This window comes from Phascolarctos cinereus, unplaced genomic scaffold, assembly GCF_003287225.1.
Source record: "Phascolarctos cinereus isolate Bilbo 61053 unplaced genomic scaffold, phaCin_HiC Scaffold_7;HRSCAF=346, whole genome shotgun sequence".
Taxonomy (NCBI): domain Eukaryota; kingdom Metazoa; phylum Chordata; class Mammalia; order Diprotodontia; family Phascolarctidae; genus Phascolarctos; species Phascolarctos cinereus.
The window spans coordinates 62,659,436-62,803,614 of NW_027556180.1; the positions used below are offsets into that span (position 1 = coordinate 62,659,436).

Consider the following 144,179-nt stretch of genomic DNA (forward strand, 5'->3'; position numbering starts at 1 on the left):
AGAAGCTCTCCCATTGGGGGCAAGATAACTCAGCTCAACCAAGAGAGAAAGTCCCAGATCTCACCCAAGAGGAAAATTCCCCAAAGTCTCTAGCTGGGGATAAAGACATCATAGAGATTGCCAGCTCCTTTTATACCGATTTCTTCCCAGAGTCTTTTTTTCCCTTTAACAACCAAAAGAGAAGATGGCATTGTGAGCATCTTCTCTCTTGAAAATAGAGGCCAGAAGACCCTGAATCTCCCTCCTCTCTTGCTCTTGCCACCTCTGTCCTGATCCTCATGCAGGCGTGGGGTACTGATCGCCAATAAGGAAAAAGTCCTATATCAATGGGTTTTGGGCTCAGGTTATATTTACAACATTAGAAGAAATCAAGGAAGGCCCTCAAATGATTGGAAATACCTCCTATGGCAAACTTATGGAAAGAAATGGGGAAGAGTCACACATGATGGGCAAGCATGGATAGGTTTCAATCAACATTAAAGGGAATGTCCATGTTGATAGGATCATCAATGCATTTCAGTATTTGAATACTGAACATTAATAAGCCTTATAAATCAACTTACCAATGTTCCTGATAACTGATATTGTTAGCTAATAACATTTTCAGAAGCAACCTCCTCCTATAAGGGTTTTCATTTTTAAAATGAATTCTTAAAGACTAAAAAGCCTAAAAAACCCAAGGAATAAAGCTATAACAGTTCACTTACAAGAGATAGGGTCAGCCCTTCTGGACCAGGGGAGCCATCCACTTAGATCAATTGCTCTTCCTCTCAAAAAAAGCATTTACTGAATGTTAGTTACCATGGAAAACATAAGAAATCATAAGTCATAATCCTTGCCCTCTTTTCCAAGAAAACTCCAAATGGGGTCACAAAGAGTCAGACATAACTGAAGGACAATAATGCTAGGAATTACAATAGGCCCTGGAAATAAAAAAGACAAAAGCTAAACAGTAGTTTACATTCTACTAGGGAATAAAAGATGTTCACAGTTCAGTCAATATAAGATAAATACAAAATACAAAAGGTGATTTTGATGATGAAAAGAACACTAACAACCATGGGAGTCTAGAAAGGAATCTTGTAGGAGGTGACACTTGAAGGAGCCTTGAAATAGGAGTCAAAAGGGCAGGTGTAAGGAGAACATTCCAGGCATGTGGGACTTGTACAAAGGCACAAAGGCATGATGGTTAATATCACACACAGGAATAGAAAGCAGACTAGTTTGGTGGAGAAGTTGTGTGTATTTAGCCTGGGAAAATAGGCTGATTCAGATTGTAAATGGTTTTAAGTGACAAAGAAAAGAATCTGTATCTTATCTAGGGGCAACAAAGGGCCACAGAAGCTGCCGAAACAGGGAAGTAACAAGGTCAGGCTTGGGCTTTAGGAAGATGAATTTGGCAGCTTTGTGAAGGATGGATTAGAGAGGGGATAGGGAGATCAGTGAAGTGGCTACTTCAATAGGCCAGGAGATGAAGACCTGAATTAGTTGGGGCAGTTGTGCTGAAGGTAGGGAGGATAAGTGTGAGACGTTGTGGGGTAGAACACACAAGACCTGGTGAATGGTTAGATATTGGAGATGAGGGGGTGAGAGGAAGGGAAGACATGTGAAATGAGACACAACAATATGAGTTGAACCAAGAAAACGATATAGACAATGACTTCAACAACGCAAATGGAAATAGGTACCCTCCCCCCCAAAAAAATCAAAACTAAATGCTGTGGAAATAATAGTACCCAAGCCTGGCCCCAAATAGGAGATATGAGAAGGCATTTCTTTCTCTTCCTTGCATAGGCAGGATACTATGAGTATGGAACATTGCATAGAATGTTAGATTTGGCTGGTGTATTGGTTAGTTTTGCTAAAATGATTTTCCCTCTTTTCAATTCTTTGTTATAAAGGATGGCTGTCTCTGAGAAGGAAAGAGGAGAAGGGAATATTAGGAAATAAAAATGATACAAAAACCAAAAGATATCAATTTTTTTTCAAGATAAGGGAGTGAATAAGAGGAAAGATTGAAGATGATGCCTAGGTTGCAAACCTGAGTGACTGTAAGAATGACAGCACCCTCAGCAGAGATAAGGAAAGAATGAGGAAAAGGAGTATTGCCAGTCTTATTTTCTTCAGGCTAAACAACTCTTCACATTCACCATTTGGCTGCCCACCTCTGGTCACTCTTCAGCTTATTTTTTTAATTTAATATTTTATTTCTCCCCAATTACATGTAAAAACAACTTTAACATTCTTTTTATAAATGTTTTGAGTTGCAAATTCTTTCTCTCCCCCTCTACTTTTCCCCTCATTGAGAAGGCAAATGATTTGATACAGCTTATACATGTGCAATCATGCAAAACATTTCCATGGTAGTCATGCTGTGAAAGAAAATACAGACAAAAATAAAAGTAAAGTAAAGACAGAGAGCATTTTTCACCACAAATCCTTCAGAATTATCTTGGATCATTTATTGCTGAGAATAGCTATCTCCAGCTTATTGATGTCCTTCTTGAGTCATTTTGCCCAGAATTCAATATAATATTCCAGATAAGATTTGATGAAGGCAAAGTACAATAGGACTATCACCTCCCCATGGCTGGGAGTTGGCATCTCTTAAGGGAGCAGAAGATTCTTTTAGTTCGCTTCTCTGTTACACTGCTGAATTATATTACGCTTGCAGTTAACTAAAAAAACACAGATCTCTTCCAGAACAACCACCATTCTAGCCATACCTCCCTCTTCTACTTGGGAAATTTTTTTTTTTGTATTTAAGAGCAAGACCTTACATGTATCCCTACTGAATTTTGTCTTACTAAATTCATCTCAATGCTCTAGCCTTTTGGATCCTGCCTCTGTCATCCAGTGTATTAGCTATCCCTCCCAGCTTAAAGTCATCTGTACATCTGATGAACATCTATGTCTTTATCCAAATCACTGATAAAAGCGGTAACTAGCATAGGACCAAATGCAGATCCTTGGGCTACTCCTATAAGGAGCTGGAAAGCTCCTGGCACATGAGCAAGCATTATCATTTGAAATAGTGGAAGGTGGAAAAAGCAGAAGCAGTAAAATATTGACAGCTTTTTCTGAGTTTGGTTATGAAGGGGAAGAGAGATGTGAACTACAGTTTGAGGAGAACATGAAGCCCAATGAGGGTTTGTTCGTTTGTTTGTTTTTTAATAGAGGAGATCTGATCGTGTTCATAGGCATCAGGAGAGGAGTCAGTGAATAAGGAGAAGTTGAAAATTTGGGCAAGAGAAATCTCAAAGGGGTCAGCTTCTGGGCAGGATGGAATCAAAGTCATAAATAGAGGGCTTGGTGCTATAGCACTACTTTATTGCCATTTGTCTACCACCCACTTTCTTCTTTTCTTCCTGTTCCTTGCCATCATCCCAGGTAATTTCAACATCTATGTTGAAGAAAAACTACATACCTGACCACATTGTTCCTCCCCAACTGTGCTTACCTCCACCTTCATTCCACATCAATCACACAGCACAGCATGACTATACCCTAGAATTTATCATCATAAGGCACTTCTTATCTCCAAGATATTAAGCTGTTCTCTCATCATCTCTCCCACTCCCTGGTGATCTTTTATAACACAAAAGCCTCCCATTATTCAATGACTCCCATTTCACCAAGCCTATTAACTAATTGTAGGCTACATTTGATTATAAATCATGGATTCTGTGAACAATTTTTAAAAATAGTATTGCATTCATAACTTTTTATATCACCTAGATTTCCCAGTATAACCTTCCCCCAACTCTCCCCCTCCAAAAAAAAAATCCCTTACAATAAAGAATTTTTAAAAAGGGAAAAAAACTATTTTTAACTTTAAATATATAGATATATAGATATATAGATATATATACATATATATCTATATATATATATAGATATAGATCTATATCTATATATATATATATATTGTTCCACATAGCTGTCCCCCATCACTGTTTCTTGAAAGAATCGAGGGAAGTGCTTTCTTGTAAATCTTTTGGGGCTATGACAGGCCAAGAGCACCACCAGTTACAGTATAAATTACAAGATTTTATGGAGGTGTATGGTGGAAGATTATAAGCAAGATAGTTTCATAAAACAGAGAGAAGTTCTGGAAAGGAAAGTTTAATGAAAACTTGAGAAGAGTCTCAACTAAACAAAGTCACACTGAGCATACTTAAGGATGAAACTGTGAGCATAAAAACAGATGAAAAATGGGAACTATATGTACCAATGGTTAGAACACTACTTACTGTCAAGCATGGTGGAACTACCACATTTAAACTCTAACATGATGAGGGTAGAAAAGGCACTCTAGAAAACAAAGATGGGAAAGTAAAATGAATAGATTAAGCCAGAGGTTTCCAAACTTACTTGGCCCCTTTTCAAAAAAAAATTTTTTTTTAAATCATTCAGCACCCCTCTGGAAATCTACTTTAACTCTCTAATGGTTTTTAATTTGCATCGTTTCAAAAAAATATTTTTTAAAATGATTCACCTTAAATTTAATAATATATTATAAATTTGTGGGGGTTTTCCTGCATTAAAATTTTGATGATGCAATATTGCGCCATGTAACCACATAGTATCATATAGTAAACAAGTTTCCAGCCAATGCATGCTAGACTTCCCAACAACTTGCAACATACTCACCTGCCTATGCTAGCTTGTTAAGACTTGTGAATGGACTTGATCACTGATCGGTTATAACTTGTATTTTGTGTTTATCTGGAAAATAATGTAATCCCTATGTCTTTAACTCTGTTACACAACAGATGAAAGATGTATGAATGGTTATTCAAGATTTCTTCTCTTCTTACCTTATGCTTCCACGGCCCCCTTATTTTTATTCAATGCCCCGCCAATTTCACCTGAAGCTATATTGCCCTTCTGGATCATTCCAGTGCCCCTGCGGCAGTATCACCCACTTTGGGAACCTCTGGATTAAACAAAGTATACCAGGAGGAGGTCCATGATGGAGGTCTCCCAATGTTGAGGGCACTGATGAACTGATTCTCAAAGTGAAGAAAGGAGACCAAAGGCTTGGGGTGGGGAGGGGAAGGGAAATCTAGGATCTTATTACAAAAAAATTATAATTGACAGGAAAAAAAATTATTTAATGACTACCAACCCATATACTCTGGGAACTGACTGATAAGATTTCACTTTATCATGGCACAAGATTTCACTTTATCATGCCATTTCCCAGCCATCTCTTCCTCACACTAGAATTGAAGGCCCCACCCCTCATTCCATGTCATTGTGCTTGTAAGTCTTCCCCTCTCTTTCCCAACTATGTGTTGCCTTCCTTAGAACATAGGGTCCTTGAGTTTTACAGGGACTATCTTGCTTAGTACTGGGCACAAAACGAGCACTTATTGTTTTTTCATTCATTTATGGGCATTTGTGGGCAGTAGGAAAGCAGCCAATAGATAAGGAGAGCTGAAAGTGTTGAGATGATAGAGGGGACAATCTGATGAAGAAGACAGATGGACTAGGAACACTTGTGCAAGTGAAGGGGTTTACCTTGGTAAGGAGAAAGGTCACCTCATTATGTCAGACAGGAGGGATGGCAGAGAGATAGTGGCAGAAGTCTGGTGAGATAGGAGTAGAAGAGGGTGGATGAAGCTCTCAGCAAATGGCTTCCATTTTTTCAGTGAAATGAGGCAAAGTTCTCAGTTGAGAGGGTGAGGAAAGGGGAGCTATGGGAGGCTGGAGGAAGGACGAAAAGGTTTGGGAAAACTGCTCTGCTGAGAAAGTGAATCAATTAGGGAGGTGTAAAAAGATTGCCTTGCAGCGGTGAAGTCCCAGTTGAGTTTACAAAACATAAAACTGCATCGGCTCTGTGATACTCTAAAGTTTCCTTCAGCCATACAAGAGTAGGCATGAGGGCAGCAGCTGGTACGAGTAAACCAGAGCTAAGGTTTATGAGGACGACAGATTCAAGAGCAGAAAGTAGAGCTGAACTGGTTCCCTAAGAGGTCAAAAAGGGGAAGAATGTAATCATCGCAGGAGAGATGGCCTGGAATAAAACTAAGGGGCCAAGGGATTGGAGTCATAGTGAGGACAAAAAACAGGGCTTGGGGAGTCTAGAAAGGAATCTTGTGCTCATGGGACAATGTTCTCTCTGTCACATTGCTGTGGGAGTGAGGCACAATGGGAAAGGGGAATCCTTGGGCCAATCTCTACAAGGCAAAAACTGCCTAGAGGGGAAGGCCCACAATGGATAATTCAGGAAGTTTTGATTCCGCATGGAATACAGAGGTTAGAGAGGGATTAAATAATGATAGGGGCCATGAGCCAGAGAATGCAGGTCTAAAGTACACAGAGAGGATGGATAATAAAGAGAGAGAAAGAAATCCTTCTTGAAAAAGGACACACACATGGGGCAGCTCAGTGGTACAGTGGATAGAGCACTGGCCCTGAAATCAGGAGGACCTGAGTTCAAATCCAGCCTCAGAACAAACACTTGCCATTTACTAGCTGTGTGACCCTGGGTAAGTCACTTAACCCCAATTGCCTAAAAGAAAAAAAAAAAGAAAAAAAGGACACACACACAAACTTAAAAAAAGTAATGAACAGGACTAGTTGAAGGAAAACGGGAGAATCTGTTTGACTGAAAGAAAAAAAAAAGAGGAAAAGAACTAAATAACGAGACAAAAGCAGGGAAAAAAAAGAAATTAATAAGCAAAACTCTACAGAAAAAGTAACAAATGGGAGGAAGGGATCAGGAGTGATGGGAAGAGGACCACTGGGAATAGGGCCATCTTTTTAAAAATGGAGCTAAGTAAATGAAGAGACATAGTAATTAATACGTTTACAGTGAAAGAGTGAAAAAAAAACCTAACTTGGAAAAAAAAAGCCCAATATTAGAGGAAAAGATGAATATTAAGTAGGGAAAAATAAAAATCTAACTATCATAACTTTAAATGTAATGGATTAAACAATTCAATAAAATAAAAAAATGTAACAAATTAGATAAGAAAACAAAATGCTTTTAAGAAAACATGTTGCTTTTAAGAAATGCATTTAAATAACAAGGACATACACAAAATAAAACTGTGGACACGGGGAAAAACTTTTCTTTGCATTGAGTGAATCCCAAAAAACAGGAATTGCAATCACACTAATCAGACAAAACAAGAGTTAACATTCAAAAAACAAAACAAGATAAAGACACTACATTATACTGAAAGGAACCACAGACAACAAGCCATTATCAGCAGTAAACTTGTGTGCTCCAAATGCCTCAGCATCCAATGCATAAAAGAACTAACTGAACTACACAAAGACATAACACAATGGTGAGAGGAGGCTCCCATATCCCTTTCTCCGTTTTTGGTAAGTCTAACAGAAAGATAAACAAGAGGGAAAATACGGCACTGAACCAATTGCTGGAAAAATTAGAGTTCAAAGACACGCCTTTTAAGGGGGACTGCAAAAGAATATGCAGATTTCTTAGCGCCGCGCGGAACTTTCACAAAAACCGACCGTGCATTAGGACACAGTGAAATTACAAAGAAATATTTTTAAAAAGAAATAATAATTACATGCTTTATAAAGCATAACGCAATGATCATAATTAGTCCAAGAACCACAAAGAAAAAACACAGACCAAAATGGAGACTTAAGAATGAAATCCTAAATAATGAGTAGGTCAAAAAAAGAAATCATAAAAACAACAATTATGTGGGGGGGGGGAAGAATAATAATGAAGGCACATACCAAAATTTCTGGGATAGACCTAAAGCAGTCCTCAAAGGAAAAATCATAAAAAACTGAAAACTCAAATTATTTTCTATTCTGAATTAACAGAATAGAAAAAGAGGATTACTGAATTGAACGTGCGTTTTCAAAAAATTAAAAAGCCACAAACAAACCTAAAAAAAGGAAAGAAGAGGAAATATTAACAATTGGAGTAGAAATAAATTGAAAACAAAAAAAAACAGAAACAATAAACAAAAATAAAAGCTAGCTCTTTAAAAATTGATAAACTTTTACTAATCTAATTAAAAAGAGGGTAGAAAATCGGGGCAGTTAGGTGGTGCAGTGGATAGAGCTCCGGCCTTGGAGTCAGGAAGGACCTAAGTTCAAATCCGGCCTCAGACACAAAACACTCACCAGCTGTGTGACCCTGGGCAAGTCACTTAACCCCACTGCCTCATGAAAAAAAAAATTAAAAAGAGGGTAGAAAATCAAATTAATATCATAGCAAGTGTACAAGGTAAAACCACAACAAAACCAGAAGAAACAAAAAGAATAAGAACATATTATAGTTCTATGCTAACAAAACTGAGAACACAAAAGAGGAATATTTGCAAAAATATAAAATAACTGAACTATCAAGAAGGCCAGACAGAGATCTTAAAAAGCCCAATTTCAGAAAACAAAAAACATTTCATTGTAAAGGAATTACCAGGTTTGTGGGGGCAGGGAGAGAGGTGGATTTCTGGTCCCGGTGGCTTCACAGGAAGATTCCATCAAACTTCTAAAGAACAATTAGCACCTATACTTCACAAATTATTCTCAAAAACTGAGAAAGAAAGCGCCAGAATCCTTTTATGAGCCAAATATAATCCTAATACCTAAACCAGAGAAAAAACACAGAAGGAAAATGATAAGCCAATATCATTAATGAATATTGACTCAAAAGTTTTTAAACAAAATCCTGTCAAGTAGACTAGAGTGATTTATCCAAGAAAACTGTTCATTACAACCAAGCTGGATTTATGCCAGGGATGTAAGGATGGTTCAAGATCAGTAAGTCAGCATAATTAATCATATCATAAACCAAAGCATCCAAAACTACATGATCATCTCAACAGGTGCAGAGCCTTTGACAAAATACTGTAACACTGATGCTTAAAAAAAACCATACGAAGTACATGGGCATGCAGAGAGCTTTTTTAAAATTATAAAAAAGTATGTTTAAAACCAAAAGCAAGCATCATATACAATGAGAGTACACTAAAACCTTTTCCAGTAAACAAAGGAGTGAATCAACAATGCCCAGTCTCCCGATTATTATTTGACAGTTGTGGAGATGATGGCAACAGCAAAATGAGAGAAATAAACTAAAGGCATAAAGATACAGAGGTACAAAAACTTATCCCTATTTGCTGATGATATGATGGAATACTTGGAAAATCCTAGAGAATCGGTAAAGATTTTAACTGAGATAACAGCTTAAACAAAGTTGCAGGGTACAGAATAAACTCTCAAAAATCAACACCATTCAAATCCGGCCTCAGACCAAACACTTGACACTTACTAGCTGTGTGACCCTGGGCAAGTCACTTAACCCCAATTGTTTAAGAATAAATAAATAATTTTTTTTAAAAAGGTAACAGCATTTCTATATAACAATAAAACATGAGAAGCAATAATAGAAAGGGTAATCCTGTTCCAATTAATTACAAAATGCATAAACTATCTGGGGACTGACCTACCAAAGCATACAGATGCATGTAAATTTAATTTCAAAGTACTCCTTAAAGAACTAGAAAAACAAATAGCTGGAGAAATATTCAATACTCTAGGCTCTGTAAACATAATAAAAATAATAATACTCTCAAAATAGATTTACACTTTTAATGCTACACTAATTAAATTACTGAGGGAATACTTTATAGAACTTAATAAAATAATAAAATTCATTTGGAAAAGCAACAAAAGATAGAGGATATCAAGGGAAATTAATAAAATGGGATAAAGGAGAAATGGCACATCCAGAACGCAAACTTTATCATAAAGAAGCAGTCATCAAAACCATCTAGTATTGGTTAAGAAAGGGAGACACAGTAGGGCAGCTAGGTGATACAGTGAATAGAGTATTGGACCTGGAATCAGGAGGACCTGAATTCAAATCTGGTCTCACACACGTAACACTTACTAGCTGTGTGACCCTGGGCAAGTCACTTAGCCCCAATTGCCTCACCAAAACAAAAAAAAGGCCAGACTGGCTGGATGAAAAAAAAAGAGACAGAGAGAGAGAGAGATATCAATGAACAGACACATAAAGGAGAATCAGAAACTCAGTAACTCAGTGAATGATAAAAGAGAAAATATAAATTACCTAAGGAAAAGCTGATTTAATTTTTTAAAAAACCTGGGAAAACTAAAAAGTGGTCCAGCAGAAATTGACACTATAATATATTTCACAACATATTCTAAATACACATACCTAAGTATATTATGTGTGTGTGTGTGTGTTTGCGTGTGTGTGTATGTATTAGCCATTACCCAATAGATTGATGATCAAAGTACATGAACAAACAGTTTTCAAAAGAAGAAATGCAAAGTATTCATAAGCACACAAAAGAATGCTCCATAACACTAGTAATGAGAAATGCACATCAAAACCTCACGACCTGAAAATTGGCAAAGATGACAAAAAATGGTAATGTCAGTGTTTGAGTGGTTGTGGAACAATGGGCATATTAATACATTGTTGCTGGAGTTGCAAAATGGTACAACCATTTTGGAAAATAATTTATTGGAATTAATGTGACTAAATATGTCCATACCCTTTGAACCAGAGACTCCATTACTGGGCTTATAATAAGCCCATGGAAATCACTAATAAAAAGAAAGTCCTCATATACACCTAAATATTTATAGCAGCACTTTTAGTGATAGCAAAGGATTGGTTTAAAAAAAAATGATGCAAAAAAAAAATTGATGCCCATCTATCAGAGAATGGCTAGATAAATTGTGGTACATGAAATGTAACAATACTATTGTGCTATAAAAAAATTTATGTAGGTGAGAAATATAGAAACATATTAAGTTCTACATAAATTATTAGACTGAAGTAAGCAAAGCAAATATACAATATAACCACAATGTAATGGGGGAAAAATCAAGCATAATTTCAGGCTTTTTCAATTTATTGATCAGTTGTGCCGATTTTTTTTGTCTTTAAAAAATACTTGTCATGTGGGAGGGCTCTCAGGATGGGGAAGAAGAGGGATAATAGGGATAGTATGATTTAAAAATCATCAATAAAAACATTTTTAAAAAATACATGTTGGTGGGGCGGAGCCAAGATGGCGGAGTGAAAGCAGTGACTTGCTTGAGCTCTCCTCCAAACCCCTCCAAATACTCATAAAAAATGGCTCTAAACAAATTCTGAAGCAGCAGAACCCACAAAAAGACAGAGTGAAACAAATTTCCAGCCCAAGACAACCTGGATGATTGGTCAGAAAGGTGTATAGCGCCAGGCTGGGGGCGCAGGGCAGTGTGGCATGCCGCAGCGAACCTGGAGCAGGCCTCAGAGGACTGAATCACGGGCAGCTGTGGAGGTTTCCAGACTCCTCAACCCACTAATGCCAAAGACAACTTAGAAGGTCAGTGGGAAAAATCTGTTTCTGTTGGTGCTGAGAAAGGAAGGCAGGGTCTCAGCTTCATTCCCCAAGAGCGTGGTATGGGGGGGGGCAGCTGCTTCCCGAGCTTCCTGCCCACAGACTGAGGGGGAATCCAGTGGCTGATCAGAGAGGGATTGCAGGGATCTCTTTGCCAGTGCAGAGGCAGGAATCTCTTGCTTTGCCCATGTTTGGATCTGGGTCACATTTCTGGGCAGCAGTGCTGGGGTGAGGAGGAGCACTGGCATGGTGGGGCTCATAGTGGCTGTGGAGAGGAGCCCCTCATCACAGTTACAGGACAGAAAGGAATACTTGTGCTCACAGGCCAGGAAAGGAGTAAACACCTCGCCCCTTATCATACCACCTTGCAAGAACTGAAAATTTACAGGTCCCTACAAGTATCTCTGAGAATAGCTATATAAACCCCTGAAGCTTGGGACAGTACATTCTCCACATTGGAAGCAGACTCTTACCTTAACAAAGAGTTTAAAACTCAAGTAATGGGCCGGGACCATGAGCAAGCAGCACAAAAAGAGTCAGACCATAGAATCTTACTTTGGTGACAAAGAAGATCAAAATATACAACCAGAAGACAACAAAGTCAAAGCTCCTACATCCAAAGCCTCCAAGAAAAATATGAATCAGTCCCAGGCCTTGGAAGAGCTCAAAAGGGATTTTGAGAAGCAAGTAAGAGAAGTAGAGGAAAAACTGGGAAGAGAAATGAGAGTGATGTAAGAAAATCATGAAAAACAAGTCAACAGCTTGCTAAAGGAGACCCAAAAAAATACTGAAGAAAATAACACCTTAAAAAATAGCCTAATCCAAATGGCAAAAGAGGTCCAAAAAGCCAATGAGGAGAAAAATGCCCTAAAAAGAAAAATTGGCCAAATGGAAAAGGAAGTCCAAAAGACTACTGAAGAAAATACTTCCTTAAAAATCAGAATAGAGGGACAGCTAGTTGGCGCAGTGGACAGAGCACCGGCTCTGAAGTCAGGAGGACCTGAGTTCAAATGTGGCCTCAGACCAAACACTTGATACTTCCTAGCTGTGTGACCCTGGGCAAGTCACTTAATCCCAATTGCCTAAAAGCAAAAAAAAAAAAGAAAGAAAGAAAAAAATTAGAATAGAGCAATTGGAAGCTAGTGACTTTATGAGAAATCAAGACACTGTAAAACAAATCCAAAAGAATGAAAAATTAGAAAACAATGTGAAACATCTCATTGGAAAAACAACTGACCTGGAAAATAGATTCAGGAGAGAGAATTTAAAAATTATTGCACTATCTGAAAGCCATGATCAAAAAAAGAGCCTAGACATCACCTTTCAAGAAATTATCAAGGAAAACTGCCCTGATATATTAGAACCAGAGGGCAAAATAGAAATTGAAAGAATACACACATCTCCTCCTGAAAGAGATCCCCAAAGGAAAACTCCTAGGAATATTGTAGCCAAATTCCAGAGTTCCCAGGTCAAGGAGAAAATATTACAAGCTGCCAGAAGGAAACAATTCAAGCACTGTGGAAACACAATCAGGATAACACAAGATTTAGCAGCTTCTACATTAAAGGACCGCAGGGCATGGAATATAATATTCCGGAGGGCAAAGGAGATAGGATTACAACCAAGAATCACCTACCCAGCAAAACTGAGTATAATCCTTCAGGGGAAAAAATGGTCATTCAGTGAAATAGAGAACTTTCAAGCATTCCTGATGAAAAGACCAGAGCTGAATAGAAAATCTGATTTTCAAATACAGGACTCAAGTGAAACATGAAGAGGTAAACAGGAAAGAGAAATCATAAGAGACTTATTAAGATTGAACTGTTTACATTCCTGCATGGAAAGATGATATTTATAACTCATGAGACCTTTGTCAGTACTAGGGTAGTTGGAGGAAAAAAATTATATGTATGTAGATAGATAGATAGATAGATAGATAGATAGATAGATAGATAGATAGATAGACAGATAGACAGATAGAGGGCGCAGGGTGAGTTGAAGATTAAGGGGTCATATCTGGAGAATAAAATTAAGGGATGAGGGAGGATTATACTCAGAGAAGAAGAAAGGGAGAGGTAGAATGGGGTAAATTATTTCACAACAAAAAAACATAAAAGTCTCTTACAGTGGAGGGGAAGCAGGGGAAGGTGAGAGGGAATGAGTAAATCTTATTCTCATAGGATTTGGCTTAAGGAGGGAATAACATACACATTCAATTGGGTATGGAACTTTGTCTTACCCTACAAGAAAATAGGGGGAGAAGGGTACAAGAGAGCAGGGGGATGATAGAGAGGAGGGCAGATTGGAAAAGGGTGTAATCAGAAGTAAATACTTCTGAGGAGGAACAGGGTCAAAAGAAAGAATAAATGGGAGGGCAGAATCGGATTAAGGGAAATAGAGTTAGTTTTTCACATGTCTGCTATGGAAGTGTTTTGCATAACTGCACATGCACAACCTATATTGAGTTGCTTGCCTTTTCAATGAGGGTGGGTGGGGAGGGAGGAAGAGAGAAAATTTGAAACCTAAAGTTTTAAAAACATATGTTTAAAAAAAAAAGTTTTTTCACACGCTATCGGGAAATGAGAAATACAGGAAATAGGGTACAGAAGTCTATTCTGCCCTACAGGAAAATAGAAGGGGAAGAGGATAAGAGAACGGGGGAGAGAAAGGAAAGAGGACAGACTAGGGGAAGGGATATTCAGAATGCATGCCATCTTGGGGTGGGGGAGGGGGAGACGGGATGAAAATTTGAAACTCAAAAACTTGTGGAAATGAAATGTTGAAAACTACAAATAAATAAATTTATATTTAAAAAAAACATGGATTTTGCTCAATGAATAGTGTATACAGATAAACCTTCAAATATCGTTGCTCAGTCATGTCTAACTCATGACCTCAATTAGGGTTTTCTTGGCCAAGATACTAGAGCAGTTTGCCATTTCCTTCTCCAGCTCATTTTACAGATGAAGAAACTGAGACAAACAGGGAGAAGTGACTTGCCCAGGGTCAGTGTCTGAAGTAAGATTTGAACTCAGGAAGATGAGTCTTCTGGACTCCAGACCCAGCACTTTGCCCACTGTGTCTCTTACCTAACCCTTCTCCAAGTTTTTGTTATGTGTGATTAAAAACAACCTCTGATCAATCAACTGTAATTACTAAACAGCTTCTAGTCCCCCAAATAAACACATACACATTATGTAGAAATTAAGCTTCCTGAGTTGGGGAGAGAAGGGGTCTCAAAAAGACATTCCATGAAATAATTGTATGGATAAAAACTACATGCCTTGCTTGGCCCCAAGCTATGGAGGCCAGTGAGAGCTTCCCCATACAAAGGTTAGGTAACCCTAACCAAATTTTGGAGGGTAGGAAGGGAACATAGATAAATTGCAGTCTTATGACCTCATTTGAAATGCCAAGAGCCATGGTGTAGGTCAAGTAGCCTCACCTTCCACTTTCAAAAAATATAACGATATAGGGGCAGCGAGGTGGCACAGTGGATAGAGCACCAGCCCTGAAGTTAGGAGAACCTGAGTTAAAATCCGGCCTCAGACCAAACACACTTGACACTTACTAGCTGTGTGACCCTGGGTAAGTCACTTAACCCCAATTGCCAAAAAAAAAAAAAAAGAAAAAACCCTAAAAACAAAAAATATAAGGATATTGAAATAGAAAAGCCCAAAGCATAAGAAAGGTAGACCTTAAAATAGCGCAAAAAAAAAAGTTCATTATTCAACAGAATTGTGATCAATGGTCAATTACAACATAAAAGTAAAAATGAAAGAGATCATGAATTTTATCTCCAGGACTTTCAGCAACTACTTAAAAAAAAAACTAGTGACAATTCAGAAGAGAAACTTAAATAAAATCTCCATAAATGGAAACTGGGGGGGGGGGCCACAAACGCACAGGCAATTGTAGTTAAGTGACTTGCCCAGAGTCACTTGGCTAGTGTTATGTGTCTAACGCTGCATTTGAACTCAGGTCCTCCTGACTCCAGCACCGGTGTTTTATCCATTGCACCACCTAGCTGCCCCTTGAGTGTAAATGTAAAAAGAACATTGGAATCACAGAAAGAGAGCTGGATTCAGTGTTAGAGGAGGAAAGAGGAAAATGGCCCACTTGTACGAAAATATTTACAGTGGCTCTTTTTGTGGTGATCAAGAATGGGGAATTGAAGCTGTGTGACTCTGGGCAAGCCACTTAACCGCAATTGCCTAAAAGAAAAAAAAAGCAGTGCAGTAGATAAAGCACTGGCCCTGGAGTTAGGACGACCTGAATTCAAATCTGGCCTCAGACACATAATACTTACTAGCTGTGTGACCCTAGGCAAGTCACTTAAACCCACTTCCTAGCCACCCCCCCCAAAAAAATGGGGAATTCAGGGGATGTCCATCAATTGGAGAATGGCTGAACCAGTCAGTGATGGCAAGTGAATGGGATGGAATATTGTTGTACTGTAAGCAATGAATGATAAAGGGAAGAATGGTTTAGTGAAACCTGGGAAGATGAGTATGAACTGATGCAGTGAAGTGAGCAGAATCAGGAAATCAACATAGTAATTTACAGAGTAATATTACAGTCAACTTCTTAATAATTCTGATGAAGACAATGACCGACTACAATTCCAGGGACTCACAACGAAACATGCTGCCCAACTCCAGATAATGAACAGATGGACTTCAGAAGAGGTTAAGCATAAACTGTGCGGATTAAAACATATTTTCATCTATTTCTTCCTTTTCCCTGCCTTTTTTTGGGGGGGAGCGACACAGTGCAGCGAACATTGATAATGGAGAAATTAATTTTGCATAACTATATATTTGAAATGGGTTTTACTTTTTCTTGCCTTCTTCATGAGTGGAGAACTTGGAATTAAAAATAAAACTTAATTTTTAAAAAGTCAAAATGCAGATCTAAGCATGTTTGGACTTTTTTTTTTTGTTTTGGGGGGTTTTCTTTCACGTTTAACACGGAAATATCAAGGTCTAAGCACTCCACAGTGCCTGTTTTAGCTGCCTTCAAGGCCACTGGAACAAACTGTTCTCATCTATCCATTACACTGGGGGAAGTCTTCACATGCTTGGGGTAGACAGCCCCCTAACTCACTGATAGGACAACATAGAAATGTTTTGTATGACTGCACATGTATAACCTATATCAAACTGCTTGCCTTCTCAGTGTGAGAAGGGGTGTGACTGAAGTGAGAGAATTTGGAACTCAAAAAATTTTTAAAGGAATGCAAAAAATTTAAAATATTTGAATAATAAGCTAGAGGGGGTTTAAATTCTAACTCTCATTTACTACCTTGTGACAATAGGCAAGCTGTCAGCCTCTGGTTCTTCATCTAGGTGTATGAATGAATGACTCGTAAAGGCATACCTAGCTCTTAGTGTACAATCCTCTACCAGGGAGAAAAAGAAATTAGCCTTGGTTACAAAATCCAACTGTTAGGATTATGTTTATATAACCAACCTTCCCCATCTCATTTTATCTATACAAAGATCAACTGGTCTAATTAATAACCTAAATGGTGCTGTCAGGAAAATCCTAATACCAGTATTCAATGTCAACTGTTGTCCAAAGATAAATGTTTTGTATTCAAATGCTGCCATAGCCATGGTCTTCCAAAGATCAACCCCCACTCCAAAGCTTTATTTCAGCTGCATACAAAAACATCATGCTCTAAACAAATGGTCTAAGTAGCACAAACCTCAGTACTAATATTTCAAATCTGAGTAATGTCATTTCTAATCTCTATAAACAAGGCGATAAGTGTACAAGACTAGGTACCAGCACTCATTTGAAAATGTTCTTACAAAAGTACAGCTTTCTGAGACTCTAACAAACTGAGATAGTAGGGCACATAAGGAAACAATGAAAACAGCAGAATTAAGAGAAAGAATTAAAAGGTTGGAATTACAAACATTCTAGAACTTACATCACAGAATACTCTTAAAATGATAAAAGGAATATAACTTTCATTCAAAGGGAATACTATGTGAAAAAAGAGGAGGAACAGTAAACAATAGGAAAGTTAAGAGCTTCTAAGTAATAATATTCAAGGATGTGTTCTAAAGTCTTAGTTATCAGGAAAAGTCTTTTTAAGATAATATAGAAGCACTCAATAAAGTAAAAAACTCAGGGTTTAACTTGAGAAACATATTTTACATTTCTTTATTCTTGAAACTTGTCCAATTACAAATAAATAATCCATACAACATAACTCTTTGATATACACTTTTTTCAGGCAAGTAAGAGCGACAACCAAGAATACACTGAAAATGAGTTTACATTAAATAACCAATTACAATATACAACTGGTCATTCAGTTACATTTTTAGCATGGTCCAATATGTACACTGTTTAAAAGTGGACCACTTTATATAAAACACAGATGTATACAATTTTTTTACAGGCCCAAGAAAATGAACACACATCACAGCTTTAAAAAAAAGTTGCATCACAAGGTCTCTAAGAGTTCAAATACAAAAATGTTTATACGCTTGTGAATTTCGGCAGCAAATACGAAAATGTATGCCAGGCTACCCTATTCTTGCTGGCAGGTGCTAGAAAAACTGACAAGCTCCACGGGATTTTATAGCAGTTATCGACATTTCAAAAAGATTATTACATAGAGAATTGACATCCCCTAATGCCACGGATTCAATTTTGCACTGCTTTCTGTTTCAGCAAACTATTTTACTAACAGAAGAATGCTTCCTTGGTGGGCGCATCTTATCTTCTGTAAATTGTGGAGATTATTGCATCAATAAACTTGTGAGAACTCTTCAGACATCTCATTTTTCCCAATTAATTCCAGAAGAACTCTCTATTTTCTTAAGAATAAGTCTTCTAATATCTGCATTGTGACACAGTTCAACATGTATTTTTTTTTCAGAAACAATGCCAAAGCTAAGGAAACAGTTTATAACTGATTTCTTTCCTTTCCCACCCATCCTGTCACCAAATTAACTTAGTATCTCTCACAATAAAACATTTTATAGTTATTTAATTTTCCTAATGACAAGTTGTTCTATTTACTTAGTCTCAACATTCTTGTTTTACTGTGGGTCACAGGTGTCTGGCTCTGGTTTGGTGGACTGAACAAATTCAACTTTAAGCACATAAACAAATGAGAAACTAGGTAGATAATGAAGTCAGCTAAATCTCATTAGCTGCTTCTGGAAGGAAAAAGAAAAATACTTTCAATTCAGTTCTGAAACACATGTTAATTTGATTATCTAACTGGTGAATCTTTTGTAACCTAAACTCTACCCTTCTTCCTGGAAGAAAGCATACGGTAGAATGCAACAGAATTCCAAATTAGAAAACTACTCCCTTTGTGGGAATTTTATTCCTTGGGGTCAAAAAAACAAAAACAAAAACCATGGCTCTAAATAGCATGTGAACTATGTTTCTTTTTATAAGTTGTTTTTTATCCCATTTCCTGTAAATCTACATTTTCTTATTCTTCTTAATCCTTGTGCCATATTAAATGTAAGCAATAAGCTTGGTAATTTAAATGTTTCCAATCTCCACTTCCCTAAAATCCCAAGACTTTCTATTTCATATATTAATGTTGATGTAGAAAGGCCTTCTTGTTCCACTTCAAGAGTATTCATCCCTTTAATTCTTTTCTCACTTAAAAAAAAAAAACAACCCACTTCTAGGTAATCATTCTAAACTTTATCAAGAAAACATCTATGGCAGATAGAAATATGCAAACACATGATAATAAGAAGCCAAAAAAGAAATATCTATTTCTCCAAGTGTGATACCTTTGTGATGCAACCAAAGCCTTCCAACCAAGCAACAAACATCCATTTAGTCTTAGGTCCTCTCAACATTCAAAAATCTTACCCAAGTTATGTAGGGCCAAATATCCAATATCTTTGCCTTTATTTTTATACCTAAAGGAGTCGAGATGCAATTACTTCTATGTTAATAGGTACAAAATATTTTATGTAATGTGTTGCTGAAAATAGTGCCTAAAAATTAAAAAAGCATTGATTTGTGTACATTTCAATTTGTGTGATCAACTTTGATACCATATTCTCCAATTTCTTAGGTAATGTTTTATAAATCCAAAGCATTTCAAAAAACTTATCTATTAGACAGACAGCATTTTAGGATTCAAGAAGAGTGTCTCGTGATACAGAAAAATCTGCAAATTAAATCTTGACACTTCTCTCATATATAAAGGTTAATAAGAAGAATATCTTCTAAATTATCATATAACCTAGATGAGAACACTTTTTTCAATCCCAGATGGCTCCATTTTTATTCATATATCATATTCACAACTTTCAAGATAAAAACATTTATAATTTATTAGCAAAAAAGGAAAGTTGAACACTTCTTTACAAGAAGGACTTAAGTCAAATATCCAACCAACATATCACGTAAAATAAATACAACCTAGTACAAATTTATATCCAAGAAAATAATCCTAAATTAAAAACAAGAAATAAGCCATATGGACTACAGCTAGGAGATATGACAGTTTTCAATGATTCACATGTAGCAAAATATAGAAATTTGAATGTGTTTAAGGCTGATGCAGACAAAAGATGTTTGGCTTTTTAAACTCCCACCTCTAAAAAATACCTTGTCAAACCTATAGAGTAGTTTTCCTTTAACAGTTTCAGTGTCTTCCTAGTTTTAACATTTGTATAAAATTGTCTGAATAGATTTTGAAGGAAAACCATTAGAGGAGAGTTACTAACTGGCATTACATTTGCTATGTTAAGTATCTTCTGAATTAATAAAGAATGACCTGTAGTACTGCTTCATCACATACAGTGCCACGACCAAATTTCATTATTTTCCATTTTAAAATTAAATATTTAAAGAAGAAACTGTCAGGCACATATTCACAAGGTGTTTCATCTCTTAAATCATAAAAGCCTGGATATATTTATTTCTCTCAAATGCATACAAGACAATAATTACACAACAACAAATCAGATCTTCTGTTCAACAATGATTTGATTCATAAGTATTTGAAATTTACATAATTTCACATCAATACCCTTTTTGTTTTTAAATACTGTAAGTAAAAAAGGCCCCCCAAAGTAACCATTTCTAATATTTCTTAGTTATCCCTCTATACAACCAAACTTTAAAAAGTTACAAACTTAACATTATACAGGATATATAAATCATTTTTAAAAATCTGAGGTTTTAAAATCATTGCTTCCCCAATATGATTCAGGAAAACACACGAATTGACAAATATATAGTCATAGGTAGTGAAGTAAATTGGGGGTGAAAAAAAAAAAGAAGAGACAGACACAAGTTTGCTGTCTTAAAATTTTACTAATCCTGTCAGTTAAAGATGGTGATGTCATGAGAAATAACAGCTTAGGCTTAAAATGAGGAATGGTGTTTGTCTCAAAGGCTGAGACATGCAATTCAAGTATTTTCCTATTTGATCTGAGCTCACTGTAGCAAACAGGTGCAAAAAGAAAATGATCATTTCCCTCCGTACATTCGCTCAATGTCCTCTTGATAATGTGTTTTAAGTTCTTTGCGTTTTAATTTGAAGGCATCAGTCACCAGGCCGGTTTCGGGAGTCCATGGATCTGGGCTCAAACGAATTTTTACTGGAATTTCAAACTTTTCCAGACCTGCTGCCATAACATAAAAAAAAGTTTCAAAATTCAAAAGCATAAAAAATGCCCGTTAACAATGTGTATTTATTAGCCCCCATTTAAAAATTCATTGTTACTACCAGTAACAATGTTTTTTTAACAAAGCCCGTTTCTTCTCTCGGGTTACTCAAATATCATGAAAAGTTCTGTTAGAGATAAACAGTATTGTTAAGGGAACAAATTTCAAAAGAAGAGGGCCTTTTCACTCAACAATAATATTATTAGGTATATACCCCAAAGAACTCAAAAGAAAAAAGGAAAGGATCCACATAGCTACAAGAATATTTGTACTTTGGATTATAGCTAAGAATTAGAAATAAAGTGGATATTACCATTAATAGCTGAATAAACATAAAATAAATGAACATAATGTCAGTTAATAAACATTTATTAAGCATCTACTGTGTGTGCCAGGCACTGTGCTGAGTACTGGGGATACAAAGAAAGGTAAAGGACAGCAAACAACTAGGCACATACAAGAAACATACAGGATAAATAGCAGATAATCAATAGAAAGAAGGTACCAGCATTAAAGGAGATTGGGAAAAGCTTCCTACAGAAGATGGGATATTAAGTTTGGACTTAAAGGAAGCCAAGAAGTCAGGAGGCGCATCCAAGCACAGGGGACAGCTGTGAAAATAAACACTAAGTTGGCAGATGAGAGCGTCTTGTTTACACAATAAGAAGGTAACCAGTTTCACTGAATCTCAGAGTACATGGCATAGACTGAAGTATAAAAAGACTGAAAGATGGGGTCAGGTTATGAAGAACTTTGAACCTCCACCAGAGGATTTCATTATTGATTCTGGAGGCAATCAGGAACCTCTGGGGTTTATTAATAAGAAGGGGTGACGTGGTCTCATCACTGCTTTAAGAAGATAACTATGACAACTGAGTAGAGGATGTACTAGAGTGGGGAGACCAACCAGTAGACTGCTGTAACAGTCCTGGCATGAGGTGATGAGGCTGCACCCTAGGATGGTGGCAGTTTTAGAGAAGAGAAGGCAGCCTATGGGAGAGATGTGAAGGTGGTAAAATTGACAGGACTTGGTAACAGATTGGATTTGGGGAAACAGAAGTGAATAGTTAAGAATGACACCTAGGTTTCGAGCCTTGGTGACTGGAAGGATGGTGATGCCTTCAACAGTAATAGGGAAGGGGCAGTTCGGTGGCACAGTGGATAGAGTTCTGGCTTTGGAGTCAGGAGAATCTGAGTTCAAATCTGACCTCACACACATAACACTTACTAGCTGTATGACCTTAGGAAAGTCACTTAACCTCATTGCCTAACAACACCCCCACCCCACCCCACCCCCCCAAAAAAGAAAAAAAGAGTAATAGGAAAGTTTGGAAGAGGGTAATGAATTCAGTTTTGGCCATGATAAGTTTAAGATGTCTACAAAACATCCAGCAGGAAATGTTCAATAAGCTTTAAGAGATGTGAAAATGGAGGTCAACAGAGAGGTCAGGGCTGTGTAAGTATATTGGAGAATCATCAGCATAACTGAACACATGGGACAATAAGATCACCAAGCGAAACAGTATAGATGAAAAAGAGGATCCATGCCAGAGACCTAGGGGACACCCACAGTTCACAGCATGACCTGGATGAAGATCCAGCAAAGGAAAACAAGGAGGAGTAATAGGTAATAGGAAAACGAGGAAAGTGGTGTCATGAAAAGCTAGAGAAGAAAGTACTGAAGAGAAGTGGGTGGTCTACAAAGACCACCAAAGGCTGCTGTGAGATCAAGAAGGATGAGGCTTAAGAAAGGGCCATTAGATCTGGCAATTAATAAATCATTAATTAGCCAGAGCAGGTTTTAGTTGAATAATGAGATCAAAAGCCAGACTGCAAAGAGTTAAGAAGACAGTGAGATATTACTAAGCTGTAAGAAATGACCAAAGGGACAGCTTCAGAGAAACCTGGGAGTATTTTATATGAATGGATGAGGAATAAAATGAGTAAAACCAGGAGAAAAAATTATACAATGATCATCATGTTCTCCACTTCTTGGAAGAGTTTATGGACTAAAGTTACAGATATTCATTGGACATTCATTTTCAGACTCAGTTTTGTCTGACTATATTTATTTGTAAAAATACAGCATTTGATAGAGACAACCAAAAAAAAAAAGGAAAAGATTGTCAATTGAATCATTTAAAAACATAACACAAGAAAAGAGAAGGGTAGAAAGACGTAACAGACAAACAGATCAGTGTTCAAACAGGTTAAATTTGAAATATACATTTGCTATGCATAATGCAGTTTTCACATTTTCATACGTAGTCTTTTATGTTCTTTTTTGTGTGGGGAAGTGCTTGGTTTTGCTGATATTTATTATGTTCATGATAAGAAAAAGAAAATTTAATGTAAAGGGGAGAAGAAGAAAGAAGAGCTGATGGATATGACTAACAATGTCCTGAAAAACTGGTTATGAAGTTTGAATTTTAACTTATAGAAATAGGGAGTCATGGAAGTTGTTTGAGCAGGAGAATGACATAATTCAAGTTCTGAAAAGGAACATATTGTGTAATATTAGAAGAACCACACTGATTTTTCCCATTTCTTATAACAGACTTTCCATTAATTCTGTACAGAGTTTAACACAGCACTCACCTGAAACAGCAGCCTCAGAGAGCACTTTCAGCACCTCCTTTTCCATTTCAGGACTGTTACAGATCTCCTCCCAAGTCCCTCTCAGTTCTTTTTGTCGAGCTAACTCTGTTAGTTCCTTCTGATTTGGCACAACAAATCCAATGACATAAGAATGATAACTGAAATATACAAAGGAAGCAGGTCATGCATTAATAACAGGTTTTCAATGAAACAGCAGTGAATTAGTAGTACTTGGCTAAGAATACTTACTCGATATTTTCAAAGTTCTGTAGCTAATTCTAAACCAAAAAGTTCTCTTTGTAAATATATGACATTTAAATGTACTGCATTTTACTAAACAAAATTATATCTATTCTTTCAATATTTCACAGCATTTCATATCTGCTTCAATGCTTTTTAGAATTCACTGCTGCAGTAATGCAGATGAGGACATTTATGGCTTTGGTTAATACCAAAAATATCACAGACACCTTTCCATTTGTACAGTGCTTCATAGTTTTCAAAGTGATTTCACATATTCTTTCTCATCTGGGTCTCAACACAACCCAAAGTGGTGGGGTAAAGCATTATCATCTTCATTTTATGGACAATGAAACTTCAGTGCAAGAAATCAGGATGTTTCTCTGTTATCTTTGGTGTTTTTTCATGACCATTATACATTTGTTTAATATTATGCTTTGTGTCCCTTCTTGCACAAGTCATCTCTAATGATATTGCAGAGTCTCTTTATACATACTCTCCACTGCTCTTGTCAGCCATTATTTTGATTCTATAGAGATTGTGCAATCCATGATAGAAAAAAATGGTATTCAAAAAAAATTTTTTTTAACTTTCAGAAGCACACTGGAAGTGCCAAAAGCAGTGAAAAATTTCCTCAAAGGAAAACAGAGCTTTCTCTTCCTTTCATTTAATTCTGAGTCTATCTCACTGTTCATATGCACAGCCAGAGAAAGAGAGATACAACAACCTGAATGGCATGTCCACCCAGCTCTATGCAATATTCTGGACAACAGACATTGTTCAGATTTATCCTGTGTAGATTAGACTGATTCTTTTTTTTTTTTCAATCAAGAACATGTACAAGAAAAGTCTAGTATTCTGGAGCTTGGTGAAATCAGCCTAATGTTGTCCACAAACAGGAAAATCTGGAAGCCACTGGCATCTGTAGCGAATGTCTTTCATACTCTGTTAAACAGTAGTATATTCCTTATGTGAGTATTTGTCTCCTGGTTTTATTGCCTCACTGGATACTGATAATCAGAACGTCAAAAAGTTCTTCTGTTACAGTGAGGTAAGTCAATAATCCAAATAAAATAAAACCCCAAACTGTCGAACAAAGTGATAGTTTAGTTGGCAGCTTAGCATACCTAACTGGAGTATAACATCATAAAAGAACTTTAAGCTTACCTGTCCTAGTTTCATATTTAAGAAGAATCAATAAAAATCACTGATGAAGGGTTTACTTATATGGTAGATACTGTGCTAGGCTTACCATATGGATTCAACAGTTATCTGCATAAAGTTGAAAACTGAACCCATGGAAACTAATGAGATCACTGAAAGAAAGGGTATGGAGAAAGAAAAGAGAGTCCGAGATAATCACATAAAACAAAAATGTTAAAAAAGACAAAGGAACATTAAACTTTCTTACCATACCTGTTTGCATATGCACAGATGTTATCTATTAATGGGAGATTCTTTAAAGCTGCCTCAACTTTTCCAAGAGAGACATATTCTCCAGCCTGAAGTTTTACAAGGTCCTTTTTACGATCTATTATTTAAAAAAAAAAAAAGAAAGAAAGAAACATTAATTATCTATATGAAAATTGCATATATATGTATACAATGAAACTACCCAATATATAGACTCACTGAGTATCTTTAAATAGCTAGTTATCAAGTAAATTTGTAATAAGACTAAGCAAAAAAAAAAAACCATATCATGAACTTAGGCTCTAATGAGCAATAGTAAACATATACTTTTAAAGGTAAGACTAGGACCCACATGTACAAAGTTAAATTTATAGCAGCTCTTTTTGTGGTGGCCAAGAAATTGAGAGGATGCCCTTCAACTGGGGAATGGCTGAACAAGTTGTGTTATATCAATGTAATGAAATACTATTGTGCTATAAGAAATGATGAACAGGCAGACTTCAGAAAACCTGGAGAGACTTTCACTGACGGATGCTGAGTGAAGTGAGCAGAACCAGGAGAACGTTGTACACAGTAATAGCCACGTTGTGCGATAAATAACTTTGATAGACTTAGCCTTTCTTAGAAATGCAAGGATCTAAGACATCTCCAAAAGTGTCATGATGGAAAATGCTATCCACATCCAAAGAAAGAACTATGGAGTTTGAATGCAGATCAAAGCATACTATTTTGCTTTTTTTTTCTTCTCTTTTGTTTCGTTTCCTCTTTCTTGTGCTTCCTTCTATTGGTTCTAATTCTTCCTTACAACATTACTAATGTGAAAATACGTTTAACAGGAACATATACGTAAAGCCTATGTCAGATTGCACACTGTATTGGGGAGGGAGGTGGGGAGGAAAGGGGAGAAAAATTTGAAACTCAAAAGCTTATGGAAATGATTGTTGATAAATCAAAATAATTAATAAAAAATAAATAAATAAAATAAAGGGCAAGATACTCAAACAGAATAAATACATAAATAAATGTGTAAATAAATAAACAAGCAAACAAATAAATAAATAGATCAAAATCAAGTAACCTCTAATTTTTCTACTTTTATTGGCTAAGTTCAGGAAATAAATGAGAAAAAGTCTCCAGCTGACATAAAGGCAAAAAAACACTGATCTTTAAAATAACTAAAACAAACTGAACATAATAAAATATATGCTTATTAAGTAAGAGATGACAGCTAGCTATCAGTGCAAATGCAAGCAAAGACTAATAGTGCCAGCATTTCATCTAATAAGGAAACATTTTTAACAAAGATAAATAATTGTATCCTTCAGATGAGCATACCAGAAATTCATTTAAAATAGAATAACATATTAGCCCAATACATTTTTTAAAAATTGTTATGTATGACCAACTACGTTAAATGGTGAAGGGCCTAATTAGAATACATGAGAAATTGTATTTACTAAAATAAAGATGGATAACCTAATCATTACTTTTTCCAAATATAAAAGGAGAAGGTCACAAACAGAGTTAAATACAATCACTGTGGACCTAGCCTTCCTTCCAACTTTCACACTTTTGGTGATATAGTATGAGTCACCTGGGCTCAAAACATCAGGGTTACCTTTGATTATTCCCTCTACTTGTGCTCCGTATCAAATCATCAATTGCCCAAACTTGTTGAGTCCACTTCCATAACATCACGGTACCTATCCTCTTTTCTCTCTAGTAATAATAGTTCATTTCAGGATTTCACTTCCTCTCACTTAGGTTAATGAAATAGTCTAAGAAGTGGTCTCACTCTTCCCTCCCCAATTTCTCCTCCATATAGTTGCCAAAATAACTCTCCTCTCTTACTCACTTCATGTTTACTAAATTAAAGTGACTTGTGGCCAAATAGTGGTAAAAACAACCTACCAAAGACCTCTATACTCATGATTCTATGAGACTCCAGAGATAGATAAGCTATCCAGAATTATTCTTCTTTCTATGTAAATGACAACAGTTGAGCTGCCTCATTTGTGAGAACTCTCCCCAAGGACAAAGCAAACATGATTCCTCAGAAATATAAAGCCAAAACCTAGTCTAACATCTAGTGAATAGTTCACACAAACCAGGGCTGCCTGAACAGGCAGAAATAGTGCTGCTAAATATTATGATAATACTAGAATATTATTGTTATAGCATTTATTGGAACCCCACAATATAAAAAGTATTGAACATAATAGCCACACTAGAAGTAATCATCTTAGTCTGAATATAGGCTTCATTTTGCCTCCAAATTTGGTTAATATAAAAGTTAAATGTTAAAAACCACAATCTTAGTAACAGAAAATATTCAAAGTAGTGAAAATAAAGAATTATGAATACAATCATAAATCATAATCATAGAATATTTGTTTTAATTAAAAGATTAGAGATGCTTTCACTGGAACTTAGAAAATACAACACTTTTATGGAAAAATTCAGTGTGTATCTATATATGGTAGGGCAAAACCTATATTCAGATGTAGTCTGTAAGGCATTCTAATAAAGTGAAACATACATACATATATCACAGGCTAAAATGATTAAAATTTATTTTAATTATTTCTTATAAATTCTTTAATTTGTGTGACTAGAGAATGCCACAAAGATTAGTGCACTTTTGTGCTACTTCAGCTTAAAACTGAAATAAGATTTTTTGGGACACTGTATTAGGATTTACTTCCAACACCCACATCATATGGCTCACCAATAATCTTTAAACATCCATCAGGATCAAATTCTCCAATATCTCCCGTACAGAGCCACCTCTGCCCATGCTCGTCTTCGAAGAAATCGGAATTTGTTTTCGCATCATTTTTGTAGTAGCCCATTGTCACATTTGGGCCACCAATGAGAATCTCGCCTCTCGGATGTGGTTTATCTGTATTAAAGTATCCACCTAATTAATAGAAAGAATTTTTTTTATTGTATGTGAATCTTTTAAGTACCAAAAGAAGAAAACATGTATATATTTCTATACTTTTCAGGGCAAATTAGTTATCTCTTACCTTCCAAGGCTGCTTCTAGAGAAATACAGTTACATGAAAAAATGCTATGAATATTTCGGAAAAAACTTGACAGCTAGCTTAAGTGTACTAATAGACTTGATAAATATTATTATAGGTTATGCACATATTACTGTCTGAAATCTAGCATTTCCTAATATTCCTGAGGGAAGGGAAAGAGGCAGTCCACACTTGTGCAGGAACAAAAGGGAACTTTTCGTGTTCTATAAAATGTTTAAATATTAGACATTTCACATTCTTCCTTTTTATTGCTAATTTCACTGTTTAGTAATCATTGATCTCATCAAATGTTGTAAAAGATACATATTACCATTTCTATCATTACTTTTTTTTTTGGTCATTTCTATCATTACTTTTACCACACATATAAGAACAAAGGTTTGTAAATTGTTTAACATTAAAATATAAATTATATTGATAGCTGACATAAATTATATTAGTAGTGCTAAGAAAATACCTTAGAGCACTAAAAAGTTATGAAGATTACCACAGAATTAAGTGCCCTAGTTAAACAAATTTGTCTAGGTAGGATAAATTAATGAAAAAACATTAAACACTATGTGCCAAATACTGTATTAATAATGGGGATAAAATGAGACAGTCTCTGCTCTCGAGGAACTCCTACTTTGTCTGGGGAGGACAACATTGCAAGAAAGTTCAGTCACAAGGAAGACAGAGGCCCTGAAATCCTAAGGGTGCAGCAACAGAACAGATGGCAGAGGCTCAGAGGTCCAAAGGGCACAAGCCACAGGGCAAATGGTTGAACCCAGATGACCTGAAGACATAGCAGCAGAGCAAATGATAAGGCCTAGCAATCCTCCATCTCTCTAGAGACACTAGAACTGTTGATTGCCATGCCATCCACACCATGTGAGAAGACTCTGTCATTCTTCCCCATCAGCCTGCCCCATGCAGTAAAGATGACAAAGAAAGGGTCAAAGGGAAGGCATGGAGGGAAGATGCCCCCCAAGTGGCACCTGTGGGCTGGGGAAAGAAGTGAAAAGAAAGCAAAGCTTTAAGCATGAGTATATTTTTCTTAAAAAATTTGAACTTTCAAAAATTGTTCAAACTGACTTCTCATCTTTATTATACAGAATGTACTTTGATGGATCAGTGATCTCATTGTGGGTATTCTCTAATGGTATGGATTACCAGTCATTAACACCTTTTCATTCCATGCAATTATCGTTCATTTGCTACCATAAATTCTTCACAGGCAGCCTCATTCCCTTTCAAAATAGTGAGAGCTTTTTCTAACAACGCATGGATATAAATACAGGATGTGGGCTGTCCGATGGTCATCCTCTATTCCTGGCCTGCCTCCCTGTACAAGCATACACCTCTCTCATGATGCATCCTTTTGTGCTGCTTTCTCTGGGTAATTATGCATTGGTAATATGTTGCATTATTATGCCTACCATGCATCTGCTCACTGTTCTTTGTGTGATCTGCAATTTTAATTATCTGGAAACTAGTGCTCCAAGACGCCAAACAGAATCACCCAAAGGACATTATTGTTCTTACCCAAAGGTAATACCACCTAACCTCCTTCTGTTCAGTTCTGGGTCCAATTCACTGTCCATCTTTAGCATGTGAGACAGGCATTGGTGGAACAATGCTTTGGATTATCCATATAATTGAATATCAGAATCTAGACAAGAGACAATCTTTATCCAGTTGGTTTTATTCTTCTGTGGATAGTTAGAACACTTCTGGATGATCACAGATCTCACTCAGGAAGCTGTGCAATGTTCTAGAGTTTGATAAAATCAATAATAAGTCATCTGCAAAAAAGGAGTCTCTGAAGCACCTCATCATTTATAGAAAAATAACTCTTCTACTCTGGATATGATAGTGGCAAATACCTTTAGAAAGCACTCGCCTCTCTATTCTATGCCTTGTTTCATGTTAATAACCAGAGCATTAAATAAAGTGATTCTTTCCAAAGAATCCTGTAGGATTTTAACATATGAAAGGAATATACCCTATCAGAAGTGAGCCCATAGAGCAATACTTTGATCTCCCAAATCAAATGCTATTAAAAAATAAAACACTGGGATCTTCTGAATTTCCCACATTTTAGTCAAATGCACAAACTAAAGACAGCGTTCATTCTAGAATGTGATTTATGAAAGCTTATCTGTTCTATTCCCATACCTTCAAATTGAGGATGTTATTCATATACGTACACACACATATGTTTCAAACAGAACATATGGCGATGGTAAAGTAGAAATATGGTCAGGAGCTATTGACATTTTCTCAATCACGTCTTTTGATGAAAATAAGGTCTATCATTCTTTCCAAAAGTTTGGCAGCCTTCTCACCCAACTCTCTTGAGAACTGTTAACTTCAACTGCTCTCTACTGTCACCTTTAGTGCAATCTCCTCCATACAGAACGGTTCAATCCAGCTACTTTTTCCATCTTTATTTTTTTTACTATTATCTGTGATGTTAAGAGTACAAATAAGATGACTGCATTGCTGCTGACAATTTTGTTAAAGGAACAGATTTGCCCAACTTTTTGTCTCTTTGAGGTCCTCCAAGTTTAATCCTTAATGCTCTCAGAAGGATCTATCTTATTAAGGTACTTTGGTGATAAAGTATGTTACCCACAATTACCTGATGAATTCAGGGCACATTTTTTGGATCAGATTATTACAGGAATTTTTTTTTTCTTGATTATTTACATTTATTAAAAGGGTTGGCTTTTTTTTTATTTCAATGGGGGACTGGGAAATCAATTTTCCTTAATGAAAAAAATCTTTTAAAATAAAGTATTGTTATTCATTGAATTATTTCTTACTTATTTTAAGAGGTGATGCTAACAATCTTCCACCATTTTCCTTCTTAACTTTTTACATTTTCAAAATCTAAAGTAGTATAGCTCTTGGCTGCCATCTCTCTCCTTGCGACATTAAAATTAGGTATTTACTAAGCTCATTTGATTTCCAAGTTGTGAAAACTGATTTCTACAAGATAAGGTTTCTAAGGAAATGGTGATAGTCTATATTCACAGATATTCTTGTCACTATTTGCTACTACTTGGCATCAACTGCTTTTAAAAAACAAGGAAGGCTAGAGTCACTTCAGTTCCTATCTTCTTTCCACCACTCATTCCATCCATTCATCCATATCCTTTCTTTTTTCCACCATTATCTCTGTGTTAAGACTCTCTTCTGCTAAGTTTCTTGACAGCTTACTGTCCACGGGCAAAGCGTGAATGTCTTAAGGAGCACTTTTTCACCTGTTCTTCCTTCAGCTGAACCCTCCTAATGTGTTGTCTCCCCTAATAAGAATGTGAGCAGCTTAAGAGCAAAGAATGTCTTGATTTGTATGTATCCCCAGAGGTTAGCAGTGCTTGGCCCCAGTAAGAGCTTAATTTTTTTTCTATTCTGTTGCTTTAATAAAAATTCAACCAAAAAGAAAGGATCTGGAAATTACTCTTATCTATAACCAGTTGTTTCCTGACTTACAGAAAGTAATCAATTTAATTTTTACGGTGGCATTTGTTGTTTATCTTCAGTGGTTAACTTCTTTCTTGAAGTATTAATGAGACACAAGAGTTCTGTACCACAACAATTATTATTAGCCTCTCTTTTTCTTACTTCTAAACCATGTTTTTCAACAGTTTTCACTCTCCTTCTTTATACTCAATCTTTACATTGAAGTTACCAAGTATTAAAATATTATGCTGATATAATCTGAAGGGTTTAATCAAGTTCTTCATAGAATTTCTCTAACTCTTTGCACTAAGTAACAGATGCTGGAATTCCAGCTTGCAATCACTTTCTGGTGGTCTCTTTGCAAATGCTTATCATGAACACTGCACTGGTGAGATAACCAATTGTCCCAAGAAATGACTTTTTGTTGCCACTGATGCACAATAAAACCAACTCCACTAACTCCCTCTGCCTGTCTAAGAAGAACTTAGGCTCTATCCTTCCGTCCAACTTTTATCTTCCAATTCCAATCATGGTGAAAATGTCAAGATTTATACAATTCATTTCATTCAGTAGCCAACAGTCCTTGGTCAAGAGACAAGGTTCTCACATGTACAACACCAACATTCCACCTTTAAAGACAATCTAAAAACTGTGTGATGCCTAGCATTCTCTGTCCCACTTTTCTGTCCCTGACATCATCACAGCAGATGTAAAAGAGGATCACTATTCAGGACCAAGGGCCATTTTATATTTTTCCTTGTTTCATGGGTTGCCGTAGTCAAAGAATCACCAAATAGCCTATTCTCACTGAAATGCTAGGAAGAAAACATTATCTAAAACCTAAATTCACTCTACTAGTGTGAAGGTTTAAATTCTGCCTCCCATGTGAAACTTCATTTTTAAATGAAGCAATAAATGAATCAACTGTTTAAAATTAATTGCATTTTAAACTGTTCCTTGCTTATAACTTGTGAACTCTGGGAATACAAGAATATTAAATATTTTACTAATCTGACTGAACAACAAATTCAACACATGTTTCAACAAATACTTCCTATATGCATCCTGTGCACATGGCAATGTTTTAGGCACTGAGAAATAATTTACTTTATTACTGTAACAACCAAATAGCCTTAGAATATCTACTAAGAAAACAGAACATCAAAGAAATGACTTTTACTAGATCATATAAGATTTTACTTTTTAAATACAATTAAATGTAATTATTATTTGAACATGATATCATGCACTCATGGATCAATAATTTTCTGTCAATATATTGAAGTAATAATAAAACATCTTTAAATCATATACCAATATTCTAAAAAGTCATGTTTTTGCTGACACAGACTAATAAGCTTAGGAACATTTTACCTATTCTTATTCTTAAAATTCCTAAATTATTTTGGCATAATTTTTAATTATGCTGTTTGTAATCAAATAATAAATGAAAATATAAAAATCTCAAAAACAAATGCTCTTTAAAAATAAAATTAACTGAGATCATTACACCTTGACAAAATACCACTGCTATACAGGGGGAAAAAATAAGTATACATTAATAGATTTTTTTCCATTATAAAATGTAAGAAAATGAAATTCGAATTTAAAAGTCCAACCACATACTAATATACCATTGTACAAAATTTTTGTTACCTTCTTCCCAGTTCTTTAATTTGATTTCACAGCAAACTAATGGTGCTCCAACTCTGCCTGTATTATAGTCCCAAACTAGATTAAAAAGAAAAAAGTCAAAAAAGATAAGATTCCCTATATACAGCTTTTCTAAGAGAACTTTTAAAGTATGGTGGAGACTATCATCATTTTATATAGCCTCTTATTTTTCCTCTCATGTATTTGGATCTTGTTTATATGACCTGGTAGTATATTCACTATCTTCTATGACTAGGTTATCAAAAATAATAAAAAAATTCCTTGGTGAAACCTGTAGACTGCTATGTCCAAAGTAATTAACAACACAACTTTATAGCTCATGGCACAGGCTAAGCTTTAATAAACAGTCTCTCTCTCTCTATCGTACAAGGTGTCCCAAAAGTCTTAATGCAGTTTTAAGCTATCAATGTTTAAGTTAAAGGTTACAAATAAAGTTTTAAAAAGTTATTTTAAGCTATCGATGCTTAAAAGTGCACTGAGAATTTTTCTGGGACACCCTGCATAGCTTATAATTTGGTTTTTTTGTTGTTGTTTTGGGGCTTTTTTGCAAGGCAGTCATGGTTAAGTTTCTCGCCCAGAGTCATACAGCTAGTAAGTGTTGTGTCTGAGGCTGAATTTGAACTCAGGTCCTCCTGACGCCAGGGCCAGTGCTCTATCCACTGCGCCACCTTGCTGCCCCTATAGCTTGTAATTTGACCTTTTTTTTCCCTTTGAATAAGGACCATAACTTCAGTTCAAACTTTGTATTTAGTAACTAACGTTCTTGGGAAGAAAGATAAAAGCTCTCGTTTTCGGGATGTGGGCCACCTTTTGTGGTGGCCTCTATTCAGACCACTATGGGATGGGATGTGTGGTGTGTGTGTGTGTGTGTGTGTGTGTGTGTGTGTGTGTGTGTGTGTGTGTGTGTGTGTTTAACTGGCACAAGGAACACCTGAAAGGGGAAATTCCCACTACAAAGACACGCTGAAATCTCTTATGACTGTAATAGTCATACACATACACAAATGTGGCACTTATATGGCACCACAGAGTGCTGGCCCCGGAATCAAGAGGACCCAAGTTCAAATTCAACCTCAGACACCAGCTGTGTGATCCTGGGTAAGTCACTTAACCTCTCTTTGCTTCAGTTTCCTCATCTGTAAAATGAGGATATTATTAATACATGCTTCCCAGGGTAGTTGCGAAGACCAAATGAGAGAATGATTGTAAAGTGGTTAGCACAGCGCCTGCCTGGCACATAGCAAGTAATATGTATATAAATACTAGGTGAAGTTTATGTTGTTATTATGTATATGGGACATACATATATACATCTATAATTCATTATGTTATATCTATACAAATAATTTAATATCTTTTTTAACCCCCACAAAAAAAATCTTAAAATTACCCATAATTTCCTTTGGAGCCTTTAGCGCTTAATTTAGCTGTTAATATCTCAGCAGTGTTTCTCTGTAAATTTGGTGGATGTCATATTTGTATATGTGTATACGTGTGTGCATACATATGCACACATACACACATGTATGTACCTATGTGTTTTATACACATGTGCACATAGCTAGGATAATCCGTCTAGGATCATGAAGATACTTTGTTATGCAATCTCATATTTCATTCAACTGACAGGAATTCAAAAATACATATGGCCTACAGTATGTAGAAATTAACACATTTGACAACATGTGGCTCATCATATTTACAAAGCACTGCCAAGATATAAACAAAATGAGTTAAGAGTATGAAAGGAAATGAAAGTAATTTTTATATTATTCTTGTGGAGTTTAAAAAGACAAGTTCAAAAGTTAACAATTTATTTCATTCTATTAAAGTTTTCAATTAACATAAAATTTATCTTAATTCTGTCTTTTTAAAAAAATTAACTGTACTTTGAATCCTGAACCGATCCTGTATTCTTTGAGGCACCTACCTGCTTATTTGTTTACTCATATATGTATGTATGTGTGTGTGTGTGTGTGTGTGTGTGTGTGTGTGTGTGTATGTATATATAGTCTGCAAAGTAACTTAATATAGGCACCTAAATCACAATAATAAACATTTTATTTTATTTTTACTTTTTCTCTAATAAAGTATAGTTAAATATGTTGAGAATAAAAAAATAATTTTACAGTCAAGATTCATCTGTTTCAAAAATCATTTCAAAATGTCAGCGCTTTTTAAAACTACATAATTCTACCCAATAAGTGTGTCTGGATGCATTAGTGGATGACAAGAAAACTTGAAGTTGCTACATAAGTATTTTAAATTCATACTGGTAGCACCTCGAGTTTTCCTCAATTGCTCCTAAAATTACTTCATGTTTGTTGAAAAGAAAACAACTCCAAGCCACTCTTTCTCTCTGCACATGTCATAAAATGGATGGGTATTACTTTTCAGGCTAACACTAACCTTCAGTGATTGTTCCAGCCCCAGCTGATTCAGTGAGTCCATAGCCCTGACCAACAGGACAGCAGAAACAGATATTCATAAATCGCTGAGTTGTTGCAGAAAGTGGAGCACCTCCACATAGCAGGACTCGGATATTTCCACCTAGCAGGCTTCGTACTTTCCGGAAAACAAACCTAAAATCAGAGTCAGAGTTTTAGTTCCGAAAGGTACTGTCCCCTGGTCCACACTCCTCCCCCTACACTCAATAATGTAGCCCAACAGAGGTAGTGATCTTGTTCAAGTAGTAGAACTGGGTCTAGAGCCCAGATCAGCTCCATTTCAGGTTATGCTCTTAAACTCTTATCATTCAAGTGATATAAAGACTATAGGGTGTAATTGCCTTTAAACAAAGAAATGCTTCTCAAAGTATGGAAACACAGTTTGTAAGTATTATTTTTACACAGTAATCACAGGTCTGGACTTCCTTCTCCCCTCAAAAAAAAATTAACGATACCTTAATCATTTAAAAATATTTCCAATCTACAGGAATCCAATCCATCAAGTATGTGCTGAGCACTGTGTCAGGTGCTAACAAGTCAAAGACAAAAACGACAAATTCCCAACACCCCTCTTAGAATAATCTTTATCTTCCCTTCTAATGTACAGAGAAACACACACACCAATTGCACAAAATAAGCATAAGGTAACGTGGGGACAAAGGGATGCACCAGCTGTTCGGGAATCAGAAAAGGCCCCATGTAGGGACTGGATGGTATATGAGCTGAGCTGTGAAGGAACAAGAGAGTCTAAGAAGTACAGTTGAAGAGGCAATTCATCCCAGGCATAGCCATGCACAGCCTGTACTAGGGTAAGCAGAGGTGGCATTATGTTTGCAAATTAGAGCATAAACCCATAAAAACTGTATTAAAATGTGAAAAGCAATACTTACTAAATAATTTTTCATCAACTGTTGCTTTCCATATAAGAGAAATATCTGAATTTTATTTAGGCTTGTTAGAATAAATGTAAAAGGAACAGGACTTAGAGCTGCAATTGGTAGAAATTAAGCTTGTTGGAAAATACAGAAAATACAATTAATACAACTTTGACAAACTGAAGAAAAACTACTGCCAATTTTGCTGTCAGTGTAAAATCAGTTAAACCTAAAGGTGATTTGCTTTAATGACTTTTTCAAAGAGTGATGTGACTTCGCGTTCACATCTCAACTCAGCAGTTACTAAATGTAAACTGAAGACCAAAGGCAGAAGTCAAGCTACCTGTCACAAAGTGGGGTGCAATAGCCTTTTGAAAGCTGTTCCATTTTGTAATTATAAGCCAAAATAAATAGATTGCGTTGAAAACTGCTCATTTCATTCACTTTATTCATGACATTTTTGTAGATCCGATCCATGATTTCCTAGTTAATATAAAAAGGAACATATTTAACACCAGAACTTTAATATAGTAGCATTCCCAACAATGTAATATTAAAGTTTATAATATTAAGGTAGTTAACAGAATTACTGGACAAAAACCACAAGTGGCAATACTGCCTACCCCAGGATTTTAGGTTTTCCACAATCTGGTTCCAATCTACCTATCTTTTTCACATTATCCCCACTACACAAATTCTGTTACCAGCAAAACCACATCATTCCCCTACTCAACAATTTCTTGTCACACCCTATATGACTTCTAGGATAAAATATCAATTAGTCTATATGACTTAGAATACCATGGTACTAACCTACCTTTCCAGCTTCATTACAGATTAATTTCCTTCCTAAACTCTTTCAGTCTGACCACACCGGCCTTCCAGCGATTTTTCACAAATACTACTTCCTCTTTCATCTCTGTGCCTTTGTTCTAGCCATCCAATGCTGAACTTTACCATTCTTGCCTCTTAGAATAATCCTTCCATGGGGGCAGCTAGGTGGTGCAGTAGATACAGCACCGGCCCTGGAGTCAAGAGTACCTGAGTTCAAATCTGGCCTCAGACGCATAACACTTACTAGCTGTGTGACCCTGGGAAGTCACTTAACCCCACTGCCTAGCCAAAAAAAAAAAAAACACACACAAAACAAACAAAAAGAATAATCCTTCCATGTTTAATTCTTATTCTCCTTCCTCAAACATTTCTGGAGACCTTGTTTGGGCACTCATTTGCCCATCACTCTTTCTGCCCTGTATTATACGTAACTGTGTACACAGTGATCCCCCCATACCTTCCCATTATAAAGCTCCTTGAGGGCAAGGACTGTTTTTTATCTCTGGATCCTAAGTGCCTAATCAAATTAACAAATACTTGTTATTTATTATTATAGTCATAATATTCATTACTTATTATTTGTTATTATCATTATGTGTTAGAGAAGATTCAAACACATTAATGAAACAATTCTTGCCCTGGAGGAACTTACACTCTGTTGGAAAGAAAGCAAATATACTTTATAAATAAATGCAAACAGAATAAACACAAGGTAATTGGGGGGTGGGGGGGAATGGGCCCATCAACAACAGAGGGGTGGAATCAGAAGAGGCTGGGCCAACAGTAGAAATACATGAGATGCTTTTTAAAGGAAATAGGTGATTTTTAAGACACTGAGGTGGCAACCCATTCTTGGCCTGGGGACAGCCTGTTCAAAGCCACAAAGATGCAGGACCAAGTGTCACATGTGAGGAACAGCAAGAAATTCAGTTTGGAAAGATAGGTTGAAGAGACTGTCAAGGACTTTAAATATCAAATGGAAGAGTTTAAATTTTATCCTGAAGGTGAAAGAAAACCCCTGAGGTTCACTGAGCAAGGGAGTGCCATGGCCTGACTTATGCTTTAGGAAAATCACTTTAGCAACAATGTGGAGGAAAGATTAGTGTTAGGACAGACCTGAGACAGGAGAATAATTAGCAGATTTCTTGCAATAGGCCAGGTAAAAGGTAAACAGAGTCTGAACTGGGGGTTGTGGTAGATATGAGAGATATCATGAAATGAAGACTGAGGCTGAGGAGTAAAAAAGGTTGTAAACCTGGGTTCCTGGAAGGATGTTGGTGCTATTGTCAGGAACGGGTTCAGAAAAAGTAGTATATTTAGAGGATGAAATAATACGCCCAAAATCAATGTTCACTGACTTCACAAAATCTGAACATAGAAGTATTGGGCTAGCTTTGCAGAGGGTGAACATTACTTATGAGAATTTTTATTCTATTTGTAAACTTGTTTGCTAGTGAACCACTTTAGGGGCAAAGGGAAAGGAATAGTCAGTCAATCAGCATTTATTAAGAAATTACTACATGCCAGGAGCTATGCTAAATACCACTGGAAGAGAAGAAAAAACACAGTCCCCGCTCAACAAGGAGCTGGCAACCCAAGAGGGGAGATGGCATGCGAATAGCTAGGGTCAAATCAGCTATACAAAGTATAAATGGTGGATAATGTTAAAGGTAAGGAAGCAGAATTAAGGAAGATCAGGAAAGTTTCCAATAGAAAATGGAATTTTGGCTGTGACCTGAGGAAAGCTAGGAGACAGAGATGAGGAGGGAGAACATTCCCAGTGTGGGGAACATCCAGAAAAAATGTTCCAAGTCAAGAGATGAATTACTGGTGTCTTGTTCGCAGAACAGAAAGGAGACCAGTGTCGCTGAACTGAAGAGTACATAGAGACAAGTAAGATTTAAGAAGACTACAAAGGTAGGATGGAGGCAAGTTATCAAGGGTTTTAAAAGGCAAACAGAGAATTTATATTTGATCCTGAAAATAGAGAACCACTGGAGCTTATTAAATGGTGCAGGGCGAGAGAGAGGATGACATCATCAGGTTTGGATAGAAGATCTGAGACATGTGCAACAGGAAAACAGGAAAAAGCTAGAACAGGTTCAATTTTTCATGTTTGCTAACACTAGGGGGACTGTCTCCTCCATTAAACCAATGAGAGGTGATTTAGAAAGGGGTCACTGCTATGTATAAGGTCAGAACTTAAAGATTAGTCTGCGTAGAAAGGACCTTAAGAAACACAGGGGAAACCAAGCTCGAGAAAAGTCTCATGATCTTGGGCCAGAACATCGGGAAGGAGAAGAAAGAATTTAACCTCTTGATTAGCTGTAAAGGTGGGAAACTCCTCTACTACGGCGAATCCTCCACCCTTCTCCCATTACTCTTCCCCTATCTGACCCTCAGCTCCATGGAACACCTACCCTCTGCAGCTGCCTGGCAGCCAGTCCAAAAATGATAACAAACACAACCCAAGGAGCAAACAAGAAATTCTTTGGGTACTACAGACGACTCCTTGGGATCCCACTGCCCAAACCTAACAATCTTTTCCATTCTCTGGCATGCAAAGGAAAGAGGAAAAAACTGATAGGTTTTGTAGTGAGATTTCTCTGTCTCTAAGGAACACGAGGGAAAATGCAGACAAGGGTTCAGAAAACACAAACAGGAGACACCGCCTCCTTCCTGCAATCTCAGCTGCATCCACACAGGCCCTTTTCTAGCTTACGTGTGTACGTTAAGGGAGGAAGGGATCAGTGAGTGCCAGTACTACAATTTGTACAATGCTTGTGAGGGCACTAAGATTCAAACAAGAGTTTTCCTTCTTTTTCCCTTCCTGAATATGGTCATTCGGCTAACTCTCCTAAATACCATGAACAAAATTAAAACGATTTGATTTTGAAGAAGGAGACTTTAAGGTTCTACCTTTCCATACCCTGTTAAGCTACTAGCTAAAATTTCAGAGAATCAAACGGATAATTATCAGCAAATGAATTACTAAGTAGAGACACTGGAATGTCATACAGAAATGGAAAGCAACACTAGGTTTGGATTAATAAAATTAAAATAATAAAGAGGTAGTAGGTAATATAGCCAAATTACCTATATATGAGCTAATAAATCAGAAATAAAATATGTATACTACTTTATCGGTGACAACTTTGTAATACACAATAAGCAGTGACTATGGGAATATACTTAATTAAACACATAAGAGTAAAAAAAAAAAAGATAAAGGAGATGAGGGAAAAGCCCAAACTGATTCATTAAGTGTATGATTATGTGTGTTGAAAGAGCATCAAAGAGATTCTTACCGGAACAGCTGCCATTAGTGTTGGTCTCAACATGGATGTATCTCCTTTGCTTCCTCTTTTAATTTTTGTTGACTAAAAATGAAAAAAAAAATTGTGCTCTACATTTAAGAACCTAAAACCTCAATATATAACATGTTACAAATATGTATTCATTTTTTATATCTTTCTAAAGAGAACTACTCAAAAGACACAGTTGAAAAAAAATTATCATAATTCTTACTCTCAAAAATATACTAAGATTAACAACCTATCTTCTATGATTTGGGTTTAGTGAAGGAATACCTGATCTGCTAAAGTCTGTGGTGATGAATAGCCAATGCGGCATCCATGAGAAAGACAAACAAGCTCAGCACTTAATTCTAGAACATGGGCAAGAGGCAAATATCCAATATAAACATCTTCTTCTCTAAAAAGGAAAATGAGAATTCAGATAAGTAGTTTATTGGCATTGAAAAAGGGAAAGCGAATTAGGGATTCTAAAACCTACATAAAAGATCTCTCTATGTTTACACAACAGGCGCATCATAAAAATAAGGTAAAATCTGTCCGATTTCATTAATATACGAAAACTGTCTTGACTGCTCCTCTTATCTAGATATTGTCACAATTTGTTCACTTAAAACAAGTTAACTGTTTTTAAAAAGGATCAAAGAAAATGACATTGTGGGGCAGCTAGGTGCCACAGTGGATAGAGCATCAGCCCTGAAGTCAGGAGGACCTGAGTTCAAATCCGACCTCAGAACAAACACTTGACACTTATTAGATGTGTGACCCTGGGCAAGTCACTTAACCCCAATTGCCTAAAAGCAAAAAAAAAAAAAAGAAAGAAAGAAAAAGAAAAAGAAAAAAGAAAATGACATTGCTATTTTTTAAATTCTTGTAATATGGTAAAAAAAAAATTTAAGCAAATTTAAATTTATATAAACATCCAAACAAAGATCTCTGATATTCAGTAAAAGGCAATAGAAATAGTGAGTCTAATGCTTCATTTCTATTTTTCAAAAAGTATTATTTGTTGGATCTTAAACTTTTAAGAAACAAAATAACTATATCCCTAGTCAAATATACAATGAACCAACTATCTGTTGATCTTTAGGACATACCCCAGTCCTGGAATCCTTTCAGCCATCCCAGTTATACCAGCAATAATATTCGAATGAGAGATCATCACTCCCTTTGGAAGTCCTGTAGATCCACTTGTGTACATGATTACAGCAATATCTGAGGCTGTAGGCCTGTTTTCAGGTGCATTTGCTGCATAAAAGAAAACATGTAAATCTAAGAAACTGAGTTCTATCATATCACATAAACTTTGGTAAAATATTCAACTCTTCTGACACTTTTTAGTTGGTACGATAATAAAGAATCCTTTAATTAAACTCTCACTTATACCATATACATCTTCTATGTCACAGTCATTTGAATGTTTTCTCCCCCAGTAGGCAGTTAGGTGATACAGTGGGTAGGTACAACGCTAGGCCTGGACTCAGGAGGCCCTGAGTTCAAACTCGAACTAAGACATTTATTAGTGTGCAATTCTGGGCAAGTCATTTAACCTCTGTCTGCCTCAGCTTCCTCAACTATAAAATAGAAATAATAACAGCATCAACCACTCAGGGTTTTTGGGAAGATCAAATGTAACACTTGTAAAGCATTTACTTAGCATAGTGCCTGGCACGTAAGTGCTAGCTACAGAAATACTTATTCCCTTGCCCCCATTTTCTCCTGAGAATGTAAGCTCCCTGAGTGTAGTGATTGTTTTTGCCTTTCTTTGTATTCTCAGTACTTAAGCACAGTGTTTAACAAATGCTTGCTGAATGATTCAACTTGATACTTTTTAAAAAAAGTTTATTTTCAGGGGCAGCTAGGTGGCATAGTGAATAGAGCTCTGGCCTTGGAGTCAGGAGGATCTGAGTTCAAATCCACCCTCAGAAACTTAACACTTACCAGCTGTGTGACCTTGGCCAAGTCACTTAAACCCTGATGGCCTCACCAAAAACAAAAATAAATAAAATAAAAAAGTTTATTTTCAAAACCTTCATTTACATTTAATTTTTGGAAGCAAAACTTCATCCACAAAGGAATTCTAGAATAAATAGCTTTAAGTCTGAAAGAAACTCGTTTATTCAATTAAAATATGCAATCACCTAATAATGTATAATTCACAAAGTCACTCTTCCAAAGAAGTCAGAGTTTCACATCTAATCTCAAGTCTTCACAAAATTTTTTTAAATGTAATGGTCCTCAATGGCATTATAATTACCCTGGGAAAAATCTGTTTGGGTGGAAGATCCATAAAACAGTTTAAATTTCACATGTGGCCAGTAGCAAAAATAAAGCTATAACCTAGGCCTCTTACCTACAGCTAACAGACAACTAACTCAGAGGAAATATTTACTTTTAAGAAATAAACAAGACTATTAATAATAATAATAATGGCTAACATTTATATAGTGCTTACTACATGCCAGGCATTGTGCAAAGTGCTTTAAAGATATCATCTAGGGGTAGCTAGGTGGCGCAGTGGATAGAGCACCAGCCCTGAAGTCAGGAGGACCTGAGTTCAATTCCTGCCTCAGACCAAACACTTGACACTTACTAGCTGTGTGACCCTGGGCAAGTCACTTAACCCCAATTGCCTAAAAGCAAGGGGAAAAAAAAGATATCATCTCATTTGAAACTCACAACAATCCTGGGAAATTGGTGCTATTATTATCTCCATATTACAGATGAGGAAACTAAGGCAGAAAGCGGTAAACTGACTTGCCCAGGATCACATAGCTACTAAGTGTCTGAGGGACATCCGAATTCGGGTCTTCTTGCTACCAGGTCTGGCACTCTGTATTTACTGCACCACCTACCTGACCCAATTATAAAGAAAACTTTGCTTATAGAATCTACTCTCTAGAACATACAAAACACACCATTTTCTAACATCACATTAAGAACTAGAATGTGTATAAAATATTCTGTATTAAGAATAGAGTTATGCTAAGTATGTATCAAAGCTTTTTAAATTTATTTTCTAAAACCATTGAATAGAAATTCTTCTTTCAACTGCTCTTAATACTGGTACCTCAAAAATACAGCACCTAAATATAATCCACAACAACAAAACCTCCAAAACTATTCACCAAAATATGGACAAAATATCCAGAAGCTAAGAACTGCAAATGTGTATACAGATAGACACATCCCTCTTATCCCTGCAGTATGAAATATTTTACTTAATAATTCACTACTGAGAAGGAAGCTATCAGTTAAACTTTACTTCTATACTCTAGAAAAATGATTTCTTATAAATAACTCATTCTTACAAAATCTTACTACAGTCAAATAACTGGGCTGTCCTCTGGAATTCATTATAGATTTTCACCACGCATATCAAGTTGTCCCTACTCTTAATGCTATGTAAAACATATTCAGGGCACAATCAAGGCACCTGGTTGACCCAAAATGAAAATAAAAAGAAGACTGGGTTGAAGGTAAAAAGAAATGAATATTAGAATGGGTGATTAAAAGTAAGGGCTTAAGGAACAGGAAACAAGGGTATCACTTAACTAAGAGCCAGTTATGCTGGGTGGTCAAACAGTAGGAAGTTCAGCAGCAGGGAAAGGTAGAAGCACCAGGATGACAAATGTAGTCCACACAAAGACAGATAAGACAGAGAGCTGTGGTGGTGGGAGACGGAGTGGAAAACATGGTAAAGGTAGAAGGGATTCAGAGGCAGAAAAGAGAAACAACAGGAGACTAAAAAGGGATGGTAGAAGAGACAGCCAAGGAAAGGAAATGACAGCAGGCGGGGGGGCAAGACAGAGAAACAGAATGTAGACATATAGAGTAACAGGGAGAGGATGGCACGAAGTAAGAGAGACAGAGCTAAACATGAAGAGGCAAAGTAGACTGATAACGGGGACAGATGATAAGGGGCAAAGGAGGTAAGGAAAGAGGAAAAGATGAGGGCAGAAGCCTCCAACCTCATGTCAATGGCGCCTTGAGTGTACATAATAAAGTTAAGGTCTAGGTCAGAGCACGAAATTTTAGGAAAGGAGAGATAACATGCTCCAAGAACATACACATTAATGTCTAGGCTTAAGGAATTAAAACTAATTTTTAATTGGTAATCCCCACACATTACACATCTATCTTACCCACTAAAAAGATGGTTCAATCTACCAGCTACATGATCTAAAAAGAGGCAACCAAAAATTTATTTCAAAATGTACAGAATATGAAATGAGAAGAGGCCTGCATTTCTACAGCAGCATTAAGAGATCAAAGCTAAAAATACAATTTGTTTAAAGATGGAAAAAAGGATGATATTAGCTAAGTATGATCTATTAAATTGTAGTTATGACTAGAGCTTCAAACATGTAGCCCTTACTATATAGACTTTTTAAAAAATCATGAAATAAGCAGAGGAGAAAATCAGAAAAATTGCCTGCACTTAGGAAGTATGCTCAGGCTAATACTTAATTCACGTATTTTGAAAAGACATTTTTAAAATGATGCACAGTTAACTATTTTTTAAATGATATACAGTTAACTCCCAATTCTGTACATATGAATTTGGGCATCTTCAACATATGGTCCAGGAACTTCTCTATCCCAAAGCTATTGGCTTCATTTTACTGGTTTTTTTAATCAGGTTCCCATTGTAGCCCTATTACAGAAAGGAATACAAGACTTGACTTATGCTAGCAGTCTCCTTTTCCAAACATGTTGAATTCTATTTGTATAAAAATGTTTTCTAATTCAAGAAATTTTCCAAAAGAATCAATATTATAAATAGTTGTTAAGTTCTAAGGCCAAAAGTGTATTTAGGGGGCAGCTAGGTGGACAGTGGGTAGAGCACCAAACCTGGAGTCAGGAGGACCTGCAAATCCAGCCTCAGACATGTAATATTAGCTGTGTGACTCTGGCCAAGTCACTTAACCCCAACACTGCCTCACCAAAAAAAAAAAAGTATTTAACACATCATTGTAACAGCAGTTATATTTCAACTACATCTAGCCATTATTTATTACATAGATGGTACAAAGCATCCACTTGGAGATGCCAGGAACCTAAATCTTCCTCTCACAAACTTTGGTGGGCAAAATTATGTAGGGAAAATAATCCAAGCCACAAATATTTTTCAATATTTTTGGATGTGCATTTGTATCTAAGCATTATGAACACAGACAAATTTCATGATTTAATCCTGAAATTTATGTTAGTGACTATTCAGGAATAATCAAAAAAGAAAAAATGGAAAAAAGAATGCAAATTTTTTAAAAAAGATAATCTTGAATCAAAACTACTTTTAAAACAGAATAATAATAATTAATAATAACAATGTATTTTTCCTCAAACAACTGTATAAATAAAAGTGATATCCAAAGGGAACATTCATGAGCACACTATACTAACAGAGTTCTATTATGACTAGAAATACAGGTGAAGAGAAATTAGTAAAACAGACCATACCTGAGTTTGACTTTGCTCCCAAAGCCTGTACTGCTGCCATCGTATGAACAATGACACCCTTGGGAAATTCAGACCAAGTTGTTGGCTTACCATCCACAGTTATGACGTGGCGCAGCTGAGGAACTAGAGACACAATATCCTATGGAAATAGGCAGGGTTAAAAACAATAATCATTACTTCATGCAGTATTCTACATTGAAAGGTCTAACATATTATGAATAAGTAAGAAAGTTGTGTTTTTCCCATGAAAAATCGTCTAAAAATAGACCACAGACCTTAAACTACTCTGTATTTTCTATAACAGACTTCCAATATTCACCCTTTCTCAGGCAAAAATGACAGCATTTTACATTTCTATGTTTTTATAGATGGCTGGCATTTTGCATATATTCTCACCTAATCCTCAAAACAACTCTCTGAGGTAGATGCTGCTATCCCCATTTTACAGATGATAAAACTGAGAGATTAACACCAGAAGTCTAGACCAGCTACATCAATTGACACAATTTTTCTAATTTAATTTTACTATAGTCTCCTATAATTTCTCCTGTAAGTGTAAATGAACTTTAAATAAAAATAATTACATGTAGGTATTACAGTTTTGCTTTTAAATAAGTTTTCTTCCTATAAATCTTGATTTTCTTTATCTTGCAGATAAAAAAACATACTGTCAAATTGACAGGTTGGTACTTTGATTTGTGTGTAATTTCTAGTCCTAGTTAAACAACCAGCCATTTACTAAATCCCTACTATACAGGCTCTAGTGATAAAAAATATAGATATGAAACACTCACTGACATAAGGAGCTTACATACTACTGGGGGAAAATAGTAACTATACATTTTAGTATACACAAACTACATAAAAAGGAAATCCAAAGTAATTTCAAGAAGTGGTACCTACTAGAAGATTAGGGGATCAGAAAAGGTTACAAAAGAGGTGGCCCTTCATCTGAATCTTGAAGGATAATAGGGTCTCTAAGACATAAGGAGGGAGACAGAGAAAATCTATGCTAATGAAGAGAAAAGAGACTTAGAATGTTGTGAATGAACAAGAGCAAGGCCAGTTTGGCTGGACCAAGGAATGCTTGACGGGTAATAACGTGTAATGAAATCAGGATAGAAGGCTGGAGCCAGGCTGTGATGGACTTTAAATGACAGAGGAATTTTTATTTGATTCTAGAATTAACAAGAATTGCTGGAGTTTACTGAGTAAGGTATGATAGGTCAGAACTGTATTTTAGCAATCACGATGGAGAACATACTGGAGGAGGGAAAGTACTGAGAAAAAGAAACCAATCAAGAAGTGATTCCAATAGCCCAGATAACCTGAGTGACTATAAGAATGGCTGTACCTTTAACAGAAACAGATAAGTTTAGAAGAGGGGAGAGTTCAGGGAAAAAAGGGCAATGAGTTCTGTTTAGACATATCTAGTCTGAAATACCAATATGACATTCAGTTCAAAATGAACAATATGGAACAGTGATTTAGCTCTAGAGCTCAGGTGAGACATGACAGCTGGATATAGAAACTGGGCCATTATGATGACTGAACCCATAGGACATTATGTGATATGTTCAGAGTAACAAAGCTAATAAGTGTTTAAGACAGGACTGCTAGGACCACAGAATCATAGATCTAGATAGGAAAGGAATCTCAGAGATCAGCAAGCCCAACCCCCCCCAAGACACTCTTGTGAGGAACGGAATGTAAAATAAATCCAATGCTCCTTTATCATTCCACCTATGTTCTCTCAATGTGCAGCCTACAAATTTAGGGAAAAAAGTCACTTCCAAACCTTGGTGCCACTTGCAGTCCCTTAGTCTTTAGGGACCCCAATCAGGTCTTATTTTCATTTCAAAGCCCAGATGTTTCTTATAGCCTGATGACCAATCAATGAGCATTTATCAAGTGCTTACTGTAGAGCAGGTACGTACTAAGTACTAGAGATACAAAGACAGACAAAAACATGGGCCCTGTCCAGGGGGCTCACACTCTAATGGAGGAGAGTCACTGTGCAAAGAACTATCCACAGAAGACACGAGGCAATCTGAGAGGACAGGTGCTGGTCCCCCTGCAGAAGGTGAGTCTGAACTGAGTTCTGTAGGCAGAAAGGAGGAAGATATAAAGAAGAAGAGCATTCCAGGAATGGGCAGATGGAGAGCAAGGAGGCCACTGCCATTAGAATGTAAAGCATGTGGAGGAGGGTAAAGTGTGAGAAGACTGGAAAAGTAGGTAGGGGTCAGTTTAAATGTCAAACAGAAAATTTTATATCTGATCCTGAAGGGAGGAGAGAGCCAGCAGAACTTGGCTGGAGGGGGTGACATGGTCCCTGCAAGAAGATCACTTGGGCAGCTACAGAAGAGCAGACTGGAGCAGGGACACCTGAGGCAGGAAGACTCCTCAGAAGGCTACTGTGATAGTCTAAGCACAAAATGCTAAGGCATAAGGCACTGGGTGAAGGGCAAATATGGTGAAGGCAGAAATGACAAGACACAGAAGCCATCTGGATGAGGGCTGAGAGTGAGCAGTTACAGATGATTTCAAGGTTTTGAACCTGGGTGACTATAAGTATGGTGGTGCTCTAAATAGGAATAGCAAAATTTGAAAAGGGAGGTCTGTTGGGGGAAGATAATTCATTCTTAATTGGGCATGTTGAGTTTGAGGTGTCCAGCAGGTGTATGTGAGACTGAAGCTTACGGAAATTAGGACTGGATACATAGAGCTGGAAATCATCTGCAGAAAACGATAATCAAACCATGGGTGTTGATGAGATCACCCAGAGAAATCGCACAAAGAAAAGAGAAGAAAGCCTTGGAGGAAACCTAGTACTACTGGGTAAGACCTGGATAAAGACACAAAGGATTCTTTGCTCATCTTGCAAGGGATATACAGAATAAAACCTATCACATATTAAGTTTAAATTTTCCCACAAATACTTAGCATGTTAGATATAATTATAAAAATAGCTATGTTTCTTACCTTCAATTTTGTTTGTAAAAGTTCTTTACTTGTAATGATGTTGGTTACCTCTGTTTCATTTAATCCATGAACAATTGCTGGACCTCCTAGAGTAGCATATAGTGTAACAACTACAAGGAAGAAAAAAGAAAAACTAAAATTAAAACATAATATCAATATTTAAGCATTTCAGAACACTTGTTAATTAAAAGTTAACAAGAACCAGCTTCTGATAGTGAATCTGAATCATTAGGACCTAGCAATCAAAAAACATTTATTATGCACCTACCATGTCAGGCACCATTCCAACAGCTGAGGACATGAACATTTTAAATCAATTTGGTAAAAAAAAAAAAAAAAACCTACTTCCATTGAAAAATTTTAATTTATGCTCCAAAAAAAAAAATCATGCTCACCACATACTTCTTCCCACTCCCAATCACTGACAATCTTCAAGATTTCCAATTTTCAAAATGGAACCACCTGTTTTTGATTTCTTAGATGTCACACTTTGGGTTACCTTTTATTAACAAATAAACGACCAATTTCTAAAATATAACCCCTTATTACTGGTAACTACCGCATGGTGTTAAATGCTATCAGAGAAATATAATCAAAGGCCCCTGTCACAAGGACCTCACAAAGCTTGTTTTGAGGAAATAAAGCATAAATATACTTGAAATATGTAATGATCCAAGACAATAAGTGATTTAGCACCAAAATAAGTAGTAATGAACTTAGCACTGCAGCAATACTAGATGAAAAGATCAACGTGGGTGATAGTAGTCAAAGAAAAGTCATTAAAAGAGGCAGGACTGGGGCAGTGGATAGAGCTTTAGCCTAGGAGTCAGGAGGACCTGAGTTCAAATTTGGCCTTAGTCACTTGACACTTACTAGATGTATGACCCTGGGCAAGTCACTTAACTCTGCCTCACCAAAAAAGCAACAACAACAACAAAAAGAGGCAAGACTAAAGCTGGACTTTTGCATCTCCAGGTCCTTGGGAAAGCCACAATTCATACCTCCTCTTCCCTTCATCGTACTAGCTTCTACACTCTCTGCATTCTGGGTCTCGATCTCATTCACATGAAATGGCTATCCCCATGGTAAGCTGTCCTTTGTGCTCAAAGAGGACCACAATGATACCACTGTGTCAGGGTCAGGGTACAATGGGTCAGGCACAAAAAGTCCATATGAACACTTGGAATGGAGATCTCTCTAAATCTGCACATCTCACATTTCTCTTTTGAGCGATTACAATTCTGTTTTGTTCTACAAGCAAAGCACCTTCTCCTTGACATAGGCACACCATGCTGGGTGGTCCTGTCCCAGTGTCTCACAATCAATTCCAAAGTTCTTGAGACCTTGGATCACTTCTTCTGACCTCTTGTGTGACCACTAGCCTTGAGTTCTCCATAAAAATGTCTTTTAGGCAAATGTACACTTGGCATTTGAACAACGTAGCATGGTCATCAGAGTTGTGCTCTCTGCTGCAGCAGAATTTGAATGCCTGGCAGTTCAGCTTGAGAAAGAACTTCAGCATCTGGTACCATATCTTACCAAGAAATCATCACAATCTTCCTAAGATAATTTAGATGGAAGTGATTCAGTTTCCTAGAATGCGGCTGGTAAACTGCCCAGGTTTCACAGGCATACGACAATGAAGTCAGCACAATGGCTCTGTAGACCTTCAGTTTGGTAGGCAGTCTAATACTTCTCTTTGCTTCTTCAGAGGCTCCCAAACACTGAGCTAGCTCTGGCACTGCATACATCAACCTCATCATCTATATGTACATCCCTGGAAAGTATACTGCCAAGGAAAGTGAACTTATCCACAGGATTCAAAATTTTTCTATCTGCTGTAATCAGTGGTTCCATCTATGGATGGTGGTGTGCTGGTGTGCTGGCTGGGAGTACCTCTTTTCTTAGTGTTTACCGTCAGGCCAAAATTAGCACAAACAGCAGAGAATCGATCCATACTCCGTTGCATCTCAGTCTCAGAGGCTACAGTGAGTGCATAATCATCTGCAAACAAAAAAAAAATCATGCACCAATTCTCCCTCTAGTAGTCTCCAAGACTACTAAAGTAGTCTTGGCTTGTAGCCTTCTCAAGTTACATAATTTACCATCAGCACAGTAGCTGACCTTGTTGCCATTTTCATCCTCATTGAAGGCACCTGACAATATCATAAAAACATCATGCTAAAAAAAAGCATGGGAGCAAGTACACAGCCCCGCTTCACTCCACTGGTGACCGGGAAAGCATGAGAAACAGTCCATTATCCAGAACCCATTTAAGCATGCTGTGGTGGCATTAACATACAATACTGAAGAACTTCAGTGGGAAACCAAATTTTGCCATGATCTTCCACAAGCCCTCACAACCAACAGTATCATAGTTACCAAAGATCTCAATTACTAAAATCTAACGACCATTTCTCAATCCTTATCATTTGACTTCTCTTTACCCTTTGACACAGTTGATCACCCTTCTTCTCCTTGATAATATCTCCTGTCTAGGTTTTCATATAACTGCTCTCTCCTGGTCCATCTCTCACCTCTCTGATCACTTGTCATTCTCTTTTGCTGGATTTTCATCCAGTTCATGCTCAGAAACAGTTGGTATCCCTCTACAAGTCTGTCCTAGGTCCTGTTCTCTCCTACCTGTACACTATCTCACTTGGTAATCTCATTAGGTCCCATGGGTTCAACTGTCATCTCTACGCAGATGATTCCCAGGCCGTTTACTCAATACTAACCTCTCTCTTAAAGTCCAGTCTCGCATCACCAACTGCTCTGAAACTCAAATGTTCCACAGAACTCTCAAACTCAACATGTCTAATCCAGAACTCATTAGCTTTTCCCCCAAGCCATCTACCAAAGTTTCCTAGTGGTTTCAAGGGCACCAACATAGTCCCAGCTTAGCAGCCCCAGTGTCAGTCCTGGTTTCTTACTCACACTTAGCCCACAGATCCAAACAATCACCAATAAGGCCCTCTTCTCACCACTCACATAGCTGCCACCCTGGCACAGACCCACACCAAAGCCTTCTTACTGGTCTTCTTGCCTCAAATCTCTCCCTACGCCATTCCATCCTTCACTCCTCTGACAAAGTGATTGGTCCATCACAAAATGACTACTTAAATGTCATTACAAGTCATTCTTGAATAATCTCTTTTCTTGCTTCTAACTGCCAAAGAAATTAAATACACCCAACCGTTTGAGGTCTATTATCAAATAATCAACCTTCATTTGAAAACTACTAGAAGGAAAAAGGCAGCATTCTTAGTTATTTGGCAATTGCTCTTTACTTTTACCTCTTCTACTCTCCCACCCTTCTCATCTCCAGTCTATACTTCCCATAGCAAGGGCATGGAAGTAATAAGTGATACGGTTTAAAGAAAAAATAATAATGATGGTCACAAAAATATTTTAAATTTATTTGAACACTGCGCATCATACATAAACTGTTTCCAATACTACCTCTCCAACTATTCTTCCAATAATAATCAGAAAAATGGTTTGTTGGGAGACTATTAGGAAGAAGAGAATCATATTCAAGCCGTAATTTTAAAAAAATTGCAGTTATCTACTGAGTTGAAAACACTCAATTTATTATCCTTGTAGATTAAAAAAAAGTAGGTCAATAACTTCTACCAATCACATTACAAGAGACACTAAGAAATTTTTATAAAAATTTACATACGTTGAAAATTATACATAAAACAAGCTTGTGCAGCAATCATCCATTCTGCTCTGGTTTCACAGAAGATGGCAATGTTAGTTTTTGGTCTCTGTCCCAATACCCGTAGACCATTTCCAAAGTTAAAGGCTCGAATATAAACTTCTTCATAAGACATCCAATTGTAATCTCCAAGAATAACCTAGTGAGAAAAAAGTATAAGTACACCATAATGTGACAGAGCTATTTACTTTCAGATTGAAACTGGATTATATAAAAATTTACAAACTGTCTGGTAGCATTTACTTCCAATTCATTCAGCATACTTACTTAGTCCAAGGAAAATCTAGAAAAGCAAATTTTGAGTAAAAAACCACCGGTTCTTTATTAATTATAAAGCTACCTTTTGATGATGATACTTTACCCTCATCTTCACTTAAGTTCCTAATCTTAACTCTTTTTTAATCAATTCATTTCTGTACTTCACTTTGATTTTCCAAGTGTTGGTATCAAAATACCTAGGCACTAAAATTTGACTTTTCCTGCTCTATGTACAAATGACTGTATTTAATGCTATGGTGCTACTAAGCAGAAACTCACCCTCTCTTGTACTCTGAAAAATATTAAAGGCTTTTCAGTACCATGCGAACTGTTTGTTTTAGCCTTAGGTTAGCAAGAAAAACAAACCTCGGCCTATTTGGACTTGGAACACACTCTGCTATCTAACTCATGAAAACTGCTACCCAACTCTCATGTAAAACATGAATGTATTACAAATATCTCCTCATAAGTTTCATTCCTAGACAGGTGCACTATAAACAGGCAACAGGTTGATTTCCAAATATGTAATTTAATATTCATTTGTCAAAGACTTTTACTAAATACTTGTTATATAAAGTATTTCTTAAAATTAAGTTTTATAAAATATATGAAGGTAAAAATCTCCACATAAATATGGGGGAAAATTAGGTTAAAATTATAATGGATTTATGAAATTAATATTTACAAAGACAGGTAGGTACAAGTTTCAGATGCTTTTTTTTTAATAGCTGACCCAAACTTTTGTTTTCTGTAATGCTCTGCACAATGAAGCCCCACTGAAGGAGCTTTATGGAAATGAGAAATTATCATAATCTAGACAAAAATATGTGTACAATGGATCAGTTATTGAGAGTATTATAGGCAAAAGATGAATGAATGATTTTCTAAAACTCTGCCATACATAAAAATTTTAATATTCCATCTAAACCCACACAATGGTGCCACCATGTGGCACAAAGAAAGAACTCAATGAAATCCTGATGGCAAAAAAAAAAAAAATCAAAGTTTGTTGAAAAATTATAAGAACCAACAAAACCCAAGCTATGGATTAAAATTTAAATTATTTCCAAGATCCTTAAATTACCAAAGCTTCCAGCAAGTACACTCCTTCCCACACAGCACCAAAATAGGTCTTGCTGAGGAGTCCAAAATGCTACAAATACAGAGAAATTTGAGTTCTAGTGCGTTTTGCCTCTGTTGTGAAACTGCAGACTAACCTCTCACCTGAAACTTAGATAAGTCACAATGTCTCCCCTCCCTAAGCACCCCCAAGGACAAAACAGGAAAATGAATTTATAGACCTTACATAAAGAAGACTGAGAACATCTAAGAGGAATTCCTTCAAAGTCCCTCCTCATTTTCAATCACTTCTCAGCCTTTCCATTCACTTTCTCCCCATTTCCTCATGTTTCAGAGAATAAGGAAGACTTACCTTTACTAAAACTAACTCTTCTACTTGTGCCCATTATTCATTTTCCTCCTGTCTCCTCTAAACCATGATATGGTAGTCATTCACCCTCACTCCATGCATCTTCAGTCCCTCCCTTCTCCCCACAATGGCCCTTTTATTATGGGCAAAGTATACTTTAGATGCAGGGGAGACAAACACAGAACTTAAAAACACTCCCTGACCTCAAGAAGCTTACATTCTTTATGGAAACAACAAATTAAACAAGTTTATACTCAATTATTTAAGGTGCTACTGAATGGAGCTGGAAAAACTACAAAATAGTTCACTATAAATTTAAGCTATCTAATCTCAACAGGGTCTTCATTGCACCTGGTAATCCTATTTATTCTCATCTAATTGATTCCTTATCCAACCCTCCCTTCTTCTCCCCTTCAGTATTCCATACTATCTTCTCCCCTTACTTTCTCAGTCCCAAGAGTTTAATATATACTTCAACAGAAAAATACACTGTTCTAGTCTAAAGAAAAAAGTGGCCCCTCTCGCAAGGCCAAAACCTGTACAACTACACATCTTCTCCAGCAGAATTCCTCCATCATTATTCAACACCCTCTCTCTAATCATCAATTTCTCCTTATCCACTGGATCCTTCCCAGATATCTATAAACACAATTATGTTTATTAACAGAAGGGCAGGTAGCAAACTCACATTTCTAGGGACATAAGGAGCAAAACTACTTGCTGCCACAGGAGGAAATAGGGACCCTGCTCACAGTTCCAGGGCAGAAAAGAGTGCTTACGGTCACTCACAGATCAGAGCACAGGTCAGGAGAGCAGTGACCACACCTCTCCTTAGATCATACAACTCAAAATAACCAAAAACTTACAGACCCCAACAACTAATTCTCAAAACAGCAGCACAAAAAACCCAAAGCTGGACACAGGAGCAGAGCCCAACTTTAACATGAAGTTAAATGTCAAAAAATGAGCTGAAAAAATTAACAAATAACAAAAAAGAACTTGACCATGGAAACTTACTAAGGAAACTGGGTAGATCAAGAAACAAATAAAGAATAAAGAAGTCAAAATAGCCACATGCAAAGCCTCAAAGAAAAAATGTGAATTAGATATAAACCCCAAAAAAAGTCCTGGAAGAACTCAAAAGGATTTTAAAAAACAAATGAGAGGTAAAGGGAAAATTAAGAAAAGAAATGAGAGTGATGCTAGAAAATTATGAAAAGGGAATTAATAGCTAGGTAAAAGAGGCACAAAAAAAACCCAAAGAAAAAAAGACCTTAAAAAACATAATTGGCCATTTTTTTAAAAAAAAGGGAAGAAGGGATGAGAATCTACTGAAGAGAAGAATTCCTTAAAAAAAGAGAACTGGCCAAATGGAAAAAGAGGTATAAAAATGCATGCAAGAAAATAACTCCTTAAAAATTAGAATTGGGCAAGTGGAAGCTAATGACTCCATGAGACATCAAGAAACAATAAAATAATGTCAAAAGAATTAAAAGCAGAAGAAAATGTGAACTATCTAATTGTAAAAAGCGGACCTAAAAAAGAGATCCAAGAGAAATCATTTAAGAATTACTAGATTATCTAAAAGTCACGATCAAGAAAAGAACCTAGACATAATATTTCAAGAAACTATAAAGGAAAACTGTCTTGATATTTTAGAACCAGAGGGTAAAATTAAAAGAATCCACCTATCACCTCTGGAAATAGATTCCAAAATGAATTCCCAAGAATATCATAGTCAAATTCCAGAGCTTCCAGGCCAAGGAGAAAACACTGCAAGAGCAGACAGAAACAGTTCATATACTGTGCAGCCATGTCAGTATAACACAAGATTTAGCAGCTTCTACATAAAAGAATCAGAGGGCTTGGAATATGATATTTCAGAAGGCAAAGGAACTAGGATTATAACCAAGAATAAGCTACCTAGCAAAACTGAGTGCAATCATTAAAGGGGAAAACAGGATATTTAATGAAATAGAGGATTTCCAAGCATTCTCAATGAAAAAAAAAAGAAACAAAAAGTTGAATAGAAAATCTGACTCTCAAAAGTGCAAGAACCAACAGAAGTAAAAAAAGGAAAACATGAAAGATAAATCATAAGGGATTCAATAAGATTAAACTGTTTACATTCCTATATGGAAGGATGATAGGTGTAACTTAAGAAAATTATTATTATTAGAGTAATTAAAAGGAATTTACATAGTCAGAGGACATGTGTGTGAGCAGACTATGTTGGGATGATTTCTACAAATTAAATGTAGGGGTGAGAAAGACAGGTAGAAGGAGGAAAATTCTGTCACACAGAGAAGTGCTTTTACAGTGGAAGGGAAAATAGAGAGGGAGGTTTGGAAGGCAACATTTGAACCTTACTCTCACTGGAATTGGCTCAAATAGCATTACATACTCAGCTGGAAGTACAGAAACCTTTTTTATCCTACAAGAAAGTAGGAGGGCAAGGGGAAAAGAGAATTTGGGGTGAAGGAGCTGATAGAAGGGAGGGCAGTTTGAGAGAGGCAGTGGTCAGAATCAAAAAAGACTTTTGAGGAACAGGGTAGAAAAGAAAAGGATAAATGGGTGGGGGGAGGATAAGCAATAATCATAACTGTAAAGAGGATAAACTGACCCATAAAATGGAAGCAGATAGCAAAAAAGATTAAGAACCAGAATCCAACGATATGATGTGTACAAGAAATACATTTGAAACAGAGAGACACTCAAGCAGAGAGCAGAATGGATTAAAAAGCAGAATCTAGAGCTCCAGCCTTGGAGTCAGGAGGACACTTACTAGCTGTATGATCTTAGGCAAGTCACTTAACCCTGACTGCCTCACCCAAGAAAAAAAAAAGTGCTGCTATAAAAGCCAGGATCTGACAATATGTTGTTTACAAAAAACACACTTCAAATAAGACACACAGACATACAGATAGACACATGGGGACACACGGGGACACACACACACACACACACACACAGAGTAAATAAGGGCTTGAAGTAGAATTTATGATGTTCCAGCTGAAGTAAGAAAAAAGCCAGAATAGTAATCATAATCTCAGACAACGCAAAAGCAAAAGTAGATCTAATTAAAAGAGATAAGCAGAGAAATTACATTATGCTAAAAGGTACCACAGACAATGAAGCAATATCAATACTAAATATATATGCACCAAATGGTATAGCATCGTTGTAGGAGGAAACGGTAAACCTGTACTAGTGAAGAATCTCAACTTTTCCCTCTCAGAACCAGATAAATGCAACTAAAAGATAAACAAGGAAGAAGTTAACGGAAGTTAAGAAAAGGAAAAGAATTTCAGATAAATTAAATATGATAGATCTCTAAAGAAAACTGAATGGGAATAAAAAGGAGTATGCCTTTTTTCCAGCTGCACATGGCACCTTCACAAAAACTGGCCATGTATTAGAGCAAAATATCTCACAACCAAGTGCAAAAAAGCAGAAATGTTAAACGTACCCATTCCAAATCACAATGCAATAAAAATAACATTCAATAAAGGGCCATGGAAAGAGATAAAAAAAACAATTGGAAACTAAATAATCTAATCCTAAAGAATTAATGAATCCAAGAACAAATCATAGAAACAATCATTACAATTAAAGAGAATGACAACAATAAGATAACAGCAAAATTTATCAGATGCAGCCAAAGTAGCACATAGAATCTCTAAATGCTTACATTGATAAAAGAGAGAAAGAGTAGATCACTGAAACGAGCATACAACTAAAAAAGCCAGAAAAAAGAACTAATTAGGGGCAGCTAGGTGGTGCAGTGGATGGAGCTCTAGCCTTGGGAATCAGGAAGACCTGAGTTCAAATGTGAACTTAGACACTTGACACTTACCAAGCTGTGTGACCCTGGGCAAGTCACTTAACCCTGAATGCCTCACCAAAAAACAAAACAAAACAAAAAAAACACACATACACATACACACACACACACCCCCATATATATACACACACATATATAATTTTAAAAATCCCAAATCAGAAAATTAAAAGAGATAAATAAAATGTAAAAGAAAACTACTGAACTCAAATAAAACTAAGAGCTGATTTTATGGGGGGAAAAATAAAATAGATAAACCATTGGTTAATTTGATTAAGAAAAAAGAAAACCAAGCTAGCAGTATCAAAAAAGGGTGAAAGTTGCCACAAAGGAAGAAATTAAAGGACTAATCAGTAGCTATTTGGCAAAATATATGCCAATATATCTAACAATCTAAGTGAAATAGAGAAATATTAACAAAAATATCAACAGCCCAGATTAACAGGAGACAAAATAGAATACTTAAATAACCCTATCTTAGAAAAAGAAATTGTGAGGCAGCTAGATGGCACAGTGGATGAAGCACTGGCCCTGGATTCAAGAAGACTCAAGTTCAAATCTGGCCTCAGACACTTGACACTTACTAGCTGTGTGACCCTGGGCAAGTCACTTCATCCCATTGCCTTGCCCCCCTCCAAAAAACAAAATAAGAAAAAGAAATTGAAGAAGCTGTCAATGAACTCTCTAAGAAAAAAACCGCAGGACCACATGGATTCACAAGTGAATTCTACCAAGCATTTAAAGAACAATTAATTCCAATACTACAAGAACTATTTGGAAAAAATAGGAAAAGGAGTGCTACCAAAGTCCTTTTATGATATAAATATGGTGCTGATACTTAAGCCAGGAAGAGCCAAAATGGAGAAAGAAAACTATAGACAAATTTCCATAATGAATATTGATGCAAAAATTTTAAATAAAATACTAGTAAGGAGACAACAATATTATACAAAGATTATATACTATATAACCAGATGGGATTTATACCAGGAATACAGGGCTGGTTCAATAGTAGGAAAACTATCAATATAATGGACATAATGGATATCAGTATATCAATAACAAAAATAATAAGAAAACATGATTATCTCAATAGCTACAGAAAAAACCTTCTGACCAAATATAACACTCATTCCTATTAAAAATACTAAGAAGCACAGGAATAAATGGAGCTTTCCTTAAAACGATAAGTAATATTAATCTAAAACCATCAGCAAGCACTATCTGTAACAGTGATAAGCTAGAAGCCTTCCTAACAAAATCAGGAGTGAAGCAAGGATGCCCACTGTCACCACTATTACTCAATATCGTACTAGAAATGCTAGCTATAGCAATAAGAAAAAGAAATTGAAGAAATTACAATATGCAATGAGGAAACAAAACTACTATTCTCTGCAGATGATATGATGGTATGAACAGTAGAGTATCAACTAAAGAATTACTTGAAATACTTAACTTCAACAAGTTACAGAATATAAAACCCACATAAATCATCAGTATTTCTACATTATTACTAACAAAGTCCAGCAGCAAGAGACAGGAAGAGAAATTCCATTTAAAATAACTGCAGACAATATAAAATACTTGGGAATCTACCTACCAAAACAAACCCAAGAACTATATGAACACAATTACCTAATACTTTTCATTCAAATAAAGTCAGATCTAAATAACTGGAAAATTATTAACTGCTCATGGGTTGGCCAAGCCAATATAATAAAAGTGACAATTCTACCTAACACAATTTACATATTCAGTTCCATATAAGTCAAACTATGAAAAGGTAAATAACAAAATTCATCTGGACGAACAAAAGGTCATGAATATCAAGAGAATCAATTAAAAATAAAATGTGAAGGAGGGTAGACCTCAAATTGCATTGCAAAGTAGTAATCATCAAAACAATGTGGTACTGGCTAAGAAAAATAATGGTGGATCATTGAAATAGATTAGGTACATAAGACACATTAGTAAATGATCACAGTAATCTGGTGGTTGATTAAACCCAAAAATCCAGGCTTTTGGGACAAGAACTCATTATCCAACAAAAATTGTTGGGAAAACTAGAAAGCAGTTTGGCAAAAACTAGGTATAGCCTACCACCTTTCATGGCATACCAAAACAAGGCCAAAATATGTACGTGACTTTTAGACATAAAGTGTCATAAGCAAATTGGAGGAGCATGGAATATTTTACCTGTCAGACTGATGGATAAGGGAATAATTTATAACCAAAAAAAAAGGCCGAGAACATTACAGGATGCAAAATGGAATAGTTTTGATTACATTAAATTAAAAGGATTATAAAACCAATGCAGGAAACCAGGAGACTGGGAGGGACAGGGAAGAGGGGGAAGAGGAGAGAATTACAAGTTTCTCTGAAAAAAGCCTCTTTTCTCAAATATATGGGGAACTGAGTCAAATTTATAATATGAGTTATTCCCCTACTGATAAATGGTCAAAGGGATAGGAATAGGGAGTTTTTAGACAAAGAAATCAAAACTATCTATAGTGATATGAAAAAATGCTCTAAATCACTACTGATCAGAGAAATGCAAATCAGAACAACTCTTCAGTACCACCTTGCATCTATCAAATTGGCTAATACAATAGAAAAGGAAAATAATGAATGTTGGAGGAGCTGTGAAAAAACTGGGACACTAAAGCACTGTTGATGGAGTTGCAAACTGATCCAACTATTCTGGAAAACAATTTGGAACCAGGTCCAAAGGGCTATAAAATTGAGTATACCCTTTGACTCAGCAATACCACTACCAGGTCTACATTCTAAAAAGAACAAAGAAAGGAAAAGGATCTACATGTACAAAAACAATTATAGCAGCTCTTTCAGTGGTGGCAAAGAATTAGAAATTAAGAGGCTGTCCCTTAATTGTGGAGAGGCTGAACAAGTTGTGGTATCTGATTGTGAAGGAATACTGTTATGCTGTAAGAAATGATAAGCAGGAGTAGTTTCAGAAAACCTGGGAGGACTTACATGAACAGATACAAAGTGAAGCAAACAGAGCCAGGAGAACACTGTACAAGCAATACTGTACAATAATCAATTGTCGATGAATTAGCTATTTTCAACAATACAATGATCCAAGAGAATTCCAAAGGACTTATGATAGAAAATGCTATCCATCTTCAGGGAAGAACTGAGTCTGAATACAGATCAAAGCATCCTTTTTAAAAAAAAAAACTTTATTCTTCTTGGGGTTTTTTAGTCTATTTTCTTTTGCAACATGGCTAATAATGGAAATGTTTTTGCATGACTGAGACATGTAGAACCCACAGCAAATTGCTCACCTTCTCAAGATGGGGGAAAGAGAAGGAAGGAGAGAATTTAAAAAACGAATGTTAAAAACTGTTTTAACATGTAATTGAGGAAAAAATTTAAATAAAATAAATTAATTCTTGACTAGATTAAATAAAAATTATTGATTTTATGAGTAAAATAATTACTCAGTTATCAGCATCTTATTTAGATGTTTATTCCAAGACACAAAATCAGTTTATGAAAACAAGATCACCATTAAGACTTGAAAAGATCAATTAAAACCCAAAGGGGCAGCCAGGTGGCATAATGGATAGAGCTCTGGCCTTGGGGTCAGGAGGACATGAGTTCAAATGAAGCCTCAGACACTTGACATTTACTAGCTGTGTGACCCTGGGCAAGTTACTTAACCCCAATTGCCTCACCAAAAAACACTAAAAAAAAAACCCCAGCAATAAACAAAAAAAAAGAAAGGAACATCTATGAAGAGATAAACAATTCAAAACTGGCAACTAAATGTCTTCTTAGAACTCACTTGCATCAGCTTAGCAAGATCAAATATATCAAATATTATTTTACATGTAATTGGGAAAAAACAAAATATAAAAATTTTTTAAAATTAGGTAGATAACCTCTAATTTATAGACAGAACAAGATACGTTTATTGAAACTGAAGAATTTGTTGCTGGAATTTGGTTTTAAGCAAGGGGCTTGAAATGTTATATAAAAGGAAAATGAATAGAGATGGTATTTGTCAAAGGAAAAAACATGGTAATGCAGCATGTTAGCTGTCACACATGACAGTAACAGAGGCTAATTCTGGGATTCTGTAACAAGATCATACTCCAAAAGTTATTTCAACAAATGGCAACTGAAATTACCACAGATCATACATTAGTAGATATAGTAGGTTGGTCCTACTATAGTAGGTTTTTGTTTTTAGGCAATTGGGGTTAAGTGACTTGCCTAGGGTCACACAGCTAGTAAGTGGTCAAGTATTTGGTCTGAGGTCGGATTTGAACTCAGGTCCTCCTGACTCAAGGGCTGGTGCTCTATCCACTGCACCACCTAGCTGCCCCAGGTATTTGTTTTAAGAAAATAATTATTATCAATGAACAGACAGTTTGGCTTGGCATAGTGGACAGTGGACCAGTCTCTCATTTAGGAGATCTGGCTTCAAGTTGTGTGGGATTGAGACCACTTACCCAAATAAAAACTCAGAGGTTTCTCCAGGTAGAAAATAGAAGTTTTATTCTAGCAAATCTCACCAAGAGTTGGGCATCACCTACCCAGAGCAGACTGGAGTAGGGAGACAGGATACAAGCACAAGCAAGCAGTTATATATATACCCTTAGACAAACAACTCTAAGAAACCCCCCCCCACTTGTTTACCTCAATCTGTTTATCCTCATTGGTTGAGGTAAGAGACCTTACATTCTACCCAGAAACTAAGAGATACATTTTACCCAAAACAAGCTTGGGAGCTAGAAGATTGCCTTATTTGGTAAAGATAAGGCCGGGGTGGTGGTTACAAAACAATAGAGGGGGTGGGCAACAGATGTATAACCCGATCACATGATGTACACGAAAATGAAACTTGGGCCCAGTTAACGCTAAAGCCTTAACTAAATTTTGAGGAATAGCTTCCATTTCACATGAGAAGTTTTCACTTGTCCCACACAAAGCCCTACCTCTGACAAATAGTACCTGTGCAGCCAGGCACTTAACCTCTCAGTGCCACTCCAGGCAATTTTCTAACATTGTAAATAACAAATAAATTGACAATATGCACTGGTGGAAAGAATATTCATAACACAAGTTCCCCACACAGATAAAATTATATTCCAGACTCTTTCCACCCATAAAATTGACTGAAACTGCTAGACATACTTGTAAAGTAAATATCATAAAATATACCAAGAAAAAGCAACAAAAACTGTATGGCTTTGGGAGAGGAACTACATCATCTACGGACAGTGAAGAAGACAAAAAAGAGAAAAGAAAGCAAAAATTCTGTGTCCACCAGACTCTCTTACTTCAATTTAAAAACAGGCCTTGCTAAACACTTACGTGACCAGGAATATTCGGGAGCAGGTCTGACTGAGACCAGTGTAATAGTTCGGAGCTGGAATTACAACAATAAAACCCTCACGAACCATATTGCATTTTTTTAAAAAATATGAATTTAATGACAGCATTTTAAAAGGATATAGTTTCAGGAAGAACAGCACATTTCCACACAAAAATGTATCTGGTTGGAAGTGTTTGTTGAAATAGAAGGCTCTGTTGATTCACATTACAGTGGAACATCCCATCAAGTCTGACTGAGGGATACCAACTTCTTCCTGGCTGGGCTTTTTATAACCTGGGAGACCAGGAAACCTCAAAGTCACTAATCCTAGGCCCCCAAGACAAATCGTGTCCACACGGATGTCTTCCTTTTAGGGGAAAATAGCCTAGCCTACCTGGCAGTGGTCCCAGCGCAACTTGCTCCAACCACAAAAGACTGAAGTCCTACCAAATTATCATTTTAACGCTTTTAGCTGGAAAAAAATCAAAGCCCACTTAACTTAGAGCAGTGAAATTTCTGTAAAATGTTTTAATAGATCATGATTCATCTTCTGAATAAAGCATAGTCTAGCAATAGCCATACTACCCAAGTAACTATCGAGTTCCTTCTATAATTAAGCCAAACTCTGGATAATACCCTTTTCAACTTGTTAATTTACCCAAAAGATAGCAATTAAGTTACTCTTGCATAATCTGCTTAATTAACCTGTTTTTTTTTCTAATAAGCAAGAATATATCACTGGACTACTCCATGTGGTTAAAAACAAGTCTTGCAGGGCTACTCCCAAATCATCTGACTTGTGTTAATTGGTAAATGGGAATAACAGAATATGAAAAGTAGTTTTAAGCATTGTTTCCTTTAAAAAAGCTAGTTGAAATAAAATACTTTTACTGTTTTTTAAAAATAAATATCCAAGAATAAGGGTAAATTACACTTTTTTCTCATTGATCAAAATTTCAAAGAATATTATTCAATGTCCAAGTTATAAATATAAAAGGTCCAAAGATCTACTGAGCAAAGTTTTATAAGTCACAAATATTGATTCTACAACGGCATCACTCTGGCAAAAGGAAATTTTATATTCTAAAACCTCTGGTAAAGTCCTTTAGACAAAGAAAGCTGGTACTGCCAGGAAAGAGTTGTTTTTTTCACATTCCAACTTTCCCTATTAATAGTCCAGCCATTTCTTATTCTTCTCAATGGGTAACATTTCTAGATTTTTAGACCTGTACAATATCAATTATGTTACAATATTCAGGATAAATTACTAAGGAGATAAAAATCTTCCTTGCAAAATGCTGAAAATTCCTTTGGAACTGACAAAAGCAGGGAACAGCTGTAGCAAGTCAAGAATTTCTTGTCTTCATAAATGTTATGTTGTGGCTATTGTTGTTATTATTATTATTAGGCTATGTTATTATTGCTATATGAATTAGGAAGAACTTTAATTTGTCTGCCACAAACACTTTATGCTTTACTCCTTGTGAAACTACTGTAGGACAGACTAACAAAAAATATGAAAAGGTAGTTCTTAGGAAACATGCTGAAGCAGAAAGTGACTAATAATCTTTTAATTCAAATATCAAAGACTTTCTCAAAATTTAGTCCACATCAGAATCTCCTACATTTTAGATATCTTAATGAAGTGAATAATAAAAGAATCAGAATGTTTGTGGCCAGAAAGCCAGCCTCAGAGCCAGAAGACCTGGGTTCCAATTCTGCCCTTGGCACATACTAGTGACCCTGAGCAAGTCACTTAATATCCCCAGTGCTCTAGGCAACTTTCCAAAGACTACAGATTTCAAAGAAATGACTGAACTAAATTTGTAAAGAGAGTTTCCTCATTTTGGAGCTCACTGTACCAATCCCTATCTCCATAAAGTTAATAAAGAAAGCAGAAGTAATAGCTAGTGTTGTCAAGTCCAGCTCACATAAATATTCTGTACTACATATATGTGTGTGTGTGTGTGTGTGTGTGTGTGTGTATACACACACACACAAAAACATATATACATATTCATACACACACACACACACACACACACACACACACACACACACACTCTCTCCAGATCTGTTCCTTCAACAGTCTTCAGGAAAGTCCAAGAATAGAAAGAAAATACATTATCATCACCAACATACAGAAAACAACTTACCAACTTTCCCTTCAAACCAACTCCCACTTCCAATTTCCTTATTTCTGGAAATAGCACTACCATTCATCCACTCATCATGCGAAAAATTTCGTTATCTTTTTTAACTTCTACATCCAAAAGGTTACTAAGTCCTATGGAGTCTACCTCTGCAACATCTCAAATGTGTAAGCCTCCTTCCTCTTTCCTCAGACAGAATCCAAGAACCAAACTCTCTATCCTCAGACTACCCCCATTGCTCTCCCCTAAGTCTTTCCACACTCTAATCCATCTTCACAAGTTATACGCACAGATCTGATCGCATCATTCTTCTACTCAAAATTCTTCAGGGCTGGTTGACTACCCAATAAAATAAAGTTCAGGTTCCCTAGCATGCCACTTACGTGACCTGCAGAAGCTGGTGTGTCTCCCTTTCAAGATCTCTCTCATACTTGTGTCCTCCACGTAGACAACAATTCTGCCAAAGTGGACTATCATCTTTCCACCTTTTCAAATAATACCAATCTTTAGATATCAGTTCGAATGCCATTTCCTTCAGTGAGCCCAACAATCCGAAATGATCTTTCCTTCTGGTAACACTTTGTATTTCTCTTGAACTATTATCTTACATTCTATACCATAGTTATTATATAGGATTATATATTTGCACATTTCATGACACCCAATGTATTTACAAATTAACTTTCTAGTCTAGGAGCATAGCTAGTGACCACAATAACATCATAATTAACTGACCCATAAAGGTCAAGCACACAAAATCTTATCATTGAAAAAGGCATCTGCTGGGGCAGCTAGATGGCACAGTGGATAAAGCACCAGCCCTGGACTCAGGAAGACCTGAGTTCAAATCTGACCTCAGATACTTGACACTTACTAGCTGCGTGACCCTGGGCAAGTCAGTTTACCCCACTGCCTTGCCAAAAAAAAAGAAGAAAAGGGCATTTGCCATTTCTTCCAATATAGGGGTCCTAAGAACTGTCTACCAACTTTCACCAGATATGAAAATCAGCTCAGTAATAGCATTTTCATACCATTTCTATACTTATCTTACAATACTCCAAATACTACAGCAATTTGGAAAATTTAGGGCCTATGGGGAAATCATCCTGAGGCCAGGAAGTACAGTATCATCTATCCGGCCTGTTAGCCTTAGATGTTTGGAAGACCCCCATACCTTTGGGTACTTGAAAGTTGGCTAAGGAAAGGACATAAAAAGGCATAAAAAAACTAGTCATTTTCTCTACTTCTGAAACTTTCAAAAATTGCTGAAGCAAAAATACTCAGTCCCTCATTGCTAACACTGTATTTTATCTGTAGAATCTTATTAGAAATGAACCCTTGCTTACCTTTTTAAAAATTTTTCCGTTAGGTTGCACTTCATCTTCTTCAATTAGTACTTCACGTGTTCCCAGAAGCCTTTTGTCCTTAAATTTGTTTTCTGCATACTTAAAAACTTTATCTAGCGTATCACATCCAGGATAGAGCACTGAAGCCAAACCCTGCAAGCTATTAACAGAGCGGTATGCTGCAGCAGGCTGTTTATTGACAGGCTTAGCTTTAAGTTGATTGGATCTTGCTTGTCTTGATCCACACATAAGGTAAAATGGAATGTACGTTAAAACAGTGTAGATCAAAATTACAAAGTTTATGAAACATAAAAGAATAGGATTGATGTTCTGTTTTAGCTTCATTGCAGCTGTTGTTGAAGCTCCTGGGGAACTCATAACTGCTCACAAGTTGAAATAATGGACTTCAGGAAGAATCTAAAGAAAAGGAAAAAAATATGTAAAGTTACTTTAAAGGTTAGATTTTTAAAATATATTTTCAATAATTATTCAGTATCAACAAGATAATTCAAAGTATGATTTTATATAGTTAGACATACATATCAAATCTTTATTCCTCTATTACCCTCTCTTCCCCTTCCACTTTAAGAGCAGACACTGGTATCAAACCAATTGACCAGTGAATTATCATACCAAAGTTCACTAATCTTGAGCATAAAAGCCTCAACTGAAGTACTCATTTTAATTTACCAACATCAGAGACAACAGAGAAAATTACAAAAGAAAAGGGTCCAAACAAGATCAGTTTTCAAATTCTGGGTCCCCATTATTCAGTAGCAAGCTAGCTTTTTTTTGACTTTGTTAATTCTTTCCTAATATCTATGGATTAGCAGACATACTTCGATTTTGCAAGTAAGAAAACTCAGGCAACAGTAACCAAAACCTGAGGAAGTTAGAAGTGGAAGATGTCTTGAGGGGTAAAACTGGTAGCCTCTGTTTTGAATATTTTGGTGACGATACAAATTTTCTTTCTATCCCTGGCCTGACCTTAAGACTATTTCAGGGAACATATCTTTTTACATAATTTAATATACCACACCTAGACTATATTATATCATATTGTTCATATACAAATGATTTAATTTACCACAGAATTCCTATTTCAAACAGAATCCCAAAATCAACTAATATTTGTCAACCTTTACTTTAGAATATTCTTTTTAATAAGACTATAAAAGAACAAGGTGTCAGAAGATAAAAGTATAAGATTTTCCCTGCCCTCAAGAAACTTTAGCTGAGGAAAGAAGAACAAATTTTAAAATTAAACAATTCAAGAGTTTTACAATTATAGAAGACTAAAAAAATCAGGAGATGTTTCTAAGTAATAAATAATAACTGACACTGATGGATAAGAGGTATAAATTCAGAAGAAAAACTACGGCCTGGAAATGGTTCATAGAAGGACTTTAAGCTTGGCCTTAAAGAACAGGTAGGCAAGAATGTGGAATGAGGTGGAGGGCAGTGAAGTCTTCACTGTTAAAAGGTATATACAGAGGAAAGCCAACCAACTAGTTTCAGTAAAGCACAGATTTTGTGTTCAAGAACAGTCTGAGATGGGATGGGACAGAACAGGTGGAAAGGGGGCAAAATGGAAGAGTCCTATGCAAGTTGAACAGGAATTCTGGACATTATCTTGCAGGGAATGAGAAGCCACAAATTGATGTATTTGTTTTAAAGATGAAACAACCAGAAGAAAGCAGTACTTGGGGAAGTTTTCATCTTCTGCAGGAAGGCTTAGGAAAAGAGAAATAAATGACTTTACTATTTGTCTGGGCCCTGAATCCAAAGCATACTTGTCAAACCTTTTCCTGGAGTACAGTATTTCTTTTTTTTTTTTAATCCCTACAAAACAGTCCTATGCCAGAGACCTACACAGAGCCTCGGGAGGAAAGGAAAGAAAAAGAACTTCAAGAATATTTAAAAGCACTACCAAATTGGAGGAAGAGTGCAGATTATATTGCATTTGGAAAACTGTACATCACTTTCAGTGGCACCAAGGTTTTCCCTGAAATAAATTTCCTTCTTTTTTAACACCAATATTTTTTTGGTGAAGCTATAAGGTTTCAAATCACAATTTCAAATCACAAACCACAAAGCACTATTTCTGAGCAATCAAAATTACATCATCCAACAGGCCCAAAGAGATATATGGTGGACATAAATAGACCACAGCAAATTTCAAACGATGGGTGGTGGGGGGTGGGGGTGGCGCAGTCCAGATTTTATAATCAGACACATTTATAACTGGAAAAGAAACGGGCTATTTAATGTACTGAACAAGAGGACCAATAAGGGGCAGCTAGGTGGCACAATGGATAGAGAGCACCAGTCCTGGAGTCAGGAGGACCTGAATTCAAATGTGGTCTCAGACACTTGACACTTACTAGCTGTGTGACTCTGGGCAAGTCACTTAACCTCATTGCTAGCCCCCCCAAAAAAAACACTTTAAAAAAGTAACAATAAAAGATGGATGCACAGAGTGTGTGCTGCATTAGGCAACGGGTAGACTCCAATGTGGAGATATATAAGAAGATCTACATGAGAATCATACATAATGATGTATGTCTGAGTTGAAATCTGTACCACTGGAGGGAATGCACATATTCCTGTAAATATCGTAGAAATTACAGTGATATTGTAGTTGAAAAAGATAACAGGTTTTGGTTTTTTTTACCCTGTGGGTAAAGAGTTATGATGTTCTTGTAGTCACTTCAAACATTACTATAAACATCAAAATTACAATATGATTCAGGCCTAACATACAAAACCAATTACCTCACAGTTTACATAATAGAGCATGGGTATCAATAGTAAGCAAAAAATATGCTGATGTTTTTGCCTTATGTTGTATTCTATAACTAGATTAAGCAAGAATGGCATATACTTATGGTTACAGAGCACTATACAACGCATCTGATCCTCACAATCATCTTATAAGCAAATCAGGGCAGATACTGACCCCATTTTATAGGTGAGTAAACCAAGTTAAACTTGGTTAACATCAGGGCATCCCAGTCTTCAGATCCCAAATTCAATGTTCATTCTACCATATTGTGAAGAGTTGCCTTTCTACAAAATATTCAGTATGACAGGAATAATTAAAGGAGCATGAATTTTTAAAATGCTCAATGCACAGCTATTCTAATATATAAATTAATATCTATGTTCAAATTCTTTAAAAAGAGCTTTGTGACTGTCCCTGATCAAAAGACTAAAGGGGAAAATATATTTGTGAAAATAGTTATGAAAATGATATACCAATTCATCTAACAGTAAAGTATCAGGTTCTACGGGGAAAAATTAGATTATACAGTGTTTTAACAGCTAATAAGGTGTGTATATATGTTAACACTTCATAGTAAATAAGTTTCAATTTTTCAATCAGTGCAGAATCAAAATGATAACAATCCCACAGTAAGTTGGTGATCTTAATTCCTCCTGGTATAGCTTCCCTTCCAAAAAAGAAAAGAAAACGGCACATACAGCAAAAATCCAAGAGTAGGTAAAAAATCTCTAACCCAAGAAATCTCCCCTTTCTTCAACTCATTAAAGTAACTCCTTGAAACATCAACTGAAACATTCAATATATATTTTAACTATTTGGCGCCAACTCTCTCTGGCCAGACGGAGCGCTTTCCCAGGTCAAGGTAAAGCAAGTTTATTTTCACCACAGAACCCTCAGGTGCTGAGCCCGGTGAAGGCGCCGCGACCGAAGAATAAGGAAACTCCCGCGTAGCAAGAGCGTAACAAACACATCGTGTCCGTGTCCGTGTCCGTGTCCGTGTCCGTGTCCGTGTCCGTGTCCGCTGGCTAGCTGCTCCGGCCGCTGTGGAGGGGGCTCGCACACTCGCCTGGGCCCCCGCCCGCCGGCCTTTCGGCATCACACATGAGACCGAACGTTCGGCTCGCGTTCTCTCGGCTGCGGAGAGACAGGGGCGCTCTCTCCCACCCACCCCCCACCCCCAAGACAAGGCGGGGGCTCACGGGGCGGGGGGAGGGAAGGGGAAGAAGGTGGGGGGGGAGAAGGGCGGGACGGAGAAGGGAGGCGGCAGAGCTCCACAAAGCGGGCCCCGCCCCTCGCCTGCAGCTTCAATGACGCAGAGCAGGAGGGGGGGGATGTCGGGGGAGGCCAAGCAGGAGGGGAGGGGAGGGGCGGGGCATGCGAGGAGGGCTCGATGGCCCACATATCTTCCCGGCCCATCTGCTTCCCCCTTCCCCTACCTCCCCCCTCCCTCCCAGGATAGTGTCAAGCAAATTCCACGTGACAAGGTTAAATCAATTACAGTCTAAGAGTTTGGCCTGGAAGCACGTGGCATTGGCTGAAGAAAAACCAATCTGTTCAGATTTAATTGTGAGGGAAATTCAGAAAGCATTGTTTAGCAGGTGAACGTGCTACGCATGATACTTTGTCAGAACTTGTCATTCCCATATCTCTGGCCAGGCTCCAAATATTAAGACCAATTTGTGAGGGGTTTTGTCATTTGTTTTGGTCACTTACTACTATTATCTTGAAGAGAGCTCCCAGTGAGGAAACTCCGTACACCAATTGCAGATCACCTTAGGGAGCCGTTGCCTGGGACGCTGATGGGGCACTTTCACCTGTCCCTGTGGCCAGTATGTGGCAGTAGCAGGACTTTCACCCAGGTCTTCCTAACTCCCTAGGCTCAACATTGCACTTTGTAGCTATAGCTAAAATAGGAACAGGGCTCAGAGGCCCCGGAATAAAGTCTTTCCTTCTACAGTGGCCAAAACTAAGACCCCAAAAAGTCAAAGGATGTAGTTAAGGTCATTACGTCGCTCTACCTAACTTAAAGTCAAATCCTATGACTTCAAAGTGGTGGTGGTGTTTTGTTTTGTTTTTTTCACTAAACCAACACAGGCACCCTCTCTATAAAAATAAGTTGCACTAACAGGCCCTTTTGAAATAGAAACACTTCTGAAATACAAAACTAAAGGGAAAAGAGGAGGGAAAATACTTTCAAGGACTTGGCCTCTCAGCCTGAAATGGAAAATAAAGCCATAACTGTGATTTGGAGCTCCTAAGGAGTTATTTTAGAGGTAATTCTTCTGCTCGATGAGAACATGTTTTCTTTCCTGCTTTTCAGGATTAAAGGGATAATAAAAATCCACAGGTTTGGTCAGGTGGAATTGATATAAAACATTTAATTGGCTGATTTAATTCTCCTCAAGCCCAACCATATTATCTTACAAAATTAACAGCAGGTTTATATCTTCAAATATTGGTTATATTTATGTTTTATTAAATATATACAGATTACATATGTACATTTTTACATATCTTTATTATTTCTAAGTTTCTAAAATTTGTAGTAATTCCTCTTTTGAAAGTTTTAACATGAGTTTATATAAAAGGTGGACAGCACAATGAATACAGTGCTGGACCTGGAATCAGGAAGACTATCTTTCCTGAGTTCAAATCTGGCTTCAGAAACTTAGTAGCTATGTGACTCTGGGCAAGTCACTTAGCCCTATTTGCCCCAGTTTCCTCATGTGTAAAATGAGCTGGAAAAAGGAAATGGAAATCCACTACAGTATTTTTTCCAAGAAAACTTCCACATGGGGTCACAAAGAATTGGACCAGACTGAACAACAAATTTAGTTGTTTAGAAAACAATAGTATATAATGTGGTTCTTTGGAAAAACAATAGTTCCCTTTACCTAGAACAGGACAGCCACAAAACCATTATACAAGTTAATATTAAAAATATAACCAGAGGTATTCACTGGGAAATATAGGTGAAATAAAAACAAAAGGTAGTAGTAAAAACTTACTTTAAGAAATATAACCACAAAAATATGGAAGTGCTGACTAGAACAAACAAGAGTCATGGTACAGATAGATTTATATGCCTCCTACACACCAAGCACTGTGCTAACTAAGCACTTTGCAAAACATCATCTAATTTAAGCCTCGCAACAACCCTGAAAGGTAGGTTCTATTATTATCCCCATTTTACTGATGAGGAAACAAAGGCAAACAGAGGCTAAATGACTTGCCTAAGGTCACAAAGCTAGTATCTGAGGCCAGATAGCAAGTGTTAAGTGTATAAGAATAGCAAATCTAAAATTAAAAAAGATACTAAAGGAATTGTATGAAGATGGCAGAATAAGGCAGGAAACTACTTGGTCACCTAAATAACTTAAAATAATGCCTTAAAGTAAATTTTAGAGCAGCCAAATTAATTAAAAGTTAATTAATAAATTAAAGCAGACATCCAGCCCAAGATAACACTGGAGGATCCTTAGGAAAGATCTGACTTTCCAGGGTGGTCATCTGGGCCTGACTGAAATGCAGGTACTTCCTGCCAAGTCAACAAACAGGAAGCCCTGGGGGCAGGTATTGAAGCTAAGCTTCTATAGCTTTTGCCCCATAGACAACAAGGGAGTTCCAGTAACTGCTCAAGGAAGACTGTGAAGACTGTATGAGCCCTCTGCTGGTGCTGGGCAGGAGGCCCAGCTGTGCTGAGCAGACCCTGTCCCAGGCTCTGGCTGCAGGCAAGGAGGAGTAAGCACAGGCCCACTGACTGTGGTCCCAGGGATAGAGGCCCTATTAGTTGTGGTCACTCACAAGACAACAAAGTCTGTGGTTCAGTTCAAGGGCAGAAGGGTAAGCTGACACTTGCTGCCACCTTAAGGACCACCGGGAGCAAGAGTGTGACGGTAGCGGTGCTGGGGGCCCTGGTCACAGCCGAGGAGTGGAGAAGAGTGCCTGAGGTCACTTATAAACCAAGGTATGAACCAGAGGAGCAGTGACAACACCTAGCCTTAGATTATAGAATACTGGAAGGAGTAAGAGGTCAAAGGCCCCCAAATAGAGCCCAGAAAACAACAGTACAAAAACCTATTGCCTGGGACTTTATCCCCCATATCCCAGGAGCAAAGGCTGACTCTAACATAAAGTTAACAGCCAAGAAATGGGCTGTTAAAAATGAATGAATAAAAAAAAACAAGAGAAAGAATCTGACTACAGATAGCTATATGGTAACAGAGAAGCTCTGGGTTCAAACTCAGAAGACAAAATAGCTTCTTGTAAAGCTTCAAAGAAAAAACATAAAATGGTCACAAGCCCAAAAGAGTTCTTGGAAGAGCTTGAAAAGGACTTGAATAATCAAATAAAAGAGGTTGAGAAAAAATGGGAAAAGAAATCAGTAGTGCAAAAAAAAACCCAAGAAAATTATTTAAAGAAAGTCAACCAATTGGAAAAAGTGATCTTAAAATTTAAATAACCCCTTAAAACTTAGAATTGGGCAAGGGAGAAGCTAATGACTCCATAAGACATCAAGAAATAAGAAAAAAAATCAAAAGAATGAAAAACAAAACAGAATGCAAAACATCTCATTAGAAAAACAACTGAGCTGGAAAACAAATAGAAGAAAGACAACATAAGAATTGTTGGACTACCTGAAAGTTATGATCAAAAACTGTCTAGAAAACTATACTTCAAGAAATTACTGAGGAAAACTACCCTGAAGTTTTAAAACTGAAGGGTAAAACAGAAATTGAAAAAAATCCAAAGATCACCACATAAGAGATCCCAGAATGAAAACTCAAAGGAACATTATAGCTAAGTTTCAAAGCTCCTAGGTCAAGAAGAAAATATTACAAGCAGCTAGAAAGAAACTATTTAAATATTGTGAAGCTACATTCAAGATAACACAAGATTTAGGAGCTTCTGCATTAAAAGACCATAGGATGTGGAATATAATATTCCAAAGGGCAAAGAAGTTGGTCTTGCAACCCCGAATAACCTACCCAACAAAGCTGCATGTAATCCTGCAAAGAAAAAAAAATGGTTACTTAATGAACTAAAGGGCTTTCAGATATTCTCAAGGAAAAGACCAGAACTGAACAGACAATTTGACTTATAACAATCAGGAAAAACATAAGGTAAACATGAACGACTAATTATAAGGGATTTAACTGTATACTTCTCATATGGGAAAATGATACTTTAACTTAATATTATCATTGGGGCAGCTAGGTGGCACAGTGGATAGAGCACTGACCCTGGATTCAGGAGGACCCGAGTTCAAATCTGGCCTCAGACACATAACATTTACTAGCTGTGTGACCCTGGGCGAGTCACTTAACCCTGTTGCATAGCCAAAAAAAAAAAATTAGCATTAGTAGGGTGGTTCAAAAGAGTATACACAGATTGAAGGCTTGAGGTTGCTTTGATTATGATATAACCACCCTAAAAAATGAAATTGGATAGAGCAAGATAAAATGGAGACATGAATGGAAGAACTGTTACAGTGGAGGAGAGTATAGGGTAGAAGGCAGTTGTGGGAACCTTATTCTCATCCGAACTGAGTTAAAGAAGGAATAACATACATTTACTAGGGTATAAAAGTTTTCTTAATTTACAGAGAAATAGGAGGGCAAGGGGACAGGATAAGGGAGAGACTTTTAGAAGAATGTGCAAGAAGGCAATGGTCAGAAGTAAATTAGATTTCTGAGGAGGTACAGGGTAAAAAGAGAGTGAGAAGGATAAATAATGAGGAAAAATTGAATGGAGGGAAATACACAAATAGTAATTATACCTTTGAATATGAGGGACAGCTAAGTGGCACAGTAGATAGAGCATCAGCCCTGGAGTCAGGAGGACCTGAGTTCAAAATCAGCCTCAGATACTTGATCGTTAAAAGCCAGGTGACCCTGTACAAGTCACTTAACCCCAATTGCCTCAAAAAAAAAAACCCTTTAAATATGAATGGGATGAACTCACCCATGAATGGAAACAGATAGCAGAGTGGATCAAAACTCAGAAACAATACGTTGTTTGCAAGAAACGCATTTAAAAATGAGAGGCACATGTAAGCAGGGAAACTATCAAATGTTAAAATGTAGACTAGATAATGAAGTAATAGCAGTACTAATATATGCAACAAATGCTAAATCATTCAAATTTCTAAAGGAAAAGGTAAATGAATTACAGGTAAAAATAGATAACAAAACTCTAATAGTGGGGGATTTCAACCTCCCCCTCAGAACTAGATAAACCTACACACACACACACACACACACACACACACACACACACACACACACACACACTCTCCCCAAGGAGATGAATATAATCTTAGATAAGCCACATACGATAGACATCTGGACAGAACCAAATGAAAATATAAAGGAATATATCTTTTTCTCAGTGGTATATGGCACCTTCACAAAAATTGAAGGCATAATAGGCCATAAAAACTTTATAGTTAAATTCAGAAAAGCATAAATATTAAATGCATACTTTTCAGATCATAATACAATAAAAATTACATTTAATAAATGAAAATGGAAACAAAGATTAAAAATTAACATAATCTGCCCAGATTATCATAAGAAGAAATAGAACATCTAAATAAACCTATTTTAGAAAAAAGAAGTTGAACAGGCCATAGATGAGCTTCCTAAGAAAAAAGCATCAGGACCTAATGGATTTGCAAGTGAATTCTAGGAAATGTTTAATGAACAATTAATTCCAATATTAAATAAATTATTTGGAATAATAGACAAAGAAGAGGTCCTACCAAACTCCACTTATGAAATAAACATACTGCTGATAACATAAACCAGGAGGAGCTAAAACAGAGAAAAGAAAATTATAGACCAATTTCACTAATGAATATCAATGCAAAAATCCTACATAAAATACTAATTAGAGACTATAACAATTTAGCACAAAAATTCTACATTAAGATCTGACAAAAAGAAAGGATGAAATCAATTCAAAAGGAGAAAAACACAAAAACTAACAGGCATGATCTTAAAGGAGAATGGACTAAACAATCCAATAAAAGAGGGCAGAATAAACTTTTTTAAAAAGATGCAAGCAACTACAGTTAAAAAACAAAGGCATACAGAATAAAAATGAGAGAGGCTGGAATAAAATTGACTATGTATAGACAAAGCAAAAACAAAAATCCTCAGTATCGAGAGATAAATGGAGAAATATTAAATATTAAATGTGTGCATAAAAGAGCATGTTGTATTTAAATTCATAAAGGTAAAGTTTTAACTACAGTACAAAAAGACAGCAACAACTGTAGGAGACTTTATACCACTCTTAGAACTGAATAAATCTAACAGAAAGATAAACAAGACAGTTAAAGTTTAGAAAGATTATGACACCTACATGATTAAAGGATACACATTTCTCAGCATCACATGGCACCTTTACAAAAGCGGATAAGTCATTAGAACACAGAGAACTTGAAAATAAAAGTAAAAAGACAGCATCATTAAACATCTCTCACAAACCACAGCACAATGAAATTAGCAAAAGATAGAGAGCTCCCAGGGAGTCTTAATATTGACATCCTAAGTTAAGAGGTCATAGAACAAATCATAGAAACAAATTAATTATATGAAAAAGAATAATAACAAAGGTAAAGCAGCACATGAAGGAAAAATTTCACCTCTTAAAAACACATTTTAACAAAACAGAAAAGAGGACTGCTGAACTGAGTATAATCTTTTTAAACTTCAGAATTAACAAATTAACCAATTAACAAATGGAAAAATACTGAAAATTCTTTAAGTAAATATAAGGGGAAAAAATTATAGAAATGACCAACAATAAACCTGTAGCTAACCTAACAATAAACCTGTAGCTAACCTTATCAAAAAAAAAAAATCAAATTAGCAAATAAAAACATGGTGAATCTGCAATTGAACAGAAATAAAAAGTGATTAAAAATACTATGCACAATTACGGCACCAGCAAAACCAATAATTTAAAGGAAAATATATCTCAAACTACCCAATCTCACAAAGCCAAACTGAAGAAACCAAAAATGAACTACTAAAGAGAAAAAAAACCTCTAGTCCATATATAAATTTATAGACAATCTCTAGAAAATATTTAAAAGTATAATTAAGATCTGTTATTAGACTTCATATGTACACATTTCTTGTCTTTTTTGGGGGGGGGGTGACACAATTGGGGTTAAGTAACTTGTCCAGGGTCACACAGCTACGAAGTGTCAAGTATCTGAGGTCGAATTTGAATTCGGGTCCTCCTGACACCAAGTCCACAGCTCTACTGCACCATCTAGCTGCCCCTATTTCTTGTCTTCTTCAATGAGTGATGGAGTGAGTAGAGAAGACAGAATTTGGAACTGAAAATAAAATTGAATTAAAAAAAGATTTATGATACACAAATTATTCCCAAAGACTGAGAAAGAAAGCACTCAACCAAATGCCTTATTAGACAAGTATGATCATAATAGCTGAAGCAAGAAGGTATAAAGCAGAGAAAGATGCTATAGACCCAATATCATTAATAAATACGGACACAAACGTAATATTGACACAAACATTTTAAATAAATACTAGTAAAGAAAGCATATAGCAATAAATCCAAAAATAATTCACTGTTACTAAGTTGGATGTATACCAAAAATAAACAATCAGAAAAATAATCAATATAATTAATCATATTAAAAACAAAAAAAAAACTTAAACCATATAGCATTAATCAACAGATGCATAGAAAGATTTTGACAAAATGCAACACTCACTTTATGTTTAAAAAAAATCTTAAAGCATTCAAGGGCCTTTTTAAAATACAAAAAGTCATACATATGTAAAAGAACACTGGCATTATTCACAATGAAAAAAATTACATGTTCTCCCTTTAAATAATACAGGGGGTAAAGTAGAATACCCTCCTCTCACCACTGTTAGACATTAACCATTAAACTGTTCTACCTGCAGAAAATATGATGGTATCCATTGAAAATTCCAGAGAAATTAGCAGAGTTTTCTAAGTGAAATAACTAGCCAATTTAATAAATTAAGAAGATATTAAAGCTACAAAAGTTGTGTGTATATCTATAAAAACTACAAGAAAATTATATAGAAATCCTAATCAAAATAATGGCAAAAAGTATAAAATGTCTTAGTCAATATACCAGGACATATAATACATAACTACAAAGTACACAGAAATCAAGATAAATTATGAAGTGATATCACTACTCCTGCATGAGCCTTGCCAATAACCATCCAATTAATTTACCTATTTAGTATTATACTAATCAAACTACCAAGGGGTTACTAAAAAAGATCTAAACAAAACAACGTAATTGCTATTGAGAAACAAAAAGCCCCAGAATCTCATGGCAAATATTTAAGTAAAAATGAAGATGAAATAGTATCTTCAGGTTTTAAATTCTATTTTAAAGTGGTAAACCAGCAAGACTTTTGGGTACCAGTTGAAAAACAGAAAAGTTCAATAGTAAAACACAGTAAGTAAGAATCAGAAATAATCAAACTAAGTCCAGGGTTCAACAAACCCAAGAATAAAAACTACTTAGGGAAGATTCCTTATTTGACCAGCAAAGCATAGTTTTATACCAGCATTCTATTCTATCAAAAGATCAAAATTTGCACTCTCAAATTAAGTAGCCAAAGGGGATAAACATAATTCTCCAAAAATGAACTGTAATCTATTAACAATCATAAGAAAGAGGGCTCCAAGTTATTAAGAGAAGAAATGCACATCACAACAGCTCTAACATTTCTCCTCACACCCAGCAAATTAACAAAGATGACAGAAGACAAAAATAGTGAATACTGGAGAAATTACAAGAGATAACACAATTGCTGGAGCTGTGAATTGGTACTATATTATGAAAAATTATTATTAAATACATAAGTATTTAAAGATGCACTATTTGTGACAGCAAAGAACAAAGAAACAAAATAGGAGCCCTCTTATAAGGAAACAGCAATGAAATATTATTGCACCATAAGAAAAAGACAACTAAAACAATTCAGAGAAACATGGGAAAATTAATTTGAACTGATGAAAAGTAAACAGAACCAAGTAAACATACAATGACTATAACAATGTAAACAAAAAATAATAAAATGAAACTGAATTTTTAAAATTCTAATCATGAAGCTTAACCTTTGAGAATCAAAATCTGAGAGCTAGAAGGAACCTTGGAAGCTAGCTAATCCAATTGATATACAGTATATATAAAATGAGAAAGTGCAATCCCTCCTTTCCTTGGAGAAGTAGAGGGCGTGCATATAAAATACTGCACACAGAGTAAGAAGAGGTCAATGTGTCAGCTGGTTGTTTAACTATTTTGTTTTTTTATAAGAAGGGCTCAAAGAAAGAGGGAGCAGTATATTTGAGCATAGCTGATATAAAAACAAAAGGCATCAATACAACTTTTTAAAAAATTAGTCATTAAGGAATTCAAAATCTAGTTAGGACAGGAGAAAAGTAAGACATGGGCTTAGGAAGGATAGATACACAAAAGTAACCACGATGTAAGGAAAATATCACAAATACAAAGAGAGGTCTACCAAAGTGTTATGAGAAATTTGAGAGTAAATATTTCATTTTTCTTTTCTTTTTGGAGAGGAAGATTTAGGTGTCAAGGAAGGCTTCATAAGAAGACTTTTAAAAGCAAAAGAGATAAAAGAAATAGGAAGGTCTATTCTAGGTATGGTGGACAAAGGTAAGCTAAGGCAGGGGAAATAGGAGAGGGCAAGAAAACAGAGGACACAATCATAATCCAAACTGGCTACTGGTTACTTGTAAAGGGAAACAATATGAGGTAATGCTGAAAAGGTAAAGTTGTAGAGGGCCTGGGACATCTACATTTAGAGTTTTATACTTTATGTATTAAACAATCAGGGCTCATAATAGGGTTGAAAAGGGCTTTAGAAATCCATCTAATCACAACTCTTCTTGTTTGACAAGAAAAGTGAATCCCATGAAGAAGGGGCCCAAGATCACACATTAGTGGCTCAGCTGATTATACAAAACCCAAATCTTCTGACTTCTAGTCATCTTGTATACCCAGAAAGATTATAAATATCTCAAGGATTGATAACATTTTATAACCCATTTCCAGCAGTTCTAGATATTTATGCATGTGTGTGTACACACACATAGACACACAAACATATATATCTCTATATCTACATATAGAGATATATATATGTGCGCAAGTTGCTAAATTTGTTGAAGGAGATGAAAAGTAAACTGAGGTGTAAGTGACCTTGCTGAGGTCATACATCACAATCAGTAGCAGATCTAGGGAAAAGAACCTAGAGGTCCCCTAACTCCTAATCCAGCTTTCTTTCTCCATGTTACCTGAGTAGGATTAAAAGGTTTAGGCTTAGTCTTAGCATCTTTAAAATGCCTTAAATCTAACTAAGTTCAAAAAGTGTCTTTAGGCTATAGTTCTGCAGAGAAATGAATTAGAAGGAAAAGTTACTGCTGCCTCTAGAGGGTAGTAGTGATTTTAAAATGTACCAAAGGGAAAAAAAAGCCAGGCCTTCACCTTAGCTGTACTAATTAGCCAATAGATCGTCCTATACCAATCTCCTACTGGGAACTCTAGCCCTCTCCAATCAATGGTATGCCTTACCTTGGATTATGCAAATGGGCTAACCCTAGGCTTCCTTTAACCAATCTGAGTCTAATTTGATATTTAATCACACAGACAAGCAGGCTTCATATTAATGGGAAGCCTAGGCAGGCTGTTCCTATATGGACAATCAATCAGGCCTCTGATCATCATAATTAACCAGATCCCAGAATTCTCTGCCCTTACCCAGCAACCACCTCTCTCCTAAATAGGAGAAATCAAGTCAATATCACTGAGTGGCTGCCAAAACACAAAATACAGGAGGCCTCTCCCAAAACATTTACACACAGTTAATAAGGCCTTCCCTCTTAAATGACCTTCTGCCTATTCCTTATTTATCTTGTATGTACCTAATTTGTTTGCAATTTCTCCATTAGAATGTGAGGTCCTTGAGGGCAGGGATTGTTTTTGCCATTCTTTGTATACTTAGCTCTTGACAAAGAGCCTAACTCCAAGTTAAATACTTCATAAATGCTTGTTGCTTGGGTGGCCCCTACTGGATTCCTCAACCTCATCTGCTTCAGCTCGGTCCCTTCCCTCTAGAATCCTTATTCTATTGGTAACAACTTTCCATCCATTTTAACTTCTTTAGATTATGTCATCTTCTTGTACTCTCACAAACCTGGTATCTCCCTCACCCTACCACCCCCCCCCCAGATGATTCCTAGTCACTCTTTCCAGTACTGGCTGCATATTTTCTCATGCCTCCAACCAATCAATATTCTGGGTCATAAGAAGGAGTAGATACATTTCTTCCTCTTTGCTGCCACTTCTAGACCATCCTTCTAATGCCATCAGTGAGCAAGCAGATTTTGTTTCCTGTTATATATCAGCCACTAGGTCATTCTCCTTTTTCAAGGAGTTTGACACCAGGTTCCTACGGTTCCACTCCAACCGTACCTTCATACTTGAGGACTTCAATATACATCATGATGTGTCCCCTTAGTTATACTGGCCACTTATTTCAGCAACTTCAGCTCCCATAATCTGTACCTTCTATCCAACTCAAAGAGGGATGATCATAACCTCTTTATTTTCCATCTCTCCCATCTGCCTTCTAAGCCAAGTTACTCCATGTTCTTCCTAGGCAATGCCCTCGATCTCGCTTCATTTTCCTTCCTCAAACTCTTCTGATGCTTTAAATCCCAACAATGAATTATCTGTCATCTATCCTCTACATTCCTACTCACAAGCTATATAAAGTCATACAAATATATTATTGGTTTCACTACAGATGTATTTTACCTACCCTCAAATGGGCTCTTATTAACTCAATACACTCCACAAAGGCTGTTCCAAACTCCTTCATTCTATGAGCCACCTATACCACTGCCTCCCCATACCCTTTCAATATTTTTTTTTGGCAAGGCACTGGGGTGAAGTGACTTGACCAGGGTCACACAGCTAGTAAATGTCAAGTGTCTGAGATCAATTTCGAACTCAGGTCTTCCTGAATCCAGGACTGGTGCTCTATCCACAAACTCTTTCAGTATTAAACAGACTACTTTTCCTTATACTTTTCCAACTGGATCACATCCATTATAACCATCAATCCCTCTTAGCCACTGGCACCTAGACAGATCATTTAAAAATTACATGACTACCTAAAAGCCGTGGTCAAAAAGAGCCTAGACATCATGTTTCAAAAAATAATCAAGGAAAACTTCCCTGATATCCTAGAACCAGAGAGCAAAATAGAAATTGAAAGAATCCACCAATCACCTCCTGAAAGAGATCCCAAAATGAAAACTTCCAAGAAAATTATAGCCGAATTAAGTGTTCAAATATGATGCTGCCAATCAGGAGAAAACAAGGGCCTCAATAAAGTTAAACTGTTTACATTCCGATATAAGATGATACATGTAATTCCTAAGAACTTTATCATTAGGGCAATCACAAGGATTCTACATAGAGAGTGGCCATAGGTGTGAGTAGAATATGTTGTGATGATCTAAAAGAAATAAAATGTAGGAATGAGAAAGAGAGATCTACTGTGAAAAAATGGAATGAAGACGTAGGGTGGGGAAAATATTGTCACATAAAAGAGGTGAGCTAGAAAGAGTTTTTACAGTGGAGGGAGAAATGAGATGGTGCCAAGCAATGTTTGAAACCTCATTCTCATCAGAATTGTTTCAGAGGAATACACACACACACACACACACACACACAACACACACACACACACACAAAATCTTACCTAGTAGAGAAATAGGAGGAAAAGGAAATGAGATGGGGGGGGGGAACATGAAAAAAGGGAGGGTGGATTAAGTGAAGAAGACATCAAAAGCAAAACACTTTTTGAGGAGGAACCGGGTAAAGAGAGAGAGAGAACAACAGACAAAAGGAAATAGGATGGAGGGAAACACACAGTAATCCTAACTGTGAATGTGAATGAGATAAGCTAACCCATAAAGGGAATCAGATAGCAAAATCTATCAGAAACCTGAATCCAACAATATATTGTGTACAAGAGACATACTTGGAACAGAAAGACACACACAGTAAAATAAAGGGCTGGAGCAGAATCTGTTATGCTTCATCTGGAGTGAAGTAGCAAAGATGATCTGAAACAAAGCAAAAGCAAAAAAAAAAAAAGACCTAAAGATAATCAGGGAAACTACATTTTGCTACAAGGTACCATAGACAATGAATATAAAAAAATTTACATCAAGTTTCTCTGATAAAGGCCTCATTTCTCAAATATATTGGGAACTGCATCAAACTTATGAAAATAAAAGCCATTTCCCAAATGATAAATGACCAAAGGATATGAACGGGCAGTTTTCAGAAGAAATCAAAGCTATCTATATTCACATGAAAAAGTGCTCTAAATTACTATTGATTAGAGAAGGCCAAATTAAAACAACTCTGAGGTACCACCTCACACCTGTAAGAAATGACAAATGCTGGAGGGGACGAGGGAAAATAGGTACATTAATGAACTATTTATTGGTGGAGTAATGAACAGGTCCAATTATTCTGGAGAACAATCTGGTACCCTGCCCAAAGGGCATTAAACTATGCATAACCACTGACTCAGCAATACCATGTCTAGCTATTAGAAGACCCTGTTTTCCAGAGCTAAGGCCCAACAAGCAAGCTGTGCCCTGAGCTTGGCATAACAACAATCCTTGGCCCTCACTCTCTGGATGATCTCAGCTCCAGCAAATCCCAGAATTGTTTCACACCAGCATCAGGAGGTCTCTGAGCTTGAACAAGTACCTGTAGTACCCATGTTCAGTCAGGAAGTCCTGCTATGAATCAAACTTGTCATACATATTGTTGCCATTACCCCTTATTGAGCTCTCCCCACACTGCCCTGGATTCCACCCACTAGGCACATGTCCTTGCTTACAAGCTGTTTGTCTCATTTTGAAATTAAACTTCTGTTTGATTGCTAACTCTTCTGTCTCTAGCCTGCTTTGTTCTGCTCCAGACACCCCCTGGAGGCTCCAGCCACTACTAGGTCTGTACCCCAAAGAGATCAAAGAAAAAAGAAAAGGACCTAAATGTACAAAAATATTTACAGCAAATCTTTACGTGTTAGCAAAAAATTGGAAATTGAGGGGATATTCATCAATTGGGGAATAGCTTAACAAGTTGTAGCATAGGATTGTGATGGAGCACCATTGGGCTGTGGGAAATGACAAGGGGAGTGGCTTCAACCTACATGAACTGATGCAAAGTGAAGTGAGAACTGGGAGATCACTGTGCACAGTAACAGCAATCTTGTAATAATGATCAACTGTAAAAGACTTGGCTACTCTTATCAATACAATGATCCAAGCCAATTCCAGAGGACTCATTTGAAAAAATGCTATTTACCACCAAAGAGCAAATTGATGAATTCCAAGTGCAAATTCAAGTAAAATTCCCTCTTTATTTTGTTGGCAATATGGTTGATATAGAAATGTTTTCCATGTTTTCATAGGTATGTATGATTAATATCATATTGTGTGCCTCTCAATGAGTTGGGGAGGGATGAGAAGAAAAGAGGGAATTTGGAACTCAACATTTTAAAGGAATGTTAAAAATAAATTCAAAATTAGAATTTTTTTAAAAAAGAGGCATAGCTCCCAGAAAAAAAAGGAGGAGATACTATCTCAAGGTGCTATGTCCTAGTCAGATGACATCTAGAGTACTGTGTTTTTCCCCAGATTAGGAAGGCCATTGTTAAGCTGAAAAAAAGCCAGAGGAAGGAAACCAGAATGATGAAGGGCCTTGGAGTTCATGCCATGAGGATCAGCTGAAGGAACTGTAGATTATCCTAGAGAAGAGAAGACTCAGGAAAGACATGAAAGACCAGACTTGTTCTACTTAACCAGAGAGAGCAGAAGCAATGAGTCAAAGTTGCAAAGGAGGGGCAGCTAGGTGGCATAGTGGATAGAGTTCCGGCACTGAAGTCAGGAGGACCTGAGAGTTCATATCCAGCCTCAGATGCTTAACACTAGCTGTGTGACCCTAGGCAAGTCACTTAACCCCAACTCCCAAAAAAAAAAGTTGCAGAGGAAAAGTTAGGCTGGATGCATACCAGAAGAAATGTCCTAACAATGTGAATCCTCCAATGTAGAACAGCTACCTCAGGAGATAGTCTCAGGAGATTCAAAACAAAGAGTGTAATTACAACTTGTCAGATAGGCTGTAATGGGGACTTTTTCTGGTATGGGTTGAAGTAGATGGCCACTGAGGTCCCTAACAACTCTGAAATTCAATGATTCTATAATTCTGAGTTTCAGGTTTGCCCCTGCAGATTCACAAACAGGAAGCATCTAGGTTTCAGGTTTTTAGACTTTCCCTTGGACAACCTGTTTTTGGAGATTTTCTTCTTCAATAATAAATTCTGACCCTAACCATCTTTTACCTTTGGCTACATGACACATCAAAAGTTCGGTTAATCCAGAGCAATGTACATTAGCTAATTTAAGGAGTGTATAATAGTAATTATGTCTAGTTGATATTTTGTTAAAAGTTATTTGGTTCAGGGGCAGCGAGGTAGCATGGCAGATAGAGCCGGGCCCTGCAGTCCCTGAGTTCAAATTCAGCCTCAGATGCTTAACAGTAGCTGTGTGACCCTAGGCAAGTCATTTAATCTCAACTGCCTAGGGGGGCAATAAAAGGTATTTGGTTCTTATGAAAACAAAGGAAAAGAATGAATGGCTTGAGTGAAATCCAAGGTTTTTTTGCTCCCAGTGTCTGGCAAAATGCACTATTTTTATTCCTATTTTTTTCCTGATACTATCAAGCTATCATTCAGTCAATGGATATTTGGGAATCTACTACCCAAATGATTCATTCCACTTCCTATTGACAGGTGGGGTTCTGAAGAAATGCTAGTTCATCCTCCAAAGGAGCAACAGAATTTCTCAGCACCTACTTCGAGGAAGAGCATCCACACCAAGCAGCCCCACTCAGTCTAAGCATATAGCCAACTCTGCTTAACCAAACCCCAACCATTTCCGTTCCTGATCACAATGTCTCATTTCTCTACAAAGACCTATTTTAAACTTTTATCATTTAGATTTTTACTGCTCAGGAACAGATCTTTCCATGAAAACATGAGTCCAAAGGCAATGCCCTAAGAACAATCTTTTCCCTGAGTTTTTACACAACCATCAACAATGTTAGGTCAAGTATGTGCTTGTTTGCACCTCCGTATGCCTTTTTATCATTTATAATTTACTACTACTGTTTATGTATTACATCATCCTATTAACCACATGTTCTTAAACTAAAAATCTATTAATTTTTTTGGAAATATTTGATAAATATTTCATTAGAATTGATTTTTTTGTAATCCTATTTCATTTTATCCATTTAAAAACCTTATACTGAGAAGAGATGTACAAGACCTCACAAGGAGTCCATGATACAAAAAAAAAAAAAGGTTAAGGAGCACGGTATCAAACTCTAAGTCCCATAAGAACAAGGCCTTGTCTTAAATTTCATATGCCAAGAAAAGATTTCTTGCTAAAGTATTCATTCAACAAATGTTTATAAATTATCCATAAATCAAATTATATTAACAAACATTTATTAAGGGTCTACGATGTTACTTTTGGGCAGCGAGGTGAAGCAGTGCATACAGTGCTATACTTGGAGTGAGTTCAAATTCAGTCTCAGATACTAACTGGGTGACTCTGGCAGGTCACTTAAGCCTGTTTGCCTCAGTTTCCTCATCTGTTAAATGAGGTGGAGAAGCAAATGGCAAACCACTCCAGAACCTTTGCCAAGAAAATCCCAAATGGGGTCACGAAGAGTTGGTCACAACTGAAACAACTGACCACCACCACCAAATTACTTGGTACTATTCTAAATTCCAGCAAAAAGTAAAACAGTTCCTATGTGTATACTCACATACATAGACATAAAATACATACAAGGCATTGCAGATAGACAAAACAAGAAAGGACTCACTAATAAAGTAGCCCCTGGATTGAGCTTTGCAGGAAATGAAAGACTCTAAGAGGCAGAAGTGAGGAGGAGGCAAGTGCATTTCAGGTATAGGGTACAGCAACCAGACCAGAAACATGGCTATGAGAGTTGTTGTGGTACGGTGTGTGAAGAACAGCAAAAAGGCCAGTTTGTCAAGACCAAAGAGTGTAAAGGTAAAGACATATACCACATGTATTTCATTAGACGATTTCTAACAGCTACAAAGGTAAGTAGGTGCCAGACTTACCTTTATGTAATAGAAAACCACTCAAGTTTATTGAGCAAGATCAAGTCTGCTCAAGGTCAGACGTATGCGTTAGGCAAGAATACCACTTTTTTAGCTGTGGGGAGGTTGGATTGTGAAGGAGAGACTTCACAGAATCTGAGAGCTGGAAGGGAGGTAAGTAGCTATCTAGTCCAACCCATACATAATAGGAATCCCACTATAACATACTCAGACAAGAGCTGCCAAAATTTTTCTTGAAGACTTTCCAGAGAGGCCATTTCATTTTTGAAATTTCAAGCCTAAATTTATCTCTAACTTTTACCCACTGCTCTCTGGGACCAAACAGAACAAGCTGTATCCCTCCCCCAAGATGAGAACCCTTCAGCTACTTAAAAGACAGCTATCATTCCCCCCTCCCTTCAAGCCTTTTCTTCTCCAGGTTAAACATGCCCAGGTTCTTCCTGACATGTTACAGACACAAGGACTTTTCCCATCTTTATTGCCCTTCTCTGGATTCTCACCAGTTTATCAATGTCTTTATTAAATCCTGGCACCCAGAACTGAACACTTTACTACGGATGAGGCCTGACTAGGGCAGAGTGGGAATGTCATTTCCTTATTCCTAGAAGCCATGCCCCTCTAAATGTTACCTAAGATTTCATTAGCTTGTTTGCCTGCCTCATCACAGTAATGACTCATATTAAACTGGTGGTCACTAAAACCACCATATCTTTTTCAGAATAACTGCATTCTAATTATGTCTTCCCCATCTTATACTTGTGGAGTTGGTTTTTTTGTACTCAGGTGCAAAAGTCCATCCAATACTCTAGAGTTCATCAAGTTTCTATTGAATCCTCACTGTTTTAATTATCTCTCCTAGGGATCACCTGCAAATTTGATGAATATGCCATCTATACCCAAAAGATCAAACACAAACTCCTGGGATACTCTATAAAAGACTTACTGCTATGTTGACCATGAACCATCCACGACAACTCTGTTGAAGCCAGCCATCCAACCAATTCTATATTCATCTGACTATTATCTAAATCCTTCTCTCTCCATCTTCTCAACAAGAACAGTATAAGATACTTTTATCAAAACCTTTGCTAAATTCTACTGAAGCTATGTATCTACAGTATCCTCCCCTCATCTACTAGTTTAGTGATACTGTCAAAAAAAGGAAATGAAGTTAATATGGCATGACATATTATTGATGAAGCCAGACTAACTCTTTGTAATCCCCATTTCTCTACCTACATGTTCTCTTTAATGATTCATTCTCAAATTTTCCCAGGAATCCAATTCAAGTTCCCTCATCTATACTTTGCAAGCTTTATTCTCTTCCTTTTTTAAAAAAAAAAATAAGAACATTGTTTGCCCTTCCCTAATCTTGCGGCATCTAATTTTCTGTTTTTCAACATCACTGACAGAGACTCAGCAATCACACCTACAAGTTCTTTCAGGACCCAGAATATAGTTCATTCATACTTGTTTTCGATATCAACTTCAAAAGTCATTTCTGTTGGGGCAGCTAGGTGGCACACTGGATAGAGTTCTGGCCTCGGAGTCAGGAGAAACTGAGTTCAAATCCGGCCTCAGACACTTGACACTGGCTGTGTGACCCTGGGCAAGTCACTTAACCCCATTGCCTAACCCCCCCCCCAAAAAAAGTCATTTTTTGTTCTATCATTTTTACCTCCTTTGCAGAGAGAACAGAAAACACCAAGTAAATCATCTTTTCTCACTGCTGTCAGTTATTGTCCTTTTATAGTTAAAAACAAACAAAAAACTTCTTTATGTTGTCCTTTGCTTCTCCCACCTCATTCTGAGCATTCCTAACACAATTTTTACAAGACCGTGACATGCTATTATTCGTATCTCTTACTGACCGTCCTTTTGTCTTCTGCACATTTCTTTTTAAAAATCTACGTTGCTTGGTGAGTTCCTTTTACACCCACATGCCTCTCTGGACAAATTCCATTTTCCCTCCTCATTAGAACTCTCTTTATGCCTTCAGAATTTCATCCTTAAGCATCTGCTGAGTGACTTTTCCTGGAATACCTTAATCAATAGCATTTTACATATATTTCCTCAGAACCCTGTGAACTGTACTTTCCCAAAATCTTCAGTCCAAGTCAGACTACTACTGGATTTACTCTCTTCTACCACAAACTCTAGAATGAAAGAGTCATTTCAGCTCAAGGTTCCCATCATTTCCACCCTAGTAACCAGTTTCTCCCTTTAGTAAGAAGCAGATCCAGAAAGCAATTTCCTCTTCTCGCTTCCACCACCTCTTGAAAGATAAAATTATCACCAGGGCAAATAAAGAAGTGTTAGCTAGCACTTTTCATGACAGCAGAGAAAAGTAGATACCCATTGATTGGGGAATGGCTAAACAAATCGTAGTACTGTGAATGCAATGGAAAATGACTGTGTTGTAAGAAATAACAAATGAAGAATACAGAGAGGCATGAAAATTTTAACATGAACTGAGCCAAGAAAACAAGATACATAATAATTACAACATTATAAACGTAAAGAGCCACCGTGAAAAGCGGCAAAGACACAAAGAACAAGGCTGGCCCTAAAGAAGAGATATAAAGGAGGGCTCTACAAGTATGGCACTTTCCATATACTGTCCAAATTTTTTTCCCCAAAAATAATGGGTGCTTTTCCTGATTTTTCTTTCTCTTCTTTTAAAAATTATTATGAAGGAAATCTTTCCAGGAGGAAGAAGTGGGGAGGAGTGGATACAAAGGCAAATTTAGGTGATACAAAAGCAAAATATAGCAATATTAATTAAAATAAAATTATAAGCTGCACTGTTTTGGCAGAGAAACCAATTAGAAGGCCACTGCACAATGTAATAGACTAGGTGAGTGGTAATCAGAAGCTAAATTAGAGTAGTGGTCATGTGAGTGGAGATAAAGGAACAGATGGAGAACTGCAGATGTAGAATAAACTATACTTGGCAACTACTACGTGCTAAGCACATTTTACAAATATTATCTCATAATGGACCACAAGTATAGAATAAAACATATATTTTCACCCCTGCCCAAAGTATTAATTCAATTTGCAGAACAATATCTATTTGACAAAAGAGCTAGGGATTGGGGGCAGGAATTAATTTGGTATGAAGTGATAAAAGATGTAAAAAAAAAGGGGGCTTTATTTAAAACTTTTTAATGGCAGAGTTTTGGCAACAAATTGTTTTTCATGGGGAGAGGTATCAGACCTGCACTTTCATCAATTTAGGGAACTCCTAATGTGGAAACTCCCTCTGCAGACAAAAAATAGCAACTCACTTGCAATTTGAGTTGCCTGGGGAGACTGAGAAATGATTTTTCTACGGTAGAGTGCTAACAGGTATTAGATGTAGGACTTCATCCAGATTTTACCAAGCCTGAGGTGGACCTTAAGTTCACTCCACTATATGCCACGCTATACCTCAGGGAGTAGTCACAATGTAAAAACATATGGAACAATAATACAATTGGTAGGCAGAATTACAAAGGAAATGAAAATAAATATTAAGAGCAAAGAAGTGTGCAAACTGAGGTGAGGAAAGGATGCCAATACATAACACCCCTAAGAATTAAGAAATACAAGAGACTCAATGCCATCAAGAAAGCAAGCAACCACTACAGGATACTTATCAATCAACAGCAAATAGCAAAACAAAAAACAAAGTAGCACAGAACAGAACCAAACACCCAATGTCCTTTAAAAAAGTGAAATAGAAGTAAAATGATGGTGGTTAAAACGAGATACCATAGGAAGGCAATCAGAAAAACAAACAAAAAAGGTGAGGTTTTTTGATGTACTGATTGTTTTTGCTGAATTTTTCTGCTTTTTTTCTTTTTTGAAAAGTTATTTTTTAAAAAGAATGGCTCTCTGAGAGGAATAAAGGAGAAGAACATAGGGGGATATCTAAGTGACGTAAATTTTTAAATTTTTAGAAACAATTTTTAAGGGGGCAGCTAGGTGGCACACCGGATACAGCACCAGCCCTGGGGTCAGCAGGACCTGACTTCAAATCCAGACTCAGACACATAACACTTAATAGCTGTGTGACCCTGGGCAAGTCACTGAACCCCATTGCCTAGCCAAAAAAACAAACAAATAAATAAATAAATAGAAACAATTTTTAAGAAAACAGAAGGAAGAATGAAAAACACTGACATGCCCAGAGCCATTTAAAATAATTAAATGAAGCATCCCTGAAATAGTACGGTCATATACAGACCCTGAACCAAGACAAAAAAAGCACACATATAAAACATCAGTAGATAAAAAGATTAGAGAGAAACTGAGATTAGCATAGTATAATAAGACTGAAACAATAGATTGAGACATCCAATACTTTCATACAGAAATAAAAGGATATCTGTATTTAAATTAGCATCAGCTAGAATATATACAATCTATCAACAACTATATGGGAGGAAATGCTTTAAGTAACTAGGAGAAATACAAATTAAAACAACTGAAGTCTAATTCACACCCCTCAGATTAAGTAAAAATAAGAAAAGGGACAAAGACAATTGTCAGAAGAACTCTGGGAGACCTGCACACTAATGCCTTGGTGGTGGAGTTGTAAATTAGTCCAACATTTCTGTAAAATAATCTGGAAATAGACCCAAGAAGTCACCAAATTGTACATAGCCTTCGCCCCATCTAAGTATCATTCCAGGGCCTACATCCCGAAGAAGGTCAAAATCAGAGGGAAAAGGACCCCCACACATGTACAAAAATATCTGGAACACCACTTTTTGTTGTAAGTACCTGAGGAAAAGTGGGTCATCATCAAGTAGGGAACAGCTGAACAAACTATGATACATGAATGTAACAGAGTATTTCTATAAGAAATGACAAAATGATGAGCAGCTATGCAGCGCAGCAGATAAGAGTGCCAGACCTGGAGTCAGGAGTAGCTGAATTCAAATCTGACACACTAGCTGTGTGACCCTGGGCAAGTCACTTAATTAACCCCGACTGCCTCACCCAAAAAGCAAAAAAAAAAAAAAGACAAAATGAACAGATTCTGAGAAACCTAGGAAGATTTGTATGAACTGATACAGAATGAAGTAGGCAGAATCAAAATAATAGTTGACCAATAATTATAATAAGGTAAAGGCAAACAACTCTGAAACAGTTACAGACTCTGATGAATGCAATAACCAAGCATCATTCCATAAGACTGATATCAAAGTATGTCTCCCACCTCCTAGCAGAGAAGAGATGAGCTAGAAGTACAGGATGAAACATACAATTTCAGACATAACCAATAATGAATGTTTTGTTTGGCTATATATTATTTCAAGGGAGGGTGGATTTTATGTGGGAGTGGGGCAAGTGGAGTTGTTGAAGGGAGTAGGATAGTATGATAGTAATTTTTTTAAAAAACAGAAAAATGTTAGCAGTGAAACAAAAATACAAAAAAGCAGAAAAAAGTTTAGAATGGGATACCAACAAGCAGAGCAGTGTTGATAATTATAGAATCTGTACATAAAAGATTCAGAGATCAATATGCAATCCTGTTTTTTCCCTTTTTGCAGAAATGTGCAGGCATTAATGATTTAAGTTCATAATAAAAAATAAAATTTATTTTTTCATCAATATCAGTTCTATTAAGTTACTGAGCACTAAGCCTCCTTAACCCTTAAAATATTATGAAGTTTACCTTATTATAGTAACAGGATTCTATTTACTCTAATTCAGTAGGAACTAAAAGATGAGGCCCATGTAACCAAAATACTGATTTCCCAGGAAAGATGTGAATTATTGACTTTTGAAAGGGAGGGTAATGGTTTGCATCCACAAAAAAAATCAGTACAATCCATTTCTAGCATGGAATATGGAACAGGAAATGAGTTCAACAGGAGACAACATGAGAGGGAGGGGAGATATCACAAAGTTTTTCGCCCCCAGAGACCTTTACATGGTGCAATTTTATTTTGCCGAACAGAAAAAATACCTGTCAAAGTGAAATATAAATAACTTTGTTCTGTGAGCATAGATACCCAAGCATTACTCATGCCCCTCTGACTACACAAACTCATTCAGAGAGCCTTAACACCTTGACAGAATTCATTTCACCTTCAGTCATATAAATTCCTATGACCAACACTAAGCAACCTACTAATTTCTTAAAAGACTTATCTGTGAAACCAAGGTTTCAGAGATGGGCCAGGTGGAGATAAATAGAGGAGTGTAGTAAAGCAGGAGAGATGATGAGGACCTGAACCAAGGTGGTAGCTGTGAGAGTTAGAATGGGTCAGATATGGGATATTGTGAAAGCAGAAACAGCAAGACTTGACACTTGATTACATACACGGGATGATGGAAAGTGAGAAGTTTAAAATAATGCTGAGATTATTAACCTAGGAGACTAGAAAATAGAGAGCTCTGGAAGAGGAGATGGTTTGGAAGAAAAGATAGTAAGTTCAGTTTTGGACATGATTAGTTTGACATGTCTCCACGATATCAAGCTGAAATGTCCAACAGGCAACTGGTAATGAGGGAATGAATCTCTGGAAAGATTCACTGGACTCCAAAGACTCTGGAGGAGAGAGTGAGGCTGGTGACTTCGCACAGCTCTGCCTCACTTAAATCCAATTCACAAGCAAGTCAAGACATCACCCTCATGATATCAGTGGCCCTCATCAAGAATGAAGGATGAACCACAACAGCAGCAACAGGCTCCTAGGTACTACAGTGACTTGGAACGAGGAAGATCCGAGTTCAAATACTGCCTCAAACAGTCTTGTGTGACTAGCTATGTGACCTAGTCATGCTCTGTGCCTCAGTTCCCTCACTTATAAAATGGAGAAGATGATAATATCACAAGGTTGTGATGATCAATTAAGTTAACATATATAAAATGCTTTGCAAACCTTATAGAGATAACTAAACCCATGAGAGCTGATGAGGTCAGCTAGAGAGAATGGAGTAGGAGTACAAAGCGTGCCTAGGACAGAGCCTTAGGGAGCACCCACAGTTAAGCAGCCAGACCTGGATGGGAAACAAGTAAAGGGTAGTGAGGAGAGATTAAACAAACAGGTAGGAGGAGCAGAAAAGTACAGCCATACCTCAGAGATATTGCAAGTTCAGTTCCAGACCACTGCAAGAAAGCAAGCATACATGTGGAGAGGCTGGCCTTGGCAAAAGGAAGGGCCACCTCTGTCAGAGACAAAGATAAGTACATTTAAAGGAACGACGAACTGAGTCATGTAGAATGGGAAATATTATAAAGAAGCATTATTTAATGACAAATCCAAAAGGTTATTTTAAAATTAAATCCTTCTGGGCATCTTTAATATAATGTCTGGTAATCCAGAGGGGATATAAGAATTAGGATTTTTTGTGAAACTAAGGATCAAGATAAGTCACATTATTAAAAGGCTAGAATGTCTTCAAATAAGGTCAACTAAGGCCAAAGGTCAGGTAAAGTAAAGGAAGCAGCTGAAATCAGAACCTTAGTACACAGACACAAAAGTGTCTTTCAAGCTGATTTAGTGCCATGATTCTGTGGAGCAGCACCTTCTTGAAGAGGGTAGGCTGCATCTCCACAGGCCACCTGAGGTTCACAGTAATTTGTAATGAGTCACTACCACATTTCAGAATGTAAGGTCACAGGTCTAGAATTAGAAGAGACCTCAAAGATCACCTAGGACAATTTTTTATTTTCTCATTGAGGAAACAATTACCTCGGTGGTTAAGTGACTTGCTCAAGGTAACCAAGATTTCAGAGACATCATTTCAACTCAGGTCTTCTGACTCCACAGAGTTAGTGAGTACCCTTTCCACTGTATCATAAAGGATGCCTCCTTGATAAAGGTGATAAAAAATAACTGATTCTAATCAGTCAGTCTTAACTTCAGAAGAATATTCCATGAATTTAAGTTGAAATGTTTTTATCAGGTACATAGTAGATACTCAACACTTAATAAAATGAAGTATATATCTATATATATATGATGATCTGAAATATTGCAGTCTGTATCACTGTGGCCTAAAAATCCTAAGAGTGCTACATGTAATTAATTAAATACTTCATATTTTTTATGACAGGTAACCTGGAATAGTGAAGACAGAGCTAGCCTTAGACTCGGGTCCAAGTCTTTCTTCTGATACATAATGAGTGTGTGATTCTAGGCAAGTCTCTGAATCTATTGGTGCCCCAGCCAATTCTCTCTAAGTTATAGGGGGGTACTGATCTGCATTGGTAGAGGGAACTTCCTCAGTGAAGAGTTCCCCAGACCAATGGAATCACAAGTATAGTCCAAAAAGAGGAAAAAAATGGATTTACCTAAAGTCAGAAGTTTGTTTTTAGCATGGCATTAAGAAATGAATCTGAACAAAGTCCTCTTCACGCCTGTCTGTTCACTAGTTTTCCCCTTCAAGAAACTAACCAGTCCTAAGGCCGGTTCAAACATACCTGATTCTAGCTTCTCAGGTTCCTCCTGTCTCTGACACTTTACTAGCTGTGTGACCTTGGGCAAGTCACTTAACCTATACCAGCACTCAGCTTATCATAAGGATCAAGGGAGCATCCAGCACAGTGTCTGGCACAGAGTAAGCACTATACAAATGTTAACTATGATTATTCTTATCTTAGAAGCCAAAGATGAACTTGTCTGATCAAACGAGATAATATCAGTAAAAAACACTTAGAACCACGCCTGGCACAGAGTAGGCACTATATAGATATATATGCTTGTTTCCTCGTCTTCTCCTTCCTCATACAGCTAATGTGATATTCCCAAAGAATGGATATTTATTCTGAAAACCAATCTTACTCATTCCATGGTTATGTGCCCTGCAATGATGCTAGAGATGAAGGCTGAGAGAAGAAAAGAGGGAGTTAACCGCTGGCCCCAAAATTTTGGTTCCCATGATGGAACTTTGCCTAAATCTGTGAAGATCTGGCTTTTAGAGGCATCCAAAATAATGCAATTGTACATGGGTAAAGCCCTGGCTCCTGTCTGACCACAAACAGTACTTGACTTCCATGGCCACATTAGAACAGAAAAGCTTGATCAGCACCCACCACTCTCTCAGCTCTGGGCCTTGCAACCTGTAGGAATAAAGCCTCTAAATATGTTCAGTGTCTCAGGGTTTTGATCTCTTCACTCCACGTGTTTCAGACTCATTTGTATTTTCTAATAAGACCTTCCTTTGAAGTGAAACAGACCAATTCTAGCTAGAGTCACAGAACTGGAAAAGACCTTAAAATTACCTGATCCAACTCTTTCATTTAACAGATTAATAGGATCATAGATTTACAGCTAGAATGGCCCTTAGATCTTCTAGTCCAACTTAGCAAACTTAGACCTGGAGAGGTTAAGTGATTTGATTAGGTCAAGCACCTTGTTAGAGACAAAGAGAAGTCAGCTCTCCCAAATGCAAGTTTAATCCACACCACACTGATGACATTTAGATTTTTTTTTTAATATAAGAAAGAAACTGGCAGAACTTAAATCTAAAAGGAAAATTCACTGGGGTGACTAGGGAAATAATGCAGCAGTTCAAAAAGGTACCTAGATGATAAAGAAGAAAAACAACATAATAATGTGCTAACTACATTCCTGAGACATAGTACTTCTTTCTTAATGAATTCTACAAAGGTGTCTTAAGGTGTCTCACATTTAAACCCTTGAGAACTAATTCAAGACATATCCACAGAACAAAACTTTTTAAACTTGGGATCACCGTGAAGGAGCCGTGTTTCAAACTACAGCTCTCCTAAGTCACAGAATTCATGGTAAAAATGGCCAAACACCACTTTGAAGATCTGCAGCAACCTTTTATTTTCACTACATCTATTTCTTCTCTAGTGTTCATGTCATTTTATGCCCAAGTCAGAAAAATGCAGCACAGTATGGAGGGGAATACAGCAGCGAACTTGGATGTCAGAAAAACCCAGGTCAAGATCCTGCTTCAGACTCTTACCTGTTCAGATCACTTAACCTCTGTGCCTCAGTTTTCTCATCTGTAAAATGAGGGTATTGGACTTCAAGGCCTCTAAATTCTCTTCTACCTATACTTCTATATTAGGATGGGGAGAAAGGGGTGGCTTCAGGGATGATCAGGCTCTGAAGCTTGCTCGATTTGTGACCTTAGGTTAAATGATTTGCATATAGGAAGTGCTTTGCTGAAATGAGTTGAACTGTCCAAGGTCACATGTTGAGGCACTTCAAGAGTTGTATTTTACTCCCTGGAAGGTCCCACTCTAGCTCTAAATTCTGATTTTTAAGTCTCCAAAATGCACTAAGGTAAAAACAAGTGTAATTAATTCTCAAATGACCACCTGGATCAAAAGAACAGTCCTCAAAAGGATGTCCACAACTTCCAAATCAAAAAAACAAACCAAAAAAACCTACTGCACATTCTTCTCATTGTCCCAAACAGCAAAAGCAGTTTGGATTGGTGGAGTAGGCCCCACAACCCAATTTTATCTACCTTGCATGCCAAGAGATTCCCCTGATCCTCCAGCACAAAAGTTGCCAAAACACAATAATAAAGCAGTCTTATTTCAGATGCATTTGGCTTGGTTCAGGTATGGGTTGGGCCTCAACCCAACCCCCACAGCACCCCCAGTTTATGCCTCAGTTTCTACCATACACAGACTTGTAGACCACACTCCCACCCCCACCCCAGACCAGGCACTGGCTATTCATTTCCTTTTTCCACCCCATAGCTAAGCCAGATCCAGCAGTAATGTTCTTAACAGCAACACTTATACCCCAATCCAGACCAGGCTTCTCCCCTTCACGACATCATGCTAAACAGGATCGAGCAATAAAATGCTCTTAAAGCACCCCCACCCTCCATCCAGACCAGGTTTTCCTTCTTCCACCCCCGCTAAGCCAGATCCAGCAGAAGCGGCAAAACTCTTAACCTCCCCCCTTTTCCAACTAGATAGTGTTCTCCCCCTCCCACTCCTACGCTAAGTCAGATCCACGAGCAGCAATTCTCTTAGAGCCCCTACCCCTCAGACCGGGTTCTCCTCCTATCTATCACCCAATGCAGATTCAGCAGCAGCGATGTTCTTAGAGGCTCCCCAACCAGCACCGGACTCTCCCCCCTCTAACCCCCACGCTGTCAGTGCCCTGAGAGCCCCCCCCTCCATCCAGGATCTCCCCCACACCCGCCCCACGCTGTCAGGTCCAGCAGCAGCAATGCCCAGAGCCCCGCCCACCCAGGGTCTTCCCCTCCATACACACACCCTATGCTAAGTGAGATGCAGCAGCAGGAATGCTCCTCAGAGCCCTCCCCATCCCCCAGCCCATGCTAAGTCAGATGCAGCAGCAATGCTCTTAGACTCCCCCCCGGGTCTCCCCAACACAACCCGTGCTAAGTCAGATGCCGCGGAAGCAACGCTCAGAACCCCTCCCCCAGGCTCTCCACCCCTCGCCTCCACGCTGTCAGGTCCAGCTCCAAGCTCCCAGAGCCCACCCCCATCACTCCAGAGAGTTGGAGTGCCGCATCGCCGCAGCCTCCGCCTCTTCCCTCCCTCTCGGGGTCCCCCGCCCATGCCCCTCAGAAGCAGCAGCACCCACGACCGCCCGGGGGCTGAAGCCTGGCCGGGCCCCGCGGGTCCGGGGCCGCGCACGCCTCACCCCAGTCCCACCCCACCCCCAACACACCCCCCCCCGCGCGGCCCTGTGCGCGCCCCCGAGGAACCTCCGCGCCGGGGGAGGATGGAGGCGGGGCCCGCGTGCTGGCCAACGCGCCCCGGCCCCGCGGCCGGCTCGCCCGGGCCCTGAAGGAAAAACAATGGGCCGGCGGGGCATGCGTCCCCCACTCACCGAGCGCCGGCGCCACCGGCTGCGAATGCCGGCTCGCCGCGCCGTGCCTCGGCTCCCCGTCCGCCTTCGCGCCGAGCCGGCCGGAGGCCTGGAAGCATTCAACCCCACCCCCTTCCTCGCCCGCTGGCTCCAGGCGCAGGACCCGCGGCCGCACTTCCGAGGCGGAGCGAGGCCCTCCTCCTCCCACCCTCCCTCCCTCGCTCACTCCCGGGCCACCCAGCGTCCCAACCGCCCCTTGACAGTGCCGACTAACGCTACCGCCGCTCTCGGGCGCTGGGAAGCCAATGTCTGTTAAGTCCCGAACCGTCCCCGGGACACGCACCTCCCAGCGGCTCGTTTGCATATTCAGGAGCCGCCGCCGCCCATTGGCCAGCCTGCGGTGGCGCGTGAGGGGATGAGCCTATCGAATTCCGGCCGGGAAGAGTAAAGCGAGCCGAGGAAAGGGGGAGGAGTGAGGTTACTACAGGTCATTTGGGCCCGGGCTCTGGAGTCGCCCTGAAGGAGGCTGCCCCGGCTGGAGCTGGGTGTGCACTGGTGAGGAGGTCCCCAATGCGGCACGACAAAGTCTGGGTCCCAGCCTGCTGCGGGGGGAGGGAGAGGAGAGATTTCCTCCAAATAATCCAAAGTGCATTATTCCTGTCGCCCGATATAGAATCTGTAGAAGAAATCACCTTTGTTTTCGCTCCTTCATTTTTAATCGCTTTAATCGACATGTTTTAGCAAAAATCGTTCTTTAGCAACACCAAATAATAAGGCAATCTAGCTAGCACTGAACGTTTGACATTCAGCAGCGGCTGGAGGGGGGAATTCCTTCTCCCCTCCTCCCACCCTTTAGTACAATATGCAGAAAAAGTGTTTTGGTTTTGTTTTGTTTTGTTGTTCTATCAAAGCTCACTTCAAACTCCTGTTTGTTGCCACCTTTGACTTAGAAGCTCGTGTCTTCCCTATGCTTAAAAAAATGTATTGGTGTCAATTATTATGATAGAGGAAAAATGCCATTAACAAATGAACATCCACACAAAATACCACTAGTCACTGCAAGCTTATGGCAAACAGCTTCACTGTCTAACCTTTTCCAGTTTTAGGGTCCTGTCCTCGAGATGAAAAACGGGGTGGCCGAATGAATAGAAGCCAGTCTACAAGTCAGGAAGGCCTGGAAAGAGCGCCAACCTCAAAGTCAGGAAGACCTAGGCTCTGAGTCCAGCCTCGAATGCTTACTGGATGGGGAACCCTGCGCAAGTCACAGCCTCGTCGTGACTTCTGCAACTCTAAGATCTCCAGCTTTTCAGGGACTATGTAGACCAGCTTTAGGAGGAAGAGTCTCCTTACCTGGGAGTCCCTTATACATACCGATTAAATTATAGATCTAGACCCCTAGTCTATCTTCCATGGTAAGTTCTCTGGGTTACCACGTCCAATAAAACAGTTTTAATTTCTCTAGGTAGATAGAGATATCCATACACACCCTCCTAGGCTGTGTTTTCCCAAGCAAAAAAGCTGTGCTGAATTGAGGGAATTATTGGACTAGTTTAAGATCCCAAACACTTGTTTCAATTAAATAGGTATACACTTTCAAAAAAAAGGAAGAAAAGTACAGGTGTTCCACTTCAAGAATGAGAACTTTTTTTTCTTTAGTGCAGAGAAGCCAAAATCTTCTAAAAGTAAAGACGACTGAGAGAGCTTTGAGATCAGCTCTGATGCAAATCTTCCTTAAGTAGGTGAAAGGTGATTTTCATTAGCTAGTCTCCAGCTAAAGTAGGGGCTTACTTCCCTAGAGAATCTCTGAGCAGCCAGAATTGGGTGGAGTGAGGTAGTGAACAAAGGCACCCTACTCTCCTTGGGCCAGGTGCCAATTAATCTACCTGAAGGAATGGATACTTTACCTGAGCAACCTGTTCTTCCACTAGAGTCCTATAGAAATTCTGCTACTCATTAAATCCTTCGAAATATTGTCATTTGATAGTCCTTGAAAATAGTAGGGTTCTACCACTTCATATCAGAAAATACCTCTTAGCGTTTTGTTTTTTCAGTCTAGTGTGAGAGTTTTTTTTTCCAGCAAAACTAGGGAATCCATTTTCAAAGTGACAGACTTAGAAGAAGCATAACTTAAGCTTGAACTCTAACAACATTAAAGATAATGCAACCTAATAAGGCTCATCTCTATCCACTTTTACATACCTGTATTTAAAAAAAACTATGTAAGTCCATGAGAAAATGTTCAAAATTCCTTACTAAATTGCAACTTTTTAAATATTATATGTGAATTTCATGTATACTGAAGGTATATGAACTGGGTAAATGGTACCATATTTTATGTTACATTTATTCTCAAAAATAATTTGGGGGGCAGCTAGGTGGCACGGTGGATAGAGCAACAGCCCTGAATTCAGGAGGACCTGAGTTCAAATCCAGCCTCAGACACCTAACACTTACTAGCTCTGTGACACTGGGCAAGTCACTTAACCCCATTTCCTAGCCAAAAAGAAAATCCAAAAATAATTTTGGATAAATGTTCACATTATGGAATGCTTTAAATACCTGAGTGCTCATCCTGTTTGTCTTCTGTTTTAAGAGAAATGTTCTAGTCATTGGATAATGCAGACAGGTTTTCATTTTATTTCATAGGTTGATAGGGCATACACAGGCATTGCTGAGACAGAGAGAGACATAACATGACATGGGATGAGATGAGATGGTATTTGGGAGATCTTTATTCTCCAATAAGTTTTCTGCCCTTTGTACAAACTAGATCTTCAGTAATTCCCAGTCAGAGACAGGATTTAGGAGCACAAAAAAAGAGGAAACTACCCCAGGGTTCCAAGGAGGTATGCTTTTTAATTTTGCATATAGGAAATATTAGTAATTTATTTTACATGAATATATTCATAATACGAGAAATTCTCATTCTCCATAGCACCCAAGTATTTATTGTGGACAAGTCCCATTTGTTACAAAAAGGTCTAAAATTTTTGGTGAGTGATAATAGCTAGCATTTGTATGGCTCTTTAAGATTTGAAAATCACTTTACATATAATATCTTGTTTGATAAAGGTAGGTGCCGTTATTAGCCCCATTTTACAGAAGAGACACCTAAGCCTAAAACAGACAGAATGACTAGCCTAGGGTCATACATCTAGTAAATGTCTCAGGCAGCAGTTCCTGACTCCAGGTCTAGCATTCTAGCCGTGCCACCTAGCTACCTCATCCATGGAGCTTACTTTATTAACACAAGGGAGTCATTTTGAAAGCTTACTTAGGCTCACAGATACCTTGTCCTGGCACCAGGGTCCATCACCTACCCCCTGAAAAATGTCACACTTTTTTTTTGGGGGGGGTGAGGCAATAGGGGTTAAGTGACTTGCCCAGGGTCACACAGCTAGTTGAATGTCAGGTGTCTGAGGTCAAATTTGAATTCGAGTACTCCTGACTCCAAGGCCAGAGCTCTATCCACTGGGCCACCTAGGTGCCCCTCGAAAAGTCACAATTCGCAGCTATCTCTCCACTACTCCCGTCATTTCCTTGCTTGGGACTTCATACTTGTATATTGTGCTGTGGTGCTGTAGAAAATGCCCTAAACATGGACTGAAAACACTTAGATTTCAGTTAGGGATGTGCTGGCAAATATTCAGCAATTCTCTGGGAAAAAAAAAAAGATACAAGATAAACTTTAAGTCTCCTAGGCTTCATTAACATTTTCTCCATCACTTTCTTAAGCTTAGACAATCAACAAAACAATAAGCCAAGCCCTGAGTTGTGGTTTACAGATTTCATGGGGAAATTTTAACATTCTTTCTCCTATGTTGAATGCAGCTGGCTTACCCAATCACCCAGCTAATACATGTCAGAGGTTGAAATTCAACCCAGTTCTTCCCAACTGCAAAGCAGGCCTTTTGTACACTATTTAGGGCTTCCAAAATATGCTTTGATATAGTAGGTGCTTAAAACATGTTTGCTTAATTAATTGAATCCTGGATCAAGATTATATTTACAGTTGCAAAATGCTTATTCTGTTGATAAGTGTTTCTTTGGAAACATCAACAGAGCTTTCACAGAGTTATGAAATTGGTTCCATTTTTTCCCCCTTATGAAACATTAGTTCAGTAAATCCACAGGCAAATTGGTATGGAAAGGTTCCATACCAATATTAGTTATTACTTTTTAAAGTTACAATATTAAACCTCCTAAATTACTGGTTCATTGACAGCTAATAATTTTTTTGACTATCTAAAGACCATGTTTTATCTGAGTTGAGGCAGAAATATTTTCTGGTGTTTCTGATGACTGTGTAAATTTCATCCTGAGGGGTAGAGGGGAATAGAGGAGAGTTAGCCTAGACCTGTCATTTTGTTAATTAAATGGTTTGAAAAACTCCTAGCATTAATGAATATCCTTAACTCAGCTATAATGTACTATCTCAAAGACTTTTCTCAGGGAACTGATCTATCAAAAGCAAGACTTAAACATACTGGTCTTTATCCACTATGTTATGGTACCTCTCCCACCTTTTGTTTCATGAATTATAATATCATCTTAGTTAAGGTTTTGAGTTTTTTCCAATTTTTTAATTTCATGTTAAGTGAAATATATAAACAGTAATTTTTTTTGCACAAAGACTGTTTTTCATTCTTTTTTTTTGTTTCAAATTCTTTCCTTATCCTTACTCCCTTCTATACCCAAAGAGAACAAAAGAAAAACAAAACCTATTACAAATATGTATAGTCTTGCAAAACACATTTCCACATTAGCCGTGTTAACAGCAAAATTATAATAGCCTTATTTCTGAGGATTTATAAACCACAGTCATGTTGTCTATAAAACCAAAGATACTGGAATGTCCTTATCTCTTGGAATTTCCCAGCTAATTGGTCTAGCAATTCCCATAATCAACCAGTTTATGCTTAATCACTAAATCATAATAAGAAACTTCAAGAGATCATTTGGTTCAGGCCTGATATCACTCAGTAACTGGTAATAAATTTACCAATTTGGTAATAAATTGGTATTAAAATTACCAATCCTCATCTTTATAAAGACCTCCATGATTACAGGTCTGGTCTCTCAACCTGCCTTGGAACTGTGACCTAGAATGTTTAAATGTTCTCCAGACCATTGAGTGATTTCTCACATCCAACTCAATTTTCCAAAATTTAACTTCATTTCCTCTTGCTGTACCATCTGTGATTATGAAGAACAGTCAGTTGATCAGAATTCTTTTTAAGAGTCCTTCATATGTATAGAAGTGACTAAGTCACCATTTCACCTCCTCTTTTCCAATCTAAAAAAATCTGTTCTGTTTTAAGCTCTCCCCAAGGGCCCATTGTCTATCCTTTTAATGATATTTATTGTTTCCCTTATGAGCCCTCATTTGAAGCTACCTCATTGGAAGACTAAAACAGTCTTTTTCAGATCTTGTCCTACTTGACTCTTACAATTTTTTGTTCCATTGACCACTCCCAGGCTAGTCTACTGAGCATTCCATATCTTATCTTCCTACCTTCATACACCCCATATTCCTCACCTGCCCTTAGAATCCTTTCAAGAATCAGCTCAGGGGCTACCTCCTCAAGGAAGCCCTTCCTGGAGAGCCCACCCTCACTATTAGTGCTTTCTCCACTCCTCAAGTTACTTTGTAATTCTTTATCTGCATATATTTCTATCCATTTTGTATCAGTCCACTGATCAGCAAGCATTTATTAAGATTGCTATGCCCCAGGCACTATTCTAGGAATGTGAACTCCTGCAGGAGGACTGGATTTGTTTTGGTCTTTCTTCCCTTCAGATCCTAGCATCTAAAACTGTTTTCTATATAATAGCTGCTCAATAAATGCTTGTTGATTTGAGTTGATTTAAGTGACCAATGCAAATGTAAATGAAAAAATTACTTGCCTGGTGTTATATATCATATCCTGTTATTACATACTAATATAATACTAGCTTTAAGGTAGCATTAAAACATTAATTTGTGTTCGGTTTTTTTTCCACTCAAACTCTCAATTTTTTTCAGTCAGTTATTTAAATTAGAATCAGACCTAGTTCATTATCACATGGATGACCTAGTAACAATCCTGATCTCTCAATTCATCAACCTCCTCAACTTTTATGATCTCTATCTTCAGGAAGTCAACAATGAACTGCTTCTTGGTCATTGAGGACCTCAGCAAAATTTGGAAAGGTTCACCACCAAGCTGGCTACAGAGTGATTAGTTTTTTGGCCATATCAATGGACAGTCTCTCTAGCAGTTCTTGTGGAAAAGATGGCAAGATGTGGGATCAATAATAGAAAAGTTAGGTGGATTCCAGTTTGATTGAATGGTACCAGTCAATTGACAAGCATTTATTTAGCCTCTACTATATGCCATTTATTAAGTATCTACTATGTACCAGATACTGTACTGGGTGATGGGGAAACAAAGACCAAAAAAAAAAAACTTCCTGCTTTCAAGGAGCTTACATCTTACCAGAAGGAATACCCAAAAAGTAATTATTAATGATTTGATGTCAACTTGGAAATCTCCAGTTGAGCAGTAGAGTACTCCAGGTACTATTGTTGATCCCGGGTCCTTCTTGTTGTTCAGTCCTTTTTAGCTGTATCTGACTCTCTTTCACCCCATTCAAGATTTTCTTGGCAAAGATACTGGAGTGGTTTGCCATTTCCTTCTCCAGCCCATTGTACAGATGAGGAACTGAGGCAAACAGGGATAAGTAACTTGCCCAGGTTCACATATCTACTAAGTGTTGGAGGCCAAATTGGAACTCAGGAATATGAGTCTTCCTGGTTCCCAGCCCAGTGTTCTATCCACTATACAACAGCAACAACATGGATACCCTTACTTACCAAATTTACCAATAGTGCAAAGCTTGAAAGGGATAATAGCTCCAGGGATGTTCTGGAGCCAGCTTGGACCAGCTTCCAGTTTTCCAATTGTTAAAATTTCAGTTTAAGCATTATACATTGGACTTAGGCAAATGCTACAAATTAGGGCTTGAGTTATTGTTTTGTTGATTGTCTGAGCTTAAGAAAATGTTGGAGAAAATGTTCACAAACAGATTAAACTTAAAAGTTTTTTATTCTTTTTTTTTTTGCAGAGATCTGGTTGTTAAACATTTGCCAGCATACCCGATGGAAAGCTAACGCATTGAATACCAGTGTTAAGCTTCAAAATGATCTTGACTGGGCAGAAGGTTGGTCCAAATTTTAAAAAGATAAAATTTTATAGGAATAAGTGTAAAGTCTTTTACTTGGGTTACAAGAGATATCGGCTTTATAAGTACAAGAGCAGGGAGGTATAGCTAAATAAGCATTTCATCTGAAAAAGATCTAAGGGCCCAAGTGAATAGCAAACTAAACGTGCATCGACAGTGTGATATGGCAGGCAAGAGAACTAAGGCAGTCCTGGGCTGTAGTCAGTGCCTAGGACAAGGAAGATGCTAAACCTTCTGCACGTTCTGCCCCTTTCAAGCCACATCTGAAGTATTGTGTTCAGTTTTGGTTGTCACATGTTAGGAAGGCCCTGAGTAAATTGGAAAGCATGTTGAAGATGAGAAGCAGGAGAGCAAAGATAATACCGCATGAGGACCAGTTTAAAGAACTATGGCTACTGAGTGTTGAAGACTTGATAGGGGTATGGTGGCCATCTTTAAATCTTTAAAATGCCATCCCACAGAGGTGGGATTGGGTTCCTTCTCCTTGTGCTCAGAAGGCACAGCAAAGAACAACGCATATTCCATTTTGTACTATTGCTGTGTCTGTTGAACCTTGCCTCCATGATTGTGAGCTTCTTCAGGGAAGGGACTATATCATTTCTATTTTTTTTGTCTTTCTGCATCAAACACAGTCCCCTGTATATCAAAGACATTGAATGAATGTTTGATGGATAAATAAGTTATTTCTACAAAAGTGGTGTTTTTATATTACAAAAAAATGCGTTTTCATTGTTGTTGTTGTGCAGTCATTTCAGTCATGCCCAATTCGTCATGACCCCATTTGGGTTTTTCTTGGTAAAGATATTGGAATGATTTGCCATTTCCTTTTCCAGATCATTTTAAAGATGAGGAAACTGAGGCAAATAGAGTTAAATGACTTGCCTTACTACTAATGTCTGAGATCACATTTGAATTTAGGTCTTTCTGACTCCAAGCCCAGCGTTCTATCCATTGAGCCACCTAGCCCACAACAAACAACAATGAAAATGCCAGCAAGTACCAATTTTTGTACAGAAGCATGATTTTTAAATTTTTTTGGCATTAGAGAGTTTAGTTGGCACTGATTAGCTCCAGTGGGTTTAATTATCATCTCTATACAGATGACTATGCATATGCACACAGGCACATGCATACGTGTATGTGCAAGCACCCATCTGTGTGTGTGTGTGTACGTGTACAGTTCCAGTCTCTGCTAAGTTTCATCTCCAACTGCCTATTGGAGATTTCCAACTGAAAGTCCCAGAGACATCTTGAAACTCATCATGTCCAAAACTGAACTCACTATCTTTTACCCCAAAATCTTCTGCTCTTCTAAACTTTCCTGTTGAAGGCAAAACCATATTTCAGTCTCCCAGATTCTTTACCTTATCTTCAACTTCTCACTTTCCCTCTCTCCACACATCCAGTTGGTTGCCGTCTTGTAACATTGGCCTCCACAACATCTCTCACATCTGACCTCTTCTCTCTACTCACATAGCTACCCCCTTAGCTCATGCCTCATCGCCTCTCTCCTGTGTTATTCCAATAACCTCCCAATTAGTCTCAATTCCTCAAATCTCTCATCACTACAGTCTGCCCTGCACATTGCTGCCTTCCTTCAGTGCAGATCCCCTATTCAGTCAACCCAGTGGCTTTCTGTTGCCTCTAGGATAAAATATGAATGCCTGTGGTTAGCTTTTAAAGCTCTTCACAACCTAACTCAAACCTATGTGTCTAGCTTCACTGGAAGTTACTCCTCTTCCTACATTCTTCAACTCAGATAAACAGGACTTCTCTCTCTTTCTTGCCACTTCATCTCCAATCTTGGTGCCATTACATGGTCTCACTAATCTGGAATTCACTTCTTCCTTACCCCTGCCTCATAAGATCCTTCTCTTTATTTTTTTTAAAATTTATTTATTTTTTATATTTTTAAAATGTAAATTTGTTTATTTGTAGTTTTCAACATTCATTTCCACAAGTTTTTGTGTTCCAAATTTTCACCCCATCTCACCCCTCCCTCCACCCCAAGATGGCATGCATTCTGAATATCCCTTCCCCTAGTCTGTCCTCTTTTCTTTCTCTCCCCCCCTTCTCTTATCCTCTTCCCCTTCTATTTTCCCATAGGGCAGGATAGACTTCCGTACTCCATTTCCTGTATTTCTTATTTCCCGGTAGCATGTGAAAACATTTTTTTAAACATATGTTTTTAAACTTTAGGTTTCAAATTTTCTCTCTTCCTCCCTCCCCACCCACCCTCATTGAAAAGGCAAGCAACTCAATATAGGTTATACATGTGCAGCTATGCAAAACACTTCTATAGTAGACATGTTGTGAAAAACTAACTCTATTTCCCTTAATCCGATTCTGCCCTCCCATTTATTCTATTCTTTCTTTTGACCCTGTTCCTCCTCAGAAGTATTTACTTCAGATTACACCCTTTTCCAATCTGCCCTCCTCTCTATCATCCCCCCTGCTCTCTTGTCCCCTTCTCCCCCTATTTTCTTGTAGGGTAAGACAAATTTCCATACCCAGTTGAATGTGTATGTTATTCCCTCCTTAAGCCAAATCCTATGAGAATAAGATTCACTCATTCCCTCCCACCTTCCCCCCATTTCCCCTCCACTTTAAGACCTTCTCTTCTTCAAGACTCAGTTTAGGCATGAAGCCTTTCCTGCCCCTCCCCTCCCATTCCCCAAATGCTAGCATCCTCCTTCCTAAACTACTTTGTACTTAACTAATTTGCATATATTTGCATTTATTCATTTTATATTTATGCTTATTTCTCTCTTCCACTTTTTTTTCCTTTAAAATATTATTTGTTATATGGGATGGCTCTTAGTGAAGAGAAGAAGAATTCTGATTATGTAAAAAATCAAAGATATCAATAAAATTTTCATTTGATACTGATTATCAACAAATGTTTTTAAAGAATTGTGTTTTCTTTTCCTTTTAATAAACACTTTTATATATACATATATGTATATATATATGATCTTGTGCATTGTTGTTTGTGTGTTGTCCTGCCCCATTGGAACGTGAGCTTTCTTGACAGCAAGGTCAGTGTTTTTGTCTTTCTCCACCACTTGAAATAGTGCATGGCACATAGTGCTTAGTAAATGCTTTTTAACCAACTGAATGTGGATTTCATATGTTGTCTCCCCCATTAGAATGTCAGCTCCTTGTAAGGACTGTTTCATTTTTTGAAGTTATATCCCCAGTGCCAGTACAATGCCTGCTATAGAGTAGGCATTTAATGGTTGTTTGTCCTTTACTCAGGAAGAAGACCATGATATCAGGTAGATGAAGCCATGACTTGCAAGTGAATTGGATTTAAGTGAGGAAAGGCTGTGCAAAGTTACCGGCCTCACTTTCTGCTCCAGAGCCATCTGGGTCCAGTGGAGAGGTATAGATCAGCATGACTGGAGATGGCCCTGGATGGAGTGGGAAACCTTGGCCTTTTTAAGCTAAGGTCTTTAACAGGTCTCAACTTGACTGAGACAAAGCCCATTTCGTGATTAAGGCTAGTTAAGAAATGAGCCAAGGAATGGCCCCTTTTACCTAACCAAAAAACAAAAAAAACAGTCTGAGAGGGGGAGACCCCTATGGTTTCTGGCCAAAACAAAAATAATTACTATTTATATTCACTCTGAGTCATCTGGCCCAGGCATTGACCATTAAGCAGTGCTTAGGTTGAGACCTATTGTTGGCCAATCAATGAGAGCCAGAGTGAACTGAGTTTAAGGCATGGTCTTAAGAAAAATATCTAGCCAGTAAGCCCCAAGATACCTTGCTAGGTTTCAGCCATCAAAATTTGCTTTGGACAGAGCACCTGCAGGTAAGGGCATGGTACCCCATGTGGACAGAAGGAGAGGAAGAAGGGAAGGGAAGGGAAAAGGAAGGAAAGAAAAGAAAGGAGGAAGGGAAGAGTGAGTTGCCCAACTGCAACTGGCCAGTTGGGTCCCCAAGGGGTGGCTCAGACTACACACAGGTTGTTGTTTGTCCTTCATTCTCAAAGAAAACTATGACATCCGGAAGATGATGCTATGACTTGCAAGTTAATTGGGTTTAAGTGAGGGAGGGCTGTGCAAGATCACCAGCCTCACTTTCTCCTTCAGAACCATCTGAGTCCAGTGGCAAGATATGGATTAGGACAAGTAGAGATGGCCTCCAGTAGGCACTTAATAAATACTTGTTGATTGATGACTTCCACATAAGTATATATTATATATCATATACATATATACATTATCTTATTTAATCCAAACTATATATAACTCGTTCGGTTGTCTGACTCTTTGTGATCCCATTTGGGGTTTTCTTGGAAAAGATACTAGAGTGGTTTGTGATTTCCTTCTCCAGATTATTTTATAGATGAGGAAACTGAGGCAAACAAGGTTAAATGACTTGCCAAGGGTCATACAGCTAATAAATGAGGCCAGATTTGAACTCAGGTCTTCCTGACTCCAGGCCTGGTACTCTATCCAATGCGCCATCTAGCTGCCCGATATAACTCTGAGGCAGGTGCTATTATATTATGTAGAATGTATGTGTTTTACATATAATATATATGTGCATAGAGAGAGAGCATATTATATATTCTATTAATTTGTTGTAGACAACTTAAGCTAACCTGTTTATGTTCCAAAATATTTTATATTTGAAATAAAACTCTTTCTAAATATATTATTCACTTCCTTGCCTTCTTAAACAGAAATACTAAAAAGTTTATGATTACCTGGCATAATCATTATAACCATCAGCCCTGGTGCTGTGCTGAAAAGCAATGAGGCTTCCAAGGGATTCTCAGGTGAGTGGAGATATTCACTCCTACATCAAATTATAGTATTGGGCTTTGAGAGGCTTGCAAAGCATTTTGCATGTATCATTTCATTTAATCCTAACACAATTCTTTGAGGCAGGTGTTATTATCATCCCTGTCTTAAAAACAAGGAAACTGGAGCAGTGAGGTGGTTCAATGGATAGAGCCCTGGCCTTGAAGTTAGGAGGATCTGAGATCAAATCTGGCCTTAAGACACTAGCTGTGTGACCCTGGGCAAGCCACTTAACCCTGATTGCCTTTAAAAAAAAAAAGAGAGAGAAAACTAAGGCCAAGAGAGGGTAAGTGAGGGGCCTAGGATCACACATCTACTAAGTGTCAGAGGCTGGCTTTGAATTCAGATCTTCTCCAAATCTTTCAACCTAACCTCTGTACCACCAGCTGCCTCAATGGCTCCAGACTACTGTAATTTTTATTTTTTATTTATTTTAACTTTTTAAATCTTATTTACTTTCATATAAAAGCACACCATTTTTGTAGAAGTAATCCAATAAATCATTCATCAAACATTCATTAAATATCTGTTATAAATTTTCTGCCACTTTCCTCACCATCTGGCTATCAATTGCCTTCTCTTGCCTCTAGCACCATCCCATCTCTTCCCACTTTCTAATTCCCTTCTTCTAATGTGCTTCAATTTGAAAAACAGGTAAGGAAACTGGTAGGCAGTGCATCTAAAACCAGAATAGATTCTGAACCAAGGCCTCACATATTTCTACTAAGTAAAGTAAAAGGGCTGTGGACATCTACTGGGAAATTCAGAGGCTTTCTCTGGCTGTCTCGGTCTCTCTGTCTTTCTTTTTGCTTGCTAGTTTCTTAATCATTTTCTGCATTCTGTATAGCTGAATTTGCCATAGAAGTGACCTGTGGATAAGTGAAGTGTTACTCTATCACACTTCGTAATAACCCTGTGAGCCTTATTCCTTAATGACTTTGAAAATAACTTCAAAAACCTTCTGTCCAATTACTCCCAGCTTGTTTACTGAGCACCCTTTCTTTCACATTCTATTCCAGGGTCAATACTTCTAGCAAGTGCTGAATATTCAGCACCTTCCTTTTTTCTCTTCACTTTGAGTAATTAATGGGCAATATTCAAGGGATATGTAGCTAGGAAGAAGAAAAAAGCAAGGAGAATGCCTGAGAAGAGAGAGCCACAGCAGCAACCCCTGGAAAAGAAAAGGACTATGGTAAAATAAAATAAAATAAAATAAAATTGGCCTATTTGTGCAGGGGGAACAGATGCCTTCAAGCAATATAAGTTATCCCCCTCTTGCTTGAGTACACAGTGAATCAACTGAACACACTCTGGAGATACAATGCCATTTGGAAGTTGTAGAGAAAAAGAATAGAAATATCCCACCCACCTCACTTTGATCTTCAAAGAGCATTGGGCCAAGCCCAAGCCAGAACTGGGAAGGAAGGAAGGAAGGAGGGAGGGAGGGACGAAAAGGAAGGAAGGAAGAAAGGAAGGGAGGGAGGGAGGAAGGAAGGAAGGAAGGAAGGAAGGAAGGAAGGAACATAGCCTCTACAAGATGAGCCCTGGGAATGTAAGTGACTGGAAGTTGGCATACATCTTTAAGACTAATACATTTTCAGACTTTTCCAATGTATTGTTCAGTTTTGTTGATTTCTTTCCTCTTTTTTTTTTCTTTTTAAAATACTGTTTGTTATATGGCATGGTTCCTGGAGAGGGAGGAAGAAAAATGATACTGGGTGAAATTTTGGTTATATTAAAAAATATATCAATAAAATGTTATTTTAAAACAATAATTTGTTTTCTTTTCCTCCTTTTAGTAAAACTTTCTTCTGTAATATTGTAAACTGTGTTTTTCAGTCAAGGGTACCTCCAGCTCTCTCACCATCCAGGATCCAAACCTTAACACCCCTCTCTCTGCAAATGCAATAATTTACCAATCTTGTCAGTCTTACCTCTACAGTGTCCACTTCTGTCTACTCATACAGCCACTATACTAGCTCATCATCTCTTTCCTGGGTTATTGCAATAGCCTTCTAAAGGGTTTCCCTGGCCTCAAGTCTTTCATTTCCAATGCATTCCAAAATCAGCTGCCAAATTGATATTCCCAAAGACAGGCTTAACCATGCCATTCTCTTGCTCAAAAAGCACCTGTGGCTCTCTGTTATGACTAGATTCCACTGTTTGTCATGTGAAACCATTTGCAGTTTGGCTTCAGTCAGCTGCTACCTTAGAGGCTAATCAAACTGTTTCATTTTACAATGAGGAAACTGAGATGCAAGGTAACTTCCCCAAGACACACCCATAATAAATGACTGAAGCAGGATGCTTAGTGATTGATTGATTGCTTAACAGGGGAATCAGTCTCAGTATACTAGAGAGTATTATGTTACATTTCTCCAGGTTACCTGAGTTGGGGCTAAAAGTCAGGAGAATTGGGGAACCCTCCTAAGTGACCCTGGGTCCTTATTCAAGCTATGAAGCTATATCTGAAGCAAAGCTATGTTCTGATGAGGATAGAAGCACAGAGTAGTGTCATGCCTTCCTTCCCCTTTCCTGTAAAAACTGAACTTACCACAAAAGCTGTCATCACCATGTCACCAAAAAAATTGCAAAGACTACTTTAATGACAACAGCAAACTGTGACAGCCAGGATTTTCCTATAAGCACACATATTCAAAACAAAGTGTTGTGTCAAGACATGGTTCAGCAAAAGGATTATGATGATTGATAGTTCAGAATTACTAGTTACAGAAATCCCTCCCCACACTTACCCTCAACCTGCCAGTGAGATATAAAGCCCAAAACTACAAAAAGTTACTCCTCCTTAGAGTACTGTTTTGTTGGGAGGTTTCCTGTTTATTAATGTTGATTAAAGAGAGTACTAAATTTGAAGACTGAGCATTTTGTATCCCAAAGGTTCGTATGAATTGTAAAGTATTCTGTATTTTATTATGTTTTACCTAAATTATGTTTCACCTAAAGTGTTTTATCAAATTCAAAGAAAAGAAAATCCCCAAATTAGAATTATTAAATCAGTGCAACCAGAAGATAGTCTTAGAAACATGAAAATGTTTTCTTGGTGTAAATAACCCTGAGAAGTGTGGCACATCCATGCTAGAAAATTCAGTGACATTGGGAATATGAAACAAAAAGAAAGACTAACAGGGATCCTAAAGAGTTAGAAGGCTAAGTGCCTTATTAAAGAACCCACTTTTTGTTGCATTAAAAAAAATGAAACTGAATCTGTTTTACCAAGGCATTATTTAAAGCAATAATTTATATTTAGCTGTCAGGAGAGGTTAAGCTTTAGCACCAACTTGGGCAAATCTCTGTAGTTCTCTGAATTTCAATTTTCTCATCTATAAAATGTTAAGATTAGACTGAATCAAGCTACCTCAAGTTTTTCATGAGAATTCCTTTTGTTTTTTTTTAAAACCCTAATGGATTGAGAATGGAGCTAGGGATGGGGCAAAGGTACTGAAGGTGAAATGCATGAATTGACAGGGGAAGTTTATGATTGGCCTCAGTAGACAAGAGTCAGGGATAAAAAGGAAGAGGGGAGGAAAAAGGTAGAGAAGGAGAGGGAAGAAAAAGAAGAGAAATTCAAAAGGAATGAAGGTTTCTTCCCTTTACCCCATAGAAATGCCTGCAGGTTATAGGAGAATAGGCATTAATTAGATGGGAAGTTGCTGCCCTGAAATAGACGAATGCTGGTTTCCCATTCTACCTTTCAGACATTTTAGATCAGATGATGTCTATGGGAGATAATGTGGTTTAGGGAAAAGAGTACGGGACTTGGAGTCAGGAAGCCAGAGTCTAAATCCTGCCATTGCCCCCTAAACATCCAAGTGACTATGAATAAATCACTTAATCTCTCAGAGTCTGTTTCCCTTTCTGTCAAATTAGGTTGATAATTCTCCCAGTATTTACCTCATCTACCATACTTGCTGAGAGGAAAGCACTCTAAACCCTAAAGTGCTATATGAATGAGAGTTATTATTCTTATGACTTCTTCCAACCTTAAAATTCTGATTCATTTGTTCTGAATCTTTAATCACAGGAAGGAAGGAAAAGTGGGAGGGAGGGAGGAAGAAAGAAAGGAAGGAAGGAAGAGAGGGAGGGAGATAAGGAAAGGAGAGAGGAAAGGAGGGGAGGGAAAAAGGGAGGGAGGAAGAAGAGAGAGAGAGGGAAGGAAGTATCTACACTTGTGTAAAACCCTGGCAATACAGACAAAAGAGAAAGTCTCTGCTTTCAAGGAGCTCACATTCTGATTAAGGAAGACATTACTAATAGAAAGGAGGCCTCAACTGCAGAGCAGATGACAAGGTTGGGTGTACAAAGAGGAAAGCTTAATAAAGGAACATATACCCATATCAATTGACTCTATGATATTATTTTGGTAGTTCTGACAAAAGGGGAGATTTCGAGTGCCATTTTTCAATGAGCATTTCTCTGAGAATTTCTCCTTTCTAACAAGAATGCTAAAGATTACAAAGAAATTAAGGAAGAAGCAATAAATTCTAAGGGAAAATATAACGATATTCTATCATGCTGATAAGAGTAATGGCAATTGAGAATTTACACAAAAAGTTTAGAAGGTGATATAGACAAGCAGAGCAGTTTTGTTACTATCATGTTAAATGTAATACAAACTTATTTTGAAAACAAAGTATCAAAAGAAGGAAGAGCTTCACAGTTTCATATATATTCCTCTTTTTCTATTCTTTAAGTTAAAATGTTCATGTTTGTTAAGTTCATAGTAAACGTTAAATTTAAAAAGAACTTGTAAATGTAGAGGATACCATTGAGCTTGATTTTAATTAGATAGATTAAAAATCACATTAATTTGATTTCCTACTTTGATGCTATATATATATATATATATATATATATGTCTTAATGGGCTGTGTATTTGACATTACATTCCTTTGGGTTTATTCTCATTGAGAAAAACAATTAAATTTCAGAAAAACACCAAGAGATGAGTGCTTTATTTTACAGGGCAGGTGCTTTTGAATTGGACATAAAAGGAGAAGCAAAGTATTTCTCTGCTCTTTCCCCATAATTCAAATGGCAAATACTTCCTCATTTGTCTCAGGAAGGAGTGACTTGTATGACAACAACAGTTTTCTGAAGTTTACTAAACTTAGCTAGATCAATAGAGTGGCACAAATCTTGCAAACATAATTGATATTTGCTTGGGGAAATGTGCTTTCTGTACTTAAGAGTTTGAATGTGTGTTTTCAGAACAATTGTGAAACAATATAAAGAGGCCACAATTTGCAGAGTTGACTCTGAAGAAACTAGAATGTGATCCTTTGCTCAACGTTCTTTGTTCCCCACTCAGTACTGCTGGTGGAGGGTACCATCTCAGGATAAATATGAAATAACTAACCTTGGAAACGTGATTCTGCCTGTTTCTGTGTCTCTTTCTCTGTTACTCTGTTTCCACCCCCAAGTTGCTTTCTTCTGGGCTGATAGCCTTTCTGGCCCCTAGGAAATGGTTAATTATTTTTGGGTTTAAAAGGGTCTTTGGAATTACTATGACAAGGTATTCACCGAGAACCCACTAATGTCAATGAAGGACTAATCTAAACAGAGTAGACAATGTTGAGTTCATGACTAGGTACCTCCCCCACACACACACAATGACATAGATCTGACTTCCTACACATAGACATTAAAAAGAGGGAAGAAGGTATAAACTGTTTCTATGTTCCACTCTTCCCCCAGAACACAAACTTCTTACAGACAATGAATGATGTGAGGCTGAGTGATTCTCCAACAACCTGACTAGGTGTCCTACACCTGAATCATAAAGGAAAATTTACTCATTGTAAAACTTGTGATAAGGTAGAAAAGTGTTGTGCTTAGTGTCTCAAACCAGTAGCAGTCAGTGGCCTTTGGAGCTTCCACAATATCATGACAGCAAGGGTCACAACAGATTAAAAGTGGGGCTGCCTGCATCTTCAATGTGTCCTGTGTTGCCCCAACTCTACAAGACATAAAATGCCTGAGAATGCCTTTTGAGCCAGAAAATTTTTTCCCTAAAGCCTCTGCACCAAAGTTCTTTTGGCCTCCTCTGAAGTGTTTAAGTCCTATATATACTTCTCGTTACTACAGTATTTTCAGATTCCAACAAAGTTCCTTTCACAGGGCCTGTGGCCCTTCTGAACTATTTTAGCATAAAATAATTCCTTTTTAAAAAAATTTTCACAAAACTTCAATACTTACTTTTAAACACGGTTTATTTTTCCATGCATTCCTGCATGTTTTTCATTTCTGTGAATAATTTAAATTTCAGAAATTTACTTGGATTTCAGAAATCTAAGTCCTACTTGACATTTCACAAAGGTGGTTTAATTGGCTTGATTTTTATTTTATGAGAAATTTACTTCCTCATTCCATAATGTTTTTCTGGGCCGATTCTAAGGCCTTGCTTTTCCTCTACTTTTTACCTGAGGGCTTCCAGGTAGATAGAAGTACATAAAAGTGAGTACAGAATATAGGATGAACTGATCTAGAATAGACCAGTTGAGAAAATACTTTGTAAGAAGGGCTTAAACATTCAGACCAAAAAGAGGAACCACAAAGAACAGATTAACAGATTTAGAGGGAGAAGAAAAGATCATCTAATCCATTCTCAATTTACTAATGAAAAAGCTGAGGCCTAGAATGGCAAAGGAACTTCATTTAATTCAACATTATTTGTTAAGGGCCTGCCCATTAGGTGCAAAGCACTTGGTTAGGAGTGGGGAATTGAAAGAAAAAACAGAAACAGTCCCTGCCCTCATGGAGCTTACATTCCACTATGGACACGCAACAGTAATGAAGTTCCACTGATAATTAGTAGAACTGAGAGTCTGAAGCAGGCATCAAACCCAGACCAGAGCTCTTTTCATGACATCACACTCTCTGTTCCTATGGACAAAGCTCAGAGGTTCATCAACAGCTAAATATTATGACAACAGAGACAGAAATGTGCACCTGGAAACCAAAAAGGAGATGGCCTGAGAATCAAGGAGGAAAGGGCTTTGCTTTTCTAGAAACCAAAAGAAATCCAACAATACAAAGTTCATCCTAGGGCCAGAAGGTGGTACCTTATCCATTAAAGGCACTTAGAGGCTAGCACCTTATCCATTTTTGCCAAGTTTCGATCTGCCTGAAGGAGATAAAATGTGGAAATGAGTGGTGTAAGAATAGAGACTTCTTTCCTCCACACCAAGAAGGATTTAGCATTCAAGCCTCCAGTGATGGAGACCAATGATTATATTTCAGTATTTCTCATGTATTAGAGATAAGTCTGACTCATGCTGGCACTCTGCTGCTTCAGGTTTAGTGCTGGAATGAAATGAGGCACTCAGAAGTCATTCAACAGCAAACAAAAAAATTTTACTTGGAACACAGAAAGAATATTCAAAATGATACTCTAGCTAACCCTTAACTTGGGTTGGGGAAGGGAATAGGAACCTTCTTCTTCACATGGAAATGCATCTTATCAGCAGGGCAAGGTGAAATGACACATAGAGTTGGGACATCTACCAAGTCTGAAGGGCCTAACACCTCATGAATGAGCCTTTTTAATGCCCTTAGGTGACCAGGAAGCCAGCTCATTATGACCTGAGGCTACCAGTAAGTTGTGTCAAGGGAGATGCAAATTGATACTTGCCTCCAAGGCTAACCAAGCCCCAGGACAGCTTTGTCACTTTTCAAGGATCCATTTTAGGAGGGAAAGAGGAAACTTTTAATTTCAATTGGATTGTAATCCTGTTCTCTTAATATTGTGGCAGTTCCCTCCATTGTAGTGTTATCAGACATTCCTACTCTTTCTCATTCTGTGTAGTTCTTATCCATGTCCTTCCATAAATCCACCATAGAACATTTACCCAACATGTTGGAGCTCTTCCTCTAGGATTTTCATGGAAGTTTTCCTCCAGTGTATTATTGTGGCATGATGATAATTCTGGGTTCTCAAATCTGTGCCACCACAGTACAAGCTCTGGCAGATTCTGTCAGGTTGGAAAGGTTGGTTAAGCATGGCAAAAGGCTCATCACCAGAAGTTTGGCCATTGGGCGATGGATTCCTTGGCCATGATAACTCATGAAACAAAGGGGAAAAAACAATACAATATCTGGAAACTGCTAAGGCAACATCTTGTGACCTTGAAGTGAACTGAAAAAAGAAAATATCGTGGAAGACTTAGTTGATGATAAAGTTAGTTACTGAGGATATTGAACATAGTGAGATAGGAAGAACCTCCAATATATTTCCGTAGAACAATTTAAGGCAAAGTGAATGGCTCATTGCCCAAGAAAATCTGCTTAATGACTCACTAGAATTAATATATAAACTATACAGAACTCTTCATGTGGTATTTCATAGTCCTTTGTAGTAGACTGAAAACCAAAGGCATCATCCGTACCCTAAATTAAAAGCGTCTGCTTTTATAACAAAAATTTTGAATTCCTGAAATCGAAAGGAATTTCCACAAATGAACAGAAACAGAAAGTCTTTTATTTCCCACATATAAGATGTTAAATGAAAGGATATAAGGCAAAACAAGTCCCAGCTCAAAGGAATTGAAGTAAGCATGGCTAGTGGGGGAAAAATAAAAAACAGACATGCTGGGAAAATAGGTATTTGAAAGAATCTGAAAACATCATATTAGAAATTGGTGGAAAGATACCCAAAGAGGCCTTTTGTTTTATTTTTGTTTGATTTGGATGTTAAAGCCTGCATCTGGCCAGAGTCTGGCTGCTGCATTTGGAAAAGCAGAGTGCCATAATCAAATCGTGATCCATCTGCAATAAATTTGTATTTAATTCTTTTGGCATTTTAGCTAGATAACCTTAGGTTTGCTTCATATTTTTCTCCGATGAAATTTGTGAAGTTGTATAATGAGACTGAAATAACAAATGAGTTAAATTATAAGGAGGAAAAACAAACAAACAAAAATAACACTAAGAATTCTTTCTGCAATATGTTCCAGGAAGTAATTCAGTCAACACTCAATTTGGTGAATAATAAGAGCTACCATTTATATAGCATTTTAAGGTTTGCAAAGTGTGTCTGTTCTCATGATGACTCTGTGGAGTAGGCACTAAGGGCATTACCATCTTCATTTTACAGATGAGGAAATCGAGGCTGAGATAATGGTTAAATGGCCCAGGATCACACAGTAAATACCAGAGGTGACATTTGAGTCTGGGTCTTGCTCTGGTTCTGCCTCCCTTCCATTAGTGCTTGCTGCCTCAGTGTTTGGTATGTATTTCTTTATGAGACTGCTGGGAAGGTCTTTTAACTTAGCAACAGAGGTTCTCATGCCAGAACTGGGTAGAAGACTATTTCAAATTAGCCAATTATTCTGGAATTGTGAGGAAGAAGGGTCTGTGAAATTTACCTTGAGGACATTTCCTAAATGAAGAAAAGACAGGTGTATCTTTAATTTTAACAGGAATGTTCTATTTTAGGACATGACTATTTCTGGGCAGATTTATGTTGTTAGTTACTCCATTTTGGCATCCAAGGAAGATAATGAAGAAAACCAAAAGCATTTAGATCTCAGTTGTCCTTAACTCTGGACAGCACCCAAAGGCCCAAAACAATCACAACATGGTATCTCTCAGATTTCTCCAGCGCTCTTCTAATCATTCAGTATCCAGATAGGAATGAGTAATGAGGGTCCATGGTGACTGGGTTTGTGCTGTGTTACTTTTTCCAATATCATTCTATTACTATTAATAATCATAGAACACATTAAAAAATTAATTTCTTGAATTTCCATCATTTTGGACTCCAGTATGGCTGAAATGGCGAATTTGGTTCACAGATCCTTCAACTCACCTATCTAGTCATAACATAATTAAATTTATTGCATGGCCAGCAGGATGGACAAATTAATTGGTCTGACCATTTAATAATCTGTTTGACTCCAGAAGCAGTGTGGCACAGTAGAGCTAGTACTGAACTGAAAGTTGGGAAGACCTAGTTATCACCTCAGACTCTGACTAGCTGAATGGCTCAGGACAAATCACTTGTCTATTTAAGCCTCAGGTTTCCTCATCTGCCACAAAACTGGTATAAAATCAAATGAGACAATGCATATAAAGTACCATGTAAACCTTAAAGCACTATACAAATGTGTGCCATTATTATCCGTAAGTATTTGTAAACACGTAATTGTAGCCTCATAAATATGTAGTTTAGGCTGAAACTCAGTTTTTTAGCTCTTGTTTATGACTTCATGCTACTATTTCCTGAGGGTTTTCATATATTGACTTTAAAATTTTGTGCTGTGGGTTTTAAATATTGAATTTTTAATAAAGTAATTCCTGGGCTGTCTCCTAGGGTACCTGAGCTGATGAGATCCAACCTAGCCTTGGAACATTGGAAACTGTAGTACCAGAACATTTAGCCTCCTCTTCTGCTGCAGAACCCTCTGAGGCAAGGGATGTAATGACCAGCCTGAGAACATAAAAAAATCACAGCCTGAGGCCGAGTGCTTTCCCAGAGGGCCAACAACCCACAAATCTACTGAAAATGATTCATTTCATTCCAGTGTATGTGAGATGGTTAACTGTTCTTGTCAGTAAGACACTTTATTTATTTATTTATTAAGGACCTGACAACATTTTAATGCTAATATTAATTTTTCAATTGCAAAGCACATTGCATACAATCTCTCAGTGTGTGTACTACTAAGAAGTAGGTACACCAGGTAGATCAATCAATCGTTCATTATTAACATGCTAAGTATTATTCTCCATATAGGACAGATTAAGGAATGGAGGGTGCAAAAGATTAAACCACTCACTCATGATCACAGAGCTTGCAAGTTACACAGCCAGGCCATACCTGTGTTTAGTTCTGGTTGCCACAGTTTAAAAAGGGCTTTTTCAGGCTGAGCAAGATCCAGAGACTAAACAGCAGCAAAAAGCCTGAAGAAAAGGTTCAGAGGTGACATTCACTTCTTTTCACCTGGCCAACCTAGATGACCAAAGCCAAGGGACTACTGAATTCTTGGTATTATTTCAACCCATCCCAACTCTTTGATTGGAGGAGGGGGGGAAATCACTGATTTTCTGCATAGTTATTAATTCAGTGCATGATTATTACAGTTTTATTTGAAAAACAAATGAAAAGTAATACAAAGCAGGCACCTCAAAGAGCCAGATAGGATTGGGAAATTGATACTCATTGGTTCAAAAAAGGAAGATGGTGGGTAGCACAATGGTAGAGCCCTGGACCTGGAGTCAGGAAGACCTGAATTCAAATCTAGTCTCAGACACTTACTAGCTGTGTAAACCCTGGGCACATCATTTATGTTCAATCTGCCTCAATTCCCTTTGCTGTAAAGCAGGGATAATAATAACACCTACCCCTTGGGATTCTTGTGAGGATAAAATAATATTTATAAAGCACTTTCAAACCTTAAAGTGCTATATAAATGCTGTCTATTATTACTCTTGTTAAAGCAGAACCAGAAATAATTAGGAGAAACTACCAAAATGTCAATTTAAATGTGTTGTCAGGAATGCTTCCTTGTAGTTAGAGCTTCTTGAAAGGAGAATGGGCTGTTTCAGGAGTTGGTGAGTCCCACCTCATTGGAGGTCTTCAAGCCAGAGGTTGGACGACCACTTTCTGGATATGCTGCAGTAAGAAAGCTTTTCTTTACCCTCTGTTTTGGACCAAATGACCACCAAGGTTTCTCTAAAATTAGGTTTTAGATTTTATGATTTTTTTTAAGCACCAAAGGCAAGATCTGAACCCAGGTCTTCCTTACTCTAAACTCAATACTCTGTCAACTAGATACACTACTATAAATGCAAATAGAATAAAGTGAAATTAACTTTTAAATGTGATTTTTAATTCTTACTTCTTTAAGTGAGAGAATTGAAGTATTTAGTTCTCTCATTGAAATCGTATCCACTTTCTAAAGAGCTGGCTTGAGCAAAAGACTTCCAGAAATCTTTTCCTGAGGTATTAACATATGCGTGACTTACAAAATGAAACTATCAATGTTTTGTTGTGCTGCAGCAAATTACAAGTATGTATTGACTTAAGAAAGGATAGAATAGGAACTGGTAATTTAATGTTAGAGGAACAATGACATCGGGGCGTGATGTCTTGATTGTGTGTAAATTGGATTTAAATGAGGCAGCCTCACTCTCTCTTCCACAGACATCAAAGTCCAGTGGTAAGATGAAAGTACAGACGATAGTGGATGGCCCCGGATGCAGCAGATGACTTTTGTGTCTTTGATCAGTGACCAAGCTCTAAGTGCTCCACAGCACCTTCATGGTTGTTGAAATAAATTGTTCTCATCCTCCTATTCTGTCAGGGGAAGTCTTCACATACTTGGGGTAGACGACCCCCTAACTCACCAACAAGTTTGAGGCCTATCAGTTACCCTCAAGCTGGTTTAGCCCTTTGCTAGGCGATGGGGTTAAGTGACTTGCCCAGGGTCACACAGCTAGCTGGTTTAGCCCTTCTGGCAAGAAGGTTTTACTAAGGTGTGGCTGCTGAGCATGCTACAGCTTCTTGGAGCCACAGGTGGGAGTAGGGTGACAGGTGGACACCAAAGGTGGATGAGCAGCTCTTAAAAGGGCTCAGAAACCACTGACACCAGAGGTATTAGTCCTCCCTGAATGCCCCATATACCTGAGATGAATGAAAAGTCTGAGAGTCAGAGCTTCTGGCTAATTAATAATTAAATTTATTAATTTGGCTAGCAAATAATCAATAATTTGATAGTGGTTTCCCTAGGTAACCAAAGACAAATAACTATGGAAATCATTGAATGTTTAAATATCTTTGGAAAAGTGGGTGGCCCTGACAGGTGGAGATCAACTCTGATTGGTGAACAATCAATGACAAGATGGGCCAAAAGTCTTTAGCTTTTTCTGCTGAAAAACTTGACTTGATCTTAAGATTCAGCTAACCTCCTACTACCTGGATAAAAGAATCCATCTTCACCCAGACCTTAAATTGAACAATGAACAAATTGGTGAGCAGGGCAGAGAGGAGGCTTTACAAGGGCTTGAGCTTAATGCTTTCAAGGGCCAGAATTCATCTAGATTAGATTCTCTCTACACTTTAATTAGAAATAAACTCTTCCAGTTGGGTGGGGTCCCACCCAAGATTGAGGAGAATGTTCCAGGAGGATTAGGTCAATCTCATTGTCAGCCTTTCCTATCCAGACTGGCTGAATGACCTAACAGATATTTAAACAGCATATGGGATTAGATTACTTAACAGTGTAACTAACTTGATAGCATTACCTCCCAGTTTGAGTATTTCTTTGATATAATTTAAGGTGTTTTTTTTAATTGCTGGAGAACAGAATGTCAGAAATTGACACAATAGCTTTTCTTTAAAGAATTGTGTGACCTATGTGGTACCCAAAAGGATAGCTTCCTGCAGTGACAGCAGTATATGTGTATGTGTGTGTGTGTCTATATATATATATATATATATATATATATATATATATATATGTATATATATATATATAGACACACACACATGTATGTATATATGTATATATATGTATGTATATGTATTTTTTAAATTTTTTCATCAACATTGCTAATATTACATTCAACTTCTCAATGGGCTTTCTGAGTTCTTATGGTTCCTGCAAGAGAAAATTAAAAGTGAAGGATCGGAAGAGTAGAGGCAGATGGCAGAAACATAGAAGTCCCTGTGAAAGCATTTAGTGACAGACTAGGTGCATTTTGCGACTGGGGAAGCCCTGCAGAGTCTGGAGGTAGGGAAGAAACAGAAAGGGAACTGCAAGTGAGGGGTCAGAATCAAGTAAGAAAGCATTGTACTCAGCGTCCAGGAGGCATTACTTTTTCCATCAACTCAGAACCAGGAAGTAATGGCATAACTCTTGAACAACATATATGAAGGTTATGAGTCCCACCACTTCCTTGATGAAAGGTATAAGGGAAAGTGGTGGAGAGAGTAACTGAGCTCTAGGGAATAAAAGCAAGGAGGGGGCCGATGTCAGATAAGTTGTCCTTATAAACTATAACCTGTTCTAGACACTTCAGTCTGAGGGTTGTGGTTAGGGCAATTTTCTTTCTTCCCATCCTGATACCCTTAAATAATGATGGAAGGACTGAGGACCATCTTGTGTTAAGTACTGGAAAAACAAAGATAAAATATGACCTGACCTCAAGGAGCTTATTTTCTATTAGGGGGGAATCAGCATGCACCCATGCAAGGAAATACGAAATATACACAAAGTAATTTGGGGGGAACACCAGTATCTGGTGGAGAGGAGATATGTGGAAAACTATTTTTCCCTTTTCTTTAAAAGGCCAACAATCCTCAAAGGTATATTAAAATTAAGTTCCCAGCCTGCTTTACAGAGACAAGGGAGCTGAGTCTACAACAGTCAGAATTAAATGGACAGTCCCATTACCCCTAATCAACTGGGGCACCAATCCCAGCACACAAGACATTTTCCTGTGGAACTGGACTGGTCCTTTAATTTTCAGTCCATTTTCCTGATAGTAACCAGCCATCATTAACCAAGGGTTACAAAAAGATGGTATAGGGAGTTAACTATTTGAACTTTAAAGAAAAACAGGGATTCTAAGAAGTGAGGAGAAATAAGCATTCCAGCCATAGGGGACAGCTTGTGCAGGGCAGAGAGGTGGAATGTTGTGCCCAAGGAACAGCATTATTCAACCATTGGTAGCAGTTGAAAATTAATCATTTCCCAGCTGTTCTCTTAAGTATAACTGTATTAAGAAGGAATCACCATGGAATGACAATATTGGAAAGCCATATGAGAGGCAAGCATTATAGAGGATCCAGTTTACCAAAATGGAAAAAGATGAAGTGGATAAAGGAAACCTGGCAGAGAAGGAAAACAATTCTTAGCCCTTTAGTTATGTCTTTTGCTTACAATTACTTCAAGAATAATCACAATTACACTACTGGAATTATCCCAAAGATGTTGTTTACGAGTTAACAGAAGATGAATCTACATCCTAATATTTTAATTCAATTCTGAAAAACAATCATTTTTACCTCCCTAGACAATAGGCCTAAGAACATTAAATATAAAAGAATAGCAGTATAATGATCTGTCCCAGGATTGTTTCTGTCTGAATTACATTGAAATAAGATATGAAACAATTCTTTAAATCGAACTGAAATCTTTCCTTTAACTTCCAACCTTTGGCCCTTTTACTGACCTCCAGGATTAAAAAAACTAAGTCTAGTTATTCTTTCTGAAGAAAATCCTTCGAGAGTTAGAACTTTCTCAGCCTTCTCAGAACTGAACACAATGCTCTGAGTGCATGACCAGTATGGAGTGCAGTAGGAATATCAGCTTATTTTTCTGGACTCATTTCCTAAACTGGTAGTTCCTTATGCCAATGAAATCACAGATCCAGTGTCTATACTTCTATCCCTGCAGCCTGAGATTACGTTAGCAGAAATCAAGTTTGGGTGAGATTCCAGCTCATTGTCCCTAAACTATGAAAGCAGTGTTCTTAACCCAATCTATGGAACTCAACCTTAGATACAGAGCTTGTGTAATTATTGACTAATGGAGGATAATAGAAATATATATATAATGTATATGTATATTTGTGTATATGTATACATATATGTGTCTATGTGTGTGTATATATGTATATGTATATGCCTATGTATATGTATATATGAGTGTATACACGCACGCACACACACACACACATCAGAATTCAATCTACTAATCAAAGGGATCCAGCTTCATTGCAGAAGTTGTGTCATACTTGAGATTACAGTAGTAAATCCGTAGTAATTTGCACAACCATCCTAAGAAGAGATAACGAATGATTCACTACACTGAGGGAACCCAGCAACAGATTTGATTCCTGGAAAGTAACCCATGAGGCAGCAAGTTTTTTCCTTTGGATAGAATTCCTGAGGCAGATGTTCTTCAAGTTTAGCCTGCTAAGAATCCTTCTGGGAAAGAGAGCAATAAAAATAACAATATTAATGGCAATGATAATATTTAAATTGATCCTCATAATAATCCTGTGAGGTTGGAGCTATATTATGTTATATCCATTTTACAAATGAAGAAACTGAGGCTGTTGACATCTGTGAAGGAACAGGACTGCGAAAATTATATATTTCACTTTTTAAAATCTGTTTTTAAAAATTGCACAGAACGTAACTCTTGGCTTTTCAGTCTATATTTGAAATAACAGGTTAATAGTCATTTGTTAACTTGTGGTTTTGCTGCACTCTTAACATTGCTAAAGAGCTTTGAAATGATTTTTATCAAACTTAGAGGTTTAGTGATTTTTCCCAGGACCACAGAAATAGCAAATGTCAGAGGCAGGATTTGAACCCATGTCTGCCTGATGCCAAGTTCTGTGCTCTTTTCAAAATTATATCACTCAAAATTACTATCTGGTGCTTATCAAATGGCTTTCAGGAAGAAAAGCATATTTACTAAAAAAGAAATAACCTAAGAAAAAGGATGTAAGAAATGACATGCATTAAATGTTGAAGGAAATAAATCCTTAACTAGAGGGCTTATGCAATTAATATCTTTCATTACACAAGAATAGAATGATTCTGTACATACAGGATTTCATCATAGGATCTTACATAACATACTTTTACCTTCATTTAAAAAAAAAAAAGAAAGATAAATGGAGACACGGGACAGACTTGGGTTTGATTTCCATCAATAATGCTCACTAGTAATTAGTCAGCTTCCAGTTGAAATACTTCCAGTGAAAAAGAAGCAGATGACTAGATTATCTTTAAGGTCCCTTTCAGTTCTAAACTTTGTGATCTTACTTGATGAAGTCACCCAGGTCCATTTGGGAATCAGTCCTTAATCCTCAGAAGTACTGACTAGAATGGCTGGTCAGTCAACCAGCATTTGCTAAGCTCCTCTCATGTACTGGGCACTATGTTAGGGATTGAGGGTAACAACAAACATTACAGAATTTCATTCAACACTATTTGGCTTTCTTAAATAAAAAATGGCAAATAGAGCCATGGGACAATACTAGCTTTGAGCTGCAACTCTACTATTAATTAGCTATTTGACCTTAGGCAAGTCACTTAATTTCTCTGCCCTTCTACTCCTCTATCTGTAAAACTGGACCAATAATACCTATAAAGTTTACCTCATCATTGCGAGGATCAAGTGAGACAGTACATGTAAAAAGTTTTGTAAACATTAATGATTCACATAAGTACCATCTGCTATTATCATTATGTTTACATGTGTTAAGAAAGATAGGATGGATAAGTATTAAAACCCTTAGAAGTTACAGATTATCATTGGAGATCATGGAAATAATTCAAAAAGGGTTCCTTGAGTACTTTGTGGTACCAAGAAATTTAAATGATAAGCTTACCCTGCATTGCATAGCTAATATTACTGTTACTGGTAGGCACTGTTCTCATGGTGATTACTCATTATTGTTTCACTGGGCACCACCTGGCTGTTGAGCATTACTCTGCTTCTGCAGCTCTGGTTTCTGCTGAAGCCCTCAGCTGAGATGCTACCTCTTTTCCTTAAAAATTAAGGAGAAAATGATAGTCTACTTTCTCTCTTTTTGCCTAGAGACTTTAGGTTTAAACATCAGCTCTTTTAGGATCTTAACAGCCCAGTATCACACTAGAGAAAATACTCAACTGCTTTTTTTTTCCTCATAAGGACATCCAGTTAGTACCCAGAATCCTAGTTTTGTTGGTTTTTTTCTCTTCAGAAGGAGATTCTCTACCTCTAGAGTTCTAACTCTGAGAAGCCACAACAGCCAGCCAGTTAAGTAGAGTTCACAACATTTACTCTGTCTTTTGAACTGTTTGTATTTGGGATTGAATCCAAACCCCTTATCCTAGACAACTATTTGATGAATGACTAGAAACTCCCAAGATGACCCAGCCTGGCAACCTCATTGTCATCCTAAACTCCTCCCTCTCATTTACCAGAGATATCTAACCTGTGGCCAAATCCTGTAATTTCTTTCCTTCTGTTTCTTGACTACATCTCGTGCTCTCTACTCACAGAGCCATCACCCTACTTCAGTATCTAATCACCTCTTACCTGGACTTTCACAGCAGTCTTCCAATTCAAAGTCATCTGAGCTGCATAAAAACGAGGATGCTAATAATAACTAGCGCTTTAATGTTTGCTACATGCTGTACAATTATTATCTCATTTTACCCTTACCACAACCCTGGGAAGGGTGCTGATATTATCCTCACTTTACAGATGAGGAAATGGAAGCAGACAGACGTGAAGTGACTGGCCCAGGATCATACAGTTAGTAAGTGTCTGAGGCCAGTTTTGGACTCTTTCTGACTCAAGATTCAGCATGTCTAACTGCTTAGAATGTCAAGAAAGCTTGACTTTTTCTATGGCTAGGATGAGATGGGAATCATCAACTTTACTCCTTCCAGTGAGATAAAGGACCAGCAGGCCTTACCATCTTCTCTGCCAAGGTGTCCATTTATGCCATCTACTCCACCTTGCACTGTCATCTGACCTAATGAAGCAATCAAAGGACCCTTAGGGCTTTCTTACCACCCAATAAGAGTATGAAGCTTTTTCTGTTTGTGGCCTCAGCAATTAGCACAGTGCTTAACACATAGTAAGTGCTTAATAAATGTTTTATCTGGGGGCAACTAGGTGGCACAGTGGATAGAGCTCTGGCCTTGGAGTCAGGAGGACCTGAGTTCAAATCTGACCTCAGACACTTGACACTTACTAGCTGTGTGACCCTGGGCAAGTCACTCAATCCCAACTGCCTCACCAAAAAGCAAAAAATATATAGTTTTTTTATTTGTTCATTCATTCAGTTAATCAATAAACATTTATTAAGTGCCTACTATATATCGAACAGTTGATAATGATGATGGTGACACTGCACCTCCAAGCTGCCATAATTATGATCAGCATTTTTCCTTGTGTTTTTAAGATTTGCAAAGTACTTTACGTAATTATCTCATTTGATTGTTAACAGCAACATTGGAGAAGTAGGTGATATTATCCCCATTATAGATATGGGGAAACTGAAGTTGAGAGAGGTTAAGTGACTTGCCCAAGGTCACATAGCTAGTGTCTAAGGCAGGATTTGAACTGAGGTCTAACAACTATGTCATCTAGCTGCATAGAGTTGATCTCTTAGCATATGAAAAGAGTTTTAAAAATGATAGTGAGACAGAGAGAAAGAGAGAGAAGCTGAAGTCCATTAATTCACCAATATCTGTCAATAACCCTCAAATTACGTTTGTTTTAAGAAGCAAATTGAATTGTTCTTATTTACTCATTTTATCAAACAATAACTTTAAGCATCTTTTTTTTTTCCTATGACTTAAATGAGATTAACCATGTCAGGCTGGGATCTTAATTGGAATCAGAGGCGTAATATAGTCATTTCCTATTTTCTCTACTAATGCAATTAATCTTAGTGGCTGAAGTACTTTAAACTCCTTAGACTTGGAGTCCAACCTATCTATACTTGAACAGAAATTCCCTTTATGCCATTTCCAACAAGTTATATCATCTTTGTTTGAAGACCTCTAGTGGGTTTAGAAATCTCAAAGGAAATATTCTTTACTCCTGAGTCAGCCCATTGACCTTTTGGATAGTGGTAATTATTGGCAAGCCTTGACTCACAATTAACAATAACCATACATAAGAATGCATCATGTGACATTTACTCTCCATTACACCTGTATCTATTGACTCTGGTTCTTCTTACCACACATAATCCAATTATAAACCTTTATCAGGGCATACTTCCTTTATATATAGACCCTCACACTTCCCATTTAGATAGATACACCTACCTATACTTGAATACGTTATGGATCAAATTTGTTTTCCCACTGTTTACTTCTGTACTCATTTTGGAATTCACATCATCAAAATCAACAGGAAGGCAATAAATGCCAGTGACCTAATTTTCCTAGGTCAAATGTTACCATAAGCACAGTGTTACAGTCTCATTTTGATATGATGTTGATTCTTTGGAACTAGTCAGCTTTTAAGGATACATACACTTATTGGTAGTTAGTAGGGTCCCATGTTAAATGTGTCTGCTTATGGACTTTACCATGCACCAGAAGAACAAGGCAAGCTGGGAGAATGTGTTTTAATAGCTGCAAAAGTTTCTGGCTCCCAGAGGGTGTTTTAAGCTGGAGTTTCTCTCTCTCTCTCTCTCTCTCTTCTCCTCTCTCTCTCTCTCTCTCTCTCTCTCTCTCTCTCTCTCTCTCTCTCTTCTTCCTGTTTTCCATATATAGCCCAAGGCATGCAAGTTCAGGCTCGTGAGCTTATATGTGAGTACTGAGAGGAAAGGTGGAAGGATGCCAAAGAAGTTTTGTTTCCTTCACAATATTCCCTAAGACTACTCCTTTCCATAGTCTCAGGGCTATGGAACCAGAACTTTCCCTGATAATGGAAGTTTAATGGCTGGTTTTCTAGTCTTTCTAGAGACATTGGCACTATGCCATAGTAGGCTTCTAACAGCTGCTAAAAATGCCTTGATCTTCACTATTTAAGAGAAAGGATGAGAACCAAACATCAGCTTCTTTTCTCCTCTCAGAAGAAAATAAATGGAGGTAGAGATCAAAGTGTAAAAACCTTTAGTCAGTCTAATTTCTTGAGCATTACTTTAAAGATGAAACCACTCAAGACTACGATAAACTTTCTAGCATTTTTTCTTTTATTTTTCATTGTATTGAGGAAAAGTGAAAGGATAAAGAGACTTCCTCCAACTGTGCAGACAGTGCTATTTAGGTCAAGAGAATTCTGATTATTGGAGTAACTCAAGCAGAAAAAAAATATGGTTTTAAGCCTGAATTATACAGTTTCACTATCTATACTGATGGGAAAAAGAAAAGCTCAAATCTCCACATGTCTTCATGCTGTACAAACTTAACACCATAAGTAAAATGAATGATAATGCTTTTAAGAAAAATTAGTTCCAACCTTTCCAATACTGGGAAGAGTGTGCACTGAACACACATAAATGGTAAATATTTTACTTTAATATTAACTTTCAAAATGGAAAATTATGAAATGGATTTGTATTATTAGGTTTCCTCCCTTTACCCCCTCTTAGGAATTATTTAAGAATAGATTCTATATTGGGATGAAAGAGAATAAAGCATCTTCCCCTTTCAGATTTCTAGTATTAAATAAGAAAATCTTTTTTTAATGCTGTAAAGGTCCAGGATCTTTTTTCCATGAATACTTCCTCCTCTGATGCAAATCACATCTTCTGGATGACTTTACAGAACCCTTAGAGGATGCAGTGACTGAAAAAGCTTATGACTAAGGTCTTGAACTTCTCTGAAGTTGGGCTAGTGTTCAGATGTATACATGCCATTTTTTATGGCATTATTCACACTTAGTTCATACCTCTGGTTTATTGATCCAATTGAGATGTGTTTTCATCTGACCTATATATTGGAATTTCTCCCTTCTCTCAATAGAAGGCTAGATTCTTGGACCCTCTTTCTCCAAGAGGATTATGCTACCCAGGAACTCCTCTTCTCTCTCTAGAAGGACAGGTCCCCAAACTTTGAAACTTATGGTTGTAGGAGGCAATCCCAAGGCTAGCCTGAAAGGCATAAAAATACAATGGAAAGAGCATTGACACTGGATTCAATAAGCCCAAAAAACTTGAGTTTAAACCCTGCTTTTGATGCTTGTCTATCAGATTGGCTATCATAACAGAAAAGGAAAATGATAAATGCTGGAGGGAATGTGGAAAAATAGGCATACTAATGCACTGTTTCTGAAGTTGTGAACTGGTCCAACCATTCTAGAGAATGATTTGGAAGACAGCTGAGATTCAGTAGAGGTAGAAATCTGGAGGGTCAGATCAGCCATGTTTACACCATCATTCCTCTCTGGATCCCACTCCTGACTCTCTAGACTTGATATCGTTACCAAATCTTAGCAGTTTTCTCTCCCTGGAAGATCCTTCCACCTCTGTAGATCCTTCCTCTGATTAATAAGTTCCTTCTGGAGCTTTATTTTAAGGAAGGGACCAGGACAGCCATGTTTATTCCTTCCTTCTTCTCTAGGCCCTACTCCTGACTCTTGATTTCTTTCTTTATCATACCCTTCTACAGGGTATCTTTCCCCACCTCTTCCCCTTGCTTTTCAGCTTTCTTTATATGTTGTCTTTTCTCATTAGAAGTTCTTTTAGGGTAAGGATTATTTTTCTTTTTTTTATTGAATTTGTATTCCTATCTCTTAGCATAATGTCTGTTATATAGTAAGTGCTTAATAAAAGCTTATTGGTTTGACTTGAAGATTAATATAGATGTAATATTGACTTTGGAATATACTACAAACCACATGAACATAAAGACAAAATAGAGAAAGAGTTTGGGAAATAGATTATAAGTGCGGCATTTGATATAGTAGCAAAAGGGCCTTTACTTACAGAGATACTTGCAGGAGTTCATTTTCCTCAAACCAGAGAACTAAGAATTTCCTAACTTTCCTTAATAATAATTTTATTCTTAAAAAGGTAGATGGAGAGAGAGAGAGAGAGAGAGAGAGAGAGAGAGAGAGAGAGAGAGAGAAAGAGAGAGAGAGAGAAAGAGAGAGAGAGAGAAAGAGAGAGAGAGAGAGAGAGAGAGAGAGAGAGAGAGAGAGAGAGAGAGTGAGAGCACTGTGGGTAGGGATATTCTTTATTCAATTCTCATGAATAAAAAGGAACTAGTGATTGGGAGAAAATGATGAGAATCTTCAGGGAGAAGTAACCACTCCATTTTGGCATTTGTGATACAGAAAGAGAGGAAATCCAGACAGTGTTGGACATATGCCCTAGATTTTAGGAGAGTAGAGTTGAGGAATAGCAGTTAGAAAATGAGCCGGGAGAATCAAGGATAGAAGAGAGTATTATAGTTGAATTAATCAACTATAATAGCAACTAGAAAGACTATGAAAGGAAGAAAATGAGACCAGAGCAAGATTGGGAGAACAGGGAAGGACAGAAATACTTGAGGCTGTGGTTAAGACAAAGAATAGGCTCAGGATGAATGAGGCAGAGGGTGAAAGAGAAAGAAGGAGGTCAGATTATGTTCAGAGAGGAGAATTTCAGTGATCAAAAGCATGGAGGTGGCAGGATTATAGATCATGGTGAAATCTAAGTTAAGACCAATCCATGTAGGTGGCTGAGGTAGACTGAAGTTATGGTCATAGGAAATTAATTTAATGGAAGGTCAGGGTGTTTGAGCAGATTTGAAGATGGAGATAGGGTTTGGATAGAAGAGAAAGGCAATGTGGCAGGTACTGAAATCCCTAAAAAAGGAGAAGGAGTGTGCTGGATAGGAACAAAGATCTGGACTATATCAGAAATGGACAGATGAAACTTGGGAAGAGGAGAGCTTGCTGAAGTCAATGGCAGTGGGGAGCAGCAGCTTATCAGCTTATTCCAGTTTGTTAGGCTGGGAATGAGAAGGAAGAGAGGGTAGAAGAAGAGTCATCACTAAAAAGGATGGCCGTCTTCCAGAAACAGTCAGGTTTTGGTGAGTGCAAGAAGATAGGAAGAGTTTGATAGGAATAAAGAAACAACTTAGTAGTGCAATTTTAGTTAGTGGTAGAGCTGAGGGTAGGGCATTGGCATATAGAGTATACAATGGGAAAAGAGGACAGAGAAGGAAAGGCACAATGGAGAGGTAGGATTGAGGTGTCTGTGGACAAGAGTAAAGGTAAAAGAAGTGGAGGGTGGGGTGGGAGGAAAGAGACTTGCTTCTGGGAGACAATGTCTCTAAATCTCAATTACAGAAGCAGGATGTACAAACTACTAGTCATATACATCAATTTTTTGAAGCCTCTGGCCTCTAGGACACTGTGATAGAGAGATGTTCTCTCTCCAAACACTAGTTTAGGTATTAGAGTGGTATAGAATTTAGGCCTCAGTCTGGGCCCATAGGAACTGAACTGAATTAAAATATGGCACCTGATCATTAATTATGCCCCAAGAAAACTGGGAAAGAAGGTACATGTAGAAGATATGCATACTGAGATATATATACCTATATATATGTTGAGCATGCATTCAACTTTGCCTCTCTGTCCTGGTGTTTAAGGATCTTTTCCTCTTATTGTCTGAGGCTTAGGTTAAAGGAGCATTAGGCTCTTGCCTCTGCCTCAATATTTCCAGCTTAAGGTGTGGTATTTGAGGCCCAACCCTAGGGCAGCAACCGGTTGTTGGCTGAGACTCCAGCCTTCCTGGGAATCTAAACGTGTATAGTCCTATGAGTATTACTAAAACTGGGAATGAACAGAGGCTGGTGAGGAAAGCAAAGAACAATGAGAAAAGGGTAATTTTTAGCTATATTAGAGGAGAATCAAGGGAGGAATAGTAGCATTTCACTGGATAAAGAACCTGACTTCCACTGATGATGAAAAGAAGGTTGAGTTGTCTAGTTCTTACTTTGCTTCTGCTAAGAAAAATGACCTCTGGACTGGAAAGAACAGAACAAGATTTGCTCATAGAAAATTAATGGTAAAGATAAGTAGGGAGATAGTAACAGAGAATTTAGCTGCCCTTGCTGACACTGGGCCCAGTTGAATTATATCCAACCACGAAGAAAGACCTAGAAGTGATTCTTGAACTGCTGTCACTGATCCTTGAAAGGCTCTGAAGAACTGGAGAGGGACCACAAGAGTACAGAAGGCCAAAGGTTGACCTTTTTTTTTTTAAGGTAAAAGAGTACAGAATTTGCAAAATTAGAGGCCAGTAAACTTGTCAAAATTCTAGAATGCCTTACAAAAAGTTAGCAAATACCTGGAAAAGAAAACTATGATCCCAAAAAAGCCAGTGTGGCTTCATTAAGAAAAGGTCATACTGCTCAAATTTCACTTCCTTTCTATGGCTGCATTATTATTAGATTGGGGAGATGCAATATGGAGCAGGAGACAGAGAGTTGAGTCACTTTCAAGAAGACATCTCAAATCTTGTCTGTGTGACTCTGTAGAAGTCACTTAGCATCTCCGTAACCCAAACAATTCTCTGTTAGTTGCAGAATAGTTGCCCATGTGAACAAGCAGAGGGAGTTTCCTCCCTGGGAGCTCCTTTTGCTGATGAAATCACAGCACAAACACATGTGCACATATGACTAATAGTGCTGGGTAATTCCATATCTATAGTTTACCTAGAGTTTAGTAAAGCATTTGGCAAGATATTCCATGATGTTCTGCAGAAAAGGTGGAGTGATATGGATTAGTTAAATGGATTCAGAAGTGGGTGAATGGCTAATGCAAAGACTAACCATTAATGGTGTGATGTCAGCTAGAAAGGAGCCCCTGGAGTCATTTCAATATAAAAAGCAATAAGGTGGAAAGAAAAGAACACTGGACTTAATTTTGGAGCATTGGATTTTGAGTCTCAGCTCTGCAACTAACTGCTACGCAACTAATGACTGAGTCACTTTGGGCAATTCAATTCAATGAGCATTTTTTAAGAACCTACTACGTGAAAGGCATTATGCTAGTTTCTGGGGATACAAATATATATATATATATATAAAGAAATAGTCTTCCCTGACCTCAAGAAGCTTATATTCTATTGTGGGTAACAACATGTACTCAGATAAATAAACACAAAAGACATACAAAGAAACTATAAATTATTGGGGGGGGGTGAGGTCAGGGCACTAGTTAGTGGGACAGATCACATTATGTCTCTAGATGTCTGTTTCTTTATCTGTCCAGTGACAAGGTTGAACTAAATGATCTCCAAATTCCTTTCTGGTTCTAAATTTTGATAGAACTTCATTTCATCTTTGAAGTCTAATTCTACTAGATTTAATTCAAAATGTTTCATTCAGATAGATAGAAAGATAGATAGATGGATAAAAAGATAGATAAACTCTCTTTAAGGACACCTTGTCATTGAATCTATATGTCTTTTGTGTGCTTTGGTAGATTGATCCCCAGATACTTTGTACATTTTGTAGTTATTTGGAATGGGATTTTTTTTTTATTATTGTCTCTTAGATTTTGTAATCATTATATAGAAATAGAGTTGACTTTTGAGGGTTTATTTTGCAGCCTGAAGCTTTGCTGAAGCTATTAATTGTCTTGTTAGTATCTTTGCTAATTTTCTAGTACTTTCCAAATACACCATCACATCAGCAAATAGGGAGAGTTTTATCTCCTCTTTATCTTTACGCCATCAATTGTTTTCTCTTGTCATTGCTGTTGCTACTGTTCCAGAATAATATCAAATAATAGTGCAGCCGGGGGTATCCTTGTTTTACTCCCCTTATTGGAAAAGGTTCCAGGGTATCCCTAGAACTACAGATGATGCTGGCGTTTGGTTTTAGATAGATGCTTTTTATGATTTTTTTAAACGATCCCCCATTCCTATACTTTGTAGAGTTTTTAGCATAGATGAGTGTTGTACTTTCATAGTCAGCTCTCAACATAGATTTGAGGTACTAATGGAGGAGGAATTAGTTGTTTCACCAAGTCTTCTGGCACTAGATACGATGATCTTTGTACAACTGGCCAGACATGTTGAAAATGAGCCTACCCACTCAGTCATAAGTTGCACTAAGGACTGAATTTTCCATCCAAATGAGTTGAATGAAAATGCTCTATAACACTGAATCCATTTCAATTTCTGCTGGTATCAGCCACTCTCTTGGGGTCCTGATAGATATATCATAAGCTTATTCTCTGGGGTCCTGACATATATATCATAAACTTATTCTCTCTCTTATTCAGCTATATCCTTCTGTTCTCTATTCTATCACCACGTAAGTTAGCATTGATGAGTGCCTGTAAATTAACTGATGCCAGTTAGGGGATTTTTAAGCAATTACTTTTCAGTAAAAGCCTATTGGGATGTATTTGAACAGTTGTTTCAATTTATTCTGCTCAGTGCCTTAGACATGTGAACAGATTCTATGTCTTTATAAAGTTTACTTCCCTAGACATCAATACATTTTATCTTTAATAATGGCAACATCAATAAAAGCTACCAAAATCATTCATCTCTAATTGAGTGGCTTCTTGCATTGTGTCACCGCATACATTATTTTCAAATTCAAAACAAAGAAATGCCTTTTGTTTTTTGCCTTGTCTTTAACCAACGTTATACCAAAGAACTGGATGTTTTGAATGGGATAAGACTCTATGGGTAGACCATATGATGTGTATAGCAAAACACCAAAGTCAGGGGCCAGAGTTATTTGAATTAAGTTTCCTTCTTTATTTAAGTATCACCTTACCTTCTATAGAAAGGCAACCATCCTCATCACAAAATGCAATAATAAACTGCCAAGTAACCCAACTCTGTATGACCTTTTGGATTAGGGACTGAAAAAGGATAGCATAGACAATGTAAATGACAGGGAGAATATGACCACAAATAAATGACTATTTAAAGGAAGCATTGTGTTTTAGAGTTGGACAAACCTGCTCTTTGTTTTACAAATGTGCCAGGACTCACTTGTGCTTCTCAAAACTTGGAAGGGACTTGCTCTGAACCAGCCAGCCAGCCTACTTAATTTCCAGGGCGAAACATTATACAAGTCTGATTTTTCCACTATTCATTATTAAGTCAACAAGAAATATCCCATTTTTTTGTTGTTTTGTTTTGTTCTTTTTTAGGTAATTAGGGTTAAGTGACTTGCCCAAGGCCACACAGCTAGTAAGTGTCAAGTGTTGTGTCTGAGGCTGAATTTGAACTCAGGTCCTCCTGACTTCAGGGCCAGTGCTCTATCCACTGCGCCACCTAGCTGCCCCCAGTCTTCCCATTTTTAGGCAGCTCCAATATATCTTTTCATGTATTGTTCTTTTCAGTCTATATTTTGCAAAATTGTTATAAGGAGGAATAATTCAGCTAATTTCATTTCCATTTTTTTTTTAGTTCAAATATAGTTAAGGTTGGAACAACACAGTCTTGGTGTTCCAGACTAGGAGGTATAAAACAAAATCTGCTGAGGTCTACTCAACTAATTTTAGTTTTTCAAATGTTTTAGCCTTAGAGGATAAATATGACATCTGGGAGAAGCCATGTTCCCTAGACTCAGTTCAACTTACAGAATTGATAGAATATTTTAAGATAAGAAGGGCCTTAGAGATCATCTAGAATGACCCCCTTGATTTACATAACAATTAAGATTATTTATTAAGCACCTACTATATGCCATGCATGCACTGTGTTAGGTACTAGGGATGTAAATACAGAGAATAAAATAATCCCTCCTCTCAAGAAATTGACATTCCAATGAAGAGACAAGTACAGTATATGTAATATGCTCCGGGGCGACCATTTCAACTCCCACTTCAATTGATGAATCTGGTAGACGTTGCCACAAGCTGCTGTTATCCTGGGGAAAAAAAGCCAGGATACATATGGGAAGATAGGAAGTAAAAAATCCTCGGACCCTTCAAAGCTCACATGATCGTTCTCTGGCCAAGAGGAGGGGAAGGAGGGAAAGAAACCCTAGAGTGAAGCCTCTTGTACCCTTTCTTTGAGTAGTTTTTCCTAAAAGATCCCTCTTGGATCCCATTTGCTCTAGTCCTTTGGGACAAACTGGCTTAACTTCTAGATCAGGGAACATGGGGCCCTCTAGTTCCTCGAGTGCAACCCTTTGACTGAATCCAAACTTCATAGAACAAATCCATTGTAAAAGTTGGATTCAGTCAGGGGTGGCTAGGTGGCACAGTGGATAGAGCACAGTCCTGGAGTCAGGAGGACCTGAGTTCAAATCCAACCTCAGACACTTGACACTTCCTTGCTGTGTGACCCTGGGCAAGTCACTAAACTCTAATTGCCTTACCAAAAAAACCCAAAACAAAAAACAACCAACAACAAAAAAACTTGGACTCAGTTAAAAAGTTGCACCCAAGGACCTAGAAGGTCATGTGTGTCCTCAAGGCCACAGGTTCCCCACCTCTGCCCTTAGCCAATCCAAATGAGCTTCTTATGCAATGTTACTCCCGCTGACTTTTTGAACTTAGTCAAAGATTCTGACTGATCAGTTGAGGCATGTTCTCGCCTCCTTAAGGTATCACTTGCCTAAAATGAAGTACGGCAATTGATTTCTTCAGTTAAGCCCCATATCTCAATATTTATAGCTATTTCATAATATTTCAACTACTACTTCATATATACAGCATATAAATATATATAGAATAAATATAAATAAATACAAATGAACATAAAGTAGCTAAATACAAGGTAGTTAGGGAAGGAGGCAGAAGTGTGTTGATAAATGTTTAACACCTGGCTTTGGGTGAGGTGGAACATATGCATGACATGCTATGAAGTTTAACATTTTCTCCATCACTTTCTTAAGTCCGGACAATCACCAAAATGGTAAATCAAGCCTTGATTTGTAGTTTGCTGATTTCCAAAGTGCAAATGCCAATGACCTTCAGGAATTGGTTTGAGCTGGCTCCAGCACACCTATGGAAGAAGGGCACACAGATGAAGAAAGATCCCAAAAGATAGACTAGATTACCTAAAGTCACCCTTTTGCATAGTGGGTGTTAGTAGCTATAGATTTGGAATGAGAAGGGAGAAGTGCTACATCCCGGTCCAGTGCTTTACCCCTTGTCTCCCACTGCCTTGTAGATACACATGATGGAATACACTTCCTTCCTGCAGATAAAGAGGTGGGAGAGCTATGATTACAAAATGTGGCATACAAATGAGATTGCTGGGTTTGTTGGATTTTGCATGATTGTTTTTCATTTTTACAAGAGAGGATATAACTAGGAGAGGGTATAACAGGAAATAAATTATTTAAAAAAAACCAAAAAATATAATCCCTCCTCCTTTTTTAAATGAAGAAACTAAAATGAAGGCTGGTAGACCTAAAAGAGAAAGAAATAGGAAAGATTCCTGTTTTGGTCAAAGTGGTGAGAGCCATGGGCTATCCACTGACAACAATTCTGCCACATCACGGGAGCCACTTTACCCTTCCCTAGAGGAACAGTATGGTACCAAATAAACATTCACAGTTCCTGCTGAGGGAAAAGGAAAGGTTGCAGAAGGAGTTAAAGAAAACTAAGCTGATTATTTCATGTGACATTAGACACTTCAACCTATGGGCGGAAACATCCCTAGGGTTCTACGTATCCAACTAAGGCTCAGGTAAATATTCAAGAAGGCAGCTTGTGGGAAATGAGCTAGCATTATGAGATGAGTTAAAAGTGACTGGAGGCCGCAAAGGGATTATAGGGTAGGGAAACTTAGAAACCATCGAATCTAACCTAACTTGCCAGATAAAGAAACTGAGGTCTAGTCAATGAGGTGAGTTCTCTAGGATCACACCAATAAATAGCAGAGATGGATTTAGGGTTAAATACAACCCTTCTGATTCAAGATTCAGGGCTATTCCTACTATATAGTATTACTTATCAGCCCTATAAATTTCCTCTACTACCCTCTTCCCTTTGATTCTTTTCTTACTTTCAAGGCTGTATTACTGCCCTTTTATGATTTCTTTTCCCTTACAAAGCTATCCTTAATGTTCATTCTAATCCTGTACAAAATATTAGCTCGGAGTTTACATACTGTGAGATTTAGTCCTGGGCCCTCAATTCACTGAGCTATCTTATGTTAGGAATGACTGACCCTACCTTTAGACCAGAAGCTGCATTCTTATACAGTGTGTCCCAAAAGTCTTAGTTCAATTTTCAGGTTTAATGTCAGACAGAATGCAATGTGTCCTGCAACTCCCTGGACACACTAGGATGGGATGTAGATTAGCTCAGGCTAAATGGAAAATCGAGGAAAGTGTGTAGAGAGGGGCTTTCTGCCTTCTGCAAATCTGGAGTATTACTTTGGTGCCCTGCGGAGTCAGAAGGGGGGCATTAAGCAAATTAGTAGATGAATTAACCCAATATTAATACTCAGGGAAAGTAAGTTTCTAGCTCACTGTCTCTTATTTTTTTTGTTTGTTTTTTTGCACTCTTATTTTTTTTTAATAGAAAATAACTTAATATAGTTTTGTGTAGCTCTTAAAACAATTAAATGTTTTAGGAAATTAAACATAAATGGAGGTCTTCAAGCAAAGATTGGAAAGCCATTTGTCAGATATGTTGTAGGGAGATGGGGGAAGGTATCTGTCAAAGATACCTAAATTTCAAAGGGATAAAATGCTATGGATATAGCATGCTTTAGAAGAGGATCCATTTAGAGAACAAGGTTGCTTGTTTTTCCTGCAATTATTTTGATCATTTTGTTACAGCTTATCTGTCATCCATTTAAGGGGGCTCAGGGAGGAAGGGGCTGGTTAGAAATAGGTGTTTTCATGTTTTAGAATATAAAATACCAGCTTCTGAAAGAGCAATAACTTTACTATCCAAAATTTATCAATCCACTTAAAAATTTCCTAATAAAATGTCATTTGATATATAAGTAATCTGTAAAAACAAGAGTTCGTAGATCCAGCAAGAAGGAATAATTAGCACATTTATGCTAGAGTTCTCTTGATATCTCTACTTTGAAGGAAAATGACTGGTTCTTTTTAAAAAATCATTAGCCTTAATTAGTAATAACTAACATATCTGTATACATAAAAATATCATCACTTTAAGGTTCACGAGTTATATATGTATTTGCATGTGTGTAGACAATCACATACCATATACATATGTATGTGTATATATACACGCATACATGAACATACACACACACATACATACATATGTGCTGCTCAGTGTCTGAAGCCAAATTTGAACTCAAGTCTTCCTGATTCCAGGCCTAACAGTCTATTTACTGCAAAATTGTTCTTCTCTATTGTGAACATTAATTTCAGTTCAGTCTTTAATCATCATACACACATTCATTTTGC

General features: G+C 37.5%; 1 protein-coding gene and 1 long non-coding RNA gene across 5 annotated transcripts; one reads left to right on the plus strand and one right to left on the minus strand.

The window, feature by feature from the left end:
• Positions 1-17,507: 17,507 nt before the first annotated feature.
• On the minus strand, positions 17,508-100,525 carry ACSL3 (acyl-CoA synthetase long chain family member 3). 4 transcript variants are annotated; one of them, XM_021002768.1, is made up of 16 exons: positions 70,986-71,449; positions 70,427-70,536; positions 67,468-67,884; positions 53,055-53,232; positions 49,370-49,479; positions 46,388-46,526; positions 42,022-42,172; positions 41,201-41,324; positions 40,919-40,990; positions 37,120-37,259; positions 35,864-36,036; positions 33,437-33,511; positions 28,015-28,206; positions 25,290-25,404; positions 23,634-23,791; positions 17,508-20,995 (listed from the first exon to the last, which is right to left on the minus strand). In XM_021002768.1, exons 3-16 carry the CDS (start codon positions 67,843-67,845, stop codon positions 20,838-20,840), a joined length of 2,163 nt encoding a protein of 720 aa, XP_020858427.1. In that variant the 5' UTR covers positions 67,846-67,884; positions 70,427-70,536; positions 70,986-71,449; the 3' UTR covers positions 17,508-20,837. The 4 variants fall into 4 exon arrangements, with proteins under 4 accessions (XP_020858427.1, XP_020858425.1, XP_020858429.1 ...); XM_021002766.2 differs by lacking the exons at positions 70,427-70,536; positions 70,986-71,449 and adding an exon at positions 100,359-100,525; XM_021002770.2 differs by lacking the exons at positions 70,427-70,536; positions 70,986-71,449 and adding an exon at positions 100,359-100,524 and having other exon boundaries at positions 17,508-20,992.
• A 53-nt stretch (positions 100,526-100,578) lies between these two features.
• Positions 100,579-114,092, plus strand: LOC144454846 (uncharacterized). Its single transcript, XR_013483408.1, has 5 exons — positions 100,579-100,892; positions 101,438-101,749; positions 107,445-107,540; positions 112,255-112,350; positions 113,395-114,092. It is a non-coding gene; the product is annotated as an uncharacterized LOC144454846 (long non-coding RNA).
• Positions 114,093-144,179: the final 30,087 nt, after the last annotated feature.

What these genes read in the sequence shown, in the direction of transcription:
- ACSL3 (XM_021002766.2), bottom strand. Translation starts at nt 67,845, where the DNA reads ATGAGTTCCCCAGGAGCTTCAACAACAGCTGCAATGAAGCTAAAACAG. An exon ending in GAAAGGATTCCAGGACTGGG is followed by an intron (nt 41,325 to 42,021) that starts GTATGTCCTAAA and finishes TTTCCTTTTTAG; the next exon opens with AGAAGAAGATGTTTATATTG. An exon ending in CACAGACTTTAGCAGATCAG is followed by an intron (nt 40,991 to 41,200) that starts GTATTCCTTCAC and finishes TTTCATTTTTAG; the next exon opens with TCAACAAAAATTAAAAGAGG.